General features: G+C 42.7%; 3 protein-coding genes, 1 long non-coding RNA gene and 1 other non-coding gene across 10 annotated transcripts; 2 read left to right on the forward strand and 3 right to left on the reverse strand.

Annotated features, from left to right (window-relative positions):
• Positions 1-6,867: 6,867 nt before the first annotated feature.
• Positions 6,868-6,951, reverse strand: Trnal-cag (transfer RNA leucine (anticodon CAG)). Its single transcript has one exon. It is a non-coding gene; the product is annotated as a tRNA-Leu (tRNA).
• A 15,951-nt stretch (positions 6,952-22,902) lies between these two features.
• Positions 22,903-71,458, forward strand: LOC126991069 (phospholipid-transporting ATPase IF-like). Its single transcript, XM_050849766.1, has 26 exons — positions 22,903-22,950; positions 25,808-25,975; positions 29,744-29,833; positions 31,298-31,459; positions 32,771-32,923; positions 33,645-33,725; positions 38,224-38,362; positions 39,446-39,527; positions 43,449-43,549; positions 45,370-45,504; positions 46,572-46,687; positions 47,551-47,718; positions 52,164-52,351; positions 52,798-52,901; positions 57,439-57,602; positions 57,739-57,828; positions 57,995-58,135; positions 58,400-58,542; positions 58,913-59,060; positions 59,952-60,054; positions 63,110-63,315; positions 64,683-64,869; positions 65,618-65,763; positions 67,753-67,856; positions 68,554-68,731; positions 70,012-71,458. Exons 1-26 carry the CDS (start codon positions 22,903-22,905, stop codon positions 70,213-70,215), a joined length of 3,549 nt encoding a protein of 1,182 aa, XP_050705723.1. The 3' UTR covers positions 70,216-71,458.
• A 1,517-nt stretch (positions 71,459-72,975) lies between these two features.
• LOC126991068 (uncharacterized) lies at positions 72,976-74,777 on the forward strand. Its single transcript, XR_007745084.1, has 2 exons — positions 72,976-74,162; positions 74,291-74,777. It is a non-coding gene; the product is annotated as an uncharacterized LOC126991068 (long non-coding RNA).
• On the reverse strand, positions 73,510-113,579 carry LOC126991067 (phospholipid-transporting ATPase IF-like). 6 transcript variants are annotated; one of them, XM_050849765.1, is made up of 27 exons: positions 113,562-113,579; positions 109,955-110,249; positions 95,203-95,313; positions 93,793-93,882; positions 92,191-92,355; positions 91,382-91,534; positions 90,650-90,730; positions 90,154-90,292; positions 89,018-89,099; positions 88,451-88,551; positions 88,023-88,148; positions 87,081-87,196; positions 86,453-86,614; positions 85,327-85,508; positions 84,421-84,524; positions 83,805-83,968; positions 83,279-83,368; positions 82,881-83,027; positions 82,557-82,699; positions 82,068-82,221; positions 81,495-81,597; positions 80,271-80,476; positions 79,414-79,600; positions 78,210-78,355; positions 77,763-77,866; positions 76,223-76,391; positions 73,510-75,442 (listed from the first exon to the last, which is right to left on the reverse strand). In XM_050849765.1, the coding sequence occupies exons 2-27, from the start codon at positions 109,991-109,993 to the stop codon at positions 75,065-75,067; spliced, it is 3,642 nt and encodes a 1,213-aa protein (XP_050705722.1). In that variant the 5' UTR covers positions 109,994-110,249; positions 113,562-113,579; the 3' UTR covers positions 73,510-75,064. The 6 variants fall into 6 exon arrangements, 5 of the variants coding, with proteins under 5 accessions (XP_050705722.1, XP_050705718.1, XP_050705720.1 ...); XM_050849761.1 differs by having other exon boundaries at positions 109,955-110,254; positions 113,508-113,579; XM_050849763.1 differs by lacking the exon at positions 113,562-113,579 and adding an exon at positions 113,508-113,560.
• Positions 113,580-119,716: 6,137 nt separating this feature from the next.
• On the reverse strand, positions 119,717-134,000 carry LOC126991064 (uncharacterized). Its single transcript, XM_050849758.1, has 2 exons — positions 133,494-134,000; positions 119,717-122,889 (listed from the first exon to the last, which is right to left on the reverse strand). Exons 1-2 carry the CDS (start codon positions 133,539-133,541, stop codon positions 121,885-121,887), a joined length of 1,053 nt encoding a protein of 350 aa, XP_050705715.1. The 5' UTR covers positions 133,542-134,000; the 3' UTR covers positions 119,717-121,884.
• Positions 134,001-144,179: the final 10,179 nt, after the last annotated feature.

Below are 144,179 nucleotides of genomic sequence, written 5' to 3' on the forward strand. Positions count from 1 at the left end.
ATACAAATTAGAAAAAAAGATCAAGAACAACTACCAGCTTATAACAAAGAATATATATAATTAACTAACTAACTCTTAAAAGAACTGGAAATAAACGAAGATAAAATAAAAGAGAGAGAGAGAGAGAGAGAGAACGTAATATCAGACCAAAAACGAAAAAAAATAAGAAAATAAGAAAGAAAATAAACAAGAGCTGGACAAACAAAGAGAAGAAAGAGGACCCAAAAAAGAGACGTTGGATGTTTGCACGAAAATGACGAGACGAAAATGACGGATGTGAGAAGGGAGGAAAAGGAGGAGGAAAGGGTGTAAGGGAGGAGGAGGGAGGAGGAGGAAGGATGTGAGAAGAGAGGAGAAAGGGGGAGGAAAAGGAAGAAGGGTGTGAGGGAGGAGGAGGGAGGATGTGAGAAGGGAGGAAAAGGAGGAGGGAATGGGAAAGGGGGGAGGAGGGAGGAGGAGGGAGGATGTGAGAAGGGAGTAAAAGGAGGAGGAAAGGGTGTAAGGGAGAAGAAGGGAGGAGGAGGGAGGATGTGAGAAGAGAGGAGAAAGGGGGAGGAAAAGGAAGAAGGGTGTGAAGGAGGAGGAGGGAGGATGTGAGAAGGGAGGAAAAGGAGGAGGAAAGGGAGTAAGGAAGGAGGAGGAAGGAGGGAGAATGTGAGAAGAGAGAAGAAAAGGGGAGGGAAAGGAAGGGTGTGAGGGAGGAGGAGGGAGGATGCGAGAAAAGAGGAGAAAAGGGGGAGGAAAATGAGGAAGGGTGTGAGGGAGGAGGAAGGAGGATGTGAGAAAAGAAGGAAGGGAGGAGGAATGGAGGAGGAAAGGTAAACAGAGGGGAGAGAGGAGAAGGAGTGATGTGAGAAAAGAAGGAAAAGGGGAAGAAAAGAAGGAGAGGAAGGGAGGAAACTGATGGATGAAGGAGAGGGAACGGCGGGAAAGGAATAAAGGGGAAGATGAAGGAAGAGAAAGGAGAGAATATGGAAGGGAAAAAATAACTAACGGAGAAAAGGGATATAACGTTAGGGAGGAGGGAGGGTGGAAACAGGAAGGAGGGAAAGAAAAAGGGAAGAAAGAGGGGGAGAAAGCTGAAGGAAGAGGAGAAAGAGGAATAAAGAAAGGGAAGGGAAGAGTGGAAGAGAAGGAAGCAGTGAAGGGAGGAGAGAGGGTACAAACAGAATGGAAGAAAAGAAAGAGAGAAAGAGAGAAGAAAGGAGAGGAAAGGAGAAGGAGAGAAAGGAGAGAGAGGATTAGAGAAAGAGAAGGGAAGGGAAGCGTAGAAGAGAGGAAGACAGTTGAAAGGAAGAGAGAGGATAGATGGCAAAGAGGGAAAGAAGGGGAGGTATAATAGAAAGGGATGAAGGCATAGGAGAGAGTAAAGGGAAGCGAAGAAGGGAGGGAGAGAGATAATAACGAGGAGGAGAGAGGGTGGGTACAGGAAGGAGGAAAACAAACAAAAAACAACAAAAAAACAGGAAGAGAGAGAGGAAAGGCATGAAGAGAGAGGAGGAAAAGACGGGAAAATGAATAAAGGAAAGGGGAAGAAGAGGGGAATAGAAAGACAAAGTAAAGAGGGGAACAGAGCAATAGCAGAGTGTGGGGAAGAAAAGCGAAAGGAGGGGAAGAGAAATGTAGAAGAGTAGGAAAGAAATGGAAAGGAAAGGAAGAGAAGTGAGGAAAGGTCGTTGGATCGTGGAATGAGGTAAATAGGTGAGGAGTTAATGCTCGGGTGAAGGAGGAGGAGGAGGAGGAGGAGGAGGAGGAGGAGGACGAGGAGGAGGAGGAGGAGGAGGGGATTTAAAGAGACAAACCGGTTAGGAAAGGAAGGTATCTAGGGAGCAAAAAATGTGTCCAGAATTGGGAACGATGACGCGCGCCCACACACACACACACACACACACACACACACACACACACACACACACACACACACACACACACACACTGATAAGCAAACAAACAAACAAGGAATGGCTGAGAAAAAAATCAATAAAAGCAAATTAACAAACACACAAACGAACAAACAGAAGAAAAAAAAACTTACTGATAAAAACAAACAGAAAACGTGAATATTCATACGCCAGAAAAAAAAACACCATTGACCTACACACACACACACACACACACACACACACACACGTCTATGATAAAAAAAAAAAAAGGCTTCACTTCACCTGGACTTCACTTTCACTCTTTCGTTTTATACAAGCCTCCTCACGACGCTGTTTTCTTTCTTTTGTTCTTTTTTTTTTATATATTCTTCTTTGGGTTTCGTCTTATCTCTGAAACACGCTTCATTTTTGCACGCGAGCTCTGTTTTTTTTTTTTTTCGTGTTTTTTTTAACTATTTTCCTTGGGTGTTTTTTTCTCATTTTCTTCATATTTGGTGTTATTTTTTATATTATTGTTATTTCCTTCATCTTGTGTTTTTTTCTGTTTTTTGTTTTACTTTATTTTCTTTTGTTTTTTTATTATTTTCTTCATATTTGGTGATATTTTTTGTTATTATTGTTATTTTCTTCATCTTATGTTTTTTTTCGTTTTTTTATTTTATTTTCTTTGGTTTTTTTTTTTATTATTTTCTTCATATTTGGTGTTAATTTTTGCTATTATTGTTATTTCCTTCATCATATGTTTTTTTTCTCGTTTTTTTAACTTTCTTTTCTTTTTATTATTTTCTCCTTCATCTTTTGTTATTTACTGGTGTTATTTTTTTCATCTTTTTTTTTTGGGGGGGGGGGGGGGTAAATAATTGCTTAGTCAAACTTTTATTCTACGTTGTTTTACTCTTGACAATCTCCATTTTCTTTTGTTAAATTTGATCTAAATATCTATCTTCTTCAAGCAAGTTTTTTATTTGTCGTTTTTAATCTATTATTTTTCTGGGGGTATTACTGTTATTTTTTTCATCTTTTATGTGTTTTATTGTTGGTATTTTTGGTAAGTTAATTTTCAGTCAAAATTTTACACAATATTATTTTGGCAATTTTTTCCTGCTACTTTTTCATCTTACTTATTTTTTTGCTTTGAAGACCTAAATTCATATCTTCTTTAAGCATAATAATTCGTTCTTCTCTAATTCGGTTTATTCTTATTCGGTTCCATTCTGATTTACTTCTTTTTCCAGTCCTTTTATCATCGTTCATCTTATTCCGTTTTTAAGTTCAATTTTTCTGATTTATTTTTTTATATTTTTCTTCGTTCTTCTGGTTCCGTTTTTTTCATTTGACTTTTTTTTCCATCTCCTACTTACTTTTTTTATCCATCTTAGTCATTTTTCCTTTTCGATTTACTTTTTTATATTTTTCTTCGTTCTTCTGGTTGCGTTTTTTAATTTGACTTTTTTTTATCCATCTCTTACTTACTTACTTTTTTCTCCATCTTTTCTTATGTATTTTTCCTTTCCCGTGATTGCACTGACCCGGTACTGCACTGGACTATATTAATAATTTTTTGCTTTTTTTCTAATGCGTTTTCAAAGTTCGGTTTTCGCACAGATATTCTTTTTCAATACTCCTTTTCTAACGTGTATTATTATTATTGTTTCCGTCACCTGTTTTTTTTTCTTCATCTTCGTTTAACTATTACATGGAAACTTTTTTTTAGGTTACATTACTTTAGACCATTATTTCCACCCGCTGTGTGTGTGTGTGTGTGTGTGTGTGTGTAGTTTTTACAGGTCAGAACATAAAAAAAATACTTCCTTACATAATACGCTTTCTCCCGTTTTTCTTACGTTTTTTATATATTTTTTTTCCCCTAATAGTTTCGTCACTTTGTTTTGAGGGAATGGAAGAGAGAGAGAGAAAGGAATGCGCATAACAGGAAGAGTGTTTTATTTGTCTTTTAAATCGTGTGTTTTTTCCTAGATACTTTCAAACACGACGCCCGTCAGAAAAAAAAGAGAAGGAAAAAAAACAGAATAACATCTCTCTCTCTCTCTCTCTCTCTCGAGAGAGAGAGAGAGAGAGAGAGAGATAACATACACGGTGTAAGGTAATAGGAACAGACAGGTGACAGGTGACCAAAAGTATTTCCCCGAAGAATATTTTTGGCGGGAAAGGCGAAAAGGCAAAAAAGATAGGAGTATCAGAATAGACGGCATAGAAAATGATGCTCCTAATGATCCGTACATAGTAGTAGTGGTAGTAGTAGTAGTAGTAGTAGTAGTAGTAGTAGTAAGGAAGTAAAGGGGGTTCTAGACGCGATAGATGATAGGGTGTTATATATAGATTTAAAGCTAAGTAGTATTAGTGATATGGTTGGATGCCAGTCATTAGCGAACAGAGTTGGGGCTAATGACCTCCAAGCTATGGAGCCCTCCATGATTATGTGTCGGGAAAATAAACATGGGTGGAGGTATCTTTTTATGTAGTAGAAAAAAAAGTAGTGATAGTAGTAGTAGTAGTAGTAGTAGTAGTAGTAGTAGTAGTAGTTGTAGTAGTAGTAGCAGTAGTAGTAGTAGTAGTAGTAGTAGTAGTAGTAGTAGTAGCAGCAGTAACAATAATAATAATAATAATAATAATAATAATAATAATAATAATAATAATAATAATTTTTTTTTTTTTTTTTTTTTTTTTTTTTTTACGTTGTTGCCTATTGCGCCGGTAGGCATCTTCCCGGTGGGGCCTGATGGTCGGCCCAAGGCTTCTTCCAGGTGGGGCCTGATGGTCGGCCCAGCCCGTTCTGGCGCAGGCGAGTGTTTATAGTGGCGCCATCTTGCATTGGCTCATGCTGGAACTCGTACTTGATTCGCTTGGACAGCTTCCTCTAGAGTCCGGGTTGATGGGTGGTCTTCAGGACAGCATGTGGGTAGTTTTAAGCCACTCGGCGGTGACCGAAAAATCCGAGTGGTACCGTGAGGATTCATACCCTCGTCGTCCATCACGCGGCGAATGTGGGTCCAGTACGCTATTATTAATAATAATAATAATAATAATAATAATAATAATAATAATAATAATAATAATAATAATAATAATAATAATAAAACTACTACTACTACTACTACTACTACTACTACTACTACTACTACTACTACTACTAATAATAATAATAATAATAATAATAATAATAATATATCAACGATTACAAAAACTAATGAGAAAAATGTGAAGAAGTAGAAGAAGAAGAAGAAGAAGAAAACAAACAAACAAAAAAGCGCTTATGCAATAATTGTTTAACTAGTGACACTTCTTTTTCTTTTACTGCCCAGTAAGAGAGAGAGAGAGAGAGAGAGAGAGAGAGAGATTGATAGGGTGGTCAGGGAATACATCATTGTTACCTAAGGCATCATACTCCTCCTCCTCCTCCTCCTCCTTCTCCTCCTCCTCCACCTCCTCCGCTCTTCCTCGCGTGATAAAAGTAGTGTACTGTCAACCGGGTTTCACAAGTGTCTCGGAAGAAAATAAATTGGAAAGTAGAGAGAGACAGATTCCCACCTCCGTACGTGTGTGTGTTTGCGTGTGTGTGTGTGTGTGTGTGTGTGTGTGTGTGTGTGTGTGTGTGTGTGTGTGTGATGATATGCGCTGAGCTACGCACGCTCACAGACACACACAACATACATACATACACACCACTTCTCTCTCGTTCTTTATTGTATTTTTCAATGTTAATTTTCCCCTGTTGTAGAGATGCTTATGAAATTTCGTGGTTAATAATACATATAGTTATGATTAGGATGAAAAGGGGTGGGACTAGAAAGGGACAGGTGAGGGGGAAGATAAGGAGGAGAAAGAGGATAAGAATGATGAATATGATGATGATGATGATGATGATGATTTGGAGGAGGAGGAATAGGAGGAGGCGGAGGAGATTCAAGAGGACGAAAATGAAATATAAAATCAAAGGTGAATGGGGAACTTATCACAAAAGAAGAGAGGTAGGAAATTGACTTCAGAGTTTGGGAGAGAAATAGGAGGAGCAGGTGAAGTATTTGATATGAGATGGAGACCAGCCACCAGAAAACTTGTTAGCTTATGACGAGGCTGCTGCTTTAGAGACATACATAATCTATTCTTCAATCTCCTCAGTGACTTGCATCTGCGGGGCGTGGGTACGAGAGCCTTCAATTGACGACTGTCGCAACGAAGCAACAGCCTATGCGAGCTTTAAATGTGCTTTTTCTTGTTTGCATTGACAACTTTTACAAGACAGATTCATCACGTCAAGAGAAAATGGTCTGGCAAACGTTGCATCACTTAGCTTGGATCATGTGCGTGTTATTCCAAGGCATGTGTTCGTTTGCAGCTTAAAGATTATTGTGAGTGATAGATGTTACTGAACTTGTACACATACTTGAAGACATGTATCGTGTTTAATGTGTTTTCCTTTTTTTTTAAGCGTAAAGAATTTGAGTTGAGTGAAGGAAAAGAAGAAGAAGAAGAAGAAGAAGAAGAAGAAGAAGAAGAAGAAGAAGTGATTTCATACGACTTTGTCCTCTACAAGGATATAATTTTCGAGGTAGGTAGAAAAACTCTCTTCAGCTATTCGGTGTCCTCAAAATTTGGGAGCCAGGACTGCAATGCGTATTCCAGGTGAGGTCTTACCATGAGTTATACAAACACATTACTCCTGGCGTCTGACAAGTTCCCCGCGATGAGCCCGAGGTCAGTTACTTGTGGGAAGGTTCTTCACTCATTTACGTACGGTTTCTATTTGAGACTTTACGCTCGTAGGACTGAAGACCATTTGCCACTTTTCGAACCATCAAATAAATCTCAGCTCTCTATATATTTCTGTCCGTTTTAGTGGCTTAACAAATGGCCGCGCAGAAGATTCCCCCTCTTCCCTTCTCCCTTTACAATGACATCCGCTAATTTCGAAATGGAGAATTCTTGTCTAACCGGTTGCCGCCGAATTACAGTATAAAACATGTGTCAGGAGTGGGATTCGAACCCACGCCCGGAAGACCGGACTGCGACCTGAACGCAGCGCCTTGGACCGCTCGGCCATCCTGACTTGTTGGAGAGGGAAGAGAAGGAGGGAGATAAGAATGAGGAGGAGGAAGAAGAAAGAGTAGTCGTAGTAGTAGTAGTAGTAGTAGTAGTAGTAGTAGTAGTAGTAGTAGTAGTAGTAGTAGTGGTGGTGGTGGTGGTAGCAGTAGAAGACGAAGACGAAGAAGAAGAAGATGATGATATGAAAAAAGAAAAAAAGCAGAAAGGAAGAAGTAACAGGTAATTTTCACGTCAGAAGAATAATCTCTCTCTCTCTCTCTCTCTCTCTCTCTCTCTCTCTCCTTCAAAATAGAGAGATAGAAAGATAAATAGAGAGAGAGAGAGAGAGAGAGAGAGAGAGAGAGAGAGAGAGAGATGGAGAAAAAAAGAAAGGGAAAACCGTAAGGGAAAGAAATTGGAGATAAAGAAGAAGGGATGGAAGGAAAAATAGCAGGAGAAAGTGAAGAAAAAGAGAAAAGAGAGATTACCGAAAAAAAGACAAACACCAAGAAGAAGAAGAAGAAAAAGAAGAAGAAGAAGAGGAAGAAAAAGAAGAAATTTGTGACGTGAAGGAAGGAGGAGCGATGGAGGAGGTGGAGAGGAAGAGAATGGAGGAAAGGAGGTAAGGTTATGAGAGGGAAAAAAAGTGGATGAAAGACAAGATAGAAGGGAGGAAAGAGAAAAATGAGAGGAAAGGAAGAGAGAGACGGGAAAATACAAAGGAAAATAAAAAGAGAGAGAGGTCACTGTGTTGGGTAGGGCGGGAAGAGGAAGAGAGGGAGAGATAAACGAAAGAGAAGGGAAACCGGAAGAGGAGGGAAAGGGAAGGGGAACGGAGGTGATGGAGAGAGGGAAAAGGAAAGAAATGGAGTAGGAAACGATAAAGGGAAAGCAAGGAAAAAGAAAGGAAGGGTGAGATGGGAAGGGTAAAAAAGGGAAGGTAATGTAAGGGTAACGAAAATTGGGATGGAAAGGAAGCGGAAAGGAGGGGGGAAATGAGAAGAGGGAAGGAAAGGGATGGGGTGGGAAACGATGGAAGAAGAAAGAAAGTGAAGGGAAGTGATGGGAAGGGTAAAAGAGGGAAAATATGGAAAGGGAAGGGAAAGAAAGGGAAGGGAAAGGAACATAAGAGAAGGGAACAGAAAGGAAGGGAAGGGAAGGGAAGGGTCGAGAAGGGAAGGGAAGCAAAGCGAAAGGAAGAAAAGGGAAGGGAAGGGAAGGGAAGAGAAGTAAAGGGAAGGGAAGGGAAGGGAAGGGAACAGAAGAGAGGGGAAGAGAAGGGAAGGGAAGGGAAGGGAAGGGAAGGGAAGGGAGAGGAAAGCATGATAGCAAAGAGACAGGAAATTCTTGACCACTGTTTCTTTTTTGTTGCTCTCATTTGTTTTGACCTGCTTGTGTGTGTGTGTGTGTGTGTGTGTGTGTGTGTGTGTGTGTGTGTGTGTGTGTAATTGTTTCTGTAATGATGGTGATGATGGTGGTGGTGGTGGTGGTGCCTGCGGTGGTGATGGTGATGCAGATGGTGGTGATGGAGGTGAGGTCAGTGCCTGGGGGAAGTTAATTATCTGTGGTGAGGTAATGGTGATGATTTATATGTGTGGTGGTGATGGTGGTGGTGATGGTGATGACGTTTTCTATGTGGACGCTTCTTTCACTATCACCACCATCGCTATCATCACCACCACCACCATCATCACCACCACCATCACCACCACTATGAAGGAGCAGAGAAGAGATGGGAACGTAAAATAGGGAGAATGAGTGAGAATGAAAGAATAGGAATAATCAGGAAGGGAAGGGAGGGTAAGGAAAGGGAAGATGGGATAAGGGAAGAAAGGGGAAAGAAAGGGATGGGATGTCAATCGATGGGAGAGGAATGAAAGGGGAGGGAAGGGAAGAGAAAGGAAGGGAAGGGAAGACTGGAATGGATGAAAGAGGGAAGGGAAGGAAAGGAAAACGAAAAAAAAATGGGATGAGAAGGGGAAAATAGGGTAGATAAAGGAAGGGAAGGGAAAGGAAGGCTGGGAGGGATGAAAGAGGAAAGGGAAGGAAAGGAAAACGAAAAAAAAATGGGATGAGAAGGGTAAAATAGGGCAGATAAAGGAAGGGAAGGGAAGGGAAGGGAAGGGAAGGGAAGACTGGGATGGATGAAAGAGGAAAGGAAAGGAAAGGAAAACGAAAAAAATGGGATGAGAAGGGTAAAATAGGGTAAGTAAAGGAAGGGAGGGAAGGGAAGGGAAGGGAAGGGTAGGCTGGGAGGGGTAAAAAAAAGTGAAGGAAAGGAACAAAAGGGAGGAAGGAAGCAAAACGGTCATAAGAAACGAAACTGGGCGAAATGAAACTATAAATAAAAACAACAACAACAACATTAACTACACATAACACACTGACACAGGTTCGGGTTATGTAATGTATCCGGCGACATAATTATATATATAACAATTAAGATATTTACTTAGGTATTGGTTTTACTTACTCTGATGGTATAAGCCTCTTTCCTTCCTCCTCGTATTCTTTCTATTTATTTATCTATTTATTTTTTACAACAAAGGAGGCAGCTCAAGGGCACAAAAAAATTAAACAATAATAAAAAAAAAAGCCCGCTACTCGCTGCTCCCGCCACCACCTCATCACCACCGTCACTATCATCACCATCACCACCATCAACGCTACTATGAAGATGCGGAAGAGAAGGGATGGAAACGTAGGGCAATAGGGCAATGAAATGACCCTTCCAACCCACCCTTCCCTCCCCTTCCCTTCCCTTTCTTTCCTCTTCCATCGACTGACACCCCATCCCTCCCTCTCTTTCCCTTCCTTCCCTCATCTCATCTCACCCTCCCAACCCACCCTTCCCTCCCCTTCCCTTCCCTTTCCCTTCCATCGACTGACCTCATCTCATCCCTTCCCTTTCTTTCCTCTTCCATCGACTGACACCCCATCCTCCTCTCTTTCCTTCCTTCCTCATCTCATCCCACCACCCCAACTCACTCCTTCTTTCTCCCTTTCTTTCCTCTTCCATCGACTGACACCCCATCCCTCCCTCATCTCATCTCCCTTCCCCCTCATTTTCCTTCCTATATTTTTCCTATGCTTTCATTCTCACTCTGTCTCCTTATCTATTTTAATGTTTCCATCCCTTTTTTTTATCTTATATCCCCGACGGTAAATGGCGTATGGTGTACACGGACATCAGCGGAGGACAGGCGACCCACCCTTAGGTCCACTTTCATGTTTAATCTTCTCCTATTTATCATATCCACTCTTCTATTCATCTTATTTATACTCCTTACCCTATTTATGCTATTTCTCAAGCTTTCCTTTTCACCTTCCACCAATCATTCGTTCCGGCTTCTAGCGGTAACAGTTTCATTTTAATTATTCCTGTTTATTCACTTATCATCATTCTTTATTATCATGATTATCTTTCTTTCTGTTATTATCTTTGTCTTATTCTTATTCTTCTGTCTTATTGTCTTTCTCTCTTGTTACCCTGACGATACATGAGCGAACTGATCTTTTTTTTTTTTTTACTTTTATTTATCGTTATCATTGTCATCAGTATCACAACTCCTCCTCCTCCTACTACTACTACTATTATTACTATTACTGTTACTACTACTACTACTACTACTACTACTACATCCAGGTCAAAGTTCGTTCCCATAAGACCATTAACTCAGGTCCTCAGGTGAGTAACGAAAGAAAGAGAGAAAGACCGCTGCGAAACACTTTTTTTTTTTTTTTTAGATTCCTTTTTTTTTTCTTTTCTTTTTTATACCAAGGAAAGTGAAAGTTGTTCCCTGAAACGAGTCTCCGGGGAGGGAGTTCTCTTCTCGGCCACACGCTAATATGTAATAGTCTTTTTTTTTTTCGTGTGTGTGTGTGTGTGTGTGTGTGTGTGTGTGTGTGTGTGTGTGTGTGTCGCTGTGTGTCTTTCCTTCTCTTGGTTTGTCTGTGTTTGTTTGTTTGTTTGCTTGTTTGTTGGTGTTTGTTTGTTTGTTTGTGTGTTTGTATGTTTGCTTGTCTGTTTGTTTGTTTTTGTCTGTCTGTGTATGTTTGTCAGTCTGTGTTTGTTAGATTGTTTGTAATTGTTTGTTTGTTTGTTTATTTGTTTGCTTGTCTATTTGTTTGTTTTTGTCTGTCTGTGTATGTTTGTCAGTCTGTGTTTGTTAGATTGTTTGTTTGTTTGTTTGTTTGTTTGTTTGCTTGTCTGTTTGTTTGTTCTTGTCTGTTTGTCTATGTATGTTTGTTAGTCTGTGTTTGCTAGATTGTTTGTAATTGTTTGTTTGTTTGTTTGTTTGCTTGTCTGTTTGTTTGTTTTTGTTTGTTTGTCTGTGTTTGTTTGCTAGTCTGTGTTTGCTAGATTGTTTGTAATTGTTTGTTTGTTTGTTAGTCTGTTTGTTTGTTTGTTTGTCTGTTTGTTTTTGTCTGTTTGTCTATGTATATTTGTTAGTCTGTGTTTGTTAGATTGTTTGTAATTGTTTGTTTGTTTGTTAGTCTGTCTGTTTGTTTGTTTGTTTTATCTTTCTACCTATGAATGTATGTATGTATGTAAGTTTATATGTATCAATCCATCTATCTATCTGTCTTTCTATCTATCACTATTTATTTTTTTATCTATATCTTTCTGTCTATCTAACTTTTTTAACATGGAAAATGATCTCCTTTCTTTGACTTTCTAACAATTTATTTTGCTTCAATAAAATGGGTGTTAGTTAGTTCGTTCATCACTGATATTTACCTTAATAGTACTTGTGGTTTTCCTTCCCAAGATGGGTATTCAATATTTTCTGCCTCGTTGATTTATTTTGCGGTTAGCTCGAACTTACAAGAATATAGCAAAGTCGTTCCTCATCTACTCCATTTCTTTTTTTTTTCCAAGACGCGTTCTTGTGTGTAGTATATATGAGAAAAAAGTAATAAAAATGATAGTAGGAATAACAACTATAGCAACATTGATAATAATAATAATGATAACAATAAAAGAAAATAGAACGTAATAGCAACAACACTGATAATAATAATGTCAATACAGGAAATTGTAAAAAAAATAACTAGTCACAATAACAACATCAACCACCACCACCACCACAACAACAACAACAACAACAACAACACCTGCAGCATCCTCTTAACCTTGAGTTGGTCACTGACACGAAAGAGAAAAGGCGACTCGATACCCACCACCTTCATCATCATCATCATCATCATCATCATCATCATCATCCTTATCTTTTTTTCTTTTTTAACCTTACGCAACACTCCGTCACAAATACTCGGGGTCAAAGTCAACGGCTAATACTTCACAAATGTCAAGTACATGAGAATGGGCAACAAGAAAAATAAAAGATACAAAAACAATCATTCTTCAATCTCTCATTACGTCTGATAAGAGTCTTTGATAGCATGATAACGTGTGTCTGTCTGTCTGTCTGTTTGTCTCTCTCTTTCTGTCTGTTCGTCTAATTCTGTGTCTGTGTCTGTGTTTGTGTCTCTGTCTGTCTGTGCGCCTGTTTTTCTCTCTGTCTGTGTTTGTGTCTGTGTCTCTGTCTGTCTGTGTGTCTGTCTCTCTGTCTCTGTCTGTGTCTGTGTCTGTGTCTCTGTCTGTCTGTGTGTCTGTCTCTCTGTCTCTGTCTGTGTCTGTGTCTGTGTTTGTGTCTGTGTCTCTGTCTGTCTGTGCGCCTCTCTCTCTTTCTTTCTCTCTGTGTCTGTGTCTGTGTTTGTGTTTGTGTCTGTCTGTACGCCCCTCTCTCTCTCTCTCTCTCTCTCTCTCTCTCTCTCTCTCTCTCTCTCTCTCTCTCTCTCTCTCTCTCTGTCTGTGTCTGTGTTTGTGTTTGTGTCTCTGTCTGTGTGTCTGTCTCTGTCTGTGTCTGTGTCTATTTGTGTCTGTGTCTCTGTCTGTGTGCCTGTCTCTCTTTCTGTTTGTGTCTGTGTCTGTGTTTGTGTCTGTGTCTGTGTCTGTGTTTGTGTCTGTGTCTCTGTCTGTCTGTGTGTCTCTCTCTCTGTCTGTGTCTGTGTCTCTCTCTCTCTCTCTCTCTCTCTCTCTCTCTCTCTCTCTCTCTCTCTCTCTCTCTCTCTCTCTCTCTCTCTCTCTCTCTCTCTCTCTCTCTCTCTCTCTCTCTCTCTCTCTCTCTCTCTCTCTCTCTCTCTCTCTCTGTATTATTCACATTTCTCCACCTTTCACTCTTTCTCTCCTTTTTCAACACATTTTTAACTTTTTTTATATTTCTTTAACTTAATCTCAACTCCTGGATTTTCTTATTATGTTTTCCTTTCATTTTCTCCCTATCACTCTTTTCATCAGTCAGAGCGTTGTATCATCGTCTGAAACCTCCGATCCTTCAGACTTTTCCAGCCCTTTCAATACGTAACTAAAAAGCCGGGCGGAATAAATAAACAGATGGCTGACACGATGATAGGAAGATAAACGAAGAGAGAGCTATATACAAGAGAATGATTAGTAGGAGATTAGATAAAGTGAAAAGAGAACCAACACACACACACACACACACACACACACGCAAAGCCATTTCATCGGCTCCACAGAGTTTACCAGACCAGCGAGAGGGATGAAAGAATGACGAGGATGGTTAACTCTTGCATAAGGGCTTTGGATATTTTAAAGATTAACGTGTGTATTCCTTAATTGGCCCTTGATATCACCTTTCCTCTTACCTGTTAACACGTAATCACATAACAACCTCCTCCTCCTCGTCCTCCCTCTCTCAATGCCTGAAATATAGCCTACTGATTACTTATCGATGAAGGTTATAAAAACACATCGAGAGAGAGAGAGAGAGAGAGAGAGAGAGAGAGAGAGAACGTGTGTCAATTCTTCTTGCGTTTATTTTTTCTCCTTATATAATTGTCATTCACTGCTTATGCTTTCCCCCTCACCCCCCACCCCCACACGCAAGATAATACCACAAAAAAACATTACATCACCACACAACAGCAACAACAGTAACAACACGCTTCTATCCACCTGCCTATAAAGCCTTCACACTAACAGAATAACACCGCGGGTAAATAAGGACGAAGCATAAAAATAAACGTCGTATTGCGCAAGAGACCAAAGACGGGAAGATTGTATTATCCATCACGCTAGCAGGGAAAGTATTCGTATTATAACCAGGTCGAGGAGGAGGAGGAAGAGGAGGGGGAGGAGAAAGATGAGAAGGAGAAGGAGGAGGAGGAGGAGAAAGAGGAGAAGGAGAAGGAGGAGGAGGAGGAGGAGGAGGAAATTACGAGAGAGGGAGAAAGAGAATGCAAGAAGCAGAAAAGGAGAAGGAAAGAATGAGAAAAGGGAAAGTGGGGAAAAAATATCATTGAAACCCACATAAAAAAACGAGTGAAAGAAAACGGAAGAAAATGTTGAACAAAATGAAAAAACAAAGAAAACGTAGAGAATAGCAAAGAAATTCAGTGAGAGAGAGAGAGAGAGAGAGAGAGAGAGAATATCAAGACATGCGCTATCAGGTTGAGTGGGAGGAGTAACATCAGATGGGATAAGGATGTTCAAGGCTAACTCTTACATTCTCACACTCCAAGGCTGTGTGGAGATACACTGACTCGGATAACAGCCTCACTGCCTCCTTGTTTCCTCCGTCATGGTCACTTGATAGGCATAGACAGTATATAGACAGATAGACATATAGATAGATAGATAGATAGATAGACAGTGATGAAGATTGATAAATAGAAAGAGAGAGACAGACAGACACAGTACAGGTTCCCCCCAAGTACTAAATGGATAAAATGGACTTTTCACTTGGTTGCCGCTTCTTCAGGAATAGGTAACTGATTTCCAGAGGCTCATCTCTTACTTTTTTTTTATAGCAAAGGAAACAGCTGAAGGGAAAGAACAGGAAACCAAGAAAAAAAGGGGAAGGATAAAAGAGTAAACCAAAAACACACAAAAACAGTAAAACACAAAAGTCCGCTGGCTACAAAAAAAGAGGACTGGAAATGCGTCGTGAGAAGAAGAACGAGAAACAAATAAAAGACGGTGGAATAGAGGGGGGGGGGAGGGGGGGGGAGGGTAAAAGAGTAAAACAAACAAACAAAAAAAAAAAAAACCCTAATACAGTTAAACACAAAAGCCCGCAAACTACTATAAAGATGTCTGGAAATGGTGAGGGTGATGGTCGAAAGATAACTACGTCGCTGTAAAAGGAGGCTAACGAACACTGACCCAAATAATCATGATGGTGAATTCAAACGAAGCTCCTCTCCTATGCATACTTATTACGTTATATTTAGTTAAGTATTGTTCAGCCTGACTTCTTTATGGCTCATCTAAGTAGGCTGCAACACACACTCAAGCTTTCATTATTAACAGAATCATAGTGGATGTATACGTATGACCTTTCCTATACTTTATAATTAAAAGGTATATACTTCAATGCCATTTCGGGGATGATTCTTCTCTACATGTTTTTATGGACACACGCTTGAGGTTTCATTATTAACAGAATCATAGTGGTTGTATACATATGACCTTTCCTTAACTTTCTATACTTGGGAAGGTCCGGAGCTAATATGTAAGAATCACAATACTACGAATGACCTTGTTAATTATTAGCCTTATCAGGTAACGTACTTCACGGTAATTTCAGGATGATTCTTCTAAACACTTAAGGTTTGCTCACTAACTGAATCAAATTGGTTGCATGCACATAACTCTTCCTATACTTCTAAATAGCTATAATAATTGCTATACACTTGTTGACAGCTACAGCGTACGTCCCTAACTTTACTTATTTCTAAACAGGTAGCTATACACACTCAAGGCTTCAATATTAGCTGAGTCTTCTTAAATGTCTATATAGCCTTTCCCTTACAAAGTGATTATCAAATACACAACACACTGAAGCCTGCACGTTAATATATCAGCCAACAACTCTTATTTATATTAATAATTCGAACCTTCTAAGCTACAGCCATAAAAGACGATAATTGTTGCTACTATTGCCTAACTTTACTTAACTTTGAGGCCACTAACCTTTCTTTTTGTCTTTTAAACAGGTTTCATTTATCTGAGCTCTCGGATCGCGAAGTCGTGGAGTACCCAAGACCTTCCCTTCATCCTTCCTTTCTTCCCTCCGTCACGCCCTTCCTCCCTTCCCTCACTCCCGCGTCCTTCCTTGCATCGGGAACGCGTACCCACACTGTCTGGGTGCCGCTGACCTGACACACTGCCACGGCTGGGTCCGCTACTTTTGTCCATATTCCTTTCATTAATTTTTTTCTCGTTTCACGTCCCTCTGATGGTTTGTTGAGGAATTTATATCTACCAAGTAAGGGTGGATCAAATGCAACTATATTTGTATTTGAATTATATTTAAATACAATTTCAATGCATTTGTATTTGTAATTGTATTTTGGCATCCAGAAGAAAAGTATCTTGTATTTTAATTAGTATTTCAACACTTGCCAGTGTTACAGGAAGTAAGATAGTTAGCCTTAAAATAGCATACTGCCTGTAATACTAACAAGTGTCGAAATAAAAATTCAAATACAAAATACTTTTTCTTCTGGATGCAGTGCATCGTCGGCACCTTCTGAGAGGGTGTTAGCAAATTTGCATTTGTATTTTTGCATCATAACGTCACAAGTACTTGTATTTATATTTAAATAAAAAAAAAAATAACTATTTTATCCATATATCTATCTATCCGTATATTTATGTATCTATCTACCTATCCATCTATCTATCTGTTTATTCCAATCTACCAATAACTGCTTGTATATTAGTCTATATCAAATTCTTAGTTGTTTCTCTATTTGATTTTCTCCTTACGTTTCTTCATCTATCTAATTAACTATCTATATGTCAATCCGTCTATCTACCTATCTATCTGTCTGTCTATCTGTGTGTCTATCTGTCTGTCTATCTGTATGTTTGTCTGTCTGTGTCTATCAACCTATCTACCTGTTTATTTCTATGTATGTGTGTGTTTATGGTATTTATGAGACGGAGGCTGAGTGGTTAGCATGACGGCGCCGCGTCCAGGACGACGCGGGTTACCGCCCCTCCCGGTGCCACAAGCTGAGATTTGAGTCACCCCCGAGTGGCCTAAGACTACCCACATGCCGTGCAGAGGACCACCGATCAACCCGGACTCTAGATTCTCTCCCTAAAAGAGAGGGTCATTAAGGAGCTCCGGGGGGGGGCAGCATGAGCCAAGCAAGGTGGCGTCATTATAAACACTTGCCTGCGCCACAACGGGCTGGGGCCGACCATCAGACCCCACCAAGAAAGCCTACCGGTGTCATAGGCGGAAAAGTAAAGATAAAAATATATCTATCTATACCTCTGTGATGGATGCGTCAAAAGCATTTCATCATGGTGTGTGAAGGGTCTTGTCTTGTTATAGAATGATTGGTGGAGCAAGGAAGAGCGTCCCCAATCCTCAGTTTAGTGTTGGTATATTAATAATCACACATTCATATTCTGTCTGCCTAGCTACGTACCTGCCTGCCTTTCTGTGTGTCTGTCTCTCTCTCATTATCTCTTTTTCTCTCTAATTTAAAATCTTGACCCAATTCAATATATTATCCTATTCAAATGAGAGAGAGAGAGAGAGAGAGAGAGAGAGAGAGAGAGAGTCCCTGAGTCACACTTTGCATCAACTAAGACATGTTTGTATTATGTTTCGTGGGGTTACTTTTACTTTTACCTCCTCCTCCTCCTCCTCCTCCTCCTCCTCCTCCTCCACCTCCTCCACCCACCCCTTTTCTTTCTTTTTCTTTTTTTCTTCTTCATCTTCCTCATCCTACTTCACTCTATCCTCCTCCTTTTTTTCTTTTCTTCCTCCTCTTTTTTTCTCCTCCTTGTCTCTCTTCTTCTTCTTTTTCTTCTTCTTTTTCTCCATTTTCTCTATTTCTTGTTCTTGTTCTTGTTCTTCTTGCTCTTCTTGTTCTTCTTGTTCTTCTTCTCCTCCTCCTCCATGACGCGCCACAAAAATAATTCCGACGACGAGGTGGATTTTTACAGGTCTCATGTCGACCACTTCTTGTCTATTTTCTTAAGCCCCAAACTAACCCAAGAACTGGAAATAACGGTTAACAATCAGTTCAAGCAAAGGGATGCAGTACAGACGTAGGCAGGAGCTGTTGTTCTTTTCACCGAGTCATCCGTCACCGCAACAAACGTCCTGCATAAGTGGTTACTGGAAAAAGGGATCGTCTTCTAAAAATGGCGTTAAGCGTTACTTCGTTGTGCCAGGAGGGTGTTGAAAGGTTCATTGAGTAAGTGCTTTAATTTGCTCCTTGTAGGTCATCGACGGGGCTGACTGGTTTATGGTGCCTCCTCCTCCTCCTCCGCCTCCTCCTCCTCCTCCTCCTCCTCCTCCTCCTCCTCCTATTACTCCTCCTCCTCCTTATTTTCTGCTAATCATTCTCACCTGGATTTCCTTCAACCTTTCCCTTGCTTCCACCATCACCCCTCCTCCTCCTCCTCCTGCTCCTCCTCCACCTCCTACTCCTCCTCCCTCTACTACTACTACTACTGCTACACCTACCATCACCTCCACCTCTAACCCCCACCATCATTACAGGCGCTTCCACCACCACATTTTTTTTATTTTTTATATATAACTTGAAAGCACTATATAACAAGCACAGTTAACGAATGAAGTGTGACCTCCTAACATTTTACTTTCCCTCCACGCACACACACACACACACACACACACACACACACACACACACACACACACACACTTTCCCAACCAGGTCTGATTAGATAATGAAGAGCGGGCAGAACCAATATTAGGGATGGGCGCAAAAGGGTTGGTGTGTACAGTATTTGATAGTGAAGATGGGTAATAAGTAGTAGTAGTAGTAGTAGTAGTAGTAGTAGTAGTAGTAGTAGTAGTAGCAGCACAATAAGGAGAAAACTTTTAACCAACACAACACAAACAGAATAATGCATGAGCGAATTTCAAAGGGAACTCACACATGTTTCTTAATGAACACGTGTATCTTTCATATTTTTCGGCAGGTGTTTCAAAATGCTTCGTGTGCTGTGGTGACCGGTGCCTTTTTTTCCCCTGTTTTTCCTCCTTTCTTCGTGTAGTCAGTTCCCTGCTTGGGCAATTAGTGGCTACCTGAGCACCTGACCTACGGAACCAGACAAGTTAAGACTGTGTAGTTGACCTTCGCTTTATCTTATCTACCTGAAGGCTCCTACGAGAGGTGACTGGCCGATTTTTTAGTTTTTTGTTTGATTTTGTTTACTTTTTTTCTTTTAATTTATCTGCCTATTTGTTTATCTGTCTGTCTCTCTGTCTGTCTGTCTGTTTGCCTGTCTGCCTATCTGTTATTATGTGACTATCTCTCTCTCTCTCTCTCTCTCTCTCTCTCTCTCTCTCTCTCTCTCTCTCTCTCTCTCTCTCTCTCTCTCTCTCTCTCTCTATGTGTGTGTGTGTGTGTGCAATTCACCACGGCCTCATCACATGTTGGACTCGCTTTCGCCAGCAGGTACCCTCCCGACGTGAGCAAGTGTTCATTATTGTCGATCTCTGGGTACTGCCAGGACCTCACACACCACACACCCCATCCCCATTGCTCAAAGGGGGACAGTATCCACTCCTAGTCAACGGAAAGAGTCCGGCCTGAGCGGGACTCGAACCGCCACCTGTTGTCCGTGAAGCCTTGCAGCTCGGCGCTCTTACCGATTGAGCTACCGGAGTGTGTGTGTGTGTGTGTGTGTGTGTGTGTGTGTGTGTGTGTGTGTGTGTGTGTGTGTGTGTGTGTGTTCGCCTACTTGTACCATAAAGGAGTGAGTCAAGCATTTCAGTACCGGGTCTGAAGGCCTTGTTTGTCACCCTTGGGTTACTCGCCTTCAGCGTTGCCAGGTTAAAACCCCGGGAGGCGCCACACAACACTCGATTTACACCTGGCACCCATTCACTGCTGGCTGGACTGGGTCAGGTGTGGAAAGCCGAGGTCACACTAGTCACTGACACCCCAGCACTGGCCAGTTTTCCCCAGGTTAGAGACACCCATCCCCCCCCTTTGGGAATCTCGCCCTGTTCTTGCCGTCGCCGCACAAATAATGAATTAGTTATCTCATCCTCCAATGTCAAGTGAGTGTGTGGGTTCCATCACATTCATTAGGGTACAGTTCGTGATCGATCTTCTCATAAACAATTATCTAATTTTTCTAAGATGTATTACGCTCCCCGCTGCATGGGTTGGGATGGGTAGGATGGGCGACTTTGTGTGTGTGTGTGTGCGTGTATCCATCTGTATATCACACACACACACACACACACAGACAAATTCGCCCATTCTACCTATCTCAACCCATCACACACACACACACACACACACACACACACACACACACACACACACACACACACACAAACATCCACACAGACAGACAGACCCTTGACCCGTATGCTTAAATAACATTAAAAAAAAATCAGTTTCCCGCAGATTTTCTTCTTTATGCGACTTTTCCCTTTTTTGATTTAGGTTAAGGCGCGTGTTTTTTATTTTGTTTTTTTACACAAGAGACAACACAGATACGATTATACTTTTCGTTCCTGGTTTCCGTGCTGCTGTGTGACGTTAGACCAATACCACAAGGGCTTAGAAATATACTCTCTCCTCCTTTGTCTTGGTTTCCCTCCATTCGCTCCATTTCCTTCTTCTCTTTCCTCCACTTTTTTGTTTATTTCCTTCCATTACCTTTATCACTTTTTTATCTCTTCTCCTTTATTTATTTTATCTCCACTTTCGTCTTGTTCTTTCTTTCCCTTCATTTTCTCCACTTTTCACACGTCCTTGTCTTCATATTGTCCTCCTTACTGACTTTTCCATCTCTTGCCCTCATTATTTTTCCCCATTAACCACAAAACTGAACGTAAACAGAATACAACACTTATAACCTCTTATTTTATCTTATCCCTAATCGTTTTTAATTGAACACGACATAATTTAACCATCACCATTTCCTGACGGTTTCCAATATCCATTTTTAGATAACGTACGATAAACACTAAAACAACAACAAACACTCTAATCATAAACAAATTAATGTCCTCTACTACTTGTACTACTTAACTCTTCCTCCTTTACCCCCATCACCTTTGTTCTTACTCACAACTTACGTAACCAATTTTTAACTCAACAAAACAAACATGACTCCCTTCTCGGCTTCCCACACACTCTCTAAGATAACGAACCTCTAAAACAACATTCAGACCATAAATCAATAATATACTTTAATCAGCTCTTCTTTCTTACCCCCGTTATCTTTTTCTATTCACAACTTCCGCTCTCCTCCTCCCTCTCGTAACCTCTTTTTAACTAACAAGACCACAAACAGGCCGGTAATTTTCCCTCACACCACCTACTGTTATCATCAAACCTTCCTCGTTAACGCCACAAGGACAAGGTACACACACCCCCCACACACCCACACCCACACCCACCCACGACACGCTCTCTATCAGTCTGCTAACTTACTATGGACAAGATTAAGGCTTTCCGATATGGCCATACGAAAAGTCACGCCTTATCTACCTCTTGTCAGCATGGGGTTGGCGGTGGGGACGAGGAAGCGGTGATAAGTTAGTTGCCCGCGGCGCTGCACCCACAAAGCACGGGCGCGGAGGGAGGAAGTGCACTGATAACTTGACATTATCACACGAAGTCGATCAAAAAACTCCCTTAACTCAGTGCTGTATAGGATTTCGTTGACTTGAGAGCGTTCGGTGGGGATAAGAGCGGCGGGGACACCTTGCTGATAAACTGTCAAGAAACGATTAAGTTGTAGTTCCGCTGAGTTTCATGTTCCGACATTACCCCATCAATTCGTTCAAGATACCCCTTTTAACATAGTGCTGGGATACCGCTAAGAATAATAAAAGTAGCGGAGAAACCTTACTGAACTAACAAGAAACTCCTTAAATTACCAAACGTGAAAATACCTGAAAAAGCCTGAATTGTCCTTTGAGTCAGTGTTGTACGTTGACTTGTGTTGTGTTGAGTTCGTGGGCGTAAGAGACAGAAAAGAGTGGCCACACCTAAGAAGCGTTGCCGATAGACTGACACAGACTGACATAATAGTGCATGAAGAGAATCAACCTCAACACAGTGTTCTAGCTTCGTTGACTTACTGTGTTGTGTTGTGCTGTGCTCAGAGTCCCATATAAGTGGCAGAAAAAGTGTTACTAATTGTGTTTCGTGGTATTTCGTGATGGCCTGCGTGTTGAGCGATAAACTGATTGCATGAAACGACGGGACAGAGGAAGCAATGCAGTGATGGTGATGGCGTGTTTGGGAAAGAAGTGGTGATCCGAGGAGCCGCCAGCCACCTACCTATATATGTGTGTATGTGTGCGTGTGTTTACGACTGAGGCATGAAGAAGAAAGCAGCGCTGGTGAGTTCTGTGAGGGTTAGATGGAACAGGGTCGGGAAGGGGGAGGGAGAATAAACTAAAAATAAGAGAAGAATGGAGTCTGTGAGGATTAAGGAAGGGGAGAATGAGTTAAGAATAATAGAGGAATGGAGTCTATGAGGGTTATGTGAGAGTCAGATGGTACGGAAATGAGAGGGGAAGGGGAGAGGATGAGCTAAAGAATAAGAGAAAGATGAGGTTTGGCAGGAGTGAGTTCAATGGGATAAGCAACCAGAGCGTACAGTAAACTAAAGGATCGAGAAACAGGATGAGTTGAGGGTTAGAAAGGAAAATAATGGAGGTGTGTAGAGCATCATAGACAGTAAATAAAAGGATCGAGAAACAGGATGAGTTGAGGGTTAGAAAGGAAAATAACAGCAGTATGTAGAGCATCATAGACAGTAAGCTAAAGGATCGAGAGACAAGATGAGGAGTTAAAGGCTAGAAGGAAAAATAATAGTAGTGCGTAGAGAAACATAGAGACCACAAACAAAAAGATCGAGAGACAGGAGGAGTTGAGGGAGAATAAGGAAAATAAAAGAGGCGTGTAGAGCATCATGGGGACAGTAAACAAAAGGCTCCAGAGACAGGATGAGGGGTTGAAGGTAAGAGAGGAATAGAGAACGTAGTCGGAGCATCAAATAGAACATGGCTAAGGCGGGAGGGACGGAGAGAGGGAGAATGAGCTAAGAATAAGTGAACAATAAGGGCACGTAGGAGTGAACTCAACGTGATAAGAACTTGAGGAGTGCAGTAAAGAAAAGGATGGCGAGACAGCTGAAGGTTAGAGAGGAAAGGAAAAGGTTATATCTGGAGCATCATAAAGAAAGGGATGAAAGAGAAGGGAGAAGAGAATGTGAGGCAGAGAGATCAGGATGGAGAACAGGAGAAAAGGGGATGAGAAGGAAGAGAAGAATCGGATGAAAGTAGGATAGAAAATGAATAGGGAAGGAGTAAGGAACGTGGAGGAAAGTGGATACGATAGGAAGAGGGACATAATAGGAGAGGGAATAAGGAAACAAAAATAAGGGTAACAGGAAAATAATTAGACAAAACCTGAACTGAACTTATCCAATCTAAATCCGTTACAGCGTATTCTCATATCAGTTTTTAATATAAGTACTTAATCTAAATCGCTCTTGTTATCCCCCTAATCATTCAGAAACCTTCATCAAACCCCCACGTAGTCTATATCTTCCCAAATAATTAAAGGATTAGAGAGGACTTATTACTTGATTAGGGAGAAAGGGATCAAGGAGAGGATTGGTTACTTGAGTGTACTGAAAGGAATAGGGGATTGATTACTTGATTGGATGGAAAGGGATCGATAAGAGGATTGATTACTTGATTAGAGAAAAAAGAATCGAGAGGAGGATTGGAAACTTGAAAAGAGAGAAAGGGGTCGAGAAGAGGATTGATTACTTGATTAGAGAAAAAAGAATCGAGAGGAGGATTGGAAACTTGAAAAGAGAGAAAGGGGTCGAGAAGAGGATTGATTACTTGACGAGACAGAAAGGGATCGAGGAGTGATTGTTTGATTAAAGGGAAAGGGATCGAGAAGAGGATTGGTAACTTGACGGTCCCTGAAAGCGTGTACAGAGAATTTAATCAGTAAGACAGGACTCGGGAGGGGAGGGAATGGGATGGGCTCATACAGAAAGGGATTGGGAAGGTAGGAAATCGGTTACGAGTCACATAAATGGATTGGGAAGGGAGGGAATGGGTTAGGATCACACAGAAAGGGATTGGAGAGGGAGGAAATGGGCTACGAATCATATAGAAAGGGATTGGGAAGGGAGGGGATGGATTACGGATCATACATAGGGATTGGAGAGGGAGGGAATGGGTTAGGGTCATATAGAAAGGGATTGGGAAGGAAGGGGATGGATTACGGATCATACATAGGGATTGGAGAGGGAGGGAATGGATTACGGATCATACATAGGGATTGGAGAGGGAGGGAATGGGTTAGGGTCATACAGAAAGGGATTGGGAAGGGAGGGAATGGGTTAGGGTCACATAGAAAGGGATTGGGAAGGGAGGGAATGGGTTAGGGTCATACAGAAAGGGATTGGGAAGGGAGGGAATGGGTAACGGTCAAAAAGAAAGGGATAGGAAATGGAGGGAATGGGTTAGGGTCATACAGAAAGGATTGGGAAGGGAGGGAATGGGTTAGGGTCATACAGAAAGGGATTGGGAAGGGAGGGAATGGGTTAGGGTCATACAGAAAGGGATTGGGAAGGGAGGGAATGGGTTAGAGTCATACAGAGAGGGATTGGAGAGGAAGGGAATGGGTTAGGGTCATACAGAAAGGGATTGGGAAGGGAGGGAATGAGTTACGAATCATACAAAAGGAATTAAGACAGTGGGGAATGGGTTGGGGTCAGAAGGGATTGGGAAGGGAGGGAATGGGTTAGAGTCATACAAAAAATAATTGGGAAGGGAGGGAATATATTACGGATCATATAGAAAGGGATTGGGAAGGAAGAGAATGGGCTATGAGTCATACAAAAGGGATTCGGAAGAGAGGGGATGCAAATCTTTCTCTAAACCAAATTTCTCCAAATCTCTCTCTAAACCCAATCTCAAAACAAAATCTCTTTCTCTATATCAAATCTCTTCAAATCTCTCTCGAAAACAAATCATATAAACAAAATCGCTAAGCTGAATCTCTCCAAATCCCTCTGAACCAAATCACTAAGCCAGTCATACAGAAAGGGATTGGGAAGGGAGGGGATGGGCTACAGGTTATACAGAAAGGATTGAAAGTTAAGGAAGATGCAGAGTTGAGGACAGAAGAGGAAGTTGATTAGGGAGTATCTCTCTCTCTCTCTCTCTCTCTCTCTCTCTCTCTCTCTCTCTCTCTCTCTCTCTCTCTCTCTCTCTCTCTCTCTCTCTCTCTCTCTCTCTCTCTCTCTCTCTCTCTCTCTCAAGTTCTGGTTAGACCTCATGCTGGTTACTCGATAGGACTCTTCTAGTGCTTGTGGTATTAGGGAGAGGGTAGTGAATGGGGTTACATGTTTTCTCTTTTCTCATTCTTTCCTTTGTCTTTTCTTTTTTTTCTTTTTTCTCCTGTCTTTCTTTTTTCTTTCCCTTTTTTACTTTCTTTTCTTCGTTCCTTCGTTCCTTCCTTCTTTTCTATTTTATCTATCTATACTTCTTTCTCTTCTTTCTTTCTTCACCCACCTTTTCTCTTCCTTCCTTCCTTTCTTCCTTCTTTCCTTCACTTTTTTCTATCTGTCTATCCTTCTTTCTTTTCTTTTTCTTCACCCACCTTTTTTTCTTCCATCATTCCTTTCTTCCTTCTTTCCTTCACTTCTCTCTATCTGTCTATCCTTTTTTTCTCTTCCTCCACCAATATTTTTTCATCCCTCCATCCTTTCATTCTTCTTTCACTTTTCTCTCTCTCTACTTACCTCTATTCTCCTCTCTCTCCTTGAACCCACTACTCCCTTTCTTCAGAGCGGCGCCACACGCACCGTCTACATCAACCAACAACCTCCTCCCCCTACTCCTGCCGCCCCGCCCTCGCCGTCTCTAGGCTCCGATGATGCCAGCCCCAGTCCACCTCCGCCTACGCCGCCGCCTAACCTCCCCCGCTATGCCACAAACAAGGTCACCACGGCCAAAGTAAGTGACGGCATTTTTTGTTCAAGACACGTATGGAACTAGTTTGGTATTTTTTTTTTTTTATGTTTATTTTATTCTCTTTTTCTTAGCTCTTGGTTTGTCTGAAAGCTTGTCTGCACTATTTCTTATTCTTTTTTTAATGTAGAGGAAGCACCATAAGGGCAAAAATAAATGAGAGAAAAAAAGCCCGCTGATCACTGTTACTATAAGAGAGAGAGAGAGAGAGAGAGAGAGAGAGAGAGAGAGAGAGAGAGAGAGAGAGAGTATAGATGAGTGCCCAAAAGAAAGATCAATTAGGTGCCTTGTTTTGATACTTATTTTTTGTTTTGTTTTTCTTGACGGGGAATCTCTTTTACCACTTCTTTTCGTCTTTACCATAGAAAAAAGTGCTTGATTTTTCTAGTGTGTTATAAAGAGTGGCTCAGTGTCTTTTTTTTTCTTTTAATGGAACGAATTGATTATGGAAGTGATTTTTAAATGGGGCAAGGAGGGTACAAAGCCTATGATACTCATGAAAGGGTTGTGATGAATGAGTAGTAGTAGTAGTAGTAGTAGTAGTAGTAGTAGTAGTAGTAGTAGTAGTAGTAGAAACAGTCGTCGTAGTAGTGGTAGTACATATATCTTCGCGTGGGAAACTCTGCATGCCTCTCTATATATACTGCCATTCTTAACAGTTCAGAAGGCTAACTTAGGGCGGAATGAAAATGACGAAAAAGGAGCGCAAAAAGGGAAAAAAATAGTGCTCCTCCTAAAAATAGAATAGGCGATGATAAAGAAAAGGTGATCAAATTTAGTGCCAAAGGTTCCCCTACAACTTTACTCCTGTTATTCACGATGCCGGAATGGTGAATGGTTTGCTGAACGGCTGGTAATGATTAGTCAGAACGTCTTTATTGGGATTAACTGTAAGAATGATGAACGTAGCATTTCTCTATAGTTACGGACGCGGGAAAAAACGGGGATATTAATATGTTTTCTAGTAATACATTCTGTTCTTACTTTTGTGCTTTTTTTATCTATATCGCAATGACCTTGTAGCTAATTGGTGGTTGAGTTGTTATGTTACTCGACCTTTATCCTGATGGCCCGGGTTCGACTACTACTACTACTATTATTATTATTATTATTATTGTTATTATTATTATTATTATTACTTGTGGTTGTAGTAGTAGTAGTAGTAGTAGTAGTAGTAGTAGTAGTAGTAGTAGTAGTAGTACGTTTATCTTCGCGTGGGAAAGTCTGCATGCTTGTGTATATATTATAATTATCATCTTGGAAAGTGAGGGAGAAAACCAGATGGTGTATTTCTCATGCATCTCTCGAGGATGATGAAACAGTGCATATAGGCACTCACGGGATCCGAGGGGGAATCGCACAGGATGCTAGACTTCGTTGAAAATAACTGCCTTAGCTAATGGTTAGTGAACCAACGCCCGATAATAATATTCTTGATCTTGTATTAGTAACCCAAGAGAACTTAGTTGACAATATTAGCGTTGGCGAACACCTTGGATCATGCGATCATAGACTGGTGCGCCTCGACATAAGAGCTCAAACAAGGATTGCAGAGAATAAAGTATTGGTTCCCAATTTTAAAAGAGCGGATTTTGAAAGAATAAGACAGTCATTAACGAACTTTCAATTAGAATTCAACATCGAAGTCGAAGAATCTTGGCAAGACTTTAAAGCTCGATTCCTAACTGAACAAGATAAATCCGTACAATCTTGTGAAAAGCGCCGAAAAGTTAAAAATCCTCCGTGGTTTAATAATGAAATCAAACTTGCTCTCCAAAAGAAGAACTTGTTATATAGGCAAAAGAAAACCGACAACTCTACCGAAAATAGTACACGGTACTACGAAGCAAGACGACAAGTCAAAAGTTTCATCAAACAGGCGAAACGGGGGTACGAAGTAAACATTGCGGTAAATTGCAAGTCAGATCCTAAAAGTTTTTTTTAGATATATAAACAACAAAAAAGAGAGTAGAAGTGGGATTGGTCCATTAACAGCTAATTCGGGCAATATCGTGACAGACAGCCAACGCATAGCGAACACGTTAAATTCTTATTTCGCCTCGGTTTTTAATAGTAATTCTACCGATACTGCTGCTGTTCCTAACACTATTGAAAATCACAGTCATTCCCTCCCTGACTTTGAAATCAGTACAGATGAGGTTCTCAAAGCGCTACAGTCACTTAAAACTAACAAAAGTCCAGGACCTGATAAAATATATCCAAAATTAATTAAAGAAATATCAAGAGAGATACTCAGACCTTTAACAATGCTGTTTAATATGTCTTTGCACTATGGTATCGTTCCTAGTGATTGGAAAATGGCTAACGTAACGCCCATTTTCAAAAAATGCGACCGAAAATTACCGGATAATTACAGGCCAATCAGCTCAACTTCAATTATTGGTAAATTATTTGAGACAATTATTCGAGATAAAGTAGTTAACTACCTAGAGTGTAATTCGCTAATCCTGGACTCGCAACATGGTTTCCGTAACAACAGATCTTGTTTGTCGAATCTATTAACGTTCTATAACGAGCTTTTTGTAGTCTATGATGTTTCTAAATCACTTGATATTATATAATTAGACTTCCAGAAGGCGTTTGATAAAGTCCCACACTACAAGTTGCTTCATAAAATCAAGGAAATAAGCTTCACGAATGGATCAGGTACTGGCTAAGCAATAGAAAGCAAAGAGTTGTAATAAATGGAGTGACCTCTGAGTGGATGCCAGTCACTAGTGGTGTCCCCCAAGGCTCTGTCCTGGGACCCGTTCTCTTCGTCATTTACATCAACGACATTGACCTTGGTCTAAATAATTTCATTAGTAAATTTGCAGACGACACGAAAATCGGCAATGCGGTACTTACGGAATGTGGCAGGCGGAGCCTGCAAGATTTGCGTAAAATATCAGATTGGTCAGTAAAATGGGAAATGCCTTTTAATATAAACAAGTGCCAGATTCTGAAGGTTGGATCTAGAAATATAAAGAAGGACTATGAAATGTGCGGCGTTAAAGTTAAAGGCGTTCACTCGGTCAAAGATCTTGGCGTCACAGTCGCGTCTAACCTCAAGTTTTCCCAGCAGTGCAACGAGTCCGTTAAAAAAGCAAACAGGATGATCGGTTTGATTAAGAAAAAATTTTCATTCAAGAATAAAGATGTTATACTACCTTTGTATAATACTTTCCTCAGACCTCATTTGGAGTATGCCGTGCAGTTTTGGTCTCCCAACCATGCGAAAGACATTGCTAAATTAGGTTTTCAGCGTAAAGCAACCAAGATGATTCCTTCATTACGAAACATACCCTACGAGGAAAGGCTGTCACATCTAAACCTGTTTTCTCTTGAAAAACGCCGCCTCAGAGGAAAACTGATCGAGAGCTTTAAAATACTTAACGGTTTTACCAACGTGGATCCGACCAAGCTGTTTGTGATGGATGATTCGACGCGAACGAGAAATAATGGCGCTAAACTCAAACGTAGACAAGTTCATTCAGATTGCACAAAATTCTTCATCACTAATGCTGATTGGAACAGATTACCACCATCAGTGGTGCAGTGTAACTCGATTCCATCGTTTAAGAATAATCTTGACATCTATCTCCCCCATCTAAATGTTCACTAAGTCAGTTTCAACGCCATGGTGGCCGCATAACAACTGTCACTTAGGTTTAGGACAGACCACCTAGTTTGGGATTTAGGGCCTGTGTGGTTTGGTTATCTATGTAATTCTATGTAATTCTCCCCCCGCAGTACACGGTGGTCACCTTCCTGCCCAAGAATCTCTTCGAACAGTTCCGGCGGTTGGCCAATTTCTACTTCCTGTGTCTGGCCATCATCCATGTACGTACGTGTGTGTGTGTGTGTGTGTGTGTGTGTGTGTGTGTGTGTGTGTGTGTGTGTGTGTGTGTGTGTGTGTGTGGAGAACGGACCAAGCATAACCGATATACGTAACACACAAACATACACACCACCAGCCCCAAAGAGCGATGTCCCTCCCTTTCACACACACACACACACACACACACACACACACACACACACACACACACACACCGTTGCCCATGTCACCCCCACTTTTTACATTCCTACTTATCAATATTCTTACCCTCCTCTAACCAAATACCCCGACTTTTATATATTCCTCTTCATATTTCTTTTTTATAGTCCCACTCCTAATCTTCTAAATCTATACCCTGACCTTGTTTTAAATATTTCTACGTTTCCATGTTCTTACCCTTAACCACAGTCTTCATAATCTTTTAGCATAACGTTTGGTCTGTATAGCATTTCTGAGCATATATTTTTAATGTTTATATATAGAGGAAAAGGTCAATGCATCCCCTCACTCTCTCACACACATATTTTTTTAACGTTTATATACAGAGGGAAAGGTCAATGTATCCCATCACTCTTTCACACATATTTTTTTTAACGTTTATATACAGAAGGAAAGGTCAATGTATCCCCTCACTCTCTCACACACACATACTCTTTCTCACGCTTCATACTTTCCCCATCGTCCCTTCCCTCTCCACCTCTCACGTACATATTTCTGAGCATATTTTTTTTAACGTTTATATATAGAGGGAAAGGTCAATGTGTCCCATCACTCCCTCACACACATATACTTTTTTCTCACGCTTCATACTTCCCCATCGTCCCTTCCCTCTCCACCTCTCACGTACATATTCACTTTTCCTCACACCCACACACGTACGTTTCCTCATTCACTCACGTACAGTCACTATCTCATTCATACTTCATTCCTTCTCACTCACAAAAGTCTTCCTCTCGCCCTCTCACACACACAATGACACATGCACACTTTTCCCCTCACGCACACACACGTACTTCCTTCCCCCTTACCCTCACACACACACACACACACACACACACACACACACACACACACACACACACACACACACACACACACACATTCTTCCTCTTGTTCTCAGTCACCCACATTTTTCCCCTCTCTCTCACTCTCTCTCTCTCTCTCTCTCTCTCTCTCTCTCTCTCTCTCTCTCTCTCTCTCTCTCTCTCTCTCTCTCTCTCTCTCTCTCTCTCTCTCTCTCTCTCTCTCTCTCTCTCTCTCTCTCTCTCTCTCTCTCTCTCACACACACACTCTCTCTCTCTCTCACACACACACACACACACACACACACACACACACACACACACACACACACACATTCTTCCTCTTCACTCTCACCCACATTTTCCCCTCACTCTCACACCTCAAGTTCTTCTTCCTCCTTCCCTCACTCCTCCACATTCCCTCTTTTCCCCTTCCCTCCAGAGCACGATAGACAGCCCTGTGTCCCCCTGACGAGCATCCTGCCGCTGCTCTTCGTGGTGAGCGTGACGGCCGTGAAGCAGGCGTACGAGGACTGGCTGAGGCACCGGGAGGATGACAAGGTTAACAACGCCCCCGCCACGGTGCTCAGGGACGGCCAGGCGAAGGTGAGTGCAAGGGGGGTAGGGCGGCGGAAGGGAAGATGGGTGAATGTAAGGTCTAGAGGTCATAGTGCTGTATAGTGTGTGTGTGTGTGTGTGTGTGTGTGTGTGTGTGTGTTTACAGAAAAAGAGAGTTCAAGGGCGTGAAAAAAAAAAAAACAATAATGAAAAAAAAAAGCCCGCTACTTACTGCTCCTGAATAGAGTACAGAGGAGTGGTCAAAAAGAGAGGTCAATTTCGGGAGTGTGTGTGTGTGTGTGTGTGTGTGTGTGTGTGTGTGTGTGTGTGTGTGTGTGTGTGTGTGTGTGTGTGTGTGTGTGTGTGTGTGTGTGTGTGTGTGTGTGTGTGTGTGTGTGTGTGTGTGTGTGTGTGTCATAAAAAAAAGTCCTCAAAGATAAAGAACAATAGATTTCAAAGTCGGGGATTAAAAATGCACTTCATATTATCTCCCTGCCTGCCCGCCACCTTCCTCTAATCGTTCGCTGTCTCTTTATCTAACCACCCTGCGGTCTGTTTGCACAAGCGTTGCCAAATTATCGTATTAACCACATATCGCATCTTTCATTTTTATGCCTCAAACTCTCGTACCTACACAAGTAACGCGAGAAAATCAAAGTTAGTGCTAAAACTGTTGAATATTAATGTTTTCCGTTCTTTGTTGTTATAGTTATCGGTCAGCAACTACGAAAATTAAATGCGATGAGTACGATAATTTGACAACGCTGGTTTGCACCTACGCATCACCGTGTTACCTGAATCATGACTTCTGAATATGACTTTGCGGTAAGGTGATATTTAGGTCAGTGAAGGGTACGGAACTTTTGTGGTAAGTTTGTACATTATGGCAAAATTCATTACTGTTGTTAAGTGTTTAATGTATACTGATAATTTTAACGGGGTAACGTGGGTAACAATAAAACTGCAGAAGTAAAAATAAAAAGATTAAATTTGGAAGGAGCGATATAATAACTACCCCGTTTGACCCCACTGATACTGATGATGATGATGATGAGATGATGATGGTGATGATAATAAATAATGAGGATAACAACAACAATAACACAACAAACAACAACAGCGACGAAAATAATAACAACAGCAATCATATACAAAAAAAAATATAATAAAGAAAAAAATAAGAAAAAAACAAGTAAAAAACTAAAAAGAAAACAACACAGTCATAATAATAAAAGAAAGGTCACAAGTCCGACAAGTGAAGAAAAAAAGAAGATAAAATAAAAGACAAAACACTTGACTTACCTAATTTGACCTGAGTTGACCTGACCTGACCTGACCCTAAGTTGACCGGCGTTGCAGAGGGTCAAATGGCACCAAATCCATGTGGGGGACGTGATCAAGGTCAGCAACAGGGAGGAATTTCCGTGTGACCTGCTGCTGCTGACCTCATCTGACCCCGAGGGCAAGTGTGACGTCACCACGGCCAACCTGGACGGCGAGACCAATCTGAAGGTAGGGTAAAAGAGGGGTCAGGGGTCAGGGGGTCATGGGAGGACTGGTTGGTGGGAGGAATTGTTTGGGGAGGGGGTTGGTAAGGGAGGGGGGAGGGAGGAAGGGGGAGGGAGAGAGGGAGGGAGGGAGGGAGGGAGGGACGAAGGAAGAAGGAAGGAAGGAAGGAAGGGACTGAGGGATGAAGAAAGAGAAGAAAGAGAGAATGAAAGAAAGAAGAGAAAAATAAAAGAGAGGAAGAGAGGAAGAAAGGAAGGAAGGATGGGAGGAAGGAAGGGATGGGAGCAAGGAAGGAAGGAAGGAAGGAAGGAAGGAAGGAAGAAAGGAACTAAGGGAGGAAGAAAGAGAAGAATGAAGGAAAGCAAGAGAAATGAGAAAAAAAAGAAAGGAAGGAAGGAAGGAAGGAATTGAGGGAGAAAGAAAGGGAAGGAAAGAAGGAAGGAAGGAAGGAAGAAAGAAAGAAAGGAAAGAAGGAAGGAAGGAAGGAAGGGAGTAACTGAAAGAAAGAACAAAGAGATGGTGGAGGAGGAAAGGGAAGAGGAGGAGGAGGAGGAGGAGGAGGAGAAACTGAATAACTTGCCTATCTATTCACTTCTAAATCTACTCGCTTATCTATCTAACAACTATCTGATTTTTATATACATTCATTTACCTATCGACTGACTCACTTCTCTATTCACCTTTATGTTTGTGTTCGTCTAATGCTTTCTTTTCCTTTCTATAGGTGTTTGCGTGTCCATCAGAAACCAGGGACTTGCAGAACGAGTATGACCTCTGGAACCTGCGGGCGACGGTGCAGTGCCAGGTGAGTGTCGTAATCAAGGCCTCAGGTAGGAACATAAGTAGGAAAAAAAAGTAGGAAAAAAGAAAAGAAGAAAGAAAGAAGGAAGGAATGGAGGATGGGAGGAAGGAAGGAAGGATGGAAGGATGGATGGGAGGAAGGAGGGAAGGAAGGAAGGAAGGAAGGGAGGAAGGAAAGAGGGAAGGATGGATGGCAGGAAGGAAGGAAGGAAGGATGGAAGAATGGAAGGATGGATAGGAGGGAGGAAGGAAGGAAGGAAGGGAGGAAGGAAAGAGGGAAGGATGGATGGGAGGAAGGAAGGAAGGAAGGATGGAAGAATGGAAGGATGGATAGGAGGGAGGAAGGAAGGAAGGAAGGAAGGAAGGGAGGAAGGAAAGAGGGAAGGATGGATGGGAGGAAGGAAGGAAGGAAGGAAGGAATGAGGGAAAGATGGAAGGATGGATGGGAGGAAGGAAGGAAGGAAAGAAGGAAGGAAGGAAAGAGGGAAGGATGGATGGGAGGGAGGGAGGAAGGAAGGAAGGAAGGAAGGAAAGAGGGAAAGATGGAAGGATGGATGGGAGGAAGGAAGGAAGGAAGGAAGGAAGGAAGGGAGGAAGGAAAGAGGGAAGGATGGATGGGAGGAAGGAGGGAAGGAAGGAAGGAAGGAAGGAAAGAGGGAAGGATGGAAGAATTGAAGGGTGGATGGGAGGAAGGAAGGAATGAAGGAAGGAAGGAGAAGAAGGGAGAAGATAAAAGAAGAGGGAAGTGGAGAATGCAATGAAATCTTGAGATCCTAAAAAAGGTCACTGGGAACGTAAATCTATAAGTGTCAGGAAGAGAACCACGACAGTTCCATAATAATTAACTAACTAGATACAAATTCCCAGACCGACAAAACAAATGAATGCCACAATCAATTCCCATGTAAACGGAGCAGGTGGTTAATTAGGAGGAGACAAGGCGGATACCGAATAGGAAAAAGTGAGTAAGAAACGGAGAAAGAAGAGGAGGAGGAGGAGGAGGAAGAAGACTGGAAAGGAGATACAGAAATGACAAGGAAATGGAGAAGGAGAACGGGGAGAGATGAAGAGGAAGAAAAAGTACAGGAAGGAAGGAATGAGGGAAGGAAGGGAGAAAGGAGGGAAGGAAGGATAGAAGGGACTGAGGGACGAAGAAAAAGAAAGAAAGAAAGAGAAAATATAAAAAAAAGAAAGAAAGGGAGAAAGGAAGAAAAGAAGGAAGGAAGGAAGGAAGGATGAGAGGAAGGAAGGAAGGAAGGAAGGAAGGATGAGAAGAAGAAAGTAAAAAATGAAGAAGGAAGTATGAAAGGAAGGAAGAAAGGAAGGATGAGAGGAAGAAAGGAAAAAAGAAAGGAAGGAAGTATGAGAGGAAGGAGGAAAGGAAGGAAGGAAGGAGAAGGTAGAAGGTAAAAGAAGCGGGCAGTATAGGAGGGAGCGTAATATTCAGGAAGAGACCCACGATAGTTCCATAATTCAATAGCTAGATATAAGTTCCCAGAATGACAAAACATATTGATGCCATAATCGGACCCCAGGTAAACGGAGCAGGTGAGCGCCAGATATTAATTACCAGCAGAAAGACAGGTTTGGACGAGAGAATGTGGCTCTGAACTATGCCATTCCCGCCGCGTGAAGTATTAGAATCTGGAAGAGTTGGGTCAGTTATATGATTTCTTCTGTTTATGACCCTATTTAGTCATCGAATTGAGCACCCAGCCATGAAAAACGGCATTCTAAATAATCTAGGAGACGCCAAACGAAACTGAACGGTATTGAATGATGATGAAAGAATTTGACTTAGATAATGATTTATGCTCAGATGAATTAAACGGAAATGAAAAAAAATATAGATAATTAATTAATCAATAAATATAATGAATTTATAAATGATACACTTTCTAAATAATTAACATACCAGGTCACCAAAGAACCTTATAATGAAATGATGTACTGCGATAAAAAGATTACAGAAAATTCCTAAACAACAATTTTTTTTCAAATATCATAATTATTTTCAGCATTATGAATTTTATTGAAATGAAAAAGAAACTAAATTATATTACTGAATCTTATTAAAGGAACAGACAGGCTATTATAATATTATCTTCTTCGATATATAAATAGTTCAGGTCACTTAAGAATATTATACTAAATTGTAGAAATGTGAACTTTTTTTTTACATTAAAGGAGACAGCTCAAGGGCAGAAAAAAAAGAGAAAACAATAATGAAAAAAAGCCCGCAAATCATTACTCCTGAATGAAAAAAAAAATTCCCAAGCAACGGAAAAGGCACACACTAGGAGTACAATATCCGGTCACTCCCTCAAACACGAAAAAAAAAGAAAAAATACATAACAAAAACTGACTGTAACCCGAGGCCTCTCAAACCTCTTTCACTACGATCGACACGAAACAAAAACAAACAAAACAACAAAAGAAAAACAAAAAGCGCACACACAGGTAGAAGATTGTGTGATATGCAAACAAGAGGAAACAGGTAAACAAAAATAAGATAATTACCGGTTCCGAATGAAGGAGGAACATTATTTGATGAACGTGTGAGCGGATGAACGTAAGATTAAACTGTTGCTCTTACTGTAAAAAAAAAGAAAAAGAAAATGAGAGAGAGAGAGAGAGAGAGAGAGAGAGAGAGAGAGAGAGAGAGAGAAAGTAACTAGCCTTTCCTTACTGGCACGCTAAACTTTACGACTTCACACACACACACACACACACACACACACACACACATATATTCCCCTCTCTTCCTTTCCTTTCCCCAAACACTCTCTAAAACTCTTTCCTCCCTCTCCTTCCCTCTTCCTCTCCTCCCCCTCCTCCCCTTCCTCCCTCCTCCTCCCCTCCCCATTAGTTGCTCAGGTATCATTAAATGCAGATAAATTTGCGTCCAGGTAACAATTATCAATGCAGGTAACATTAGCCGCCTTTCTCTCGGCTTACGATTCCCCCTTCTCTCTTTACACCGCTAGCTAGAGGCAAATGCATAGACAGTTACATACACAGATACATAGAGATAGATAGACAGATAGACAGACAGACACAGAGATATATAGGTAAATAGGTAGATAGATTGATATACACACAGGTAGACGGACAGGTAGACAGAGTGGTGTTACAGATAGATAGACAGATATTTAGATAGAAAGAAAGGAAAGACCAAGGGAATGCAAGAGAGGAAAATAAAAAGAACGAAATATGAGAGGCGAGACAAGATGAAACCAAGCGAATTAAAGAAAGAACGGTAAATAAATAGATGGATAGACTGATTGGTAAATTAGTAGATAGATAGAGAGATAGATATAGATTTGTGGTTAAGAGTTCCACCCCTCCGCAACACACTAACTCACTAACCAACTCACTAACTAACTAACTCTGCCTCTTCTCTCCCTCTTCATATCACACATTAACTTGCTAACCATCTAACTAACCAAATAACAAACTAACCCTTCCTCTTCTCTCCCCTCTAACTCACTAATTTACTAGCCATCCAACTAACCAAATAACAAACTAACTCTTCCTCTTCTCTCCCCTCTAACACACTAATTTACTAGCCATCCAACTAACCAAATAACAAACTAACCCTTCCTCTTCTCTCCCCTCTAACACACTAATTTACTAACCATCTTACTAACCAAATAACAAACTAGCCCTTCCTCTTCTCTCCCCTCTAACTCACTAATTTACTAACCATCCAACTAACCAAATAACAAACTGACCCTTCCTCTTCTCTCCCCTCTAACACACTAACTTACTAGCCATCCAACTAACCAAATAACAAACTGACCCTTCCTCTTCTCTCCCCTCTAACTCACTAATTTACTAACCATCATACTAACCAAATAACAAACTAACTCTTCCTCTTCTCTCCCCTCTAACACACTAATTTACTAACCATCTTACTAACCAAATAACAAACTAACTCTTCCTCTTCTCTCCCCTCTAACACACTAATTTACTAACCATCTTACTAACCAAATAACAAACTAACCCTTCCTCTTCTCTCCCCTCTAACACACTAATTTACTAACCATCCAACTAACCAAATAACAAACTGACCCTTCCTCTTCTCTCCCCTCTAACTCACTAATTTACTAGCCATCCAACTAACCAAATAACAAACTAACCCTTCCTCTTCTCTCCCCTCTAACACACTAATTTACTAGCCATCAAACTAACCAAATAACAAACTGACCCTTCCTCTTCTCTCCCCTCTAACACACTAATTTACTAACCATCTTACTAACCAAATAACAAACTAGCCCTTCCTCTTCTCTCCCCTCTAACTCACTAATTTACTAACCATCTTACTAACCAAATAACAAACTAACCCTTCCTCTTCTCTCCCCTCTAACACACTAATTTACTAACCATCTTACTAACCAAATAACAAACTGACCCTTCCTCTTCTCTCCCCTCTAACACTAACTTACTAACCAACTCACTAACTAACTAACTTCCTCCCCCCCCCTACTCCCTCTTCCCAGCTCCCGCACGCCAACCTCTATGACTTCAAGGGTCGGCTGGACGTGTACCGCGGCGACGAGCGACCGGACACGACATCGCTGGCCACCGACAACTTGCTGCTGCGGGGCGCCAGGCTCAGGAACACGGCCTGGGTCTACGGTGAGGGGGGGAGGGAGAGAGAGATAGATAGATAGATAGATAGATAGATAGATAGATAGACAGACAGATAGATAGATAGATAGATATTACGTTTCCATTTAGCATTTTATCATTCTGCCAAATCTGTATCATCTCCGCTCTTCCTTGCCCTTATAATTATCTACTACTCCCCTTGTTTAACAGTCAGAGATAGATAGATAGATAGATATATAGATAGATAGATAGATAGATTGAGAGATAGACAGGCAGATTGAAAGAGAAAGAGAGAGTGTTTGTGTGTGTGTGTGTGTGTGTGTGTGTCCTTCCCGTCTAACCTTAATCCCTCTTTCCACCACTTGAATACAAAACACTTTATACCTATTTTTTTTTTTTTTTCTTCTTTTTACGTTCCCCACAAAGGATCTTAGAATTGCCTCCTTCATCCTCTTTTCCCTTCCCTTACCTTTCCTTATTTCTCTTCCACTTACCTTATATCTTCCCCTTCTTCTTTTCCATCACTTCGCTCGGCTCTCTTTCTCTTTGTTTTTCTCCTTTTCCTCTCACGTTCTTCTCCACTTTCTTATTCTTTCCCTTTCACCTTCATTTTCTCTCCCCTTCTACTTTTTTCCTCACTTTGCTCTGATCTCTTTCTCTTTGTGTTCTCCCTCTTTTCCCTCCCTTTCTTCTCCCCTTTCTCATTCCTTGTCTTTCACTTCCCTTTTCTCTTCCCCTTCTACTATACTCTTTTTCCCGTCCCCCCCTTCCCCTCTCTTCTTTTCTTTCTATTTTATTCTATTTTATTCCTTCTTTTCATCTACTTATTATAACTTTACCATCTTCATCTTTCCTCTCTTCTTCCTCCTCTCCCTCCTTTTCTTCCCCCTTTTCATTTAATTTACACAGCTGTTTAACCCTTCCCTCTTTCTTCTTCCCATTCACTCCCTTCATTCTTTACGCTTCTATCTGATCTCTCTCCCCATCTTCATCTAACTTACTAATTTATCCCTTTACTTACTCTTTACTACTACTCTTACTCCTTTATCCCTTTCAACTTTCACCTTCTCCTCTCTTCTTCCCCTCACCCATCTTCTTTTCCCCCCTCAGGCGTCTGCATCTACACAGGGAAGGACACGAAGATGGCCCTCAACTCCAAGATTAAAAGCAACAAATTCTCCACGATAGACAAGTGAGTAATGATGATGGGGAGGTGAAGAGGAGAAGGGTAGATGAAGGGGAGTGAGGGAAAGGTAAGGGAGGAAGGTGAAAGAAGGGAGGGGAGGGGAGAGAAGAAGAGGGTGGGGAAAGTATGTGAGGAAAGGTCGGAGAGCTGGACTGCCCCCCCCTCTCTCTCTCTCTCTCTCTCTCTCTCTCTCTCTCTCTCTCTCTCTCTCTCTCTCTCTTTACGTTCCATTCTCTCTCTCAACTTTTCCTCCATTACTTGTCTCTTTTCCTTCCCCTTTTCTCCTCCCTTCTCTCACCATCTCTACGTTAATTCTGATCTCTTTGCAGACTCATTTCCCTTCTTTTTCCTTCTTTCCCTGGCTCTCCTTTCCCTTCTTTTACCTTCTCTCTCTCTAAAACTTACCTGCAATCAACCTAACACCTTTACCCTATCTACCCATCTCCTCCCTTACACTCTATACATTTCTCCTTCCCCTTCGTTTCCCCTCTTCCTTCCTTTTTTTTTCCTCTCTCTCTAACACACTCCCCTACACTCACTACACCCACCCATTCATCACCTCTCTCTCTTCACTCATCATCTCTCCTCTATATTTCCTCCTTATATTGACTTTCCCTTCGTTTTCCTTGTTCTCCCTCACATTCTTTTACCTTCTCTCTCTCTTACGCACTCACCCGCACTCCCCCCCCCCACCCACCCATCTACCACTCCCCGTTCTCTTAGTTATCAAAGGGCGTGGGGGTGACTAAGGTGTTCGTCTTCGTTAATCCCCGGCAGCGATAAGGGAAAGCCGTGTGTGTCGTTTCTTGACCTTGTGATAAATAGCTCTTTAATCGTATGTTATCGTTTCCTTACAGCTCCTCCTCCCCCTCCCTCTCCCTGCCTTGTGACTCTCCCCTCTCTCTCTCTCCCCTTCCCCTCCCCTTTACCCTCTTGCTTACAGAGTACTTGCTTCCTAAGTCTATAGATTACGTGTGTTAAATACATTTCGCTTGGTTGCTTGCTTGCCTAACTCTTGCTCGGCCTTCTACTACTACTACTACTACTACTACTACTACTACTACTACCACTACTTCTATTACTACTACTACTGCTTCTACTACTACTACTGCTGTTACTACTACTCTGCCTGCATACCCTTCCTCCATGCTTGTTTACATCACTTTATTTATCTGTTCCCATCATAAAACGTCCCTTTCCTAGCTTCCCATGTCTCCCTGCCTTGCCAGTCCTATTGTTCATGTAATTATATATACGTGTAGCACTGTCTCTTCTATCACATATTGCTACTTTTCTAATATTTCTGGAGATTAGCTTTTGTTTCTTAATGTACTAAATGGTAAGGTGCGTACGAACTGGCGACCACGCACCCTACTACCACTCTTCATCATAAAAGTTGTGTGTTGTATCAGAATTAAAAGTCCTTCTCTGAAAGTTTTGGATAATATAGCTTTTTTGTTTCCAGATGTAAGTACAAAACGGAAAGAAGTGTTACGAACTGGCTAACTCCCACACACACACACACACACACACGCACACACACACACACCTACTCTACCATTTATCATTATTACAACTCTTTTATCACACACTAAGACCATGGACTGGGGATTTTGGTGAGCAGCTTTTTGTTTCCTGAGCTAAATACCAAAGGGAGTGACGCGTTCGAACCGGCTAACATACACATACACCCACCTACCATCACTTACTATCAAAATTCCCCGTCTCTTAACACATATATAAAGATCCGGCTTCTAAAATATCGCTGGTCACTCGTGGCCTTGCAAGCCTACATCACCCCAAGCCCAGTGTTAAATTCTCCCTATCACTCTTAGCTTCGAACCTTTCCCTTCCCTCTGTCCGTGACGCAGTGCCGGAGTGGGCTTGGATGAGGCAAGTGTTACAGGAAATACGTGTGGTCTCCAGTGTTTAATTGAGAGAGAGAGAGAGAGAGAGAGAGAGAGAGAGAGAGAGAGAGAGAGAGAGAGAGAGAGAGAGAGAGAGAGAGAGAGAGAGAGAGAAAAAAAAAGAGAAAAAAAATAGGAAAAAAGGAAGAAAAATCAATTGTTTCTTCGAGTATAGTTGAGACAGCGACAGACACAGAGACGGATAGAGAGAAACAGAAACAGACAGAAAAAAAATAGTAGATAAAAAAAAGGAAGAAAAATCAATTGTTTCTTCGAGTACACGGACGAGTGAGCGCCATACGAAAAAGAAAGGCCGAGCTAATCTCTAATTCTCCACAGCTTCCTCCCCTTCTCCCGCTCCTGCTCCTCCTCCTCACCTTGACCCCCCACGCCTGTTAGGGAAGGCCCGACACACGCCTTCCTGATATGTCATAAAGAACAGTTACCGCAGTCTGCCCCTTTCTCTCTCTCTCTCTCTCTCTCTCTCTCTCTCTCTCTCTCTCTCTCTCTCTCTCTCTCTCTCTCTGTGTGTGTGTGTGTGTGTGTGTGTGTGTGTGTGTGTGTGTGTGTGTGTGTGTGTGTGTGTCCGCCTGCCTATAGTGGGTTTTGCTTCTTTCTCTTTCTCTTTTTTTTTCTCTCTCTCTCTCTTTTTAAAATCTCATAAAAACAAAAGTTACCTCAATCTACCTCTCTCTGTTTCTGTCTGTCTGTGTCTGTTTGTGCGTTTGTGAGTTAAGGTGTCCTATTACCCCTCTCTCTCTCTCTCTCTCTCTCTCTCTCTCTCTCTCTCTCTCTCTCTCTCTCTCTCTCTCTCTCTCTCTCTCTCTCTCTCTCTCTCTCTCACCTAAGGCCGTACCCATTCACTCACTCACCTACCTTTCCACCCACCCCTCATCCCCCCCACCCACTCATCCCTCCCCACCCCCCCTCATCCACTCATCCACCCCCCCTTCAGGCCCGCATCCACACCCTGTTGCTAACCCATCCATAACTATGCAAGTCAATATATGCAGTACTTTCTCCATACCCTGCCTGCTTTCCAACACACACACACACACACACACTTTGACACACAAACATTTTGCCGTTGGTGTGTGTGTGTGTGTGTGTGTGTGTTTCTTTGGTTAGATTGATGTAGATATACTAGTAAAGAGAGAGAGAGAGAGAGAGAGAGTGAGAGAGAGAGAGAGAGAGAGAGAGAGAGAGAGAGAGAGAGAGAGAGAGTAATAGGACACCTAGACTCACAAACACACACAAACGCACAAACAGACACAGATAGATATACTAGAAAGAGAGAGAGAGAGAGAGAGAGAGAGATTTGCTATTCCATCCATCAAGTCAAGAAGATAAATATAAATAAATAATCAAGTGACGTTTATATAATTGATTAAGCCTTTAGGTTGAAAAGGGTGTGTACTTAAATGTTTCAGCGATAGTTCTCTCTCTCTCTCTCTCTCTCTCTCTCTCTCTCTCTCTCTCTCTCTCTCTCTCTCTCTCTCTCTCTCTCTCTCTCTGTGTGTGTGTGTGTGTGTGTGTGTGTGTGTGTGTGTGTGTGTGTGTGTGTGTGTGTGTGTGTGTGTACTCATTCCTCAACCTTTCACTTTCCCTCTCCCTCCCTTTAAATATTTCTCTAACTTTAAAGCTATCTTCCTCTAACTCATCTTTTTCTCCCTATCCTTTTTTATTCAATTCACAAACTTTCATCATTTCCCACCTTCTTTGCTCTCAACTCCTTTAATTTCCTTCCTCCCTCCTCTCCCTTCCTCCATCTACCTCTACTCTACCTCTCTACCGTCTTCCTCTTCTCCTGCATTCCTTTATCTCTCCCTTTCCTTCCCACTTCCCTCTTATCATTCTCCACGTGCTAACCCACTAACCTTTCCCTTCTTCTTGACTTTCCTCTCTCCACCTCTCCCTTTCTCGCTCTCCTGCTCTTTCACCTCATCCTTTGCATCACCTCACTCCACCTCACACCATCATCACCTCCTCTCCCTCACTCCACCTTCGTCTGCCCATACAGGTCCATGAACTACTTCCTGGTGTTCTTCTTCGTGTTCATGGTGTTTGAGATCGTCCTGTGCACCTTGCTCAAGTACCAAGTGTTTAACCAGGAGGTCATCGGTGAGTATGGACCGGGACAGACAGAGAGGTGGAGGCGCACTTATAGGCATGAATGGAAAGTTAAAAAAAAAAAGGTGTTCATAAGACAGAGAGAGAACGATATAAAGATAGTAAAAGACACATGATAAAAGATACAAACGATATAAAGATAGTAAAAACACATGATAAAAGATACATAAACAGAGAAACACAGAAAACAGACAAAATAGACAGACAAACTTATAGGCATGAACGGAGACTTAAAAAAAGATAAAAGTAGATCGTAAGACAGCGAGAGAACGATATAAAGATAGTAAAAGACACATGATAAAAGATACATAAACAGAGAAACACAGAAAACAGACAAAATAGACAGACAAACTTATAGGCATGAACGGAGACTTAAAAAAAGATAAAAGTAGATCGTAAGACAGCGAGAGAATGATGTATAGATAGTAAAAGACATAGCAAAAGATACATAAACAGAGAAACACAGAAAACAGACAAAATAGGCAGACAAACTTATAGGCATGAACGGAGAGTTTAAGATAAAAGTAGATCATAAGACAGCGAGGAAACGATATATAGATAGTAAAAGACACAGCAAAAGATACATAAACAGAGAAACACAGAAAACAGACAAAATAGACAGACAAACTTATAGGCATGAACGGAGAGTTAAAAAAAGATAAAAGTAGATCATAAGACAGCGAGGGAACGATATATAGATAGTAAAAGACATAGCAAAAGATACATAAACAGAGAAACACAGAAAACAGACAAAATAGACAGACAAACTTATAGGCATGAACGGAGTTAAAAAAAAAAAAAGTAATCATAAGACAGAAAGAGAACGATATATAGATAGTAAAAGACAGCAAAAGATACATAAACAGAGAAACACAGAAAACAGACAAAATAGGCAGGCAAACTTATAGGCATGAACGGAGATTAAAAAAAAAAAAGTTGATAATAAGACAGAGAGAGAACGATGTAAAGATAGTAAAAGACATAGCAAAAGATACATAAACAGAGAAACACAGAAAACAGACAAAATAGACAGACAAACTTATAGGCATGAACGGAGAGTTAAAAAAAAAAAAAAAAGTAGATCATAAGACAGAAAGAGAACGATATATAGATAGTAAAAGACAGCAAAAGATACATAAACAGAGAAACACAGAAAACAGACAAAATAGGCAGGCAAACTTATAGGCATGAACGGAGATTAAAAAAAAAAAAAAAGTTGATAATAAGACAGAGAGAGAACGATGTAAAGATAGTAAAAGACACATGATAAAAGATACTTAAACAGAGAAACACAGAAAACAGACAAAATAGACAGACAAACTTATAGGCATGAACGGAGAGTTAAAAAGAAATAAAAGTTGATAATAAGACAGAAAGAGAACGATATAGAGATAGTAAAAGACATAGCAAAAGATACATAAACAGAGAAACACAGGAAACAGACAAAGTAGGCAGACAAACATACGTAAATTTGCAAAGACACATGATAAAAGATACATAAACAGAGAAACACAGAAAACAGACAAAATTAGCAGACGTAAATTTGCAAAGACACACGGTAAAAGATACATAAACAGACAAAATAGACAGACAAACGTACGTAAATTTGCAAAGACACATGGTAAAAGATACATAAACAGAGAAACACAGAAAACAGACAAAATAGACAGACAAACACAGGCAAATTTGCAAAGACATACAGAAACAGGTTGAAACATATGTACAGAACAACAGCAACACCTTGACAACACACTCTAATCTCCCTCCCTTCCCGTCCCCCACCCCTTCCCCCTCTTCGTCGCCTCCTTCAGACAGCATGTGGTATTTGGGCCCCCAATCGAACGTGACCGAGACAGCAGTGACAGCCAAGGACGTATATCAGGACAGTGTCTCCTTCCTCGTCATCTTCAGCTACATCATCCCTGTCTCCCTCTACGTCACACTGGGTAAGGGGGGGGGGGGTAGGTAGAGGAGGAGTCTGGTGGGGGGAGATGTTATGGTGGTTGAAGATGAGGAGGAGGATGGGGAAGGAATGGGAGTGGTGGTGGTGGTGGTGTGGTAGTGGTGGTGGTGATGGTGGTGCGAGGGGGAGTTAATGGAGGGGGAGGAGGAGGAGAAGGAGGAGAAGGAGGAGAGAGGAGAATAAAAAAAAGTACTTAGTGTCGACCAAATCATCCCTTACTGCATGAATTTTTATAACACTGTGCATATATTCCTTTCTATCTCTCTATATCAATCACCCTAACCCTTCCTTCGTCTACCTTTCAGTCAACCTTGCGCCTCAACCTCTCTCTTCCCACCAACACATCTCGCTAACCTTCACTCTCACTCCACATACCTTTTCCTCTCTCATCCATTCTTCTCCTCCACCTCCCTACGAATTAACTCCACATCCTTATTCCTCTCTCTTCCATCTACCACTCTCCCTCACTTCTCTTCTATCTCTTCTCACATCTCGCTGTCCTTCACTCTTATTCCACATACCTTTTCCTCTCTCATCTATTCTTCTCCTCCACCTCCCTAAGAATAAACTCCACATCCTTATTCCTCTCTCTCTTCCATCTACCATCCTCCCTCACTTCTCTTCTATCTCTTCTCACATCTCGCTGTCCTTCACTCTTATTCCACATACCTTTTCCTCTCTCATCTATTCTTCTCCTTCACCTCCCTACGAATTAACTCCACATCCTTATCCCTCTCTCTTCCATCTACCACTCTCCCTCACTTCTCTTCTATCTCTTCTCACATCTCGCTATCCTTCACTCTCACTCCACATACCTTTTCCTCTCTCATCCATTCTTCTCCTCCACCTCCCTAAGAATTAACTCCACATCCTTATTCCTCTCTCTTCCATCTACCACTCTCCCTCACTTCTCTTCTATCTATTCTCACATCTAGCTCTTCATTCACACTTTATTACGTTTCATCCCCCTTACTAACACTCCACATGCCTTTCTCTCTCTCATCTATAAGCCTACTCCCCTCCTTCACTCTTCCCTTCCCCTTCCCCCAGAGATCGAGAAGTTCCTGGGCACACTCTTCCTTCAGTGGGACGAGGAGGTGACGGGCACGGGGGAAGACGAGGCGCCCAAAGTCAACACCTCAGACCTTAACGAGGAGCCCGGACAGGTGAGGAGGAGGGAGAGGGAGGAAGGGGTTATGAAGAGGGAGGTGGGAGAGGAAGGGGTGTGGAAAAGTGTCGGGGGCAGAGGGGAGAGACACACGCAAGAAGGAGCAGGACACAACCTATGCTTAATACTTTGCTTTAGAATCAATAATTTAACCATTAGTGAACCAAGTGGAAAAGAAACAACTACTACGACAGGAATTTCTATGGCACGATGATGGCCATATTCGTGATTAAATAATTCGGCGCCCAAGCACACACACATTTGGCAAGACTTTTGTTGGAGTTGTTGGTAGTTTGGCAAATCTTCAATACCAGGAAAACGTTTGGAAAGTTTCGTTTAGGCGGCGCAACATCTGTGGTCACGGAGAGAGACAGAAGGGGAAGGAATTATAGGAGAAGGGAACAGATCTCAGGAGACGGGACACAACCCCCGATTAATACCTGGTACCCATTCACTGCTTCTGTACCAGGAACGAAAAAGAAAAAAAACACTCATGAGAACTAGACTACTATCCTTCTCGGCCTTTGAAAATAGGTGTTGTGAGTCCCTTCCCCCCGCCCCCTAACCTCCCCACCAACCCACACCATACCATGAACGCAAAAATAAAATAAAAACTCATGAGAAACCGACTAAATCTCCTTTTCGGCCTTTGGAAATAGGTGTTGTGAGTCCCTTCCCCCCGCCCCCTAACCTCCCCGCCAACCCACACATACCATGAACGCGAAATAAATAAAAAAAAACTCATGAGAACCCGACCAAATCTCCCATTCGCCCTTTGGAAATAGGTGATCTAAGTACCCGGCCTCTCTAAACCCCCTTCCCCCTTAACCCACCCACCCATTCTCACCTTCGCTTCGTCAGATGGAGTTCCTGTTCTCGGACAAGACGGGGACGCTGACGGAGAACATCATGACTTTCCGGCGGTGCTCCGTGAACGGCCGCAGTTACGTGGACGCCGACGGGAGGCTGCACTCGGCGACCACAGCTGAGGGCGAGGACGGCGTAGGGGAGGAGATCACGCAGATGACGGTGGGTGGGGAGGTGGAGGTCAAAGGGTTATAGATTAAAGGGTGACACATTGAAGGATGGTGTGTCTGTATATCAGGCTAGGTTAAGTTAGGTTAGGTTAGGGTAAGGAAAGGTAAGGTAAGGTAAGGTAGGGTACAGTTAGGTAACACATATAAGGGATGGGTTGTATGTATATTAAGGTAAGTTAAGGTTAGGGTTAGGGTACAGTAGGGTAGGTAAGGTAAGGTAAGGTAAGGTAAGGTTAGGTTAGGTAAGGTAAGGTAAGGTAAGGTAGGGTACAGTTAGGTAACACATAGAAGGGATGGATTGTATGTATATTAAGGTAAGTTAAGGTTAGGGTTACGGTACAGTAGGGTAGGTAAGGTAGGGTAAGGTAAGGTTGTAACAGGGTTAGGTGGGTACAGGTAGGGTAAGGTAGGGTACACATAAGGTTAGGGTAAGAGTGAGTAAGGTAAGGTAGGTAAAGGTAGGTAAGGTGTAAGTAAGGTTAGGGTTAGGTAAGGTAAGGGGTAAAGGCAGTTAGGTAAGTATGAAGGTATGGGTTGTATGTATATTAAGTTAAGGTTAGGGTTAGGGTAGGTAACAGAAGGGATGGGTAAAGGTGAGTAAGGTAAGGTAAGGTAAGGTTAGGTTAGGTTAGGTAAGGTAAGGTAAGGAAAGGTAAGGTAGGGTACAGTTAGGTAACACATAGAAGGGATGGGTTGTATGTATATTAAGGTAAGTTAAGGTTAGTGTTAGGGTACAGTAGGGTAGGTAAGGTAAGGTAGTTTTAGTTAAGGTTAGGTGGTCATAGAGTTACGGGCATTAAAAGGTAACAAGGATAAGGGTTGGCTGGCGTGTGTGTGTGTATATTAAGGTAGGTTAAGTTAGGGTTGTTAAGGGCGGGGAAGGGCAAGGTAAGGTAGGGTATAGGGTAGTTTTACTTAAGGCTAGGCGATCAAAGAGTAATAGCCATTGAAGAGTGACACGAAAAAGGGTAGAGTTGTTGTTTGTAGATTAGGCTAGTAGGTACAGTTATGGTCATTTAGGGTGCATTAGATTACGCTAGGAGAAAAGTAAGATTGTTTTAGTAAGTTTCGGTCAGGTTAGATTATGACAGGGTAAAGTAAGGTGTAGTTTTGGCTAGGTTACGGTAGGTTAGGCTAATTTAGACTATTAGTTTAGCTGAAGTGAAGTTAGCATTAGCATTTTTCTACCTTATTTGGTTTGAAGATATAAATGAAGGGATAAAGAAACATTAGCTCTAACTGCATGCTAACACACACACACACACACACACACACACACACACACAAAATGATTTCACTTGTTTCCTTATTTCCCCGGCACGACACAATTTACAATCTCTTAACTGTGCCAAGCTGACCTTCAACGTCGAACATTAACGAAAACTGTCATCGAACACAAATATTTTTCTCCTAGGCTACAGTTGACCTCGTCGCTTTATGCATGAAAAAATCTCTATCGCTAATATATTTCTAGTGAATATTAAAACGTGAGTGCATCATGATTATAACAAAACAAAAACCTTAAAAAAACGAAAGAAAATAAAGGTAGACTATAAAAATGAGCACTATAATAATTTTGAGTTGATGGGAAAAGGTATATGGTAGAAAATCACAGCTGCAAGAAACCATAAATGAACATATTATAGTAATGCAATAAATAGTAAAAAAAAAAATAAATAAATAAATAAAAGTCTGCAAGAACAACCATATGCTAATGATAGCCTAATTGTTTTGATGAGGGTAAAAATATAAGGTAAAGAAAAATCACAGACACAACAAACAATTTTTTTTTTTTTACAGCAAAGGAGACAGAACAAGGGCACAAAAAAGGAAACAATGCAAAAAAATAAAAAAATAAAATAAATAAAAAGCCCGCTACTCGCTGCTCCTGTAATGAACGTAATGGAGTAATGAAATAATAAATGAAAACCGAATCTCAAAAAAGTACAATTAAAAGCCTACGGATAATTATATATATTGTTGCTCTGAATATCGAGGAGGAAGGGGGGGGGGGGGGAGTAATAGGATGTCACTGCACAGATATTTTCCTCACTCCACTTCTACCATCCCTGTGATATCTCCTTGTTCCCTGCTAATCAACTTCCTTACTATAAACTTGACTGATAAATAAATAAATAAATATACTTCCCTATATCTCCTTGTTCCCTGCTAATCAACCTCCTTGCTATAAACTTGACTGATAAATAATAAATAAATATACTTACTTCCCTATATCTCCTTGTTCCCTTCTAATCAACCTCCTTACTATAAACTTGACTGATAAATAAATAAATAAATATACTTCCCTATATCTCCTTGTTCCCTGCTAATCAACTTCCTTACTTTATACTTGACTAATGAAAAAAAAAAAAAAAATACACCAAAACGGGAGTAGGCTATGTAGTAGAATCGTTACTAAAACCAATCCTTACCGTACAATCCCTTACACTTAAAATTCGCCTTCTACCACACGAGGTCAATATTGCATGGATAACGTAAACAACACTACCAATGATAATACCTGTGCACTCGAAGACGTAGGTAGACATAACACAGGGACGAAGGAAACAGAAGCAAAGTAGGCACCCTCACGCCATCACCACCAAGTCACGTGTGTTGGCGACTTGGCGTTTTGTTTTGGGTCGGTTAGTCATCGAAACATCACCTCCAGCCACCGTTGACAGATTATCGTACTCAGTGCCTCGTATTTACCGGTTTCTGACCCATAACTATTGCCAAGAAACATCAATAGTTAACCATTTTAACGATAATTGTATATGAAGGCAGTTATTTGGGTGATGAAAGCAGTTTTTAGGTCGGAAATCGGCAAACATAAGAGGCAGAGTACGACAATTTGACAACGTTGCCTCCAGCCCAGCGTTCCTTACAGTGATGGATTTAAACTTACTTGTGGATTTGATTATGTGGAGATGTTCTGGCTTATGTGAATGATGATAAATTGCAACGATCATTAAGGTGGAAAGAAAAAGGGAGGAAAAAGAAGACGGTTGAGCTTAATGAAGGAATAAAGAGGGAAATGGAGAAAGTACTAAAAACAAAGGTGATTAAAATTAACTAAAAGACTTGATTGATTAATGTGGAGGTGCGCTGAGTTATGTGGATGGTGATAATATGACTACACTGAATACGAGGGTGGAGACTTGACCCCCACCGTTGCCAGATTGTCGTATTTACCGGTTTCTGACGCCTAACTGTTACCAAGAAACATCAGGAATTAGCTATTTTAACGATAATTATAAGTGAATCTCCTTATTTGGGTCGGAAGTCGGTAAATATAAGAGGCTGAGTAAGACAATCTGGCAACGTTAGGGTAAGGGAGAACAGAGAGGAGGGTTGAAATTATTAGTGGAGATATAAAGGGAAACCGAGATGACTAGATTTCCTCCCTGCGTTCTTTGTCGAGGGTGATGGATTACAATTTACTATTAGCGACTTGATTATTGTGATGTCGTGAGTTGTGTGCATGGTAATTTTTTTTTTTTTTTTTTTTTTTTTTTACATCAAAGGATACGGCAACAAAAAGAGTACACACACACAAAAAAAAAAAAAACGCTACTCGCCGCTCCCACAAAAGTAAACAGTAAAGAGTAGCTAAAAGAGAGGTCAATTTCGGGTGGAGAGGTGTCTTGATACGCTCATCCTGAAAGAGGTGAAGTCATAGGCAGGAGGAATGGTAATCGTTAAAGAACTCGCAAGCGTAATGGTGCAGTGACTGTCTAAGGTGAAAAGAAGGGAGGGAAGGAGTACGGTAAATATTTATAAAGGGGTAAAAAAAGGTGATGTGAGAAAGTAAAAAATAAAAACACAACTTAATAGAATTCGGTATTTCGTTCAAGCGAGTCATCCCTTCCTGTGTGTCCTTGTTTTCCCTGTCCCCGCACGATGAGTTCTCTAATTAAACTACTACTGGCCTCTCGTTCTCTTTTTTTTCTTTATTTTTCTCTGGAGCAGCGTCTAGAGGGTTTTTTTTGTTTTTGTGTTTCGTTTTCTTTGTCTTGAGCTGTATCCCTTGCTGTAAAAAAGATATACAAAAAAATATACACTGAGTAATATCCAAGAAACAAATTTTAACCAGGTAGCTGCAGGGATCATGTTTCTTAAAGGCCCCTCTAAGCGAGAAAAATGAGAAAAAATCATCACTCATGCAAACCATTTCATAATATATATCAATGCATTTGTGATCAGTTTATGCATCATCTAGTTTGGGGGTTTATATCATGGCAAAAATGTGGCCCGTCGCTGCTACACGGTAAAGCCACAAATTTGGCCCGTTGCTGCTACCGGGTTAAGATCAATAACACTAACACTACGTAGCTATTCACTTCATCACCCGTCGTTGCATGTCTAGAAAGGAGGACGCGCTATATTTATCACCCATCTTCTTTGCTTGCTGTATACCTCTCGTCTCACCTTCAGGACGAGCTGGTGGCGTTCCTGGTGACCCTCGCCCTGTGCCACACGGTGCAGGTCACGGCCAAGGCGGCGCCGGAGCAGGAGCTGGCGGTGATGAAGGCCAGCGAGGAGAGCGTGGAACTTCAAGAGCTGGGTCCCGAGTACCACGCCTCCAGCCCCGACGAGAAGGCCCTGGTGGAGGCGTGTGCGAGGTGGGTGAAGGGGGGAAGGCGCTCTCTCTCTCTCTCTCTCTCTCTCACTTTCCATATCTATATCTGTCAATCTTCCTATTTGTGTTGAACTCCTCTATCCCCTCAACCTCCTTTTCATTCCCCTACAATCATTTCACGTCAGCCCATCATCAGGAAAACCCATCATCACGTGGTCCCATTAACACGTATCCAGCTACTTAGGCGATTTAACCTTTCCTCAACGTCCTTCATTTCCTTCGTCAGGCGTGAGGAAAAAGGAGAGGTAGGTGGTGGGGTTTATTCTCTCTTATTCTCCTTATCTCTCTATCTATCAACATCCTCTGCCCTTCCTTACACAACACACTCCACCCGTAATCTTCAATCCTGCTCGGCCATCGACTTTACGCTACTTATTTTACTTTCACGTAACTTCGCAGCGGCTCAGCACACTTCGTTCTCGCCCTCAGGTACGGCGTGGTCTTCCTTGGCAAGCGGGAGGACAAGCTGAGCCTCAATGTGCGCGGGGAGACCAGGACGTACACGCGACTGCAGATCCTCGACTTCGACTCAGGTTGGCTAAAAGAACGACGCCCGTGATACGATCTTCTTTCTTCTTGTCTTCCTGTCTTTCTTCCTGTCTTTGTCTTCCTATCTTTCTTCCTGTCTTCCTATCTTTCTTTCTGTCTTTCTTCTTGTCTGTCTTCCTGTCTTCCTGTCTTCCTATCTTTCTTCCTGTCTTTCTTCTTGTCTGTCTTCCTGTCTTGCTGTCTTCCTATCATCCTTCCTGTCTTCCTATCTTTCTTCTTGTCTTCCTTCCTGTCTTCCTTTCTTTCTTCCTGTCATCCTTCCTGTCTTCCTGTCTTCCTTCCTGTCTATCTTCCTGTCTTTCTTCTTGTCTGTCTTCCTGTCTTTCTTTCTTCCTCAGCTCCCATTTTCCTTCCTTACTTTCTTTTTTCCTTCTTTCCTTCCTTCCTTCCTTTCTTCATTTCTTCCTTCCTTCCTTCCTCTCTTCTTTTCTCTTTTCCTTAATTTCCTTTTGTTTTCCCTTATTGTATCCATTGTCTCTCCTTCACCTTATTGAAAGCCACTAAATTATGAGAACAGCATTACAACCAAGGCGTCTAGAAGGTTGTGAGTAGAATTTCTTGATAACAGCACATCATGAATTCCCTCCGTCCTTATCCTTTAGTCAGGAAGAGAGCCAGTTGGACCCCTTAAAAAAATAATAGTAGAGGTTTATACATTTTTGTGATCTTTAGGGATTATAGTTACCATTTCTGTTGCTTCACTCACGAGGAATTGCTTTGTGGCTAATTCACGCCAAGTTGGTAAAGAACAAAGAACCTTGGCAAGGAGAGTCTTGTTCGCTGTGTGTTTAGTTGTCAGTCAACATGTTCAAAGAAATATGGACTTGTTGCGTCAACCCACAAAGACATCAGGGTATTATTGTAGGAGTACACCAGTCTAGAGATGGCTTTTCTTGCCCTGACCATTAGAAAGAGCTCCGCATTCTGAGTAAATTCATCCCCATAAACACCCCTCGGAAATCATTTATAACGGAGGGAGGGAGGGAGGTAGTTAGGTTAGTTTAGTTAGTTGTAGGTTAGGTTAGTTTTAGGTTAGTTAGTGTTAGGTTGTTAGTTTGTTTTAGGTTAGGTTGTTAGGTTAGGTTAGGTTAGGTTAGTTTTAGGTTAGGTTGTTAGGTTAGGTTAGGTTAGGTTGTAGGTTGGGTTAGGTTAGGTTAGTTGTGTTTGTTAGTTAGGTTAGGTGTGTTGTGTTAGGTTTAGGTTAGGTTAGTTAGTTTGGGGTTGTTTTGTGTGTTAGGTTGGTTGTGTTGTGTTAGGTTGGTAGGTTTTAGGTTTTGTGTTAGGTTAGGTTTTAGGTTGTGTTAGGTTAGGTTAGGTTAGGTTAGGGTTTGTGTTAGGTTAGGTTAGGTTGGGTTGTGTTGTGTTAGTGTTGTTGTTAGGTTAGTTAGGTTAGTTTTAGGTTAGGTTAGGTTGGGTTGTAGGTTAGGTTAGGTTATGTTTAGTTTAAATGCATGTGGACGAAACTAGTTTTTCTGGTAGATTTCGGTCTGTTTTGAATGAATGTGCTCTAAATTTTTTATCGCAACTCATTAGTCTCTGGGTTGGAAGGGGGTAAAAAACACGTGATTTGCGATAGAAATGACACGCATATTCATTCAAAACAGGCCGAAAACTACCGAAAAAAACTAGTTTCGTTCGGAAATGCGAGACTGGTGAAGTGCTACAAATTTACCGACATCAGTGTTCCCTCAGACACAGCCTCCTAGTCTCCGGAAACTCTCTTAATGTACACCTGAAAAGTATTAGAGGTAGATGGAGAGATATAGAGAGATAGAGAAAATGAAGAACATAAGGAGTCTGCAAGGCCGGTGGGCTAATTCTAGGCAGCTCCTGTAAACTTGACCACACCTAAGCTCACCATCCATGAACATAATTCTGTCCTTTACTTGGAGGCATGTTGCCCACACCCTTTCCTCTGAACCTAGTTGCTGGCTTGGTGTTTAGTGTGCCATGTAACTGTTATCCTCACACGCTTTTCTCGCCTCCACCACCTTGTTCCCGACGAGCCGCTTAGTGGAACCTTTGTGTGCTGACCACCCCCTGCTGGGGGCCTTGTGTGTTGACCTCCCGCCACTTGGGGCCGGTCTTGAAGGCGAGCGTGTGGCGGGCGTGGTCCAGCACGGCGCCGTACTTGCACAGGAGAGAGACCCCCATGATGAAGTCATGGTCGTTGGAGGGCACCTCCTCCAGCGGCGCGGCGTTCACGCGCCATCCGTCGCCCAAGTCCAGCTCGACGCGCTTGGGCGGCCTGCGGCCTTCCCTGCTCGCGAGGAGCAGCTTGCGGCGTCTTTCAGACACGTGGAAGCCTTGGGCGCCGGTATCCAGCAGCACCGTCATGGGCCTGGCCCCCTCCGCGCTGCCCTCCTGCCGCACCCAGAGGACGTCAGGCTCCACGGAGCGCTCCGTTTTCCTTCGCCTCCGCCGCAGCTGCTTTGGGCGGCAGACGAAGAGGTTGGTGCCGTCAGGCCGAAAAACCTGCACCATGCGGCGTCCAGCACGACCTCGTCTGCGTCGTACATGTCCTCTATACACGCCGGGAACACAGTGGCGGGGACGACCATCTCCACGCCGGCCCCCAGACTGATGGGGACGGCCTTCAGCTCTATGACGTCCAGCACCCGCGAGCCTATCCAGAGGCTGATCTCCTGCTTTTCGGTGGGCTCCGTGCCGGTGATCAGCCCCAGCCTCTTGGCCATGGTGTGGAAGAGGACGGTGAACTGGGCCCCGGAGTCCAGCTGGACGAGGCACTCCTGGCTGTTCACCGAACCCAGCACACGGTTGTGGTCATCTACGTGAAGACACGGGTGGCTGCCGAGCCGCCTCTTCCTGGCGGGCACCGACGGCGGCTCCAGCACCAGCCGCAGCGTCTCGCCCTTGTCGGGGCTGCGCGTCCGCTTTTTCGAAACCCGATGCACTGGCGGGGGAGCCATCAAAGTGTTTGGTGTGTACGGCAAGGAGCCTAGAGTCCTTGTGTACATAGTATGTGCCTCGCTCCAGGAGGTAGGCTGCGAAAAGACGCTGGTTTTGGGGAGCTTGGAGCTAGGAATGCACGCAGCTGAGTCTAGATCAGGTGGACGCAGAAACAGTAACACACACACACACACACACACACACACACACACAAGACACACACACACACACACACACACACACACACACACACACACACACACACACACACACACACACACACACACACACACACACACACACACACACACACACACACGGCCTTTAACTCAGTGGATAGAGCGTCTGCCTCACAACCAGAAGGACCGGGGTTCGATCCCCCGGCAGGGTGAAGATAAGTTGGATTTATCTTCTTTCACGTGTAGCCCCTGTTCACCTAGCACACACACACACACACACACACACGAGTGCGTATTGGCTATATGCGTAACTTGACGAATTATCAGTGCGGGGCGAATATGCCACGAGGCGGATGGCGTCTTGTTTGCCTCAGACCCGGGGCGCTGAGGGACGCTGGAGCCTGCACGCTGGCGACGGGTGCTGGGGGCCGACGCCTTGCTGTGACTACACTACTACTGCAACTACTTTTACTACTGCTGCTGCTAATACTTCTAACACTCTACTGCTACAGCTGATAATAATGATAATGATAATAATAATAATAATAATAATAATAATAGTAATAATAATGATAAAAACACTATCAAACCACTGTTACCATCCTCTACTTTCTTCCTTTTCCTTTTTCTTCATCAACCTATTCCTTGTTCCCTGCACTACCACCACTAACAACAACACCATCACCACCATTATCTGTACCACCACCGCCACTAGCATTTCATTTCTTTTCTTCTCCTTCCTTTAATTTTTCATGCTTCATTTTCTTCCTTTCCTCTTCTCACCTCACTTTACCTCACCTCGTCCTCCCTTGCATTCCTTTAACTTTCCTTTCATTCACTTTCTCATCTTCACTCTCAACTTCAAATGATGACACCTTACCTCCCATTACCATACCTTACCTTACCTTATCTATCCTTACCTTTCCTTACCTTGCCTTACCTCACCTCACCTTACCTTACCTTACCTTTCCTTACCTTACCTTACCTTTCCTTACCTCACCTTACCTTATCTCACCTCACATTACCTTACCTTACCTTACTCCTTACCTTAATTACCTTACCTTACCTTTCCTTACGTTACCTCACCTCACCTCACCTTTCCTTACCTCACCTCATCTCACCTTACCTTACGTTAGCTTAGCTTACCTTACCTTAATTACCTTACCTTATCTTTTTTTTTTCCTCCACCCACCCTCGACACCTCCCCGCAGCGCCGCGCACTGTACATCTCTCCCTGCTGTTCCTTCCTTCTTTCCGTAGGCCTTCCCCTTCCCCTTCTCTTTACCACCGCCTCGTCACCATCGCCCGTCCCCCGTGTTCATCTGCTCTTCTTGTTCCGTCCTCCTCACCTGCTACTCTCGCCCCCGTCCTTCCCCTCCTCTTTCCTTCCTAACCCCTCCCCCTCCGCCTAAGCCTCGCCATTCCGCCGCAGACCGCAAGTGCATGTCGGTGGTGGTGCGCGAGGAGTGGTCGGGGCGGCTGTGGCTGCTGACCAAGGGCGCGGAGAGCAGCGTGCTGAGGCGCTGCCACGTGGCGAGCGAGGACGAGCAGCGGAGCCACGACGCCACGGCGGCCCACATCGACGACTACGCCATGGTGAGAGAGAGAGAGAGAGAGAGAGAGAGAGAGAGAGAGAGAGAGAGAGAAATATGGTATCCGTTATTGTACATACATTCATACATACATAAGCACGTCCCCTCTAAGGCTCTAACCCCTCCTCGTGTCCCTACAGCTGGGTCTCCGCACGTTGGCGGTGGGGCGGCGCGAGATCAGCGACAAGCAGTACAAGGAGTTCGCGGGGCAGCTGTTCAAGGCCCGCTCGGTGAGTGTGTGTGGGGAGGGAGAACGTAGTGGTATAAATAAATATCTACATACATAGATGTTGAGCGCCAAAATACAAGAGTGTGGTCCAAGAGTTTAAGGACATGGCTGCACGCAGCGTCAGGCGAGACAGTCATGCCCCTGACGCCCCAGTGTTCCCGCAACAGGTTCTGGAGGATCGCGAGGCGGTGAGGAAGGTGACGGACCTGATGGAGGGAGTTGACCTGCTGGGCGCCACCGGCGTGGAGGACCTGCTACAGGAGGGTGTGCAGGAGACGCTGGAAGCCCTGCGGGTGGCCGGCATCAAGGTGGGACACGAAGGAGGTTATGGGCAGAGTGGGGGTAGTGGGGTAGGTGGTAGAGGCATCAAGGTAGGGGAATCAGGCTGGGGTAAGGGAGAGGCGGCGGGGGTATTGCACTGGATGGAAGACTCAGGTTTGTCGGGCTGTCCCCGAGTCAAGGGGCGGCGAGGAAGGCACGGTGAAGGGAAGACACGCGGACCGCAATAACCGAGTGGTCGATTCAGTCACTTCGAGGGACTGACCGAGTCCCCCGCCCCCCCGCCTCCGCAGGTGTGGGTGCTGACGGGCGACAAGGTGGAGACGGCGGTCAACATCGCCTACTCGTGCGGCCACTTCAAGAAGTTCATGACCGTGCTGACCCTCACCGGCCTGCAGGACCCCGAGCACGCCGCCGCCAGGCTGCAGCAGTGCACGTGAGTCGCCACGCCGCTATCTGAGGCATCTGTGTTACATTTGCTTCGACTGTTTGTATCACACGTTATGCTGGGTTGAGTTGGCAGTTTGCAGGACAACATGGCCACAAAAATTGCAAGATTCACTACTCTGCTCTTCACAGCCTCCTCACTCCATTGCTGTTGAATTAATTTACATCCGTTTCACCATTTTGTTCCTTCTGTTGCTTCTCTTTTGTTCCGTACCCTAATAATATTCCTTCTACCTCTTCGCTTCTAATCGCCTCCATAAAGAAAATAAGAATCCGCACCTTGTCTGGCCTTCCCTCATTCCCATTTCCGTCAACCGTCATCCTTCCTCGGTACAACACAACCTCGCCTCGCCCCGCAGGGAGGAGACGCAGGCCGAGGGCTCCTACGGCCTGGTGGACGCCTCGCTCGTCCTCCTCCTCGACCACCTGGCGGATGAGTTCTACGAGCTGAGCCGCGTGTGCTGGGCCGTCGTGTGCTGCAGGATGTCGCCGAGCCAGAAGGCGGAGGTGAGGCAGGAGGCGATGGTGGTTGTAGGACGTGGAGGCGAGATTGAAGTTTTTGTAGAGAAAGGGCGATGAAATGGATGGTGATGGTGATGTTAATAAGATGTCAAGGTGATGATGGTAAGGTTTTTAATAAGGTGGCGTTAATAAGGTTCGTACGTATTGTCAATGAGCAGATTTTGATTTAGACACTGGCAAAAAAACACGAACTTGGTGGATGAGGGGAACATATTTATTTAGTGAGTGCAAATCTAATACAGCAAAAAAAACGTACACAAGTTAATGGTGGAGGATAGGTTGTGTTAGGTTTATAAAAGATGCCCTATTTAGAATGACTCTCCTTTTGCAGTCTCCTTACGTCTAAATGTTCTTAAGGGGTGACAGGTTGAGAGGGAGACTTTTTTCAGGCCTTGAGGTAATGGGGTGCGTGGGAGTGGCTATGGGGGCTACAGATATTCATGATATATTGATGCTGATGATGATGATGATGATGATGATTAGGGTTTGTGGTGGTGGTGATAGTGAGGAAACGTACAGAGACTCATACATTCCTTTATCTCATCTTTGTGGTGGTGATGGTGGTGGTGGTGGTGTTGAGGCAATATACAGGCACTCATACATTCCTTTATCTCATCTTTGTGGTGGTGATGGTGGTGGTGGTGGTGGTGTTGAGGCAATATACAGGCACTCATACATTCCTTTATCTCATCTTTGTGGTGGTGATGGTGGTGGTGGTGGTGTTGAGGCAATATACAGGCACTCATACATTCCTTTATCTCATCTTTGTGGTGGTGATGGTGGTGGTGGTGGTGTTGAGGCAATATACAGGCACTCATACATTCCTTTATCTCTTCTTTGTGGTTGTGATGGTGGTGGTGGCGGTGATGACAACAGACGGTGAAGCTTGTCAAGAATTCGAAAGACTCCCCGCGCTGCGCCGCCGTCGGGGATGGAGCTAACGACGTCTCCATGATACAGGAGGCGCACTTCGGGATAGGTGAGTCAGTGAGTCAGTCAGTCAGTCACTCACTCACTCACTCACTCAGCCAGTCATCCATTTAGTCATCCAGTCAGTCAGTCTTCCAGTCAGCCAGTCAGCCAGTCAGTCACTCAGTCAGTCTCTCAGTTCTTTCTCTCCTAATTTTAGCTCTCATTCTTTCTCGCAATGTCTGTTATCTCTCTATCTTTCTATCTATATGTCTATCTGTCTATCCATCTATCTATCTCTTAGTAGAATTCCTTTAACTCCTTTTCAACGTCCTTCACTTCCTTCGTCAGGCGTGATGAAGAAGGGAAGATAGGTGGTGGGGGGCTACGTCTCAAGCTATCTATCTATCTATCTATCTATCTATCTATCTACCTACCTATCTATCTCTGCCCGGTATTAAGACTGGTATTCTCAGATGCTTCCTCCTGTCACATCAACTATTTCCAAAGGTCAAAAAGGGGGATCAACTGGGTTCTAATGAGTGTCTTGTTAGGTTCATGGTCCAGCAGAAGGGTCAGACTACCAGCGAGTCCCCGCTAAAATAGTTACCAGTGACTCTTTAAGAAAATCGAGTGTGGCAGCACAGACTCAATTAGTATATTTTCATTGTCGCTGTCCTCGTCTCCCTGTGTCTTGTGCGTCTTCAATGTTTGTCTCTCTTGTTACTCGTTTATCTTTGACTGTCCGTCCATTTCCTCCTGTTGTCCACTTCTACACATTGTTTACTACACACAACAACACATAAATGCTACCTACACAGTACAACATTCACACACACGCATATACACACAAAAGGTACCAGAGCCTTAAAACTAATGCTAATTATGAACTTTACATTTCTGCCCGAAATCGTGCCAAATCTATTCTCCGACTAACCAAAAATTCTTTCATTAATAGAAAATGTCAAAACCTTCCTTTCTAACTCTTCCCGTGACTTCTGGCATCTAGCCAAAAACATCTCCAACTTCACTTCATCTTTCCCTCCACTCCTCAGTCCTGACGGCAACACTGCCGTCTCATCTATCTCTAAGGCTGAACTCTTCTCTCAAACTTTTTCTAAAAACTCCACTCTGGACGATTCTGGGCATATTCCTCCTACTCATCCCCCCCTCTGACTCCTTTATGCCTGTTATAAAGATTCTTCAAAATGATGTTTTCTATGCCCTCTCTGGCCTCAATCCTCAGAAGGCTTATGGACCTGATGGAGTGCCTCCTATTGTCCTTAAAAACTGTGCCTCCGTGCTGTCACCCTGCCTGGTCAAACTCTTTCGCCTCTGCCTGTCAACATCTACCTTTCCTTCTTGCTGGAAGTATGCCTTCATACAGCCTGTACCTAAGAAGGGTGACCGCCCAATCCCTCAAACTACCGTCCTATTGCTTTACTTTCTTGTCTATCTAAAGCTTTTGAATCAATCCTTAACCGGAAGATTCAAAAGCACCTTTCCACTTCTGACCTTCTATCTGATCGCCAGTATGGGTTCCGCAAGAGGCGTTCTACTGGTGATCTCCTAGCCTTCTTAACTGACTCTTGGTCATCCTCTCTTAGCCGTTTCGGTGAAACTTTTGCTATTGCGCTGGACATATCAAAAGCTTTTGATAGGGTCTGGCACAAATCTTTGCTTTCTAAACTACCCTCCTACGGTTTCTATCCTTCTCTCTGTACCTTTATCTCCAGTTTCCTCTCTGACCGTTCTATTTCTGCCGTGGTAGACGGTCACTGTTCTTCCCCTAAATCTATTAACAGTGGTGTCCCACAGGGTTCTGTCCTATCTCCCACTCTTTTCTGTTGTTCATTGATGATCTTCTTTCCAAAACGAACTGTCCTATCCATTCCTACGCCGATGATTCCACTCTGCATTATTCAACTTCTTTTAATAGAAGACCCACTCTTCAGGAACTTAACGACTCAAGGCTGGAGACTGCAGAACGCTTAGCCTCAGACCTTACTATTATTTCCGATTGGGGCAAGAAGAACCTGGTGTCCTTCAACGCCTCAAAAACACAGTTTCTCCACCTATCCACTCGACACAATCTTCCAAACAACTATCCCCTATTCTTTGACAACACCCAGCTATCACCTTCCTCAACACTAAACATTCTCGGTCTATCCTTAACTCAAAATCTCAACTGGAAACTTCATATCTCATCTCTTACTAAATCAGCTTCCTCGAGGCTGGGCGTTCTGTACCGTCTCCGCCAGTTCTTCTCCCCTGCACAGTTGCTGTCCATATACAGGGGCCTTGTCCGCCCTCGTATGGAGTATGCATCTCATGTGTGGGGGCTCCACCACACAGCTCTTCTGGACAGAGTGGAGGCTAAGGCTCTTCGTCTCATCAGCTCTCCTCCTCATACTGATAGTCTTCACCTCTTAAATTCCGCCGCAATGTTGCCTCTCTTTCTATCTTCTATCGATATTTCCACGCTGACTGCTCTTCTGAACTTGCTAACTGCATGCCTCCCCCATTCCCGCGGCCCCGCTGCACTCGACTTTCTACTCATGCTCATCCCTATACTATCCAAACCCCTTATGCAAGAGTTAACCAGCATCTTCACTCTTTCATCCCTCACGCTGGTAAACTCTGGAACACTCTTCCTTCATCTGTATTTCCTCCTGCCTACGACTTAAACTCTTTCAAGAGGAGGGTATCAGGACACCTCTCCTCCCGAAATTGACCTATCTTTCGGCCACCTCTTTGGATTCTTTTTAGGAGCAGTGAGTAGCGGGCTTTTTTTTTATTAATGTTTGATTTTTGTGTGCCCTTGAACTGTCTCCTTTGCTGTAAAAAAAAAAAAAAATGTTTCCTATGTGTCTCGTTTGTGCCCATGACGTTTGTATGTTGGTTCAAATAAATAACCCTGACGGATATTGACTTTGTCTATCCGTGAACCGATTAGCACTCAGAACACTCGCTACCACCAACACCATCAGGATCATAAGACTACCCCTGGAAATGCCCAAAACACCTACGAAAGCCTAGTCGATTATGTGTGCTTGGTTGCCGAAATGGTTAAGAAGATGATCGTAACTCTAATCCTCCTCCTATTCATCCTCCTCCTCCTGCAGGCGTGATGGGCAAGGAGGGGCGGCAGGCGGTGAGGTGCGCGGACGTTGGTCTCGCGCAGTTCCGGTTCCTCCAAAAGCTCTTCTTCGTTCACGGCCACTGGAACTACATCCGTATGTCCACCTTTGTCAACTACTCCTTCTACAAGAACCTCGCCTTCAACACTCCCATGGTCTTCTACTCTGGCTGGAGCGCCTACTCGACTCAGGTGTGGGGCTAAGGGACTAAATTTGACGCTTTTTGTAATCGTATGTTCTTACGTCAGTTAGGAAGGAAGGAAGGAAGGAAGGAAGGAAGGAATGAATGAAGGAAGGAAGGAACGAAGGAAGGATGGATTTGACTCTTTTTGTAATAGTATGTTTTTATGTTAGTTAGGAAGGAAGGAAGGAAGGAAGGATGGAATGAATGAAGGAAGGAAGGAAGAAAGGAAGGAAGGAAGAAAGGAAGGAAGGATGGAAGGAAGAAAGGAAGAAAGGAAGGAAGGAAGGAAAGATGGATTTGACTCTTTTTGTAATCGTATGTTCTTATGTTAGTTAAGAAGGAAGGAAGGGAGAAAGGAAGGAAGGATGGAATGAAGGAAGGAAGGAAGAAAGGAAGGAAGGATGGAAGGAAGGATGGATTTGACTCTTTGTAATCATATGTTCTTATGTTAGTTAAGAAGGAAGGAAGGGAGAAAGGAAGGAAGGATGGAATGAAGGAAGGAAGGAAGAAAGGAAGGAAGGATGGAAGGAAGGAAGGATGGATTTGACTCTTTTTGTAATCGTATGTTCTTATGTTAGTTAAGAAGGAAGGAAGGGAGAAAGGAAGGAAGGATGGAATGAAGGAAGGAAGGAAGGAAGGAAGGAAGAAAGGAAGGAAGAAAGGAAGGAAGGAAGAAAGGAAGGAAGGACGGAAGGATGGAAGGCAGGCAGGATGGCAGGAAGGCAAGCCGGCAGTCAGACTTCCCCCCCCCCCCCCCCTCCTACTTTTCTTTCTGCCTACTTACTTTTCTTCCTATAACAATCCACTTTTCTTTCTACCTCCCCGTTTTCGTTTCTGCCTCCCCCTTTTCTTCTTATCTACCCATGTCCATCTTCGTCAGCTTCTCTTCCTATTCCTGGTACCTTGTTTTCAGCTCCCCTTAGTCTTCTACCTCTAAATTTGACTCTTTTTGAAATCTTATGCTCTTATGTCAGTCAGTCCGTCAGTCAGTCAGTCAGTCAGTCAACCATTCATTCATTCAGTCAGTCAGTCAGTTAGTTAGTCAGTAAGTCAGTCAACCATTCATTAATTCATTCATTCAGTCAGTCAGTCAGTCAGTCAGTCAGTCAACCAGTCATTCATTCATATATTCATTCAGTCAGTCAGTCAGTCAGTCAGTCAACCAGTAATTCATTCATTCATTCATTCATTCATCCATTCATTCATTCAGTCAGTCAGTCAGTAAGTCAGTCAACCATTCATTCATTCATTCATTCATTCATTCATTCATTCAGTCAGTCAGTCAGTCAACCATTCATTCATTCATTCATTCAGTCAGTCAGTCAGTCAGTCAGTCAGTCAGTCAGTCAGTCAGTCCGTCGTCTCCCCCACCAGAGCGTGTACGAGGGCTTCATCCTGGTTTCCTTCAACATGACCTGCACCTTCCTCCCCGTCCTCGCCTACGGACTCTTCGAACAAAACCTGCCCGCCGACCTGCTCATGGCACGCCCGCACATCTACAAGCGACTCGCCGGAAACTCCTCGCTCACCTGGACGCGCTTCCTCAAATGGAGCATATTCGGTAAGCTATGATAAGCAAACTTAGTCTAACATAACCGATGCTATACTAGAGCCTTGCCCCTACTCTTCGTCCATTTTAAGTGCAGTATGTTTGATGAGAACCTACAGAAAACTCCACCTAAAGTAATCTAATCCTAGTTACGTTAAGCTTGACATGAGCAGCTGGGTAAGGCATGGAGACACAGAAGGGAAGCAATATGGTTCAGGAACGATGATCATGAGTAAGGAATGGACGTGGGAAGGTTGCATCACGCGTAGAACTGATATCAGATGTAGAAATCAGCGGTGCAGTAACTACTCGATCTTCCCACTCCCCCCGTCACGGTACACAAACACCCACCCACACCCACCCTCACCCAACGACACACAGTAACCAATTCCTCTCCCTCCCTTTACGTTCACAACCACCAACACCCAACGACACACGGTCACACCCACTTTCCCCACTCCCGCACCCTCATCTGCCTTCACCCCAACGTTGCCAGATTGTCGTACTTAGCCCCTTAAATTTTCCGACTTCCTACCCCAAAACTGTCTTCTGGGCTCCAATAACGAAACTCATTTATAGTTATCGTTAAAAGAGTTAGATCCTGATGTTTCTTGGCAATAGTTAGGCGTCAGAAACCGGTAAATACTGTGCTCTGAGTACGATAAAATGGCAACGGTGCTTCACCCAGTAACACAAACTACAACCAAGTACTAACCTCCTCCTCCTCCTCCTCCTCTTCCTCCTCCTCGTGTCCCTGCAGGCTTGTGGCACGCGGTGGTGATGTACTTCGGGCTCATGCTGGCCTGTGATGACGACACCTGCGGGTTACCTCGCGGCCAGACCCCCGACCTCTACCTCTTCGGCATGGCCATGGGCACCCTCTGCACCTGCGTCGTCAACTTCAAGGTCAGACACGGAGAGCATCAGTGCACCTCTCCGCCAGTGTTACCAGATGATAGTACTCAGGACTTTGCATTCATCAGCTCCAGACCCAAAACTGTCGCTCCCACACAAATAACGACACTTAATCAGAGCAGTTGCCCAAAATGTTGATGATTATGTGTTTTTCGTGATAGTTTTGGGTGATAAACCGGAAAATACGACGTGCTAAGTGAGGTCATTTGCTAACGCTGCTCTCCACGCGATACTGACCTCTCTTCTGACCTCTTCTTTTTTTCTTTTTGTCGGATAAGTTTCTACACTTTTTTATGCTGTTTTTTGGTTATGTTTTTTGCCCTTCAGCCGCCTGCCTTGCTGTAAAAAAAAAGCATAGTGACTCAGATCGAGAGAGACACACTGGCAGACTGACTGACAATACTACTAAAAGATATGCTGTCCCAGTGTTAGAATCCTCTATCTCTTGTTTGCTTAGACACACAGAGACAAACACAGTGACCGATAGCGAGACAGACAGACACACTGGTAGACTGACTGACTATACTACTAAAAGATATGCTGTCCCTGTGTTCGAATCTTGTATGTCTTGTTGGGTTAGACACACAGAGACAAACACAGTGACCGATAGCGAGACAGACAGACGCACACTGGCAGACAGACTGACTATTACGAAGAGAGATGCTGTCCATATGCTCGTCTCTTTTATGCTTCACAGTAGGGTTCGAGACAGTATTCGAGGCTTCAAAATGATCCAGTGTATCGTAATAGTAAAAACAGGATAAATTTACTTTTGAAAATATACTTAGGGGTCTATTCTTAAACATTTCGACGCCCAAGCACACATATTTTACAAGGCTGTCCTATGAGTTATGGGCATTTCCAGGGATACTTTTATGGCCCTGGTGGCAGTTTGACCCTTCTTCTGTACCATGAACCTACAAAAACACTCATAAGAACCCGATTAATCTCCTTTTCGGCCTTTGGAAATAGCTGATGTGAGGGGTGGAAGCCTCTAAGTACACCGTCCTTACACACGAATTTTCTCACCTTTTAAAATACCTACCTATTGCTTGGCCTACTTACAAATTTACTTCCTAGTCTACCTACTTATCTTTCTACCCACCTGCTGGCCTACTTATCTGCCTTTCCATCCATATAAAAATCCTTGTCCCTTTCTACCTATCTACACTCTCTTCGACCTACACACCTCTTTACTTTTCTAATTACTTTCTCACCTACCTGTCTGCCTTTTTTATCCTTTTTTTTACCTTTTACATTTTTAATTACCTTCTTACCTACCCGTCTTCCTCTCTATCCATATGCAAATCTTCCTACCCATCTACCTGTCTACCCTTCCCTTCCTTACCTGTTTAAATACCTTCTTACCTACCTGTCTTCCTTTCTATCCATATGCAAATCTTCCTACCAATCTACCTGTCTACCCTTCCCTTCCTTACCTGTCTAATTACCTTCTTACCTACCTGTCTTCCTTTCTATCCATATGCAAATCTTTCTACCCATCTACCTGTCTACCCTTCCCTTCCTTACCTGTCTATTTACCTTCTTACCTACATGTCTTCCTTTCCATCCATATGCAAATCTTTCTACCCATCTACCTGTCTACCCTTCCCTTCCTTACCTGTCTAATTACCTTCTTACCTACCTGTCTTCCTTTCTATCCATATACCAATCTTCTTACCCATCTACCTGTGTAACCTTCTCATTACCTCCATTCCTCCTACCTGTCTGATTACCTGATTACCTTTTTATCTACCTGTATATCTATCTATCCACATATGATTCACATCCACACAAACCCATGCACGTTTTCCACCTAGCTATATTTTTCCATCTACATTTCTCTTACCTTTATACCTTTTACCTGTCAAATTATCTTTTTTTTTTTTACATCAAAGGACACGGCTCAAGGGCAACAAAAAGAGAGCAAAAAAAAAGCCCGCTATTTTTACCTACCTGTCGTTCACCTGTGCCCGGCAGATCACCATCGAAGCCAACCACTTTAACGTGATGTACATCCTCTCCATGGTCATCACGCTCGTTGGCTATGGGATCCTCTACATCATCTACTGTGGCATCGGCGTGTAAGTTATTTTTGTGTTCACGTTTGCACCTTCTACCTGTTGGTCTGGTTAGCATCTCACTTACTCTTGCACCCTTTAATCCGGAAACTCCTCTAATACGTTTTCGTTTATCTGTAGTATTCCCTTCGTTTGCTGTCACGCTTACACCTCCTCTCAGTTTACATCTTATATCGCTTTTTTTCCCCTTAAGTCCCTTCTCACTTCGTACCATACATACACTAAACTTTTTTCTCTTTCTAACCTTACTTTCCAGGGAGCCGTTCGTTAGTATTCCCTTCGTTTGTTGTCACGCTTACACCTCCTCTCAGTTTACATCTCATATCGCTTTTTTTTTCCCTTATGTCCCTTTTCACTAAGTACCATACACTAAACTTTTTTCTCTTCCTAACCTTACTTTCCAGGGAGCCGTTCGTTAGTATTCCCTTCGTTTACTGTCACGCTTACACCTCCTCTCAGTTTACATCTTATATCGCTTTTTTTCCCCTTAAGTCCCTTCTCACTTCGTACCATACATACACTAAACTTTTTTCTCTTTCTAACCTTACTTTCCAGGGAGCCGTTCGTTAGTATTCCCTACGTTTGTTGTCATGCTTACACCTCCTCTCAGCTTACATCTTATATCGCTTTTTTCCCTTAAGTCCCCTCTCACTACGTTCCATACACTAAACTTTTTTCCCTTCCTAACCTTACTTTCCAGGGAGCCGTTCGTTAAGTTCGGCATCTTCGGCGTGTACTACCGGATGTTCGAGAATGCGGCCCTCAACCTGGCCTGCCTCGTGCTGGGGGTCATCTGCCTCCTCCCTGACCTCCTCGACAAGATCTACAGGCACTCCACGGACCACGAGATGCGGCAGTGGCGGTGGATGCAAGAGCAGGTGGGTTTATTTCCTGTTCCTCCTGTTGTACCTTTTCCTATTATTCTACTTTCTCTTTCCTTGTTATACCCTTGATTAAAAAAAAATAACGTGTGTGTGAGGGGGTTGCGTGATGGACAGAGAAAGAGTGTGACATGTATGAATTAACGACTAACCAAATAAACACACAAGCCATGAGTAAACCAAGGAAACGAAATATATTAAGGTGCCCGATAAACAGGGGAGGAGAAGGGATGTTACTGCTTGCATGAACACTAACAAATCAAACCCAGCACTCCAGATGTTAATAAGGTGCCCGATAAACAGGGGAGGAGAAGGGATGTTACTGCTTGCATGAACACTAACAAATCAAACACGGAACTCCAGATATTAATAAGGTGCCCGATAAACAGGGGAGGAGAAGGGATGTTACTGCTTGCATGAACACTAACAAATCAAACCCAGCACTCCAGATGTTAATAAGGTGACCGATAAACAGGGGAGGAGAAGGGATGTTACTGCTTGCATGAACACTAACAAATCAAACCCAGCACTCCAGATGTTAATAAGGTGCATGATGAACAATTCCTACATCAGAACACTTAACAAACCTGCACCAGATACATAATTATACTCCTGCTGTCTTTCCTCTTTCCTCAACTGTAACTTCCCTTTTTATGCCACTTTCTCTTCTTGCTATACAGTTGACTGAAAAAATGTGTGTGGGTGTGGGGGGTACGTGAATGAGAGAGAGAGAGAGTGTGACGTATGAACTAGTACTTAGTCAACTAAACACGTAAACAATCAGTGAAACAATGAGGCAACATCATTTGATTAACACGAACATTTCCACTGAAAAAGGGTGTGGGGAGGGGTGGGGGGTGGGGTGGGGTACGGCGTGAGAGAGAGGAAGGTAGAAGACGTATGATCTTTTTTTATTTATGTTTCTGTTTTAGCTCGACCCGTTTCTGGGTCATGATCTGAGTTGGCTTTGACGCCAAAATTCAACAGCTGCTAATTTGGACGCCATTGTATTTTAAAACAATTTGGCGTCCAAATCTTAGGTTGTCGGGACTCTATGAGGGACTCTACAGATCACGACCCAGAAACGGGTTACGCTAAATGGAAGAGGCTATTAGCCAACTATACACGCAAACAATCAATGAAACAGTGAACCAACATCCATTGATTAACACGAACATTTCCGAAAAAAAAGAAAAACACCATCATCATAATATTTACTCTCCACAAAATTAAACATTCACACAAACAAAACACTATAACTAACCGACCTTTTACAGAAGAGGAAGGGGAAGTGGAAGGAAAGGAGCAGCACTTTATCTGAAGGGAAGGACAACATGGGATTCCACCCTGAAGGGAAGTTCCTGAGCACCTGGTTGGAGGCCGTCGAGAAGGAGGAGAAGACCAGCGATGGCGTAAACGACGGGGAGGAAGCAGACGACGGGACTACTATGAAAAATGGGGTGCCTTTTACGGAACTTTAAGGACACAATATTAAACTCTTCGGAGCCTTAGTGCATCTATTTAAAAGGCTCTTGAGGAAGTTGTCGGGGCTGTTTCATGACCCTGGCGGTAGTTTTGCAAGGCTTCGGCGCTGTGAACGGGAAGAACACTCATGACAACCCGACCTAGCTCCTCTCTGGCCTTAAAAAAACAGTTGCAGCAAGAACCCGAGGCGATTGATAATACCAGTTTTAGTCTGAGTCCCCCCTCAAACCACAGTCTCAGGATGCCCGTGGGTGGATAGCTGCTTGTGTTTACTTTTGTGGTGGAAGCTGAGGAGATAAAATTTTAATGGCCGTTGAAGATTGATCGGTTTATCTTGCTTTTTCTGGTTGTTGTTCTTCGTCTATTACATCTGTGGAGGAAGCTGAGAAGACAATTGCTCGTTAGAAGTGGATTGTTTTGTCTTGCTTATCTAGTAGTGCTATACCTATTCATCTGCTACGTCTGTGGAGGAAGCTGAAAAGACAGATGCTTGTTAGAAGTGGATTGTTTTGGCTTACTTCATCTGATTCTTGATCTTGTTCTTCATTTTGTTCTTCTTCTGTCATATGAGAGTATCCAAGAGTTAAACAAACCAGCAAATTAGCAAAAAAAAATTCAATAATCTGTCCCTACTTTGACACAGATTTAGGGGCCAGAGTTTTGCGATGCACCAGTAACAAAATTGACTCTTTTTTTGTCTGTTTCGTGAGCAGGTTCCAGAAACACAGCATCACACTTGCCGTCGTTGGGCTATTTTATTTTATTTAGTTTGTGAAAGACTCGTAACGTAGGCTAGTAGGTAATTTAATTTATTTCGTCCAGAGATAATTATTGTTTTTTTTTGTTTTTGGTTGAATGTATATAATTGTCGGTGTTGTTGTTGTTGTTGTTTAAGTGTACAGTTGTAAATAATATAACGTAATTAGTGCCCAAGTTATTCATTCATGTGTGTGTGTGCGTGTGTGTGTGTGTGTGTGTGTGTGTGTGTCATCTTCCCCATCATCACCACCACAACAATGCTCATTATAATCCTAGTCGTCGTCCTCATCCTTGATCCTCGTCGTGTCGTAAGTCGGAATAAACAAGAGTCGTATCTCGGTAACAAACTGTCGTACGTCTGAATTGAGAAGTGTCGTATCTCGGTAACAAACTGTCGTACGTCTGAATTGAGAAGTGTCGTATCTCGGTAACAAAAGTGTCGTGTGTCTGTGGTTTGTTGAAATAAAGTTGTACTATTTCAGCGCCATTGTTTTTTTCCCCTCTTTGTATCTCCCTATTGACTTCTGTTATCGACTCTTCCGTGTGCTGGAATAGTATTAGCTGAACATCACATTTTCTTTTCTTTCTTATACCACCGTGTTTTTTTTTTTTTTTTTTTTTTTACTTATCTTCTACAAGTGTTTTTTTTTTTTGTTGTTGTTGTTCTTCACTGCTATTCATCGATCTCCTATGCGAATGTCCTTTTCTTCTTCACTGCTTTTCTCAGCTCATACGTATTGGCATAAAGTAATACCTCTCTTTTGGCCACTCTTCACTTTTATCTTTCGTAGGAACAGCTGTTAGGGGACTTTTTTTCTACACCTATTTGTTGCCCGTGAGCCGTTTCCTTTCCTGTAAAAACAAAACAAAAACAAAAAAACATAATCTCTCCCTATCCTAAACTACATTTCTCTCCAATTAGTTTTTCGTACAGTAAAGGATGAGAACCAACGACGGATGTAGCTATTTATGCTAAGCCTGTAAAATATGTATAGTATCTGCTAAAAACGAGGTATTACATGTGTCTTGATTACTTCTGGAGGCGTCGTAAAGTGGTAAAATGGTAGGTACTTAATCCATTGACTGCATATTTCGTACCAGAAGACATCACCAATCTACAGGAATGGAACAAAAAGTGGCTGCTACAACTCAATGAAGAAAAATGTAAAGTCCTGCATCTTGGGAGGGAATATCCAGCATACCAATACCACATGAGAAACACTCCACTATCCACCACAGAGGCAGAGAAAAACCTAGGACTGTATGTTACCAGGCTACCAGTAAAAGCCAAATCCGTGCCAATCGCAGCGGACAGATTAAAACACAACCCTTTATGTCTGTCTGTATTTTCCCTTCTCCCACATCATATGCTTATCAGGCCCTGCATCATCCTTGTCCCTCCTTTCCTTTCCAGTCAATTATTAGCGAGCTCCTAAAACTAATGGGGACTCAAAGTGCTAATCTAAGCGTGGGTCAAGTAGTAATATGATAAGTACTTAGATTACAACCCTTTCTGTCTGTTTGTCTGTCTGTCTTTTCCTTCTCACATATCATATTCTTAATCCTTCCTTTCTCTCCCGTCATTTGTTAGCAAGAACTCCTAAAAAAAGAAACACAGGTGAAACAGAGTGCCAAAATAAATTACAACCCTTTCTGTCTGTTTGTCTGTCTGTCTTTTCCTTCTCACATATCATATTCTTAATCCTTCCTTTCTCTCCCGTTATTTGTTAGCAAGAACTCCTAAAAAAAGAAACACAGGTGAAACAGAGTGCCAAATAAATTACAACCCTTTCTGTCTGTTTGTCTGTCTGTCTTTCCTTCTCACGTATCATATTCTCTATCAGTCCTGCATATTCCTAATCCTTCCTTTCTTTCCCGTCATCTGTTAGCAAGAACTTAAAAACAGAACAAAAGGAAATCTCTCTCTCTCTCTCTCTCTCTAATAATTCGTAAGCGCTATGCATATCATTTTCTTCTAATAAAACAAGATATTGCTCTCTTCTTCTCTTTTATTCTTTCCTTCATCATCACGCGGAGCAGAAGCAATCGACTGGAGGTAGTTTATTTATTTTTCCCCCTCATGTTCAAGGGGAAAAAATATATCTATGTACATTTATTTATCACAAGGCAGGACTAGCAGGAAATCAATGTCATGGAGGGGAAGGAAATATCAAATACACTCACGAAGCCGCAGAATCACTTTGAACGAATTTTTTGGTGTCTAGAAATAAATAAGAAGTCGTGGAATAAATAAGGAAGTGTATGAATAGACTAGATATTTTCATCACTATTCTGTCTGTTCTTTTCTTCCATACACAATATATTCAGTGCCGTTAACAAATATATAAAACGTAGAAATAAATTAGATTAAATAATATATATGTAATGCCCTTCAGGAAGCGTTTATCTTTTTTTTTCTTCCATTCACAATCTTTTTTTTTTTCGAGTTAACTACTACTAATAAAATAAACGAAGAATTAAGTTAGATTATAAACACATGTACAAGTCTTCATGAAACTTTTTTTTACATATTTTTGTCTTCATATTTTCTTCTAAACAAACTCTTCTCTGGCGTTTTCTAATATATAAAACGATTAGAAATAAATCAGATGAAATATGCGTGTACAATTATTTTTATGTAACCGTTTATCTCTTATTCTTCACCACAAACACAATCTTCTCCGGCGCTTTCTAATGTATAAAATCCAAAAATAAATTAGATTAAATATACATGAACATACAATTATTCTTAAGGAAGCGGTTCCTCTTTTCTTTTTCTTCTATTTCCAAGCACAATCTTCAGTGGCTTTTGCTCATTTATAAACGGTAGAAATATATTAGATTCACTATACAAGTACAAAAAAGCGTTTATCTTTTCTCCTCCTTTTCTTCCAGACACAATGTTCTCAAACGACTACTAATATAAAAAAAAGCGTATATGAACAGATCGAATTAAATGTGCATGAACAATTATTAGTCTTCAGGAGGTGTTTCTCTTTTCTTCTCCTTTTCTTCCAAACACAATATTCTCAAACGCTTACTAATATAAAAAAAGCGTACACATAGCATGAAATTAAATATGCATGTACAATCATTATTCTTCAGGAGGTGTTTCTCTTTTCTTCTCCTTTTTTTCCAAACAATATTTTCAAACACTTACTAATATGAAAAAGCGTACACATAGGTTGAAATTAAATATACATGTACAATAATTAGTCTTCAGGAGGCGTTTCTCTTTTCTTCTCCTTTTCTTCCAAACACAATATTCTCAAACGCTTACTAATATATAAAAAAAAAAAAGCGTACACAAAGGATGAAATTAAATATGCATGTACAATAATTATCCTTCAGGAGGCGTTTCTCTTTCCCTTCTCTTTCTTACATTTTATACAGCCCTGCGGAGAACACGCGTTTATTATACTGTAGAAATAAATTAAGTATAGAAATGTACAACTCTTCAGTTAGCGACATCCTTTCCTATACACTTTATACACCACACTTGCGAGGAACCCACGAACACTGACTGTAAAAAGTTGTTGGAACATACATTTATACACTTCTTTGGCGTTTTGCTTTTGTTTTCGTTCCTATACAATTTATACAGCACACATACACCCCCCCCCCCCCCCACCCCCCACACACACATACACACCCACACACACACACACACACGAGGTGGACACATCTGAACCCCGTCTAAAAGTCCACTAACACCAGGTAACTCTCCTTCTCACCTTCCTTACCTGCACACCAATACACCATGGACTAGACACACACGCTTTACCACACACACACACACGTGACAAACTGAACTTAAATGCCAGTTCCAGCTTTAACCTCTATTCTCAGACGCTTTCGGCTCTCACAACAAACATTTCCAAAGGCCACAAAGGAGATTAGTCTGGTTCTCATGTCTGTTCTCCACGGTGCAGAAGCCTCCTTGAACTATCAGTAGACCCATAAAACTACCCGTGGAAGTACTACTAACACAACCTCTACGAACGCCTTACCAAATCTGAGTGTGTGAGCCCCGAAATGGTTGAGAATACGAGCCACTAACACCTCGCCAACGCCATCTATCGTACGTCAGATGATAAAGCTCTCCTGCGACCACGTACTCGTCTCCTCCGTGATCGTGTCCATCCCCTGAGGACTGACAGCAAGCGTAGGCATCGTTCTTCTGTCCAGTTTTTGTAGGTTCTCCACTGTTAGCTGCTCCATTTGGCTTGTCTTCTCGGTGGCGTTGCTGTGCTGGTTGTTATAGTGGTTGTTCGTGGTGGTGGTGTTGTAGCCGTTGGTAGTGGTGTTGATGGTGTTGATGGGAGTGCTGTAGGCGGTGTAAGGTAGTGGTGGTTTGTCGCTCACCCTGGTCACCTCCCACAGGCTCCTCGTCCCCTCCAGATCGTCAAAGGCCTCGTTGACGAAGCCGACGAACGCCTTCAGGGACACGGCTCGCTTCTTCTTCTGGAAGGCGAAATCACACAAGTTGGTAAGTAACGAACGAGCGAACTAACCAACCATCTAACTAGCTAATTGACCATTTACCTCTCTAACTACCTAAATATCCACTTATCAACCCACCTACCTAACTAACTAACTAACCATCTAGCTAACTAATAATTGACTAATAAAGTAGATAAGTATAACTAACTTTCTAATGTTCTAAAGACCAATCGAACTAACTAGCTAACTGCCTGAGTATCTATCCATTTATCTTAATATATGAATAAATAAATAAATAAGCAAACAAATGAAATAAATAAATAAATAGTAAATGGTTAATGCCAGAACGACTATCCAAGCAAAAACTGCTGTATATGGATGGCAGAGAGAGAAAAAAAAAGAAGCTCAGACTGTATAACTTGATGGACTGACGAATAAATATATATCTACACACACAGGAAGAGAAATAATGAATAGATGTAAAAAAATAAACCATCTAGACGAATTACAGACCAAATAAACACATAACAAAGAACACAAAAGCTAAGACAACACCCAATAAACACACACCAACACAACACAAAGAACACCAAAACAACACCTGTACATCAACACAACACAAAGAACACCAAAACAACAGCTGTACTGTACATCAACACAACACAAAGAACACCAAAACAACACCTGGACATCAACACAACACAAAGAACACCAAAACAACACCTGTACTGTACATCAACACAACACGACACAACATACGACCCCCACCCCCACCCCCCCCACACACACACATACACCCACCTTGAGGCGCCTTTCTTCCAGTCTCACGTCCTTGTAGGCGCGGATCACCTGCTCAATCACGTCGGGAATGAGGCAGACGATGGTGAGCAGGATGGAAGCCAGCATGAGGGAACAGCTCTCGAACATGCGGTAGTAGGTCCAGTACACGCCGTAGTTACCGAAGAAGTCGCTGGTGTGGGGGAAGAAAACGGGGAATGATGGTAACAAGTAAAGGTTATGTTGGGGGTATAGGCTTTAGCTACGCGTGGCCTCGGTGCTCATTTCCGTCGCAGCAAGAGGGTAGGTAATAGGGAGAAGATGAGAGTGATAGAGAGTGGAAGAAAAAGTGTTGGAAAGATTATGTGAGAAACGATTCGTAATTCATTAAAGCAGAAAAAGAAAATGAGACAGTAACAGATAGTAGATGAGGCTGATAGAGAGGATGGTAGAGGAGGAAGAAGAGTGTTGGAATGATGATGAACTGAGTATGTAGGTGAGAAACGATTCCTAGTTAGTAGTTACTGAAGAAGTCATTAGAGTAGGGAAAGGAAATGGACAAGATGCTAATAGGAAGAAGATAACGGCCATATTCTTAAAGGTTTCGGCGCCTCAAGACACATATTAGACAAGGCTTTAGTAGGAGTTTTGAGCATTTCCAGGGGTAGTTTTATGAGCCTGGTGGTAGTTTGACATTACTTCTGTACCATAAACCTAAAAGAATTATTTATTAGAGAGCGAATTAACTTCTTTTCGGCCTTTGGTGTTAGTTGACGTGAGGGGCGGAAGCGTTTTACAATATCGCCCTGTGGCTCATAGAGAGGGAATAAGATAGAGGGGGAAGATTAAACATGTGGGAAAGATAAAAACTGATAAAGAAGGGGAAAGGAGGGAAGAATATAATTGTTAGAAGGATTATGAACTGAGTCGGTGAGTGAAGCTAGTTACTGAAGAGGTCACATGAGAACAGAAAGACAATGGGAAAAATAGCGACAAATGGTAGATTAAACTGATAAAGAAGGGGAAAGGAGGGAAGAATAGAAGTGTTTGAAGGATTATGAACTGAGTCGGTGAGTGAAGCTTCGAGTAAGCGGTTCAGACTCTCCAAAGCAGCCACATCCAGGCTTACCAACATCCACAACAGATTTTTTTTTTTTTTTTAAGGATTACGGTTCGGTTGGCATCGGATCCCTGTGTATTGATAACGCCTTTACCTCGAGTACATAATAGCCGATGAAAGTGAGATGAAGTGCAGCCAGTATTAAGATGAGAGGAGTAAGGTGAAAATAAACTCCATCCTTACCTCCTTCCATTTCCCTTCCTTCCATTTCCTGCCTTTCCTTCTTTTCTCTTCCCTTCCTCCTTCCCCTTTCCTTCCTTTGTCTTCCCCTACCCCTTCCCTCCTGCCTTCTTTCCTCTTCCCTTCCTCCTTGCCTTTCCTTCCTTCCTCTTCCCCCTACCCCTTTCCCTTCCCTCCATCCTCCTCCCCCTGTTCTACCTCTTTTTCCTCTTCCCCTCCTCCTTGCCCTTCCCTTCCTTTCTCCTTCTCCCTTCGCAGACTCACATGAGGAAGCCTTGGTACAGCAGCGACAGAGCAGCGTAGCCAACGAGCGTGATGACCACTGACCAGAAGAAGAAGTGAGTGAAGTAACGCGCCTCCAACATCAGCTGCCGGAGGGAAACAGGAAGGGGAGGTGAGAAACAAGACGAGGCTTTATAAGAGTCTACGTTGAAAGATGTTGTAGAGTTAAGGTTATAGAAGATGTTAATATAAGGTCGTAGTCTTAAACATTTCGGCGCCCAGACAGGAACACATATTTGACACTGTTTTCGTTGGAGTTTGGGGCATTTCCAGGGGTAGTTTAATGACCCTAGTGGTAGTCTGACCCTTCCTCTGTACCATGAACCTAAAAATACACTCATAAGAACCCGATTGATCTCGTTTTTGGCCTTTGGAAATAGTTGGTGTCAGGAGCGGGAGCGTCGGAGAATACCAGCCCTATACCGTTACCTTGAAGTTGGTGACGACGACGCAGATGGAGACGAGCGTAGTGCCGAAGAGGAAGAGGTCGGGGGTCTGTCCGTTGGGTAAGCCGCAGGTGTCGTCCGCGCAGGCCAGCATGAGGCCGAAGTACATGACGGAGCAGTGGAACAGACCTGCCGGGGGGGAAGGAAGGCGGGAGGTTGTTCAAAAGTTATATGTATCAGAAGGTTGGGATGTAGTAAGATGATTAGCAGTTGTATTGAGTCGGAAAGGAAAACGGAGATGTGTGAGGTGTCAGCAAGTGAACAGAAAGGGTAATTAGGCAGGAGAGGCCATTCACGAGTGTACAGCGTCGGGGTGATGCGTAGATACCCCGAAATGATGAAAAAAGGAAAAATGAAAGAAGAAAAGTATGGAACTCCTTACTGTAATAAAAGAAATGATAAAAACAGAAAGCATGCTGGTGGAGGTACAACATTCAAGCAAAATAAAGAAGAATCAACAAAGGAGAAAATAATTAAGCCTCAAAATATCCCCATAACACATAACACATAACAGTCAAAAGTAAAAAAAAAAAAACTAAAAAAAAGAAACAAATGCAGGGTAGGAAGAAGGACGGACGGGAAGGAGGGTTGGACGGGAAGAGGGAGGAGGGAGAAGGTATTACGGAGACCCCACACCGAAAAATGCAAAGTAGGGTGAACAGAGGGGAGTGAGTCAGGGACGTGAGGAAGGAAAAAGGGAAGAAAAAGGAATTAAGGGAGAGGAACGGGAAGGAGGAAAAGACGGGAAAAGGGAGAAGGGAGAAATTGATAAGACAGACACCATACCACAAAATGCAAAGTAGGGTGAACAGGGGGGAGGGAGGGAGGGACGTGAAGAAGGAAAGAGGGAAGAAAAAGGGATTAAGGAAGAAAAACGGGAAGGAGGAAAAGACGGGAAGAGGGAGAAGGGAGAAATTAAGAAGACAGACACCATACCAAAAAGTGCAAAATGAAAGTACAGGAAGGAAGAAATGATTGGAAGAAGGAGAAGAAATCAAGAAAGAAGGGAGGACGGGAGGAAGGGAAGGGAAGGAAAAAGGAAGGAGAAGGAAAGGAGACACTAACCAAAACATACAGGAAGGATAAGGGACAAAAGGGAAGGAAGGGAATGAAGGAAAAAGGACAAGAAAGAGGGATGGAGGGAAGAAAGAGGGAGAAAAAAAAAGAATTAAGGATCACTACCATACCAAAAAAGGTCCACTTGAGAAACTGCAGCGGCGAGAGAGCGGCGTTCATCGCGTTGTTCTTGTACAGGTGAGGCCGCTCCATTAACAGGTGGGCAGGCAGGTTTTGGTCGAAGATGCCGTAGATGATGATGGGCAGGGAGGTGAAGGTGATATTGTACATGGTGAGGGCCAGGCTGTCGTACACACTCTGGAGGGGATGACGAAGGGGAAGAAGGGGAATAGAGGAGAGGCGCAGAGGTGAGGACATGGGGGTAATAAGGGGTGAGGACATGGCTGAAGGGTGGACACGAATGGAGAACAAAGAAGCTGTGTTGGGGATATTTTACTCCTGCTGATTCTAATGGCGTGCTCCCATGCATCTATAGGTCCATAATTTAAGGTAATGCTACATGCTTCAGGGACCGTCATGCAAAACTAAGGACGTAGATGATACAGTACAGAGATGCAGCACAAACTATTACTAAAACTATGAAGGAAGGAGAACTGATAAATGAATAGGATTAAAAAAAAATGTAGGAGAAAAGAGATATGAAGAATAAATAGTAAAACTTATGTCGTTCAGTCAGTTAGTCAGTCAGTTACAGCACACACACACACACACACACACACACACACACACACACACACACACACATACACATACACAGTCTCTCTCTCTCTCTCTCTCTCTCTCTCACACACACACACCCTCCCTCACACCTTCCCCCCCACACACACACACACCCACCCCCCCACCCCCACACACCCACCCCCCCCCCCACCACACACATACACCTCCCCCACCCTCACTCCCCCACCCCCACCCTCCCCACCCACACACATACACCTCCCCACCCCTCACACCCCCACCCACAAACCTGGGTTGAGAAGGCGTTCCAGATGGCGAAGAAGAGCTGCGGCGTGATGAAGGTGACGTTCTTGTAGAAGGAGTACTGCACCAGTGTGGACACCCGCACGTAGTACCAGTGGCCGTGCACCAGCAGGACGCGCTTCAGGAAACGAAAGCGGGCGAAGGCGAAGTCCGCGCACCGCACCGCCTGCCGCCCCTCCTTGCCCATCACGCCTGTTAAGGGAAGACACGAGAGCCCGTATACATAAGCGTCTCGGCACCTCATTTCGCCTCTTTGAAAAGCCTCTCGTAAAAGTTGCTGGGGTTTTCATGGACTGTCAGTGGTCATCACGCTCGTTGGCTACGCTGCTCTGTCGCTGCTTTACCAAGGCTTCCTCATGTGAGTTTGCGAAGGGGGAAGGAGGAAGGAAGGGAAGGGCAAGGAGGAGGGGAAGAGGAAAAAGAGGTAGAACAGGGGGAGGAGGATGGAGGAAAGGGAAAGGGGTAGGGGGAAGAGGAAGGACTGTTTAGTGATCCTAGTGATAGTTTTACACGGCCTCTGCATATGAAGGTTGTTAACATCACCCTTATTAATGCCCTTCGTCCGTTAATAGTTTCAATCAGGTCTACAAGTATCTTTCGCCTTTCTAGATAATGCAGATTCAAATGTTTCAGTGTCTCCTTGTACGGGAAATCTCTTAACCCATGCGTGATCTTCTTTCATCTTCTCGGTCAAGCTGGCACAGACTCTAGCATGCTGATGTCCTTTTTTTAATAAGATGACTAGGACGAAATGTCATATTCTAGACTAGGTGACACTGCACCTACACCTTTCCTGCTGCACTGCAAACAATACTCAGAAGTTAGAAAGGCACACACACATTTGTACATCAGCCATACAAAGAAGACGTAGACGAACACCTAGCTGACATATTATTACTGAAAAATAGCAATAAAGGAAGTGAGAAAATAGAAGAAAGGAAAAATTACTTAAAAAAACTTTGGAAGGAAGGACAAAGAATTCAGAAAGCTAAAACACAAGTGCAAAACCAGTGAAAAAAAAACTAGATGTCAAGTGAATATTGAAAAAGAAAATAAGAGTTAAGCACGAGAACATTGACATTGAGTGAAAAGAAAATCCGGGAGCCATTGCAAAGGCATATCCCGGGACTACATCTGATCTGATCTGACTTATTATCATTCTTTTTATAGTGAAGGGGAGAAACAGGAGGAAAAGAAAGAGGAGACTGACCCAGGCCGACGTGCGCTTCCTGGATCATAGAGACGTCGTTGGCTCCGTCCCCGATGGCGGCACACACGGGTCTCTCCTTGCTCTTCTTCACCAGCCGCACCGTCTGTATGGAGAAGCGAAGGTAAGAAAAGGTGAACTAAAAGGTGGAGCCAAAACACTAAGGGCCATATTTTTATACATTTCGGCGCCCAAACACGCATATTTGTCAAAGCTTTCGCAGGAGTTGTGGGCATTTCCAGAGGTATTTTTTCATGACCCCTCTGGTAGTGTGACCCTTCTTCTGTACCGTGAACCTAAGAAATCACTTATTAGAACCCGACTGACCTCCTTTTCGGTGAGGGGTGAGAGCGTCTGGCAACACCGGCCTAAACTTTTACCACTCTAATCAATTCTATCTCCACTTTCCACCTTCTCTAGATTTTGCATATTTTCCTAATCAATCAAGGCGACCGGTGTATTTTCGACAGGCCAGTTGAACGACAAGCAAAGGAATACGGAGACACGGATCCTTGGCCATCACGGCTCTGGGATTCTTCAATAACAAAAGAATAGTAACCAAGGAAGAAGACCCACCTCTGCCTTCTGCTTGGGCGACATCCTGCAGCAGGTGACGGCGATGCAGCGGCGACACACAGCGTAGAACTCGTCCTTGAGGCGGTCGAGGAGCAGCTGCAGCGAGGCGCCGTCCACCACCAGCCCGTAGTTCCCCTCCACCTCGGACTCCTGCCTGACGAGGGGGAGGTTGAGCCCAAAGTCACCCAGGGTTATTAGAGGTCACATATTTATATCATGGTGCTTTAAGTGTCTCCGGCGCAGCATAATGACCACCAGACAAAGTTTTGGATTCTAGTCAGAAACAAAAATATAAAATGAAGTTGAATTGATAGCAATCTTTTTAAACTAGTGAAAGTCTTTGTACATCTTTACACCTTTGTTCTAAGCGACTCAGGGTAGATATATTTATCGTCCAGCAGATGTGATGGCATTACCCGCTGAGGAGCTAATCACCAATTACTGAGACAGTGGTACTTTTCGCGCGATCTGCACGGCGCCGTGACTCACGTGCACTGCTGCAGCCTGGCGGCGGCGTGCTCGGGGTCCTGCAGGCCGGTGAGGGTCAGCACGGTCATGAACTTCTTGAAGTGGCCGCACGAGTAGGCGATGTTGACCGCCGTCTCCACCTTGTCGCCCGTCAGCACCCACACCTGCGGGGGAGGCACCGTGAGGCTTTGACGCGGCTCTGTGGCTCCCGTTCCCAGTGCATTGCAGTGCATTGCCACCACCCAAAGACTCAGAAACGTAATGTCTGTTCAAACGCCTTTTCTCTTCTCTCCCCCGCGCCCTTTGTCCCCCCCTACCCCTGTGCCCTATGACCCCCTTGCCCACCTTGATGCCGGCCACCCGCAGGGCCTCCAGCGTCTCCTGCACACCCTCCTGCAGCAGGTCCTCCACGCCGGTGGCGCCCAGCAGGGTTAGCTTCGCCTCCATCAGGTCCGTCACCTTCCTCACCGCCGCCTCGCGCTCCTCCAGATCCTGCACAGGGAACACCGGCCGTCAGGGGCATGCGAGGGGCTCGCCTGATGCTGTGCCTATTTGTGACCGCAACTCTTAGCAGAGACATGTGTATTGTTGATGGCAAACATCTATCCATCTACCGATCAATCTATCTATCTATCTATTTATTTATCTATTTATTTACATATTTATTTGTCTATCTATTTATCTCTCTATCTATCTATTTATCTATCCAACTCGTCCACACACACACACACACACACACTCACCGAGCGGGCCAGGGACAGCTGCCCCGCGAACTCCTTGTACTGCTTGTCGCTGAGCTCCCGCCGCCCCACCGCCAACGTGCGAAGACCCAGCTGTGAGAGGCGGAGGAGGGGTTAGAGGGGACGAGTGTATGTTTTTTTTATTTGCAGTAAAGGGAGCAGCTCAAGGGCAAAATAATTACTGAGGAAAAAGTCCACATCACTGCCCTATATATATATATATATATATATATATATATATATATATATATATATATATATATATATATATATATATATATATATATATATATATATATATATATATATAAAGAGTATAGATGAGTGGCCAAAAGAGGTCAATTTCATGTGGAGAGATGTCTCGATACTCTCCTCTTGAAAGAGGTCAAGTCGTAGGCAGGAGAAAATACAGACGGAGGAAGATTGTTCCAGAGCTTATGTATGTATATATGTACGTAACTACGTATGTATGTATGTATAATAACTGATGCTCTCTCTCTCTCTCTCTCTCTCTCTCTCTCTCTCACACCATGGCGTAGTCGTCGATGTGGGCCGCCGTGGCGTCGTGGCTCCGCTGCTCGTCCTCGCTCGCCACGTGGCAGCGCCTCAGCACGCTGCTCTCAGCGCCCTTGGTCAGCAGCCACAGCCGCCCCGACCACTCCTCGCGCACCACCACCGACATACACTTGCGGTCTGCGACGGGACGGCGGGGCTTAGGAGGGGTGAGTGGGTGGGGGGGGGTCGAGGGCAATAGGGAGAGAAGGACGGAACAGGAAGAGAAGATGCACACGGAGGACGCGGCGCTGCGGGGGGGCGGGAGGGGGGGGGGGGGGAGTAGGAAGTGCCATGATTTTGTTATTTTGTACCATTTTTTAGTTCGATAAGAAAAACAAAATGACCAAAACAAGCCAAGGAGAGACCAATGAATGAATGGAGGAAGGAAGGCAGTTAGGATGAAAGGAAGGAAGGAAGTATGAAAGGAAGGAAGGAAGGAAGGAAGGAAGGAAGAAGGCAAAACGACTAGTAGATGGCAGGGAGAGAGGATGAGAAGTAATGGAATGTAAGGAAAGAAGAAAGAAAGGAAGGAGGGGAGAAAGGGAAGTCTAGCGCCCTAAGACATTCTTCGGCGCCTTATGCACACTTACCCGAGTCGAAGTCAAGAACCTGCAGACGTGTGTACCGCCTAGTCTGGCCCCGCACCCTGAGTTCGAGTGTGTCCCTCTTCTGGCCCACGAACACCACGCCGAAGCTGAGGATACATAGAAATACATAGGAATACATAGGAAGAACAGACACCAGAAGACGTGGCGGTCTATGGCGAGGGTGTCTGTCTACTACCGCTACTCTAGTAATCTACGTGTGTTAGGACAGGATAGAATAGATGAAGGCTCCTCCCCACCCACCTCTCCCTCCGGCAACGTGACGGAAGGAAATAGTTAGAAGAGAACACCATGTGCTTTTAAGAAACTAGCAAGGAAAAGACGAATGGTTCTAAGTAAAGATTGAGGACCCATTTGCAAGCCTTCTGACAGTCCCGAGAGAAGAGCTGTGTGCCTCCTGCTATTTGGTGTTTCGAAGTGGTGACCTAAAATGAAACCGTCTACCTTGAAAAACCTTCGTCCATTTCAAGAGGAGGGAATCAAGGGTATCAAGAGGGAAGTATCAAGACATGCCGATCTGGCCTCTCTCCTGGCTACTCATTCGTATTTTCTTTGATGGATGTGGCTTAAAACGGCTTTTGTTTTACGTCTTTCTCTTTTTCCCTTGAGCTGCTTCCTTTACTGTAAAAAAAAATTATAGCAATACACCGTCAACACTTCTCCATCCAAGATTGACCTCTCTTTTTGCCGCTTATTTATATTTACTTTTATAGGGGCAGTGCTTAGCGGGCTTTTTTTTCTTTTTTGCTTTTCATTATCTTTTTTGCCCTTTAGCTGCTTCCTCTACTGTAAAAAAAAAAGTCATACACCGTCACCTATTAATCATCATCATCATCATCATCAAGTCAAATCAAAGTCAAATCAAGTCAAGTAAAAAATTATAATGCTCACCCCGCGCACGCCTCCACCAGCGCCTTCTCGTCCGGACTGGAGGCCTGGTAGCGGTCTGAGAGGTCCGCCATCTGCACATCGCCGGAGTCCATCACCAGCGGGGGGCTCCTAGCCTTGCCCTTCGCGGTGACTTGCACGGTGTGGCAGAGCGCTAGCGTCACCAGAAAGTCCTCCAACGATGTCTGTGTGGCGGGAGAAGAGAGTGGAAAGGAGGTTTATGGAGACTCCACCATTGCTCTTCACGTCTATTCACTTCCATAGGTAACCACGCATACCCACACAGTCTTAGGCCGATAGTGCCAGGTAAATGAAAATACGGGCCTAGAATTCCCGCCTAATCTCCTTTGTGGACTTTAAAAATACTTGTTGTGGGAGCCTAAAAGCTTCTGAGAATGCGGACCTAAAATTTTGTAACCTAAGAAAACGACGTCCTCCTTTGGCTGGGTTCACACATTGCTGATTTCGCGACCCGTTCGGTCCCGACCTTGGAAATTTTGAGAACGGGATCAATCGCGGCCGACAACACCCCCGTCTACTGCCGTCTCTGGCCTGAACGTGTCCCCACGGCGCCGGACCCCCGGCTCACCCCGACTGAAGTCGATGTCAGGCGGGGGTCCGCCGCCGGCTCTGTTGCACGAAGTCCCGCATGACTGGGCCAAGCGGCGGTAGGACCCAGGCGGGACCCTGGCGGAACCTCGGCAGGACATCACTTGCGGACTGCTGGCGATGCGACGCTGCCACACCGGGCGAATAATTTTTACGCCTAATACATGCCGTTTTCATCCCGCCTTGCGCCGCCAGACGCCGCCAAATGGAGGCTCACCTTTTCTTGGGGGCGTCTGACCCCGCCTGACGGCGTTGTTACCCCGTTCTATGCCGGTTTCTGACAACCGTCCCGACCGGTCCCGACTGGCCCCAAAAAAGTTTAACATGCTAAAAATACACCGGCCCGCTTTCCGCATGCCGCTACTCGGCGGTGACTCCATGCACGCTCCCGCCAACGTTTACCGCCGACCATGGCCACGATAACACGTTTTGTGCCGTTTACACTGATCGGGACCGAACGGAACGCTAAATCGGCTATGCGTGAGCCCAACTTTTCTGGCGTCTTCACGAACGCACTCACCGGCCAGGCAGAGAGCGGGAGGATCCTGTTGCTGTTCTTCTCGTCCATCAGCTGCAGCTCCCCGTCGGTGCTCACGTACTTCACGCCGTCCACGGAACACTGGCGGAAGTACATCGTGTTTTCCGTCAGCGTGCCCGTCTTGTCCGTGAAGAGATACTGGACCTGTGAAGTAGGAAGGTGATGAGTGAGAGAGTATAGAAGAGATTTGCGGTGTGTATAGGATGAGTAGAAGGACAATGTAAGTAGTGGGGGAGGAGAAGGAAGGGAGAAAGAAATGCCTTTGGATATAGTGAGCAAATGACAGGAAACACAACAGGAGAGTGACAGAAAATATGGGACTTCCTTTGTATGTAGGAAGAACAGGATGATGATGATGATGGAAGCAAGTAGTAGTAAGAGGAAGAAGAGGAGGAGAAGAAGATTAAAGATTGAGAGGAAAATAAACTGGGAGATGATAACAACTTAGATATTACTTGTGTGTGTGTGTGTGTGTGTGTGTGTGTGTGTGTGTGTGTGTGTGTGTGTGTGTGTGTGTGTTTAATATGGTTGATAACGTTTGTGTGTTACTTAATCAATCTCTCTCTCTCTCTCTCTCTCTCTCTCTCTCTCTCTCTCACACCTGCCTCACCTGGCCCAGCTCTTCGTTAAGGTCGGAGGTGTTACACTTGCACCGCTCGTTCCCTTCGCCGCCCCTCAGCTCGTCGTCCCACTCCAGGAACATCGCCCCCAGGAACTTCTGCATCTCTGGAGGGATGGAACGATAAAGAATAGAACATATACACGTAAAGGTAAAGGTACAGAACAGACGGAAAAAAAGCAGAAGACGGAAGAGAGCACTATATCAACGGTTCTCAAACTTTTTACTACCTCACGTTCTCTAGCAATGGGTCCTTCCCTCAACGTCTCCTTACATATTCGTCATCTTCGTAAATAAACCGCCAAAGTCATTATTTTTTACTTTTCAGGAAATCAGAAAAGAACTGTCATTATCTCATTTGGCTAAAGAGTTAGGCAGAAATGAAAAGGCTAATTCTAGAACACTCAAACCCTGAATGACGAAGGCAATTATACAGAAATGGGTGTCACATGATGAAAATTTAATGTAGACAAAAACCTGGAAATTGCTGAAAAATGACTTAGGCAATTATTATATGAGGGTGACGATATATAAATAAAATTCCCTCACCGATTCATGAAACAATGGCAAGCCTATTGAGAACTAAAGCTAATAAAGGCGATAATTTTGCATTTTCATAAACTTCTCAATATTATCCTATGCTCTTGTTTAGATAACGACTATTCCGACTACAGAAATTCCAACTTTTCCCTTAGGGCTCCTCCATCACTAGAAATTTCGAACGCCCCCCAGTTTCAGAACCACTAAACTAAACTCTATGTCAAGGAGCCTGACGCAGATAAATGAGCCAATAATGTACATCTACGATAGAAGAAGTTAAGAACAGGCCATTGAGCGCGCGAGATCACCACCAAAGCAATGTTGCCAAGTCCGCGAGTCTCCCCCTACAAGATTTTCCGCGGCAGGTTCCGTGACACCGACAGTATTACTTACCCAGCGTGACGTAGAGGGAGATGGGGATGACGTAGTTGTAGATGACGAGGAAGGAGAACGTGTCCTGCACCACGCCCCGCGCCGTCACCGTCGCGTTGGGATTTTTGCCCAGGTACCACATATCGTCTGGCGGTGGTGGTGGTGGTGGTGTGTTAGTGTTTATTATTAGTGGGGTGATTATTTTTCATTTATTTTTTACACTAAAAGAAACAGGTCAAGGGCAAAACCAAAGCAATAAAAAGCCTACTCAGTGCTGTTCCTGGATAAGCATTAAGAAGGAGGACAGAAGGGAGGTCAATTTCTGAATTTTTTGTAATTCATTTACTTATATGTTTATTTAATGAGAGTGAGGATAATAGTGATAATAATAATAACGGTGATAATAACTAAGTCCCTCCCCCTCCCGCCCCTCTCCCCGCTGTATTCACCTAAGAAGGGGTCGTCGTACACCAGGTACCTGACGAGGGTGCTGCAGGTGATCTCCAGCACCAGCACCACCAGGTAGAACAGGAGGAAGTAGTTCATGGTCCTGCAGGTGGTGGTGGTAGTGTGGTGGTGGTGGTGGTGGTGTTGATGGTGGTGATGGTGGTGGTGTGGTGGTGGTGGTGGTGGTGGTGGTGGTGGTGTGGTGATGGTGATGGTATGGTGAGGAAAGAACATAAACAAACAATACATGAGCAAAATGATTAATAATAAATATAAAATAATAAAATATAATAAAAAACTAGAATCAACAAATGGTTTAATAGCTCATAAGAAAATAATATCGCTACATACGAGTGTTTTGTAGTGTAGTATCATAAGAAATTAGTGAAATGTCTAAGAAAACATTTTGACGATGAAGCGAAAATGAAAGGGCGCACGAATTTTTTTTCCTTTAGTGGATGTTTCTTACACACACAAAAAAAAGTAAATCAATCAATCAGTAAGTGAATAAATAAATAAATAAAGGAAGAAAGAAAGAAAATAATAAATGCACACACATATTTACATACTTTTCAACCGTGGAGAATTTAGCGCTGGTCATCTTGAGGTTGAGAGCCATTTTCGTGTCCTTCCCTGTGTACACGGCCAAACCTGCTCGGGGGAAGATAATTGGCAGGTGAGTCGTGGCCGCAGGTGTCAGCTAGGTAAGTTGTATATTTAGCTTTAATTTTTTTCTTCTTTTTAGTAATTATCGTGTTTGTTATTAATTTATTTGTCAGTAGATTTGTATATTAAGGTCTAATGCTTCACTTATTGTTATTATCTATTTCGTCTTATTTTTATGTATTGTTTACATATTGTGACTGGTCGGGTATATTTATTGGATTGTATATTTTCAGTCATTTTTACTGTTTTTTTTATTTTCCTATTTTATTATGTTTGTGATTAGCATTTACGGTACGTCTATACAATTATGGTAACAAAAATCTAAGTATGGACAGTGGAAAGATGTGTGAGGGAGGGAGAGAGGAAGGAGGTGGATGAATGTGTGTATAGTTGGTGTTTGGGAGAAAAGGAAGGAAGAAGAAAGGAAAGAAGAAAGGAAGGAAGGAAGGAAGGAAGGAAGGAAGGGAGGAAGGAAGGAAGGAAGGAAGGAAGGAAGGAAGAAAGAAAAGAAGGGAGGAAGGAAAGGAAGGAAGTTAGGAAGGAAGATAGGATAGAAAGAATGAATGGAGAAGGGAAGGAGAAAAGGAGAAAAAGAAGGAAGGAAGGAAGGAAGGAAAGAAGGGAAGGTAGGAAGGAAGATAGGATAGAAAGAATGAAGGGAGAAGGGAAGGAGAAAAGGAGAAAAAGAAGGAAGAAAGGAAGGAAGGGAGGAAGAAAGAAAGCAAGCAAGCAAGAAAGAAAGAAAGAAACAAACAAACAAACAAAAAAGAAAGAATGAAAGTAAAGAAAGATAGAAAGAAATGAATGAATTAATGAAGGAAGGAAGGAATGAAGGAAGGAAGGACAAATAAGCATGGAGAAGTAGGTGATTATAAGGTCAAGGATGAGCGGAAAGTACACAAATTTGACAGAATGATAAATTGCAAAATGGAAACGGAATATCTAACTATCTATCTATCCATCTCTCTCTCTCTCTCTCTCTCTCTCTCTCTCTCTCTCTCTCTCTCTCTCTCTCTCTCTCTCTCTCTCGTCCCCTCACCGTAGACCCAGGGCGTGTTCCTGAGCCTGGCGCCCCGCAGCAGCAAGTTGTCGGTGGCCAGCGATGTCGTGTCCGGTCGCTCGTTGCCGCGGTACACGTCCAGCCGACCCTTGAAGTCGTAGAGGTTGGCGTGCGGGAGCTGGAGGGGGAGGGGAAAGGGAGGGGGAGGGAGAGGGGGAGAAGGGGTGTTACTGTGTGCATGGAAAACTATAACAAATTAAACACATCACTCCCCCAGCACGCCAAGGGTATACTTATAAGGTGCCAGATGAGTAATTCCTACATCAGAACAATTAACAAACCAGTACCATACAACAGCACACTCCCACTGACTTTCCTCCCCCCCCCCCCTCCCCCATGCTGTTCCTTCGCCATTAATTAACCAACCCATGCACTTCCTCTTCATGCTGCACCCTTGATAAAGACAAATTGACAAACACGCCCTAATTATACTTTCCCTGAGGTGTCATCCCCCCCCCCCCTCCCCAACACTCACCTGGCACTCCACCACGGCCCTCATGTCGCTCAGGTCCTCAGGTGTCTGCAGGTGTTGCGTCTCGCCGGGACACACGAACGTCTGCACCGGGTGAGAGAAATAAAACAGAGGTACTAAAGGTAAAAAACAGAAGAAAGGAAACAGAAGAAACAGGAGAATGAAAGTAGAATAAAGCATCAATGACTCTAAAAGGAGGAAAGCAGAGTGAATGATAAAGAAAGAAGAAAGAAAACAAAAAGAAGAGAAGGAAGAAAACAGAACACAGCATCGTTAATCAAAAAGGAAGAAAACATAGGAAAAGATCAGCAACTAGACCTGTTGAACTATTAGCTTGATTCAGACCTAACGCAAAGAAAACATAGACCAACAACTTGGCAAAACAGAAGGAAAAATCTCACTCACAAATTCTATCTGCACGTATTTGGTGGAAGCTGGGAAGGTGGTCTTTTTAATGGGGCGGAGCTTAAGGTCATATTCTTAAACCTTCCGGCGCCAAAGCACATACATTTAACGAGGCTTTCGTGGGATTTGCGGGCATTTCCAGGGGTACTTTTGTGACCCTGGTGGTAGTCTGACCCTTCCTCTGTACCATGAACGTAAAGAAACACCCATGGAGACGCGTTTGACCTCTTATTTTGCCTTTAGATATGATGGATGCAAGAGAAGGGAGCGTCTAACAATACTGACCTTAGTGACGAGGGTAAAGTGAAGGCCTCCATCCTAGTGTCTCACCTTCAGGTTGGTCTCGCCGTCCAGGTTGGCCGTGGTCACCTCGCACTTCGCCTCGGGGTTGGAGGACAGCAGCAGCAGCAGGTCACATGGGAAGCCCTCCTCGTCCTCCACCTTGACCACGTCCCCCACCACGATGTCCTGATTCCTCACCTCCTGATGGCGGGGAGAGAGAGTGAGATGGTGTGAGGTTGGAGGAGAGGTGAAAGGCAGCGTTGCCAAATTGTCGTACTCTGAGCATTGCATTTATCATTTTAGGCTCCAAGACCGTCGTAATCACATAAACAATGATAGAAAATTAAAGTTATCGTTGAAACTATTAAAGAGTGATGGTTTTCGCTCTTTTTTGCTTGAGTTATCGGTCAGAAACTAGGAAAATGCAATGCGCTGCGTACGATAATTTGGCAACGATGGTGGAAGGGTGAAAAAGAGGTGCGAGAGAAAGGGGTGAAGGAAGAGAGAAATGGAGGGGTGAAGGAGCAAAAAAAATAGGTAGAGTGAAAACGAAATAGAAAAGAGAAATTGCAAAGAGAATGAAGACATCTATCCACGTGTTCCTGGGCTTCATAAACGGAGAAAAAGGAATGTGCCACTTTTATTTATCTAAGAATTCCACTGAGGTGAGGTGAGGTGAGGGAAGGGGGAATATGAGTGAGGTAACGGCTAACTGTGATTGTGTGAGCGATAACAATGATAGTGGTGATGATATTGATGGAGAGGAGGAGGAAAGGTGGTCATAGGACAGGAAAGATGACAACACCAATGCTAGAACTCTCCTCCTCTCCTCCCTTCCTCTTCCCCCTGGTGCTTACTTTGACCTCGCCGTCCCTGAGCACCGTGGCGGGGGAGTTGTTGACCTTGTTGTCCTCGCGGTGCCTCAGCCAGTCCTCGTACGCCTGCTTCACCGCCGTCACGCTCACCACGAACACCAAGGGCAGGATGCTCGTCATGGGGGACACCGGGCTCTCGATCGACAGCTGGAAAGAACATGGGTCGGTATCCTCAGACGCCTCGACCCTCACAACAAATATTTCCAAAGGCCACAAAGGAGATCAGTCGGGTTCTCGTGAGTGTTTTTTTTTTACGTTCATGGAAATGCAGGCAACAGAAAAAAAGTGTAGAAGCCTTCTCAAACTATTGCCAGGCTCATAAAACTATCTGTTGACATACCAACCCAACCTCCTGCAGACTTCTTATGTTCCTATGTTCTTATGTTCTTAAACTTTAACGGGAAAAAAAGATACACCCAAATAATTATCTAGATTAGTAATTGTAGAGTCGTGATAAAAAGAAAAAAAGATATCCCGCGTAGTTGACCGCTCTTTCGGCCACCTCTTCGGATTCTTTACAGGAGAAGCGAGTAGCGGGCTTTTTTTTTATTGTTGTTTCCTTTTTGTGTGCCCTTGTGCTGTCTCCTTTGCTGTAAAAATAAAATAGCTGTGTGTGGCTGCGGTAGGTACTCATCTCCGCACCGTTGACCCTTTGAGCTTGTGGTAGGCAAGAACCTGTTGGTTACCGGCACCATCTGAGAGGGTGTTTAGTAAGGCCGACAATTTTTACACTCCTGAGCGAGCAAAACTCGGCCCGGAAACCTTCCGGGCATTAATGATGATAAAATGCAATTATGATGTGAAGTGTAAACTTGTGAAAAAAATATCGTTATATTTTTTGTATAATTTCAGGAGTATTTTTATTTGTATCTTTGAAATCTGGAATAGGAGTATTTGTATTTTTATTTGTATTTTTAGATTCAGGAATAGAAGTATTTTTATTTTTATTTGTATTTTTAGATTCAGGAATAGAAGTATTTGTATTTTTATTTGTATTTTTAGATTCAGGAATATAAAAGTATTTGTATTTGTATTTGTATTTTTGGAATCCCGAACAAAAGTATTTGTATTTGTATTTGATCCAACCCTGAACCCATCACCAGCGACAGTTCAAACAAACATATGTGTGGTGGTGGAATGCATTTCTGACATCAGACGATTGCCCGGACGACCTAAGTGTTGCGGGATGTGGGGTACATATATTTAATGTGGGTGTCCAGAAGTGGCTTTGTGCGGTGCGTAATAGTGACACGGGGGTGTGAAAGTCGAACAGTGAAGAGTGACACGGACACGTTCGACAACTGTGCATATATGTAAAATATGTCTATATTACGTAGGCTTATGTTAGGTCCATGTATTTTATGTATTATACTTATTGTTAAATAAGTTGTAGGGTAGCTGAGCGGAGGATCGCTTTTTAGATAGGAAGTACTCACAACCGGAAAATATCGTAAAATACCCTAGAAAATGCTCAAGATCTAGTATAACAAAAATATCTAGTTTAGTAATTATAGACTCCATGAGACGACACCTTCACCTTAATTAAACGACAAGGTGAGGAAGGAAAGTTTGGGCTCCTCTTACCTGAATGATAGTGACGAGGAGGAAGTAGAAATTGGCGATACGTCGGAACTGCTCAAACAGGTTCTTCGGCAGGAAATTGATCCAGGTGTACTGCAACGAGAGCGAGAGTGCATGAGAGTGAGTGAAAGTGAAAGTGAAAGTGAGAGGAGGAGCAAATACGAGAGAGAGAGAGAGAGAGAGAGAGAGAGAGAGAGAGAGAGAGAGAGAGAGAGAGAGAGAGAGAGAGAGAGAGAGAGAGAGAGAGAGAGAGAGAGAGAGAGAGAATAGTAAAATCGTGAATGAACGTGAAATAACAATGTGTATTTTTATTACAGGAAAGAAGGAAAAAAAATAAAGTCCTGCAAATAGTTGATAGAATAGCCGAAAAGAGGGTACACACACACACACACACACACACACACACACACATACACACACATAACTTTAACATAATCTAAGTCCCAGGTGATAAGGAGTCTTATTACATTGTTTGCTGATAAGATAAGCGTTACAGTGAGTCAAGAATAGGAGGAGGAGGAGGAGGAGGAGGAGGAAGGGGGGAAGATAATGGTATGACGTCATCCAACAGACTGTACTGTATAGCTGACATGCATTATTCACTATCATCAGCATTCATCATTAATATTTCATCATCATCATCATCATCGTTTTCACTATTTTCTTTCTATTTTTATGCAGTGTGGTTCTCCTCGTCGATGTTTGTGTCTTCCTCCTTCCATTCTTCCTGTTTTTTTTCTTTTATTTCTTTTTCTTATTACTGGGATTTTTTTCTCATTCATTTTTGCCCTTGAGATGTTCCCTTTACTGTAAAATAATAGAGCTTTCCTTCCTCTTCTCCTCCTCTTTCTTCTCTCATTGTCATCCTCATTCTTCTCTACTTCATTCTCGTCCTTTTATCATCGTTTCCTTCTCTTTTCAATTGCATTTTTCTTGTTAACGTTTCCTCCTCCTTCTCCTCCTCCTCTTCCTCTTTCTCCGTATATTCTTCTCCTCTTCCTATTTTTACCACAACATACTTTTCATTGTCAACTATATATGTCTTTCTTCCTAACATTTTTCCTCCTCCAGTTCATTCATTATCTTACATATCTTACATAGTTTCGCTTGCTCGCCCACTTATCAGTATTCACTTAACCTTATTTCTCCTATCTCTCCTCACACACACACACACACACACACACACACACACTACATACTATTTCAAATGTTATTTCAATGTTGTTTTGTATGCCAACGCTTTTCGTTAATTCATAGTAAACAACAATTATCATCCCCGGTAACTGTTGCATTTACCGTTGAATGTATATTTTCAGCCCACGGTTAAATACTCACTAGAAACCATCTATTAATTATTACTATTAATATATTATATTCTCTCTCTCTCTCTCTCTCTCTCTCTCTGAGCCTCACCTTGGAAGTCTTGATTTGGTTGTTGACGTATTTAGGGATCTTCAGCGGCTCCGGCAGGTTCTCCGGCGGGCGGCCGTTCACCAGCACCGTCCTGGTGGTGATGGGCTGGCCCTGCGGGGGAAGGGGCGTGAGGGAAGGCGTGGCGCGGAAGAGGAGAGACATGGGCGTAAAGGAGCATCCTTAATGCACAATGGATGAAAAAAATAAACAACTTCAACAAAAAATAGGCTACGCATGTTTTAGGGAAGGTAGGGGTAAGTTGTTCTGGAGTTGTTTTAGAGGAGGACATCAAGCTTCGAAGCTGCTCTGGTAAGTCGGTAAACAGTTATTTAGGCGCTGACACCTCCTTAACACCGTGTGAGTGGCCTTATGATGGGAGGTGCTTGTTAGAGTCGTGGCCATCCGCAGGCTTCGACTGGTGCGTGCACACCATCCCGCTGACTACAACGAAAACTAAATGCATCTTTTGCTAAGAATATGAACCCTCATTAAAAGGAAAATCCTTGATTACTAAGTGTAATATAACATTGTACTAACACTGAGAAGCAGTTCCGTAGTCGTGCCTTGAAGCAGTCTCTGTGCTTGGCCTCACGGAAGAGGACCCCAGCGTCAGGGTTTAGCGAAAGACGGCAACTATCCAGCAGAGAAGCATTCGAGTTATATAAGATGTATGTGTGTGTGTGTGTGTGTGTGTGTGTGTGTGCAAGGATCAAAGAGTGTGTGTGGGTGTGAGAGAGATATTATTTAAGGATTTTTCTGACGAAATTGTGAGCATCAACTGCACGGCGATTATGTTTCTTTAAAAAAATCTGTTATGAATGCTCTTGTTTCCACTAGTGCACGATCTGTAATAAGATTTCTGCATTCCATAAGGTAAATACTTGCTTGGCTTTGGTCGTTAGTGTGCATTCTGGAGAGAGAGAGAGAGAGAGAGAGAGAGAGAGAGAGAGAGAGAGAGAGAGAGAGAAAAAGAGAGATTAATTTCTCTTAAGAAAAAAAGTCACTGCAAAATAATAGCCTAGTTTTCTTAAATGCATAATAATAACTTAGTATTCGTAAATGCAAAGTAATAGCCTAGTTTCATAAATGCAAACGAATCGTTTAGTATTCTCAAATGCAAAATAATAGCTTTGTAATTCATTTCAATTCATAATAGCCTACTAGTTTCTTAAATGCGCCGGCTGGCATGGTCGATGACGTCATTGCATAACACTGTCAAGCGAGAGTTAAATGGTGGTATCATTATATATTTTTAAACCATATCAGAATATTTGTGCACTTTATCCATGTTTTCTTTGTATTTTCTAAGCGAGGACGTTGCAGGAATGAATACAACATCGATTCAAATGCATAATACCGCTGTTAACAACTTTAGCTGTCAATGACTAAATTTGAACGAAGTGTAAAGCGGCCCATACACGCTCAAATTTTTTGTCAAATTTTTTGATGTCAAATTATTTGACATGAATTTGATCGTGTGTGGCATAATTTGATGGCCTAAAAGGTTTGATGTCAAATCTTTTAATCATCTGATTTCAGTAGATATTTTTTGATTTGACATCAAATAATTTGTGCGTGTGTGGCAGCTAGCAATAGTTTGCGCAAATTAGTTAGTGATTGGACATAATCAGAGGAGGACGTGCACGGCTCATCGTCATCATGGCTCCATCGAAACAGGAAAAGAAATTTCTTCTTGAGCTTATTGATGTATATAGAAGTTTACCACAACTTTGGAACGTTAAAAGTGACTGCTATAGTGACAGAAATAAAAAAGAAATGGGTTATGAGACTCTGTTACAGAAATTCCGTGATTATTATCCGGAAGGGACGAAGGAGGAGCTGAAGAAGAAAATCAACTCACTGCGGACGAGCTTCCGAAAAGAATTAAAAAAATTCAAAGACTCAAGCAGATCTGGAGCAGGAGCAGAAGAAATTTATGAGCCGTCATTATGGTGTTTTGATGCTCTTTTTTTCCTGATTGACACGGAAACACCGGCTTCTTCACGAAGCACAATACAATCGAGTGAAGAGGGACAAAATGAAGAGGTAAGTGAAATTTTAAGCATACTGTATTTAGCTGCATTCAATGACAGTTGCACAGCTTATCCAACATGATTAGATATTTAAACAAATTTCATAGTTATTCATGTCTATTTGCATCTAAAAGTAAAATTAGGTCAATGTCACATTATATAATTGTGAAAAGAAACAAATAATCAATAAAAAAAAATTACATTGCTTCCCCTTTGCTTGCTTCTAAGTATATAACCTAACTGAAAAAAATAAAAGCGCTCACTTGAAGACAAAAATAAAATAAGTTATTAAAAAAATCACCGCATAATAAGGAAAAAATAATTAGGCTACTAAAAAATCTCCGCAAAATAAGAAAAAATAAAGTAGGCTACTCAAAAACAAAAGCCCTAATCAATTAAGGAAAAGATATAGAAAATTAATAGCTATTACCATGTTTGTATAGTATATAAACTCTTTCTTGTCTAATAGCTTACTAAGAATTAGTCAATGTCACATTATATAATTGTGAAAAGAAACAAATAATCAATAAAAAAATTACATTGCTTCCCTTTGCTTGCTTCTATGAAACCATTTTTTACTGCCAAGGAACCGATCCGAGGGTGGAAAAATAGTGCTTCATAGTATCTCGAGTAAACTTTGCTTTTTCTGACGAATTCCTGCTGAATATGGGACGTAGGGCTGCTAGTTCTCTCTGTTTAGAACGCCATTCCCCACTATGCAGCTCATGTGTGACATTGTCCTCCCAATCCACGCTTCCCGGAGCCATGTATCCGCTTGATTGTTTCCTTAAAAAGTTATGTAGATAGCAACATGTTAATGTGACAGTCGTTGCTTTTTCTGGTGAAAGCAACATTGGCCTCTGAATACACCGAATCTTGAAACAAGTATTCCGAACACATTTTCAACTATGCGTCGTCCCTGCTTAAACGATAATTGAAAACCCTTCTTTCCTGGTCCAAAAGTCGTTTCCCATTACACTGTAGGGTTTAAGAAGATTTTCATTCATTGCAAAGCATCGTCGGCCACGAAAAGTAAGGCACATCAATAGAGTCTCCTTCATGCAACGGTTCGGCTCCTGGTAGCTGTAGTTCGCCATGTTCCATCAAAGAACCAAATTTGGTATGGCTCATTACACCTCCATCTGAAACACGTCCGTTCATTCCTGCATCGACCATTATAAATTCGTATTTGGCATTGACAACTGCTAGCAGTACGATACTGCAATGTTTCTTATAGTTATAGTAAAATGATCCAGAGCCAATTGGTTTTTTAATTGAGACGTGTTTGCCGTCTAATGCCCCTATACAATGTGGTATATTCCAATGTTTATTGAAATCGTTGCTCAATTCTTTCCATTCTTCAGCAGTTTGCGGCATCTGGAAAATAAAAATAAAATGATTTTTTAATATTTCAGATTGGCGATGACCAGGAAGGCACAGCCATACAAGAAAGGGTAGATGAAAGTACGAACCTACACACTGTTCCAGCTCAACCTGCAAAGCGTAAGAAATTGGCAGTTTTCTAATCGCCAAGACGAACTGATAGGCCTAGCATGTGAACATCTTCAGAAACCTGAAAATGAATTTCTCACATTGGCTAAAGCTTGGGCCAATGATTTATCTAAAATGGATCCTAAGCAATTGTTACTTGCAAAGAAGGGAATAAACGATATTATCTTCGAGGGACTTTGTGGAAACCTGCATCGACAGTCTGTGCAGATAAATCCCATCCCACAACAAACTCGATGTTGGACACCAAGTAGTGATACCAGTGAATATGCACCAAGTCCCTATGGGTCTAATTCCAACCCACCCTTCAGCAGTACGATGGTTCATCACAGTGATTATAGAGATGCTGTACCACAACAATACCCAAACATGGCTGCAAGGAACTGTACACCTATGTCACACAGTTCGGTGACGGATAATTCGGGTAATGCTGTAGATGGAACAATTGATGCAGGAAAATATTTTGGTAACTTTAACCCAAATGCATAGGTAAAATTCATATGAATGATCCAAAAGACACTAATTTACTTTATACGAGTAATGAATGTTTTATTTTTGCATTATATATTTTTGTCAGAATGAGGTACATTTGAACATATATTGTTCATTTAAGAATTATGTATTTACGTTTATTTAGTATATTCTTCTGAATCTTTTCATTTTGTTATCATTCACACTAATTTACTTTATACGAGTAATGAATGTTTTATTTTTGCATTATATATTTTTGTCAGAATGAGGTACATTTGAACATATATTGTTCATTTAAGAATTATGTATTTACGTTTATTTAGTATATTCATCTGAATCTTTTCATTTTGTTATCATTCACACTAATTTACTTATACGAGTAATGAATGTTTTTTTTTGCTTTACATATTTTTGTCAGAATGAGGTACATTTGAATATATATTGTTTATTTATGAATTATTTATTTATGTTTACTTAGTAGGCCTATATTCTTCTGAATCTTTTCAGTTTGTTAACATTCTTCTCGCACAAGAATATGTTTATATAAAATTTCATTTCATTATTGTTATTCATAATTTAGTTCACTAATAAAAATGCATTGGAAAAATCAGCATCTTACCTTTATGTACGACTGCAAGCATGTGTTAATGGCGTTGCAAGTATCTATAACGATACCACCAATGGCTTGAGGAGAAATGGCACTCAGGAATTTCAGGTCTTCGAATGTGTTACCAGTAGCCAAGAAGCGGAGAGTTATTGAGAGTCTTTCAAATGGTGATATCGCACTACGCATAACTGTGTTTTCTTTGGTTATGTATGGTCTCACAAGATCTAATAGTTTGTCAAATGATTCTCCATCCATGCGAAGAAAGTTCTTGAAAACATCAGGTTCACTAATTCTTAATTCATTTAATAAAGGAACATGGCCAAATCGTTCACGACACAGATACCATTGCTGGGCCCACTTTCGTCTCTTTCGTTTCTGTGTGCTCTTCAATGCTAAGCCAAGAGCCAACGCTGTATATGCATCCATGATGACACTCGGGAGCAAACTGAAAATTTGATGAGAAGTTTGAACGTGTAGGGCGAACGTCAAACCGTCAAATAATTTGACATCAAAAAATTTGACAAAAAATTTGAGCGTGTATGGGCCGCTTAAGGTGACATTTTCGTTCGCGAATTTAAAAATTATCAGTGTGCACAACTGACAAATTCATATCTAATAAATTATGTCGAGTGTATTTGTAGTGACATATCTGAACATTAGCCTCCTTCCATGCGGTGTATGTATTTTAAAGTCGGAGCCTGTGAACGAAACTCAGTGGACAGTGTGTCATCACTTGAGTCCCTCGATTGTACATTCTTATGACGCTGAGCACAATGGACACGAAGCTGAATATGCAGGCAAAACTGAATACTATATTTTAGATGGTTTCTCATATAAAATTGATTACTTTATACATATCAAGCCAGACGTTATTACTACTTTTTCTTGTAAAGAGTGAACACCAATGGAAACATAAATTATTAAATGAACATCTTTTAGGATGGTAAACAGTATGGTCACTGCAGTGTCCTGTTGAAACGGCGGACGGACTTCAGCAAGGAACCCCGAGTATTGTGACGTCACCGCATGGGAGTCAGTCCGCCTTGAGCCGCGAGTGCATATGGGAGGTGAACGTTACCTTTGCAAAAATCAAAACACTTCTGCAGATTTTATTGTGTACCGAAGTGTGTGGGGATGCTCGGCGACGGTATTGCTTGATTTGTGACGAATTCATTACCTGGAGTTAAACCGTAATACTTCCCGAGAGTGTGGAAACCGAAGGAAAGTGTGGAGGGAAACTCAGAAACACCACAGCCCTGCGAGGCCCTGCAGGAGGAAGCCGAATACCGCGCCCCCCGCAACACAACGACGGTGGTGAGTGTTGAGTGGCGTGTTCACTGTGTTGTGATGTGTGCTGTGCAGCCGTGTGTCTCCATTCTGGCTGATACACGCAGAGCCGCGGAATAGGAGAATTTGGGCAACTTCATATCAGGCACCATGTTGTTACCAGAAGAACCGCGGGAAATTCAAAGTGACACTGATGCAAGTTATTTTTTTTTTCATTTTATTTATTTATTTATTTCATTTATCTATTTACTCTATTTATTTATTATATTTTTATGTGTGCTGTAAGTGCTTCTTGGAATTCGTGACGGTACCTAAACACCCAAAAAAAAAAAAAAAAAAAATTGTATCAGCATCAATTTAAATTTTGTACGGCTCTCTTGGTAATTTAACAACATGGCGCCTGTGGTCAAGTTAGCCAAACTCTCAGTACTTATCTACTCTAATGCCGTTTCCTATTTTCGTTTGTTTTCTCCCATTTGATAGTTTTAAGCTCTTTTTGAGGGTTTCCCGGCATCTTTCTGTTGTATGGCTCTGGATATGTGTACAGAATGACGAGGTTAAACGTATATCGTACCAAAACATTCCTGTTGATTTGATTGTGTACCGAAGTGTGCGAGGAGTCTTTGTGACCGTTTTTCTTTGTGGTGACGAATTCATTACCTGGAGTTAAAGCGTACCGTAGGAAGGAACATATTTGAGATTAAACCTTATGTATATACTGGTGACGTACGTAGGCTACTATTATAAGATCAATATAAAGGATATTATAAAGAAGTAGGCTACTAAGATCAGAATAAACACTATTACGATGATGCAGTAATCTAATATGAAGCGCAATTAACTTTCATGTTATGCTGAAACGTTATAAGCACTACGATGATTTTAATAATGATCAGTCAAGTTATTTGGCTACGAAGATCAGATTAGAGGTGCGAAACAACAACAACAAAAAATAAATAAATAAGTAAAATAGAATTAAGGAATAAGGTTTGTCGGCCGTATTTTGCAATCTAGTCATTAGTTTATGTAATTAGCCAAACGTATTCAAATATGAAGCCCAGTTTAAGTGTCATTTATACTGAAACGTTGTAAGTTCTACGCTAATCATAATAAAGTTCAATCTGTTTTTGGAGTCTACAAGTATATATAGCCTAGCATATTATGGAGAACTTTACCGTAATTTTCTAGGTTTTAAAATCAAAGAAATGATAAAGCTTATAGGCTAAATATTTGCTAGAACTTGTATAATGGGCTACAACAAGAGGAAAATGAGAGGTTGATAAAAATAAACAAAAGGTAATATATAAGACTATGGTGTATAAAAAAAAAGTGATATATTAGCGTCGGGTCTGTCAAAAGAAAAAAAGTTATATATAAGAAATAATTAGTACACGTAGGCAGGACATTTTCTGTGTGTATACCTGAAGGCGTATGAGCCGTGATTAGGCTACCGCCGGAAACACTGATAACACACCTGAGATAGCCAACCTGACGCCCCTTAATCCCCCTTCCTGACCTCCCTCCCCCCTTGCCTTATTACCATCCCCTTCCCCTCCCTCCCTCCCCTTCCTCACACCATGACTCGAAAAATTACTCATCAGTCCCATAAAATGCAGCATTAGCGAAGGGAAAGGAATAAACTAAAAATAAGAATCAAATAAATAAATAAAATAAAATAAACGAATAAGGTTTGTTGGCCGTATTTTCCAAACCAGTCATTAGTTTGTGATTAACACAAGACGTATTTAAATCTGCTTAACTTAATATTCTATCGTACTGATCAACTCAAGTCTCTGAAACCTTTAAGTATTCTGTCTTCATTCTAATCCAATTCAGGTTTACCAAGTCTAGCTGTTAATATAAAGACCTATCGAAATTTTATTTACTCTGTATCTTTATAAAACCCTATTCAAACTATCTAGCCTAATACTATTCTGTTTTCATATAAGCTTTTTTCAAATTATTTAGTATTGGACTGTCTTTATATAAATCTCTCCAAATATACCTAGTACCTAATTTCGCACTGTCTTCCGATAAATCTCTCCAAAAATACCTAGCCGTATCATGTTTATTATATTCAAAATGCCCAAATTAACTAGCCTACACTATTTTTCTCGCAAATTTATCCAAGTTTTCATAGCCTAGTGCTACAGAGCTATCATAATTATCGAGCCTAGCCCATAAACCTATCCTAACTACGTAGCCTAGTATAGCCTGCCTAGCTTAGTTCATTGTCTTCATACAAGCCTATCCAAATAAACCTAACTTAATTTACAAGGCGACCATAATTACCTAACCTAGGCTATAAACGTATCCTAATTACCTAGCCTAGCATAGTTTAGTTTCCTTGGTCTGCTTCCTTTGTGCTAAAAGAAATAAAACAAGGAACCTGTGTGTGTGTGTGTGTGTGTGCAATAAAGATAAGCCAATCACGGTGACTTCTTGCTTAATCTGTTTTATTATTGGCGTCGTCGTGGTTTAGGAAGATGTAGCAAATTCCCCCCCCGTGTTATTTTGTCTACATATTAAGCGTTTTCAGTAGTGTCACCGACAAGTCAAACGAAAGCATACAACACAGCGTTTGTACTGAACACGAATTACAGGCGCGGTGCCAGACGACAGGCGCCACCGCCCGGGAAAAACTGTCATGTACATCACTTTTCAGACTCAAGTACAGAGTGCACACTGTCGGAAGTAGGAAGATGGAGGAATTCGACGATTTGTTCCTAGAGGACGAGTACAGATCGCCTGTGCTTAATCCTTTGTTACTAGGCTTTGTATATGCCCCTCATCCAGCGGCAGACGATTTCTCCGTGGCAAGAGTTATGTTTACAGTTCGCATGTATGAGTTCTGAGCCAACTCTAAGTTACTCCTTGTTTTAGCTTGATGTCAACTAAGATATTGCAAAAATATATATTTCCTCGCCCGCACACATATTTCCCAGGTCTATCCGGAGAGGCCCGTGAAGAGGGAAAACATAGCTCCCTCCCTGCACGGGGGAGCACGACAGACCGACTCAATCGGCGATCGAAATCTAGCCGACCAAGTCGGTCTGTCGACGATGACTGGCGTGTCTCTAGAGCTTAGGAGACCGCTGGAGAATAAAATGTTTTGTCTTCCAAAATAAGACATGACTATCGTAGTTTATATGCATTTATTAGGGAAGCACAAATAATAATATTAAATTCGGCCCTCATTACATCTAGTTACCAGAATTATTACGCAAAAATTAATCTCAGTGTAACTAGGCCCTTAATCTGAGGGCTTCTTTCTCCTCTCCCTCCTCCTCCTCCTCCTCCGCTTCCTGTGTTCTAACTTATCGTGGCAGGAAGCGAGATAGTTCCCAGATGTGTGTTATCTGACTTAAGCTTTACAGGACAGAGGTTCCTATGACACTACGCAGGATAGATGGATTTCCTAAGTCATTTTATCTTTGGAAATTCACGTTCGTCGGGAATATGGCGGGCAAGGCGGCGTTTACGAGCTTTGGGCCTCATGAAACCACAAGTGGAGGGAGGCACGTATGCACAGCCGACACGTCTAACGGGCAGCAGGCGAACCCGGACAACAAGGGAATCATAGTTAGCACAGTCCCGGGACTTGGATCCACAGAAATTGCATGAATATTGGTAGTTAATATGTGATGTGAGATGATATAAAAATAAGTAATAAACCTATAGCTGGGATGGGATGTTAAGGTAAGGAGGGAAGGAACTGTTCCTGAACTAAAGTTTCAGAGTATTATGAACCATCATACAACCAAAAAATAAAGTTTAATACATGTGAGCTATTTATATAATAATAATAATAATAATAATAATAATAATAATAATAATAATAATAATAATAATAATAATAATAGTTTTATTTCGCCCAGCGGCATATATAAAAAAAACAGAACAAGGAAACGAACGAGATCGAAGTATATATATATATATATATATATATATATATATATATATATATATATATATATATATATATATATATATATATATATATATATATATATATATATATATATATATATATATATATATATATATATATATATATATATATATATATATATATATATATACAGTAGAGGAAATAGTTCAAGGACAAAAAAAAAGGAAACAATGATGAAAAAAAGCCCGCTACTCTCTGCTCCTACAAAAGAGTCAAGAGAAGTGGCCGAAAGATAGGTCAATTTCGGGAGGAGAGGTGTCCTGATACCCTCCTTTGAAAGAGTTCATGTCGTAGGCAGGAGGAAATACAGATGAAGGGAGATTGTTCCAAAGTTTACCAGCGTGAGGGATGAAATAGTGAAAATGCTGGTTAACTCTTGCGTCAGGGATTTGGACAGTAAAGGGATGAGCTTGAGTAGAAAGTCGTGTGCGGCGAGGCCATGGAAGGGGGGGAGGCATCCACTTAGCAAGTTCAGAAGAGCAGTCAGCGTGAAAATATCGATAGAAGATAGAAAGAGAGGTAACATGGCGGAATAAGAGGTAGAAGACAATCAGTAAGAGGAGGATAACTGATGAGACGAAGAGCCTCAGATTCCACTGTGTCCAAGAGAGCTGTGTGAGTGGAGCCGCTGGAGAACCGCTGGGTGACGTGTGGGGGACACGTGAGATGCATACTCCATACGAGGGCGGATAATGCCCCTGTATATGGAAAGCAACTGTGCGGGGGAGAAGAACTGGCGGAGACGATCCAGAACGCCCAACCTCGAGGAAGCTGATTTAGTGAGAGAGGAGATGTGAAGTTTCCAGTTAAGATTTTGAGTTAAGGATAGACCGAGGATGTTTAGTGTTAAAGAAGGTGACAGCTGAGTGTTGTTGAAGAATAGGAGATAAGTGTTTGGAAGATTGTGTCGAGTTGATAGGAGGAGAAATTGTTTTTTTGAGACATTGAAGGACACAAGGTTCCTTTTACCCCAATCGGAAATGATAGCAAGGTCTGAAGATAAGCGTTCTGCAGCCTCTAGTCTGGAGTCATGTAATTCCTGTTGAAAGGGTTTTCTGCTGAATGAAGTTGAATAATGCAGAGTGGAGTCGTCAGGGTATGAGTGGATAGGACATTTTGTTATGGAAAGAAGATCAGTGATGAATAACAGGAAGAGAGTGGGTGATAGGATAGAGCCCTGTGGAACACCACTGTTGATAGGCTTAGGGGAAGAACAGTGACCGTCTACCACAGTAGAGACAGAACGGCCGGAAAGGAAACTGGAGACAAAGGAACAGAGAGAGGGATAGAATCCGAAAGAGGGCAGTTTAGAAAGCAGAGTTGTGCCAGACTCTATCGAAAGCTTTCGATATGTCTAGCGCAACTGAGAAAGTTTCACCGAAACGGCTAAGAGAGTATGATCAAGAGTCAGTTAAAAGAGTAAGAGGATCGCCAGTAGAACGCCCCTTGCGGAACCTATACTGGCGATCAGATAGAAGGTCAGAAGTGGAAAGGTTCTTTTGAATCTTCTGGTTAAGGATTGATTCAAAAGCTTTAGATAGACAGGTAAGTAAAGCTATAGGGCGGTAGTTTGAGGGATTGGAACGGTAACCCTTCTTAGGCACAGGCTGTATGAAGGTGTATTTCCAGCAGGAAGGAAAGATACATGTTGACAGGCAGAGCCAGAGGCGAAAGAGTTTGACCAGGCAGGGTGTCAGCACGGAAGCACAGTTTTTAAGGGCAATAGGAGGCACTCCATCAGCTCCATAAGCCTTCTGAGAGTTGAGGCCATATATATATATATATATATATATATATATATATATATATATATATATATATATATATATATATATATATATATTATCATTAGTAACTAAAAACTTGTTTAGGATGTTTGTATGTTTTAAGGTTAATCTACTCCTGTTATTATTTGTGCTTCCCTAATATATGCATTTCTCACGTCCCTTCCCATTTCTTCCTTTCCTTTCTCATGTTCCTCTAGTCTTGTTGCATAATACACGAGTTTCTCCGTAAAAAAAGATATCATGTGTTCATTTGTGCATATTCCCGACGAACGGGAATTTCCATAGATAAGATGACTTAGGAAATCCATTTCTCCTGCGTAGCGTCATAGGAACCTCTGTCCTGTAAGGCTAAAGTCAGATAACACACATCTGGGAACTATCTCGCTTTCTGCCACAGTAAGTTAGAACACAGGAAGCGGAGGAGGAGGAGAAGGAGAAAGAAGCTCTCAGATTAAAAGTTGCAATGAGATTAATTTTTGCGTAATAATACTGGTAACTAGGTGTAATCAGGGCCGAATTTAATATGTGACGGATTTGAAGACCGTTGAGAATAACATATTTTCCAAATTTTTCCAAAACAAGACTATCGTAATACAAATGCATGTAGGCTTGTTTTGGAAAAATTGAAAATTTGTTAGACTCCAGCGGTCTTCTAAGGTTCGCCCACATGAGACGTCACGAGCTGGACAGCGATGATTGGTTGTGGAAAGCCAGGCACCACATACCCGTAGAGACTTGCGAAGTATGCCGCCCGCACTTGATAATCATGTTAAGAGATGATGCAAGAAACGCATCAACATATAAAAAAAAAAAAACTGCACTACTCCGGGATTAAAGTCACAGCCACGAAATAGAGTCGGACAACGCTGCCTAGCGGTCAAAAAGATGCGAAATATCATCAGAAAACGCAGCATCTTCCCTTCTTTCCCTTGCCTTATGTCATTTTCAGGATCTTTTTAGTGTGAAATGATAAGAAAATAAATGTTTCTTTATACAGCACCAACTTTCTGGGTTTCAAAGAGCATTATATTCTATATTTTATTCTTCAAAATACATTCCAACGGGAACTTGACTGCTGTGGTGCTGTGGTGATTACTCGCTGATTGGCCGATGAAAAACGTTTGCTGGCGTTTGCCTTTTGGGCAAACATATCACTGAGCACGTTTGGTCTCGTTTGCTTTTGAATGCTTCCGTTTGACTTGTCGGTGACACTACTGAAAACGCCTATCACTTCTCAGAAGCTCGAGAAAGTAAAATTAATATCCTGTCCCGTTTTTTTCTCTTCGCTATTTTTTTTGTTCTTTATTTTCTCGTTTCTATATTTTCCTCTTTTCTTTATCTCCATTTTATCATTTTCTAAGGAGCAGCACGTTCTGTTGTTGTTTTTTCATTATTATTATTATTATTATTATTATTATTATTATTATTATTATTATTATTATTATTATTATTATTATTATTATTATTATTATTATTATTATTATTATTATTATTATTATTATTATTATTATTATTATTATAATAATAATAATAATAATAATAATAATAATAATAACTATTATTAGGGTATTATTATTATTATTTTTTTTTCATTATTATTATCATTATCTTTATTTTTACCTCGCTCTCATCATTATTATTATTATCACTTTGTCTTCTTCTTCTTCTTCTTCTTCTTCTTCTTCTTCTTCTTCTTATTATTATTATTATTATTATTATTATTATTATTATTATTATTATTATTATTATTATTATTTTTATTATCAGTATTATCTTTTTAGCCTTGACACGCTCCCTTCCCTCCTAATAAACACAAGCAAACAAACAAGTAGATGTATAGACACAAGGCATCCGTCGCCCTCTATTCCTTGACTTTCCTGAGGTGATGCAATATCCTTCATCACGGAATATGGAAAAACCCACAATTGTTATAAGCGTGGGACGGACGAAGAGAACGTACAGTTACAAGGTTGGCTGTGACCTTATTAGAACCAGGGCCCAGCAGTTGTTTCCTCGTGTTGATGGGATTGCTGGATTCGGCCGAGGCAAGCACAACACTGTCCCCCCATTTAACTAGCATGTCTATCATTGGTCCATATGCTTATAACGTACAGGATTCCCACTACGATTATTTCCCTAGGCCACAGAGAAGATCCTTAACCGGGTTTTCCTGGGTGTATTTCCCGTTTATGGCGCGGAAGTCATGTAAAACTGTCACTAGGATCATAAAACAGTCCATGAAAATCCCAGCAACTTAGACGAGAGGCTTTTCAAACAGATGAACCGAGGTGCCTATATGTTTAAAAATACTACGGGCTCTTGTGGTGGAGGAGCTGAGATTCTTTTTATTATGTGGAGCGCCTGGACGTCACTTCCCTTATGTGTTAATAGTTGCTTGGCTGTGCCTGTGAAGAACATGGTTGGCGTTTCCTGACTGAGATAGAGAGAGAGAGAGAGAGAGAGAGAGAGAGAGAGAGAGAGAGAGAGAGAGAGAGAGAGAGAGAGAGAGATAATAACGTTCCTGTCTGTCTGTCTGTCTGTCTGTCTCTCTCTCTCTCTCTAATTTAAAATCTTGACCTAATTCAGTATATTATCCTATTCAAATGAAAGAGGAGAGAGAGAGAGAGAGAGAGAGACAGAGAGAGAGAGAGAGAGAGAGAGAGAGAGAGAGAGAGAGAGAGAGAGTGTAACGTGAATGACATAATTGTTTAATGCTGTGATGATATAGTTTCAAAGCATATAATTTTAGGATCCATCTTATCTGACGTTCATGAATTTCTTGTGTGTGTGTGTGTGTGTGTGTGTGTGTGTGTGTGTGTGTGTGTGTGTGTGTGTGTGTGTGTGTGTGTGTGCAAATTCGTTCACCCTTTTAAACAAAACAATAAGCTGAAACGTTACATTTATTTATAGCAACACCATTTTCCCATGTTTCAAAGCCGGTCAACATTACCAAACACCCATTTCCTCACGTTCCTATATGCATAACACCAAACCAGTGACTCACTACCTGCGTAAAGCCTTCAGGTGAGCAGACAGTCCCATCAGGTGAGTCAACAATGCTTACAGGTACACCGGATACTTTAGATAACCATAGATAACGACTCACCCTTCTTCTGGACGAGCCCCTCCTGACTCCACGCGCCATTGTCTTCTTCTACGGCGCCTCCTTACTCCTGCTGGTACCGTTTTCTCTGGCGTGGTACAGGTGACGGGTAGAGGTAGACGGTGCACCCCCACGCCCCTCAAAATGTTGTCATAGTCTTCACGTAGAGAGCGAGATGAGAGTGAGGAGAAAGAGCAACCGAGGAAACCGTGCTCTACCTCTCCTCTTTTCTTTCTACAGCAAAGGAGGCAGCTCAGGGCAATAAAACAAAACCATCAACAAAAAAGCCCGCTATACGCTGCTCTGACAAAAGAGAGAGAACGAGAGGTCAGATGAGAGGTCAGTTTTGGGTGGAGAGTTGTCTTGCGTCCCTTCCCTTCCTCCTGATGTTCGTAGTGTCTGGTTTTGTTTGTGGCTCCCCGTGAATTTGTTTGTTTGTTTGTGTGGTCTGTAGTTGGGTGTGGACTAGATGGAGGCAGCGTTCCCATTTGTAGGTGGATCGTTATTTGAACAGATAGAAGAGTTAGACAATTATTTAACTGATGGCATGATAAAACCAAGGATGATCTTTAATACTAGTTTACATCTCATCAAACCTACACGATAATGATTCCCATATACGACAATCAAATCAGGTTAGTTAACGTTGATTTATCTTTCCCACCTTTAGAATGTGCTGATGATGAAGTTTTGGGTGACGAGTTTGATTGAATGCTGGGGGAGGGAAGGGGGAGGAGGGTGATAGCTTTCTGGCAGTAATAGATTAGTGGATTGTCTCAAGTGCTACGATGATTTGGTAACATTGCTGATTGGAGGTCACTTGTTTGTTTGTTCGTTTCACTGTTTCACTATTGTTACAGCTGTTTTTTTTTTGTGTGTTTTTTTGCCTGGGTTCTGAAATGCATATGTTGTCAGTGCTGTCTGTTGATTTGTCGCTTTTTCTTGCTAATGTTATGAAAAAAAGGGTTTGAAGAGAGAGAGAGAGAGAGAGAGAGAGAGAGAGAGAGAGAGAGAGAGAGAGAGAGAGAGAGAGAGAGAGAGAGAGAGCAAGCATAGTAAACCGATTAGAGGGGGTCGTTTTGCTATCCAGGGAAATTCTGGGAAGGGTTGTTAGGTCTTATGTCTCGCTTTTAAAAAATAAACCAAGATATAGGACGCCGTTTTAACACCACAAAATCTAACTAACACCACCAGTCACAAAGTCAACCAGTTATAAACCCACACCAACCCACTAACAACCACTAACACCATAACAAACACCAACACACCTCGAACAACGCACCGCACACCGACACTCGCTCACCCACACTACTACTACACCATCGCTTCGCCCCCGCTCACACTCACTCACTGCCTTTATCATCGTCCTTCTCTACCCCTTATCGCCGCTATCATCGCGTTCCGATAGCACGCCCGCCAACCAGCTTCCTGTATTCAATCTCTTGCAACCCCCTTTACCCCTTAGCCAGGCTTTCAAAACACCCCTGTCATGTGAGTCACTCGTCACTGTAGGGTTTTGGTTCGTAGGAACTGGCCCTCACCCCCCCCCCCCCCCCCCGCTCCCACCTACATACGCACACATACGGGCTATCTTGTATGTGTTGTTTAGTCTACCAGGAAGTCACTCTCTCCACCCCACTTACCCCCCCCCCCCCACACACACACACACATACGCACTCATAGCTCATTTTAAGCTTTCTTTTTCTATTCTCAATTTTTCAGGTCAACAAGATATGCATTTGAGTGCGACCAAGATGTTGATTCACTTTAATTTCATGTTTATCTCTCGGACATTCACTTTTTGGTCGTTTCTGTTCACTCTCTTACGCACCTATACCGCATTTTACTCTTTTTTTCCCCTCTTAATCTTTCAGGTACTTAATATATATGCATTCTGTGGTAAGCTAAACGTTGTCTCACTTTTGTTTCGTGTTAATTTCTCATACATTCTCTTTTCGGTCGTTTCTGTTCACTCTCTTACACACTCTTACCTCATTTCCCCCCCCCCCCCATCGTTCAGGTAATTAATATAAATGCATGCTGTGGTAAGCTACACGTTGTCTCACTTTTGTTTCGTGTTAATTTCTCATACATCCACTTTTCGGTCGTTTCTGTTCACTCTCTTACACATTCTTACCTCATTTTACTTTCCCCCTCCATCGTTCAGGTAATTAATATATATGCATTCTAGGACGAGCAAATTATTGTTGATTCACTTTTGTTTCATATTTATCACTCATACACTCACTTTTCACCCGTTCCTATTCACTCTAACTCTCTTACCTCATTTTAACTTTTTTCTCCCCATCGTTCAGGTAATGAAAATATATATGCATTCTAGGGGATGTGAACGTTGACTCACATGTGTTTCTCGTCTATCTCTCGTTCATTCACTTTTCACGTGCCTCTCTTAAGGGGTTATTACACTGGGCAAATTTTAAGTGGATCTTCAGTCAAACCACGATTTCCGCTGGCGTGGTTCTCATATTTGCGTGGTTTTCTGACGTGTTCACGATCTTCCAAAGCTACGGTAGGTTTCACTGAAGGACGACGGTATTACTCACCATCATCATCAGCAGCAATAACAACAAACAATTGAGAACCACGTTAGCGGAAATCGTGGTTTGACTGAAGATCCACGGAAAATATGCCCAGTGTAATATCCCCCTTACACACCCACACACCATTTCACTTGTCTTAACTCATTCTTTTAGGTGATAAATTAACATATATTCATTCTAGGGCGAGCAAAATGACGACTTGCATCACATCTCATATGCACACATACCCTCGCTTTTCACTTGCTTATATTCATTCTCTTACGCACTTTTATCTCATTTCACTTTTTTCTCCCCAATCATTCAGGTAATTAATTAAGGTGCACATTCCAGGGATAGCAAAATGATAACTTGGTTTTGCTTCACGTTCTTCTCTCTCATTCACTCACTTCTCTCTTGCTTCTTTTCAGTTTATTACGCACTCCTACCTCATTTTAACTTTTTTTTTTTATCTCAATCTTTCAAGTAATTAATATATATGCGTTCTAGGGTGAGCTAAACATTGTCTCACTTTGGTTTCACGTTTCTCTTTTTTTTTATGGTCAAGGAAACAGCTCAAGGGCAACAAAGAACACACACACACACACACACACACACACACACACACACACACACACACACACACACACACACACACACACACACACACACACACACACACACACTGTCCGCTAATTCACTGCTCCTGCAAATCAAACAGAAGGAGACACACTTATACACTATTTATACACTCTACTTTCATTTGCTTCTCTGTTCGATCTTTTCTAATCTCTTTTTTATTTATTTATTTATGTATTCTTTTTTTCAATTACGTATGCTTGCTTGGGAGAGAGTGACGTATGTTTTCCTTCCCCACTCCTAGTTCTCTCCTACACTTGCTTTCCATTTGTTTCTGTTCAATATTTTCTATCTAATCTTTTTTTTTTTAATGATGTATGCTTTCTTGGGAGAGTGTGTGATGTCTGTTCCCCCTTCCTTACTCCCCGCGCTCTCCTCACCTGGGGTACACAACAACACGTGCAACTCTCTCTCCCTCACTCGCCCTCACTCACACAAGCACTGGCTCTCACTCGCCTTCTCTCACTGTGATACGAGGCGCGTCACTGAAGGCCCAGCGTCGTGTAGCTTCTGTAAAATGCTTGATCTTCCGTTTGGTTTATGATTCTTGTTATCGCCATCCGGAAATTCCCCTCTTCTCTTTTATTCCTATTTCGTGTGTGTGTGTGTGTGTGTGTGTGTGTGTGTGTGTGTGTGTGTGTGTGTGTGTGTGTGTGTGTGTGTGTGTGTGTGTGTGTGTGATATGTTCATTCATTTTTATACTTTATCCATCTATATCTATCCTATCTATCTATCTGTTAGTGTGTGTGTGTGTGTGTGTGTGTGTGTGTGTGTGTGTGTGTGTGTGTGTGTATTTTAGTATTAATTCATTTTTGTACTCTTTTTGTCTATTTATCTATCCAGCTATACGAACATCTATCCATCTATTTTCTATCTATCTCTATCTAACTACTTATCTATCTATCTGTTTATCTCTTATTGCTTGACCATAACACACCTTTAACCTTTACAACACAGGGCATCCCACGAGTTGCGTCATGCAGGTATGGGGAAGGAGGGAAATGCAGCGTGACTGGGACTAGGAAAACTGCTTTCTGTCCCTCTTCTCTTCTTCTTTATTGTAATTTCTTAATCATTTTGTACACATAGATCCAACAATTTATATATATGATTTTCACGGTCTTTCCCTCTCGTTTCCCAATACTACATGCGTGGGGTGGATGAAAGGATCTGAAGTAACATAAGACAACCGTTGGGCGGGAGACGTGTAAGGCGGTTGGCTGGAGTTAGAAGGAGTCTAGATACGAGTTTATGATCTTATGAATTATGACACGTCTTATCTCTGCACGCTGGCTAGGAAACAGATCACATTGTAGAGTGACTTTACGTTAGTGCCTTTCTGTGTACATACGAGAATTGCTTTAAGTAGTGTGTGTGTATAGGAATTTTTCATCACCTAGAGCTGATGAGTTACTGAATAATCACACTTCACATTTGCACGGTGGCTAGGAAACAGGTCACAGTGTAGAATGACTTTATGTTAGTGCCTTTCTGTGTACATACGAGAGTTGCTTTAAGAAATGTATATAGGAGTTTTTCGTCACCTTGAGTTTATGAGTTACTGAATAATCACACTTCACATTTGCACGGTGGCTAGGAAACAGGAGATCAGAGTGAGGAATGACTTTACTGTTAGTACCTTTCCTTGCATACACGAGAATTGCTTTAAGAAGTGTGTATAAGATGTGTATTGACCTCTGTTTTGGCTACTCTTCACTACTCTTTTTTTTAATTGGAGGAGTGCGTAGCGGGCTTTATTTGTTTCCATACGTGTTTGCCCTTGAGCCGCTTCCTTTACTGTAAAAAAAAGGAACAGGGGTATATAATGACTTTTTGTGGATGCCATTCTCTGCATATACGAGAATTGCTCAAGAACACACACACACACACACACACACACACACAGTAAGAATGACATCTACTTGTAGTGCACCAAACAGAAAAAAAAGACCCAGGAATGTATTAGAGCTTAAGCAGCATTTATTAGTGTTTGGTTTGGTTTTGTAATATGATGTGTGTGTGTGTGTGTGTGTGTGTGTGTGTGTGTGTGGTTTCCATAACGCAACATCCTCGGACTCTGCTTCCCGCCTCTTCTCCATATCCTTTCCTTCTTGCTTTAGTTCTTTACGGCAAGGGGATGCAGGACAAGGGCTAAACAATAACAACAGTAACAACAACAACAAAAATAATGACACCCCCTTCCTGCACCCTCCAAAAAAATGACTAAAGATTTCTCAGATGAAGTTCAGTAAGTCATTTCCATAGCTGTTCATAATACTCCCCTATCCATAGAGTTCAAGTCAAAGGAAGGAGGAAATACAACACAAGGAGGGCATGTATCTGATGTTACATGTTTTTCTTTCTTCCTACGTGCATGACGAGGCCTTCTTAGTATTATAATGAGTGACGTAATGGTGTGGAGAGAAAACGTGTGCATTTCAACAGTAACTCTCTTAATTCCTTTGGCGTTAGCGAATGAGCTGACTATATTGTATGATAGCACTTGTATTCGTTGGTTCGACTATGCAATTATGAATGTGATGTAATAAAGGGAAAACTTGTGTGATTCAGCTATAACTCCTTCATTTTCACGTCAACGGATGAGCTAACTAACTATATTCTTTGCCAGACTTGTAAGGTGGCTCAGTTATGTTGTTATGAATATACGTGAAATTACGAGTGTAGGTACTGTAGACATTTAGCGTTATAATTATTTCTAGAGAGTGAGGGTTAATAATTTATCTGTAATCAAGTTTGGGCCATAGAAGAATTTATTTTCATGTTACCTGCTCACGATAACAGCTGAGGAAGATTGTAAATATTGTCGAGTAGAACAAACTTTTTTTTTCCACGCCACTCTCCTTTACCCTCTCTTATAGGAGCAGTGTTGGGCGGGAGATTTTGTTTCCATATGTTTTTGCCCTTGAGTTCCTGCCTTTACTGTTAAAAAAAAAAAAAAAAACTGTAGCGTATTTCCCATTACTACTACTACTACTACTACGACTACTACAGACTGACAGATAGACATACAGAGAGACAGAAAGACGGACAGACAGACAGATTGATAGATAAATAGATAGATGGATCGATTGATTTTTTTTTTTGGGGGGGGTTGAGTTCATCGCTAATCCTGAAGGCTTTCTTTTCCCACAGGAAGCGTCTTATCACGTTTCCGTTGTTTGCAAGCTGGGAGAGAAGGATTATGCAATATCAACTGAGCCTTGGAAAGAGTCACGTCACGTCCACATCATAGCCCGACTCGATCCAACTATAGACGTTATATAGCTTCTTTTTTTTTTAGCAAGGGAGGCAGCACAAGGGCATAAAAAAAGGAACAAAAAAACAAAACAAAAACCCCGCTATACGATGCTCCAATTAAAACAAAAAAGAGCGATAGGTATGTGATTGACAGCTGTTCCTTCCTGCTGTTCTTAAAGCGAATTATAATGTTTTAAAATCCCTTTGAAACGAGATGAACATAATTATATTTCCTCCAATGAGCGAACACGATTTTTTCCACAGGTTTAACGCACATAGTATTAAACGTATCGGGTTCCTTTATTATACCCCTAAACGACCCGCCCCACCTTTGTTTCCTCCGCGCCGGCCTCGCATGCTTGACTGACTGGTGGCTGCCCGACGGAGATGTGGGGAGAGGCTGCGGCGTGGTGGCTAGCTTGCGCATGCTTACCGTACCTCCCCTCATACAGTACCGTTTTCCAAGGCCACGGAGAAGATTAACCCGTCCGCTGCGATTGGTACGGATTTGTCTTTTACCGGTAGCCTGGTAACATTATAGTCCCAAGTCTTACTCTGGCTCTGTGGTGAATAGTGGAGTGTTTCCCATGTGGTATTGGTATGCTGGATTTCCCCTCCCAAGGTGCAGGATTTTACATTTTTCTTCACTGAATTGTATCAGCCACTGTTTGTTCCACTCCTGTAGCTTGGTGATGTCTTCTTGTAGGAAATCCGGAGTCAAGGGGTTAACCGGGTTTTCATGGATGATTTACTCGTTCAAAGTGCAGAAGTTGTGTAAAACTATCACCAGGAACACAAAACAGTCCATGAAAACGCAGCAGCACACACACGCTTGACAAGGCTTTCGTAGGAGCTCCAGGCATTTCCATGGGTAGGTTTATGACTCTGGTATTAGTTAAACAATGCTTCTGTATCATGAACGCAATAAAGCACACTCATGAGAACGCGAATGATCTCCTTATCAGCATTTTTGGGAATTGTTTTTGATGTGAGAGCTGAAAGGAAGCGTCTGAGCACATGGCCTTTTATATTTCAGAAGCTAGATGGATCATGTGCGGTTGTGTTAAAAGTAGTTACCTCTTACCACTTACCTTGACCAGCATCACTCTTTTAAGATCTCGTCCACTCCAAGATAAACCGTTTACTCAGGCTCGGATGCACTGCTCTGAAACATACGCCTTATATAGTCATCATTCTCTCAGTCATCCATTCTCTCCACTTTTCGTTCATTCTCTATTCTATCGCTCACAAAAGGTCTCATAAATTTTAGGGCTAACTTACCACGCCATTCTGTCTGACATGGCACCAGAGTCACTCAATCTGTCTAGCGTTCTGTCTATTTATCTATCTATCTATCTCTCTTATAGGGTCATTTGTCGCTCATTCTCGTTTCTCTTTTACAGTCGCTCACATGAAGTCGTATAGCTTTCGGGGGAACTAACCCGAATAAATCAATTTATCTATTTATATCTACTATCTATCTATCTATCTGCCTATCTTTCATACTAAGATTCTATCAAACAACCAGAATCTCTCTCTCTCTCTCTCTCTCTCTCTCTCTCTCTCTCTCTCTCTCTCTCTCTCTCTCTCTCTCTCTCTCTCTCTCATTCTAAGGTTCAATGAAAAGACAAGTTCTGAGAAAGCGCGTTTATTACAACAATCATCTCATCGCAAACGTAGGAAATCGGTGCATATTCTTTTTTTTTTTATACCTGAAATGTTTATCATAGTTAGTATGTATAGTTTTATGCATATCGAAAAAGTATAAAAATTGGTTTGTATATATGTGTATGTCAATGAAATACCTGCTGCTGCTGCAAGACCCCAAAAAATAATGATAAAAAAATGGTGGTGTCTGTTCTGTTCTGTTGAAGGTCTATTATTATACAAAAAGCTTCAATGTCGCTGTTGTTACTGCTTATCTATCCTTTCTAGCGTTACCCTTTATTTATTGTTGTGTTTGTTGTGTTTCCTTGGTGGGTGGTGGTAGTGTTGTCAGGTCATGGGGCTACCACCCTCACAGTCCGCCATGATGGGTTAGTAAGCCCCCAAACCAATACCAAAGACTTCGAAAATTCCTTAATGTGTAGTGTTTGGTGTTCATGTTGAGGTTGGGAATTCTGAATAAACCATACGGGAAATCTCTTGTGTATCTGGTGTTGCATTGAAAACCTAACCATTATGAAGTGTAGAAGATGGAGTGGTTTGGTTCGGGCGGTTACAAAGCCACTGTGTTGGACTGTGAAATTGGCTGTTAGTGGTTGTTGTTGGTGTTGGTGTTGGGATATCGGTAGCTATGGTGGATTTTCGTGTTGTTGTTGTTATTGTTGTTATTGCTTGCACGTGTTGTAATAGAGGATTATATGAGTCTCCTAATAACATAGTGTACCCAGCGTCTTTCTGTATATGGCGCTTGGTACACTATGTTACTAAATGCTTCATATAATGCCTTACGAGTTTTCTTTTTGTTATGTTTTTATCTGTGACTTCATATCTTTCCTTATATTTTACTCTGGTCATACACCTTTCTATCTTGTCTTGGTAATAGTTTTTTTCACTCTGTTACTAATGTTTTAAGCTTGTTTTTCTTTGTTTTTCTCTCTTTTTCCTTCATGCCTTTCCATTTTTTATTTCACCCTACTCACACACCTTCCTTTTTCTTTCTTTTATTTATTTTTTAGGTATTACTGTTGTCTTTCTTATTCTTCTTATTCTTATTCTAATGATATACAGTTTTTGTGTCTGTCTCTTTTTCCCTCTTTGTTTTTTTTATTATTTCGCTTCTCACACACCTTTCTCTTTTTTTAATTATTGCATTTTTAGGTAATAATGTTATTGTTTTTTTCTCATTAGTGATATCCAGTTTTCTGTATCTTCTTTTCTTCATACCTCTCCATTTATTTATCTCTAATCACACATCTTTCTCTTTTAATTATTGCGTCTTTAGGTAATACTGTTGTCACCTTTTTTCCCATTAGTAATACATAGCTTTTGTTTTTGTTTCGTTATGTTGCTGTGTTCCGAAGTCCAGTTTTTACAACCTCTTAATAACTAACGATATAGGTATCTTTCTCTTTTTTTTTTTTTTCCCGTGTATTAGCGTCGAGCCGGTGGTAGTTTCCTTTCCTTCCAATACGATTAATTTCTTCTTTCAGTCTTGAGAGAGAAAGATAAAAAAGCGGAAACATGTGGACCGATGAGCGGATTAAGTCGGTCAATGATTTACATATTCATTGTTTTGTTTTGTTTCTGCTGCTTGTTGATGATCGCCCTTGTCACTGATTGATTGATTGATTCAGTGTTGGAAAGGTTCATGGTGTGTGTGTGTGTGTGTGTGTGTGTGTGTGTGTGTGTGTGTGTGTGTGTGTGTGTGTGTGTGTGTGTGTGAGGCTTTATAAAAAAAAAAAAATAAATAAATGAAAACCAAAAGCACATAGAAAAGTCATTTAATCACAGCACTTGACAAATTAAAAAAATATAATACATGCAATAATGAGGAGGAAAAAATCAAAGAAACAATAATAAAACCCACCTAAAATAAGCACATGTACAAAACGCAAACTCAATACTATTATTATTATTATTATTAAAACTTAGATAATGAAATAAAACACACTTAATGATAGTAACTTAATATAACGACTACAACGAGGTATGGACACGAGAGAGAGAGAGAGAGAGAGAGAGAGAGAGAGAGAGAGAGAGAGAGAGAGAGAGAGAGAGAGATTGATTTACATGCTATTAGATAGAAAGTTAGAAAAAAAAGCTGAAAGAAGGTAGTAGAAATAATTGCCTTGTAGTAGTAGCCGTAGTAGTAGCAACATAGATATTAGTAGCAGTAGTAGTAATAATAGTGGTTGTTATTGATGTTGTTGTTGTTGTGGTTGTGATGGTGGTGGTGGTGGTCTAAGGCATGGTCGCTGCGGTGGTGGTGGTGGTGTGGCCGAGGTCCGCTAGAGGGCAGGAGCTGGTCTGGGCCTTGACTCCCGGAGGCGTCTGGAACCCCAAAAGAAAATGGGAAAAAAGGAAACTCATAAGAAAAAAAAATCGTAGTTAGGAAAAAAAGTCATTTAAAAGAGCTCTGAAAATCCTGCGATAAAAAACAAAGAACTAGGAAAAAGGAGCGGCAAAAAATGCTAGTTAGTAAAATATAATGAAAATACCTAATAATGATAAAAATAGTGATAATGTGTTGAAGAGTGCAGTAGAAACAAGGATAGAAAAATACTCATGCTGGAAAATAATAACAAGAAGAAAAAAAAAATCAAGCTTGTTAAAATTAATAATCTAAGGAAAAAAAAAAAAATAAAACGCTATATCTTGCTATCGGAATAATCGTCGTCATTTTTATACGTATATATTATCAATATTTGTAAAATCTTCTCTTTACCGACAAAAAAAATCCCTTCAGTCTATTTCCTTCCCCTTATCGCTATAAATATTATGTACAGATATTTATAATTCTTTTTTTGTCATGTTTTGTGTATCTCTGTTTGCATGTATTTTCTTTTATTTTTTATCTTATTTTTGCTTCTGTATGTCAAGGTTTTTTTTTTTGCATATCGGTGTAAAGTAGAAAAATAAGCGTCACATTCACGTCCTTGCAGATAATATTTGTTGTCTTCTTTTTTTTTTTCCTTTTTTATTTTCATTTTATTTTCTTGTATTTTTAAAGCTTGGTTACCAGCAGATGGGTGGCGGCGGGCAGGTGCGAAACAGGGTGGCCCACGCACGGCTGTACACCTGTGATGCCTCCTCCTCCTCCTCCTCCTCCTCCTCCTCCTCCTTCTCCTTCTCTCTTCCTCTTTCTTTTTCTCTTCATCCGCCAACTCTTGCTTGCACATTGTAGAGGTTTCATGGTCACTATTAATACTATTCTTTCAGGGCAAGAACACACACACACACACACACACACACACACACACACACACACACACACACACACACACACACACACACACACACACACACACTTCAACAATCATAATACTACTTTTTTTAAAATTCTGATACAACGAATGATTTAAGACATTTATATAAATTTAATCCTCTCACTTTTACACACACACACACACACACACACACACACACACACACCACTAAGGCCAGACTAGTAGTATACACAAGATAGTCTACGTCACAAAACAAGGTCATTCTATTATAATACTGCATCACAGCTACTCCTACACTCCTCCTAGGCTCCGACTCCTCCTGCCTCCTCCTCCTCTTCTCTTGTCCTTCTCGGGGCACCCTGTACGCTGGCCGAGGCGCTTCCAATGCGTATATAAAAACCGTGAAAGAGAAAAACCATGAAATCCCGGTATGGATCAGGAAAAGAAGTCGATAAGATGGTGTGATATGTCGAGATGCACGCCAGCAAGTCAGTCAAAAGTTAGTAAGTACTCAGTGTGTGTGCGAGTGTGGCGAGATTGGTGTGTGTGTGTGTGTGTGTGTGTGTGTGTGTGTGTGTGTGTGTTGCGGGGCGCCACGTGTGTGTGTCTAGCTGGAGGCCACGAGCACGGTGTCATGTGCCACTGCCACCACGCCCTCGCGGAAGCCAGAGGGGGCCTCGTCCTCGGGGGGCAGCAGGGCCTCGTGTGTCCTTAGCTCGTCATCGTCATCGTCATAGTCATCCTCGTCATCCTTGTCCTTCGCCTGTTTGTGCCGCTGGTCCTCGCGAACGTTGTTCTCGGGGGCGGCGTCCTCCTCGTCCACCAGCGGCAGCTCGTCCTCCTCGTCCAAGTGGTCGCGGTCATAGTTCGGGTTGGTGCCGTCGATCATGGTGGCGAGGGACATCTTGCTGCTGCGGAGCGGCGACGCGATGTTCACGCGCATGCTGAGGGACGGCGAGTCCGGCGTGACGCAGTTCCTCTCAGCGCGCGGCGACCCGCAGCACGACAGGTCGCTGCTGGGGTAACCCGCCTCGCTCAGGTACCGCCGCGAGGGCACGCGCCCCACGCCGTGGCTGCTGCAGCAGGGCTCTCCGGTGCCGTGGGGGGGGCAGGCGCGGCACTCCTCGCACGTGCCAACCTCGCGGTGCAGCGACCCGCCCTCGTCCTCTATGCAGATCTCAAGGCACGACTCGTCCACCTCAAACTCTGAATCGTAGGCTTTGGAAGGCGACGCCTCGCAGACAGCGCCGCCGCCCGGCCGCCCCGCATCCCCTTGGGCGCCCATCAGGTCCTCCTCGGAGCTTGTGAACTCCACGCACTCAAACGACACACTCGACTCTTCGTCCTGCAAGGGCGTCTTCTCGTGATCCAAGCCGCCGCCCGCCAGCGGCTGGGTACTCACCAGTAGTCTGGACTGCTGCAGCTTCTCCTTGGACACCAGGTTGTACTTGGCCGCCTTCTGCGCCACCGCGTATGCCGTCTCCGGCTCGAGGCGGCCGAAGAGCGGCATCACCCAGTCGTCGTAGAATTTGTCGTTCTTGAAGTAAACGTTAATGCCGCAGAAGCAGAGGCCGCCGCCCGTGCCCACCCGCAGCGCGTCGGCCAACTTTTTCTGCAAAAGGAAAAGCGTCGTGAGTCCCTGGGCTGGCGGGAGTACAAGGAGTTTGTGTGTGTGTGTGTGTGTGGGGGGGGGGGGGGGGGTAGGTTAGCTACTGCACCATTTGCTTAGTGAGCCACGGATGAGTATGCCCGGGAAGCTGCTTACTGCTCTCAGTCCCTATTCTCCTTGATTAATTTAGCTCGTCACCCCTTAATGAGGTCACGCTAGGTGAAGCTTATCAACACTTATTGGACTTGTCTCTGTGTGAAGAGGAAGTGAAGAGGCTGCCGGCAATAGGAGGAGAAAAGGTACTTGTGTGTATGAGGATTCTTTTAGCCAATGAGGGCGCACGAGGAGGCAGCTGGTGTGGTGGCGCCAGGCAAGTTTTGTCACACACACACACACACACTCACACACACACTCTCACACACACACACACACACACCAATGGATGGTTGAGTGGGTTAGGTACAGGCCTTTCAAGTCAGTACAGGTTAACACTAGTACTCTCCGGAAAGATGTGGAAGGGGAGGGGGGAGAGGGGGACGTAGGAGATAGTTAGTTACCTGCCGGAGTTGCCCAGGTGTGTGGTGGGTTTTATCTTGTTGACAGAGTAAGGAAGAAGGTGGGGGGGGGGGGGGTCCTTAAGGTGGTTGATAAGTTCATAGAGTGTTAGATTGTCTTTGGAAGTGGTCAGTAATGATTTATGTATGTTTGTTTTGATTATGTTATCGTCGGTAATTGTATTTATGAGCACTTTGGCAGATAGGAAGTATAATATGTAGTTGTTTGCTCGCTTATTTTTTCCAGGTTTAAGTTTTATTTGAACGCCGACTCCTTGTATACTCTTTTTATTCCTATTTTCTTTCCAACCGTGGCGTTCGTAACTCCCCCGCTCCCTCCCTTTATTCTTCCTTTATTCATTCGTTTCCTGCTTAATGATATTTTTCCCTCTTTCTTCTTACGTCTCGAAATTCCTCCCATTACCCTTTTTTCCTCTCTCTCCATTTATCCCTTTCGTTTCTCCATCTCTCCTTCCTATTCTTCCTCTTCTTCTAGTTTTCTTCCTACATCATTCCTCTTTCCTTTCTTTATTCGTTTGATTTCCTCTTCCCTTCCCTTTTTCCTTTATTCCTTTCGTCTCCTTCCACACCTCTCTCCAGTTTCCCATTTTCTTTCTTCCTGGCTTACTTTTTTCCACTCTTTCTTCCATTTTTTTTTACCTCATTTGCTCTTTTTTTTCTTTTCGTGTTCCTTCCTTTATTCCTCTTTTCTCATTTCTCCTTACGATCTACCTTCACTTTTTCTTCTTCTTCTTCTTCTTCCTCTTCTTCTTCTTCTTCTCCAGGTAGGCCGGGGGTCACCTGAGTACCTTTATTTCTGGCAGTAAAGCTTGTGTTGAGATGTAAAGGTATTTTATTGTGCCCACGGTGAGGTTTTACTGCTTCTCCCTCTTCCTCTTCCTCTTCCTCTTCGTCTTCCTCTTTTTCCTTTTCCTTTCCGTCCTCCCCTTTCTCTTCGAACCTTTTCCCGTTTTCCTCTTTCTCCTAATCTAAGTTTTCGTCCTCATTTTCGTCCTCATTCTCGTCCTCTTCCTCGTCTTCTTCTTCCTCCTTGTCCTCTTCCTCCTTCCTTTCGTCTTCCTCCTTCGTTTTTCCCTTCCTCCTCGGCCTTTTCCTCATCCTCCTTGTTCTCCTATTCTTCGTTCTCGTTCATGTTCCCTTCTTCTTTTCTTTCGTCTTCCTCCTCCTCCGTTTTCTTTTTTACAGTAACGGAAGCACCTCAAGGGCAGAACAAACAAACACACACACAAACACAAAAAGACCTCTAAGAACCTTCTCCTCCAACTGCTCCTCTCCTCCTCCTTCTCCTCCTCCTCCTTCTCCTTTTCCTCCACTTCTTTCTCATCCTTTCCGGTCATCACAATACAACACACAAAGAAAGATAAAAATAGGGAAAGACACTAATTTTATATTGAATGACGCGCACAAACTAGCCTAGCAAACATAATTGATAGGCTACTCCACAACGTAGCTGTTTATATTTGTTTAGTTAGTAGTTTAAAGTTACAATATATATCAGGCGTAGTGTTTTTAATTGGGGGAGGTAGTTCGTAACAATTATCCTCATTAATAGCGAGCGAAATGATTTTAGTAATAAGTTCATGGGACAGTGTATATACGTCGTTATTGTTGTTTCAAGTTGGACGCAAAATTGTTAGTAGTACAGTTAATTATCTACTTGGCAAAAGTTGTAATAATTGTAATGATTCGTGTATGAGTGAAGTAAAACAGTCATCGTAATAATAATAATAATAATAATAATAATAATAATAATAATAATAATAATAATAATAATAATTATAATGCCATGGGGCTGTTTACTTTTTTGTTTCAGTTGGGCAAGTTGGACGTTTAATTGTTATAGTACCATAGAAAGCCACACGGTAAAAGTTGTAATAATTGTAATGATTCGTGGATGAGTGAAAGAAGTATTGGTAGTAATGATTGAAAATAAATAATGACAGTTTACTTTTTCTTCCAGTTCGGCAAATTGAACGTAAACCTGCTTGACCCACAGAGAGCCACACGGTAAAAGTTGTAATAATTGTAATGATTCGTGGATGAGTGAAAGAAGTGATGTTAGTAATGAAAATAGTAAAAAGAGCAGTTTAATTTTTCTCCAGTTCGGCAAATTGGACGTAAAATTGTTCGTTAGTTATCCACACGCCCCAATTCATATCTTTTTTTTTTTTTTGATAGATGAGTGTGAAGATAGAAAATGTTTATATATAATGATAACAGTAATGATCGGGATATGCATTTTGATATACCGTTGTTTTTTATGTTCGAAGTTAGATTTTTTTTTGGGGGGGGGGCTGTGGTTGTGGTGTGTGTGGAGTTGTAATTCCTATATGAGTGAAGATGAATGATGAATGTATGATGATGAAGATTGAGAGTAATGGCAATAATAATAATAATCAGGTACAAATTATGCATTTCAATAGTTTTTTTTTATGTTGGGAGTTTTTTTTTTTTTGGAATTATTCATATGTCAAGAGTAATAATTCGTGTGTGAGTGAAGAAGAATGACCAACTTATGAGGGTAATGGTAGTAATAGCTTCAGTGTAGTTAGTATTTCAAGTTAGCAGTAATTTGTTTGTAGTTATTCATTGTCAAGAGTAGGAATTCATAAGTGAGTTAAGAAGAATGACGAACTTATGAGGACTGAGAGTAGTGGCAGTAACAGCTTCAGTGTAGTTAGTATTTCAAGTTAGCAGTAATATGTTTGTAGTTATTCATTGTCAAGAGTAGGAATTCATATGTGAGTAAGAGTAAAGATGAATGAAGAATGTATGCTGAAGACTGAACATAATGGTAATATTAATCAGTTATACACACATATTAGTACAGTCAGTAACTCAAGTGGAAGTAAAAAACAAATTCTAGGTATTCATATGTCAGTAGGAATTCATGACTGTGCGAAAATGAATGGTAAATGTATGACGAAGATTGAAAATAATAGTAATAATGGCAGTAACAGTAATCGATTATACATACTCATTCCATTATAGTTAGTTATTCACGTGGGAAGTATAATCATGTAGCTATTTACACGTCAAGCTAGTAATAATGATTCGTTGAGGAGTGAAAGCAGAAATACATGGTAGGAATAACAATCAATTCATTACGCGTTTCTATAATTAGTTGTTCAAGTTCGGAAGTTAATTTTTTTTGTACTTATCCATATGTCAGAGTTGTAATTCGTAAAGGAGTGGAGGTAGAAACTAATGATAGGGATAGTAATCTGCTTCACACTCAGCATCTCAGTAAAGTTATTCAAATGAGAAGAATTGTGTTGAATAAAATGCTTAATGCAATTGCTACTCCTAATGTCAATGTTATTATTTATGAACAAGTAAAGAGAGAAACTAATGATAGGAATAGTGATCAGTTCCAAACGCATCTCAGTAAAGTTATTCAAATTAGAAGAAGAATGTTGAATAAAATGTTTAATGCAATTGCTATTCATAATGTCAACGTTTTTTTTTTTTTTATTTTATTTATGAACGACTAAAGGTATACAGTAATGCATGGAATGATTTGCGCTTCCTTCTCCTCCTCCTCTTCCTCTTCTTCGTCTTTCTCTTTTTGCTCCTCAATTGGGACAATGTTTGTTCTGAAGTTGATAATATTCAGGGGCATACTATTTTTCGATCCAATGACTCAGTCTCTGCTCTTAATACTTGTCTATTAGATATTTTACGCAGAAGAGTTTCATCTAAGATAATCAAATCTCGTATGAGAGATAAAGCCTGGTTTAATGATGACTGTAAGCGGGCCCATGATGATAAGCAGACAGCTTATCACCTATGGAGACAGAATCGATGCCAGTTGCTATGGGATAATTATGTTGCTCTTAAAGCCGATGCTCAGAGAATCTATTATGCAGCTGAAGCTGCTTATAATTCTCATATACAGGAGGTTCTTGCAGGAACTACTCAACCACATAAATGGTGGGCTTCTCTTATATCCTCCTTGTTTGGTGTCGATTCTAGCATGCCTCCATTACACGAGTCTGATGGTTCAATGTCCTTTGATCCTTTAAGAAAGCCTAATTTACTTTTTGATATTTTTATTAACAAACAATGTGATGATGAATTATCCCTACCTATGACTTGTTTCCCCTGTCCAAAACTTTGCTCAGTAGCATTTAGATCCAGTGAATTGAAAAAGTACCTTCTAGACGTTGATATATATGGTGGTACGGACCCAGATGTTTTTTTTCCTCTACTCTTTAAGAAGATTGCTACGTTCTTAGCACCAAAACTTGCTGTAGTATTTAGGTTACTGCTGAAGTCTGGTAGTTTTCCTTCGTGTTGGCGCAAGGCCAACATCACCCCCATCCCGAAGGGAGCCTCAGCTTCAACTTTTCCTACTGAGTACCGCCCAATTTCTATTACTCCTATCTTCTCTAAGATCTTTGAGAGACTTTTGGCTAAACGGCTTTCCATATACTGTGATAAATTCAATCAGTCACCTGATTCTCAGTTTGGATTCCGTAAGGGTTTGGGAACATGTGTCGCTGTCTTGACTCTGTCTCATGACCTGCAGTCTTCTTTGGATCGTGGTCATGAGTCTCGAGTTGTTGCTATTGATTCTGGTTCTGCTTTTGATGTTGTGAATCACAGGGCTCTAATTTATAAACTACAACTCCTTGGTATTGGTGAAAGTGTTCTCAGTATTTTTCAAGTATTTTTAACTAATTGATTACAGTTTCCGGTTGTTGATGGTGTCTGCTCTGCTTCTCTGCCTGTTGTTTCTGGTGTTCCTCAGGGCAGTGTCCTTGGACCTTTACTTTTTTAACATTTCTATTTCTGACTTGGGCATTAACTTCGAAAATAAGTTTATTTCATATGCTGATGATACAACTCTATACTCCTCTGTTCACTCTCCTAGCAACAGAGGTGAAGTTGCTGCATCTTTGAATAGGGACTTGGCACCGCTTGGTGTCAACTTTGGGCATGAAGCTTAATGCTAATAAAACGCATTCCATTACCATCAGTAGATCCCGTACCTTGAATCCACCTCATCCTTGTTTGCATATTTTTGGTGAACAGATTAAGGATGTTTCTAGTATCCGTTTGTTGGGAGTCACTCTTGAATCTAAACCGACATTTGAGAAGCACATCCGTTCCATGTCTTCCAGTATTGCACAGAAGACAGGCTTACTTCGTAAGTGCTTCAAAATATTTGCTTGTGACTCAACTGTAATCAAATCTTTTTATGCATTCACTCTGCCCCACTCTGAGTATTGTGCTCCCGTTTGGATGTCTGCTGCCAATTGCCATTTAAAGTTACTTGACGGCTATCAATTCAATTCAATTTATTTCTCCGGCACTTGTTCTTGATCTTGATCATCGGCGTCAAGCTGGCGCCCTTAGCATTTTATTTAAAGTTTTAAAGAATAATCGGCATCTCTTACACAATGCTTTGCCTGATCCTTTTCGAGAGAGAGAGAGAGAGAGAGAGAGAGAGAGAGAGAGAGAGAGAGAGAGATTTGTCGTAAAAAGGTATTCATATAAGCAGACAAAAACACATTAGAATACATAAAAAAACGAAGCAAGACAAAAAATGATTAAGCTACAAGATAGAAGATGAAAAAAAGCGAAAAGAAAAACAAAAACGAATCTAGACCAAACGAAATAAAGTTAAAAGAAGTAAGAGAGAGCAGCAGAATGATTACGCAGCAGAAAGGAAGTCAGCAGGTCAAGTCAGATCAAGCCAGGTCAGGGAGAGAGGAGGAGGAGGAGGAGGAGGAGGAGGAGTGCAGGTACGAAGCAATATTTAGTGAAGGACAAGCATAAAAAAAAACCAGGCAGGACAAGAAAGAAAGTAGAGACATTATATAAAAAAATGAAAGAGGAAAGACTAGAGGAAGGGAAGAGGAAAGGAGGATGAAGTAATGAGAGAATGAAAGTAAGAAAAAATAAAAAAAGGAAAAGAGTAAAGGGAAGAGAGGAATAAAGAAAATACAAATAGAAGCAATAGTTATACGAAAGGAGGAGTAAAGAATATGACGAAAAAAAAAAGGAAAATGATAACCTAGGGAGAGTGACCTAAGGCAAACAGGGAAGAGTAAAAGCAGGCAAAAGAGAGGAAGAAGAAAAGTAGGAAAAAGAGAAAAGAGAGAGACAGACGAAGAATCTAGCACCCATAAAAAGCAGGAAAAGTAGAGGAAGAATAATAGGAAAAAGAGAAAAGTGAAAAGGAAAGGCAAACGAGAAGGCAAAGAGGAATGAAACAAGGGAAGAGGAGGAGGACAAGAAAAAAAAGAAGAGAAGAAGAGAGGAAGGAAGGAGAAGACGAAGAAAGGAAGGCAGAAGGAAAAGCAGGAAGGAAAAGTAAAATGAAGAGACAGAAGGGAAGACAGACAAACAGACAAGGAGTAGAACAGACAGAAGAGGAATAACAAGAAGGAAAGAGAAATGAAAGCAGGCAAAAGGTGGAAGAGAAGCAGGAATGGGAGAAGAAAGAGAAACAAAGCGGAGAAAGAGAGATAGAGAGTAGGCTGACAGACAGAGAAGCAAATAGGAAGTAGGACAGGAAGAAGAGGAAAAGCAAGGAAGGAAAAAAAACAGATAAGCAGGAAAATGATGGAAAAGAAGCAGGAATGGAAATAAAAGCAAGAAAAAATATACAGAGAGAGAGAGAGAGAGAGAGAGTAACAGGTGAAGGTGAGGGGGTAACATGCGGGGATTAACTCAACCCATAAAAACATCGTACAGAAGAATCCTCAGTTATCACTTCGAAGGACTGACTGACTGACTGACTGACTGACTGACTGACTGATAGCTTTCACTCAAACCACGTGTTCTTCATCTGTTCCCCCCCCCCCCCCCCCTCACACAACTGCCCCTTCTTTCCGTATATTCTTTCTCTCCTTTTCTTCTGTCTGTTCTGTCCCCTTTCTCTTATTCCTCTGCCTCTAATCTTACTCCTCTTTTTTTCTATGTCTTTTTTCCTTCGCCTCTCTTTCCCCTCTTTTCCTCCGTCTCTCTTCCCCCTCTTTTTCTCAACTACTTCTTTCCTCATTCTCTTTTTTCCTCTCTCCTTAAATCCTTCCCTTCTCCTCTCCCTCCTTTCTCTCCTCTCCTTCCTTCTCTCTCATTTTTTCCCTTTCGTTCCTTCGACTTTCCCTGCTTTCTTTTTTCCCTTATGCTTCCCTCTTCCTTTCCCTTTTTCCTCACTTATCTTTCCTTCGCTCCTTCCTTCCTTCCTTCCTCCACCAAATGACTCGGTGACCTGTGGGAAAGGACTACCTGGGGAAGCCTTGCGACCTCCTCCCTTCCTCCTCCTCCTCCTCTTCTCCTCCTTCTCCTCCTCCTCCTCCTGACGACGCTTCGGCTGAGCAACTCTGCACGATCGATCTCACTCTCCGGAAATAAGAACAGATTTAAAGAGGTTCTCCCAATCCTCTTCCTCCTCCTCCTCCTCCTCCTCTTCCTCCTCTTCCTGTTCTTCCTCCTCAGCGTCGTCGTCCTCGTCTCGTTGTGGGTGATGTGCGGGATTGTCATCACCTCCACCCCCACCCTCACCACCCCCACCGCCGCCGCCGCCGCCGCCACTGCTACCACCACCACTGCGTATTGATTGTGTGCTGGTGGTGGTGTTGCTGGTGATGTTGCTGCTGGCGGTGGCGGTGGTGGTGTCGGTGGTGCTGTTACTCCTACCGCTGGCCTGACGGGAGCCGGCTGGTGGTGGTGGTGATGGTGGTGGTGGTGATGGTGGTGGTGGTGATGGTGGTGGTGATGATGACGATAATGATAATGATAACTTCCTCCTCCTTTCTCCATTTTTTTTACTCCTTGCATCCTATTTTCCTATTTTTTTTCTTTTCCTTATTTTTATTTTCCCTTCCTCATTCTTCCACATCTTCATCGTTGTCGTGGTTGTCTTTCTCCTCATCCCTCTCTTACGCGGCGGTGGTAAGACTCATCACGAATATGCAGTGCAATTCTGGTCCCCTAATTATGGGAAGAATACGAAGTTACTGGATAAAGTTCAGCGACGCGCTAAGAAAATGATTCCACTCGTACGGGCTCTGCCTTAGGAAGAACGACTCGAGCGACTCAACTTCAAAAGACGGTTTCGAGGAGATTTGATTTATGTCTTCAAGTAGCTGAAGAAGTTCAGTAACGTCAATCACTCCAAGTTCTTTTACATCCACATCAACTAAAGAATTAGAAATAACGGTCTATATATTCTAGCGAGGCAACGCATTGGACATTGGGATGAGTTTCTTCTCAAACCGAGTCATCCGCCATTGGAACAAGTTTCCTGCGGAAGAAGTTAGTGCAAAAGCCTTCAACTCCTTTAAAAATCACATCGACCGTTACTTCATTGCGTCAGGAGTAAACTGAACGTACGTACAAAGCGCTTTGATCTGCTTTGCAGGCACGGAGTGACTGTCGAGCAGATTAAAGCACTGAAGGAGCAACCTCGTTTCGTAATGAGCCTGCAGGTTTTCTGTTGTCTGCCATTCCATGTTTCCTCTTCCTTCTTCTCCTTTTCCTTTTCATCATGATCATCATCATCATCATCATCATCATCATAAATAAATAAACAAGGGACAAACACGGCACGCTTGACCCTTCCCCAACATGTTTGACCTCGACGCTTCCTTTTCTCTTAATTTTCTTTATCCTTCTTCGTCCTTGTGTGTGTGTGTGTGTGTGTGTGTGTGTGTGTGTGTGTGTGTGTGTGTGTGTGTGTGTGTGTGTGTGTGTGTATATAGCCTGACTACCTGTATGTCCAGGTGAAGAGGGTCAAGTGATAACGCTATGAAACACACACACACACACACACACACGGCGTCATCAGGGCACCCTTGAGTCAGTAATCCAACGTGTACCGCCGCGGGTATTTTTAGGAAGAGTCATGTTGCCTTTGTTGAGCCTTTCCAAGAAGAAAGAAAGAGGGAGAGAAAGACAGGCAGGCAGGGAGAGAGAGAGAGAGGAAGGAAAGTAGGCAGGGAAGGAGAGAGACACTTAGGTAGACAGGCAATTAGGTAGGAAGGAAGGAAGGAAAGAAGGAAGATAGGCAAGAAAAAGAAAGATTGAGGAAGAAAGGAAGGAAGGAGGGAAGGCAGGCAAGGAAGGTAAGGACGGTAGACAGGCAATTAGGTAGGAAGGAAAGAAGGAAGATAGGCAAGAAAAAGAAAGATTGAGGAAGAAAGGAAGGGAGGAGGGAAGGCAGGAAGGCAGGAAGGAAGGTAAGGACGGTAGACAGGCAATTAGGTAGGAAGGAAAGAAGGAAGATAGGCAAGAAAAAGAAAGATTGAGGAAGAAAGGAAGGAAGGGAGGAGGGAAGGCAGGAAGGTAGGAAGGAAGGTAAGGACGGTAGGCAAGCACGAGGTCACTGCTCCCTTTAACTCGGATTGAGGGTGAAGGTGTGTTGCGATGGGGAGAGTGGTGGTGGTGGAGGTGGAGGTGGTGGTGGCGGTGGTGGTGGCGGTGGTGGTGGTGGCGGTGGTGGTGGTGAAGGTGGTGGTGGTGGTGGCGGTGGTGGGGGTGTAGGTGGCGGTGGTGGTGGTGAAGGTGGAGGTGGTGGTGGCGGTGGTGGTGGTGAAGGTGGAGGTGGTGGTGGCGGTGATTGTGGTGGCGGTGGTGGCGGTATAATGATGATGATTATAATAACTCTAATAATAATAAGCGTGAGGAACTGTCATTTGCAAGGCCTCTGTGTGTGTGTGTGTGTGTGTGTGTGTGTGTGTGTGTGTGTGTGTGTGTGTGTGTGCGGCCTCGTTTTGCAGACTGCGAAGAACACTGTATCTAAATATTGAAATCACACACACACACACACACACACGACACATACCACAGATAACGAAGACCACAGCAATATCATTATCCACAACGCAACATCGCAAAAAAAAAAGCCAAAAAAAAAATATCATGACTCACAACACACACAGGTTGAACCCATTTATATATATGTGTGTGTGTGTGTGTGTGTGTGTGTGTGTGTGTGTGTGTGTGTGTGTGTGTGTGGGCCTGTACGTTTGTGTATGTATATGTGTATGTGTGTATATATGTCACCACTGAAGACCTTACCTTAAAGACCTGACTGTAGATAGCTGAGGTGGCGGCGGTGGTGGCCATGGCTGTTTACCTCGAAAGATCACCTTCACAAACACACTCCTTCGCTAACAAACACCCAAGACGGAAGGACAGACGGAGAGAGAGGGAGAGAGAGGGAGGGAGTGAACACCGGGGAGGCGATAGGACCAGACTGAGGCGCGGCAGGGTCGGGGAAGCTGTTTCGTTCCCTGGCAGGCGGCTCGCGGGCCCCCTCACGTCGTCTGCTGCCCGCCCTCCTCGCCTCCCGTCACCATCAGCTGGGCCGCACGTCAGACACACGGAGCAGGCGCGAGGTTCCGTTTTCCCTTGTGATGCCTCCGTCTGCCCCTCCTCCTCCTCCTCCTCCTTCTGCTACAACCTCCTATCCCTCCTCCTCTTCCCTCTCCTCTTTCCCTAGTGCCCCGTCCACCTCCTCCTCCTCCTGCACTCTTCCCCTCCCCCTCCTCCTCCTCTCTCTGTTCCTCCTCCTCTTACCTTCTCCATCCCCTTATTCTACTCCTCCTCCTCCTCCTCTTTCCCTTCCCTCGTGCCCTTCCTACCTCCTGCTCCTCCTCTTCCTCCTGCACTCTTCCCCTCCTTCCTCTCCTCCTCCTCCTCCTGCTTTTGCTGATACTAGAACAAAGATACCGCAGCTCCCCTCACCTACCCCCCTCTCCCTCTCTCTCCCTCTCACCTGCCCGCTTCACCTGGCTATCTTGCCCTACGCCGAAGCCTACCAGTACTACACCTTGACCCCCTAACGCTGATTACAGGTGCTTGCTCGAGGCCTATCTGGGGGGAGGGGGGGAAAGGGAGCAGGGAGAGGGGAGTACCAGTTTTCGATGACGTCAGTGGGGGATGCGGTGGAAAGTGGATGAGCTCGTGTGTGTGTGTGTGTGTGTGTGTGTGTGTGTGTGTGTGTGTGTATAAAGGCGAGCGGTTCGAATCCACTTTGGCGTTTGTGCTTCCTAGTCCACTTCCCTCTTCCTCTTCCATCTCTTCCTGTTTCCTTTTTCCTCCCTTTTTCCTCTTCCACTTTTAGCGAGATCAGAGTCATCGCTATATTTTGGTTTGAGATGTTATTCCTTAGTGTTAGTTTTTCCATTTTTTATTTGTTTTATTTTCTTCTTCCTCCTTTTTCCCGTGCTTTCTTATCCTCTTTTTCCTCCTCCTTCTCCTTTTTTTCTTTCTCCTTCTCCTTCTCCTCCTTTTCCTTTTCTTCCTCCTCCTCTTTTTTCCACTTTTTAGAATTTTTCCCTTTTTTATTTTATTTTCTTCTTCCTCCTTATATCCATACTTCCTTATTCACTTTCTCTTCCTCCTCTTCCTCCTCCTCCTCTTCCTCTTCTTCCTCCTCTTCTTTTTTCCACTTTTAAGAATTTTACCTTTTTTTATTTTGTTCTTCTTCCTCCTTTATTATCCATACTGCCTTACCACTTTCTCTTCCTCCATCTACTCTTCTTCTTCCTATTCTTCCTCTTCCTCCTCTTCTTATTCCCAGTTTTATCAACCTCATTATTATCTCTACTTTGTTTAAGATTCTGTTCCTGTTTTTTTTTTTTTCATGTGGTGTGCTCTTTTACTTCCTCCTCCACTTCTTTCTTCTCCACTTCCTCATTCTCTTCTTCCACTTTCCCCTCCACTTTATCCTCCGCTTTCTATCACCACAGAAAATTTAATCCCTGTGTTCGTAATTTTTCTTGTGCTATTTTTTTTGTCTCATGCTATTTTCTTTCACCTCCTTCTCCTCCACTTTTCTTTCTCTTCCTCTTTTATTGTCTTCTTCCTTCATCCCCTTTCTCCATCTCTCCTCCTCCTCCTCCACCACCACCACCACCACCACCCTCTTCTTTCTCCTCTTCCTTCTCTTTCTCCACTTCTTTCTCTTCCACCACCACTCACTCTTATTTATCTTTCTCCTCTTTTTCCACTTCTCCCTCCAACACCATTCTCTTCTATCTCCTCTATCTCCACCTCTCTTTCCTCTTCCCTCACGTTCTTCCTCCGCCTCTTTCTTTACCTCTCCCTTCTCCTACTCCATCACCCTCTTCTTCCTCCTCTATCTCCACCTCTCCTTCCTCTTCCCTCACGTTCTTCCTCCGCCTCTTTCTTTACCTTTCCCCTCTCCTCATCCATCACCCTCTTCTTCCTCCCCTTTCTCTTTCTTTACCACTAGTACCTTCTTCTTCCTCCTCTTTCTCCAGCTCTATATCTTCTTCCTTCTTCCTCTTTTCCTTCTCTTTCTCCACCTCTTCCTATTCTTCCATCACCTCCCTTAAATATGTACCTCCTCTTTCTCCACTTGGACCTTCCCATTCTCTTGCACCTCCTACTCCTCCTCCTTCCCATCCTCTTTTTCCACTTCACGTTGCTAGGCCATAAATTTGACTCTTGGGTATTAGTTAAATCTTCCACATCCTCCTCCTCCTCCTCTTCCACTTCTCTCACCTCCACCACCACCAGTTTTCACCACCACAAAAAGAAAGAAAAAAAAAAAAGAAAAAAAACATGATTCCTGTTAATTTTTATTCATTTATTTATTTTGTGGTGATGCATTTTTTGTTGTCATAATATCGCTCTTTTCTTCTTTTTCTTTTATATATAAGAGTCGGTTGCTTGAATTTCATCTTGTGGTGGTGTAACGAGTCTGAAAGCTGTGTGGTGTGTTCGTGTGTATGTTTGTGAGAGAGTTGTTTAGCATTATCTTATGACCTATACTTTGCTTCACTGCCTTACCTTACCTTACCTTACCTACCTTACCTTACCTTACCTTACCTTGTCTTACTCGACCTTACTTTACCTTACTTTACCTTCCCTTCCCTTCCCTTATCTTACCTTACCTTACCTACCTTACCTTACCTTACCTACCTTACCTTACCTTACCTTACCTTGTCTTACTCGACCTTACTTTACCTTATTTTACCTTCCCTTCCCTTCCCTTATCTTACCTTACCCTACCTACCTTACCTTACCTTACCTTACCTACCTTACCTTACCTTACCTTACCTTGTCTTACTCGACCTTACTTTACCTTACTTTACCTTCCCTTCCTTCCATCTTTTACCTTACCTTACCTGCCTTACCTTACCTTACCTTACCTTACCTTACCTTGTCTTACTTGACCTTACTTTACCTTACTTTACCTTCCTTCCCTTCCTTAGTCTTACCTTTCACTACCTTTCCTTACCTTACCTTACCTTACCTTACCTTACCTTGTCTTACTTGACCTTACTTTTTACCTTACTTTCTTCCTTCCTTCCCTTTTATCTTTACCTTACCTTACCTACCTTACCTTACCTTACCTTACCTTGTCTTACTCGACCTTACTTTACCTTACTTTCCCTTCCCTTCCCTTCCCTTATCTTACCTTACCTTACCTACCTTACCTTACCTTACCTTACCTACCTTACCTTACCTTACCTTACCTTACCTTACCTTGTCTTACTCGACCTTACTTTACCTTACTTTACCTTCCCTTCCCTTATCTTACCTTACCTTACCTTACCTTACCTACATTACCTTACCTTACCTTACCTTACCTTACCTTACCTTCTCTTCCCTTTCTTCCCTTCCCTTTTCTTCCTTTCCCTTCCCTTCCCTTTCCTCTCCTCACCTTACCTTACCTCACCTTACCTTACCTTACCATACCTTATCTCAACTTACCTTACCTTGCCTTACCTTACCCTATCTTATCTTGCCTTACCTTCCCTTACCTTACTTTACCTTACCTTACCTTACCTTACCTTACCTTATCAACTTGCATTACCTATCCTGTCCTTACTTTCCCTTCCCCTCCCTTCCCCTCCCTTCCCTTCCCCTCCCTTCCCTTTCCTTCCCTTCCCTTCCCTTACCATACCTTACCTTACCTTCCATACTTACCTTAATTTACCTTACTTTACCTTACCTTGGCACACCTTACCTGCCCTTGCATACATTTTCCTTGCCTCCTAAATCTTTCTTATCTTGACTTCTATTCCCTCTCCACATTCTTCATTTACCTTGCCTAATGCATCTTACCTTTATTTACGTCCCTTCCACTCCTTCCACTCCTTTCCTTTCCACTTATCGTACCCTTTTCGTTTCCTCTCTTCTTTTTCTTCCGTGCCTTCCCTTCCCCTTTCCACTTATCGTACCCTTTTCGTTTCCTCTCCTTTTTCTTCCGTGCCTTCCCTTCCCCTTTCTTTTCCTCTTCCTTTCTGCCTTTTTCTCCTTTCCTTCACTTGCCTTTCTTACCCTTTTCTTTTTAGTCAACTCAATTTTTCTTGCCTCTTCTTGTTTCCTGTTCCGGCCCACCCTTTCTTTTCCTTCACATCACTTCCTTTCCTCCTTCACCTTCCTTATCCTTTCATTCTGTCCTTTCCTTCCCTAACGAGACTAAAAGATAATATAGAGCGACTTACATACTATAATCTACCTACCATCCTTTTTCTTCCTTCCATCCTTCCTTCCTTCCCTTCTTCCTTTCTTCCGTCGTTCCTTCCCTTCTTCGTTCACGTTTTTCTCCTTTTTCTCCAACTTTTTTTTTTGCTCTTATTATTGGTTCCCCCTTCCTTTCTTTTTTCCTTACTTTCACTCTTCCTTCCAATCAACTTTCCTCCCTTTCTTCCTAAGCATCCTTCCATCCTTTCTTCCCTTCTTCCTTCCTTCCGCCATTCCTTCAATACTTCCTTCACGTTTTCCTCCTGATTCGTACGTTTTTCTCCTTTTTCTCCAACTTTATTTTCTCTGATTACTGGTTCTTCCTTTTTTCCTTACTTTCTCTCTACCTTCCTATCGACTTTCCTTCCTTCCTAACCTTTCTACCTACTAATCTTCATAACTACTAACCTGCCCCCCTATCGATCTACCTGTCGACCTACCTGTCTGCCTACCTGTGTATATGTGCTCAACAGGTCTTGAATGCTTTATGGGGCTCGCTTGTCAAGGGCAGGTAGGCAACAGGTTAAGGTTAATTAATGGTCTGTGTAGCCTTGGGAGTTACCTGGAGTGTTGCTGTGTTACCTGTAGTGTTTCTGTTGGTCCCTGGAGTGTTGCTGTGTTACCTGGAGTGTTTCTGTTGGTCCCTGGAGTGTTGCTGTGTTACCTGGAATGTTTCTGTTGGTCCCTGGAGTGTTGCTGTGTTACCTGGAGTGTTGCTGCTGATCCCTGGAGTGTTGCTGTTTGTCCCTGGAGTGTTGCTGTGTTACCCGGAGTGTTGCTGTTTGTCCCTGGAGTGTTGCTGTTGGTCCCTGGAGTGTTGCTGTTGGTCCCTGGAGTGTTGCTGTGTTACCTGGAGTGTTGCTGTTGCTCCCTGGAGTGTTGCTGTTGGTCCCTGGAGTGTTGCTGTTGGTCCCTGGAGTGTTGCTGTGTTACCTGGAGTGTTGCTGTTGGTCCCTGGAGTGTTGCTGTGTTACCTGGAGTGTTGCTGTTGCTCCCTGGAGTGTTGCTGTTGCTCCCTGGAGTGTTGCTGTGTTACCTGGAGTGTTGCTGCTGATCCCTGGAGTGTTGCTGTTTGTCCCTGGAGTGTTGCTGTGTTACCCGGAGTGTTGCTGTTTGTCCCTGGAGTGTTGCTGTGTTACCCGGAGTGTTGCTGTTTGTCCCTGGGGTGTTGCTGTGTTACCCGGAGTGTTGCTGTTGGTCCCTGGAGTGTTGCTGTGTTACCCGGAGTGTTGCTGTTTGTCCCTGGAGTGTTGCTGTTTGTCCCTGGAGTGTTGCTGTTTGTCCCTGGAGTGTTGCTGTGTTACCCGGAGTGTTGCTGTTTGTCCCTGGAGTGTTGCTGTGTTACCCGGAGTGTTGCTGTTTGTCCCTGGAGTGTTGCTGTGTTACCCGGAGTGTTGCTGTTTGTCCCTGGAGTGTTGCTGTGTTACCCGGAGTGTTGCTGTTTGTCCCTGGAGTGTTGCTGTTTGTCCCTGGAGTGTTGCTGTGTTACCCAGAGTGTTGCTGTTGGTCCCTGGAGTGTTGCTGTTGCTCCCTGGAGTGTTGCTGTTGCTCCCTGGAGTGTTGCTGTGTTACCTGGAGTGTTGCTGCTGATCCCTGGAGTGTTGCTGTTTGTCCCTGGAGTGTTGCTGTGTTACCTGGAGTGTTGCTGCTGATCCCTGGAGTGTTGCTGTTTGTCCCTGGAGTGTTGCTGTGTTACCCGGAGTGTTGCTGTTTGTCCCTGGAGTGTTGCTGTTGGTCCCTGGAGTGTTGCTGTTGGTCCCTGGAGTGTTGCTGTGTTACCTGGAGTGTTTCTGTTGGTCCCTGGAGTGTTGCTGTGTTACCTGGAGTGTTGCTGTGTTACCTGGAGTGTTGGTGTGTTACCTGGAGTGTTGCTGTTGGTCCCTGGAGTGTTGGTGTGTTACCTGGAGTGTTGCTGTGTTACCTGGAGTGTTTCTGTTGGTCCCTGGAGTGTTGCTGTGTTACCTGGAGTGTTGCTGTGTTACCTGGAGTGTTGGTGTGTTACCTGGAGTGTTGCTGTTGGTCCCTGGAGTGTTGGTGTGTTACCTGGAGTGTTGCTGTGTTACCTGGAGTGTTTCTGTTGGTCCCTGGAGTGTTGCTGTGTTACCTGGAGTGTTGCTGTGTTACCTGGAGTGTTGGTGTGTTACCTGGAGTGTTGCTGTTGGTCCCTGGAGTGTTGCTGTTGGTCCCCGGAGTGTTGCTGTTGGTCCCTGGAGTGTTGCTGTTGGTCCCCGAAGTGTTGCTGTTCGTCCCTCTCCCGTCGCTTGTCTTTCCCTTCACATTCCATCCCACATGATAAACTGACATCAACTCATAAATCATTGCGTTTGTATAAAGGCGACAAATGTTCACTGAAGAAGTCTTGTGTTTGCCTATAGCTACGGAGGCGGGCGGCTTTTTTGGCAGGTGTAAAAAAAAAAAAAAAATCAGTGGTAAAAATGAGGTATGAAGTCGGAGTCGAAGTCGGAGATGGAGTCGGTAAAATATCTCCATCCGACCTTAATGATACGTGTGGTGTTGTGTGGCTGGGTGTGGTGTGGTGTGGGTGTGGTTGGGTTTGATTTGCCTACCACTGTACTGCGGATGAGGGGTGGAGTCAGGTTATAGTCAGTCAGAGTCGATTTTTTTATATCCGTCTCCACACCCTTGGGTAAAAGCGTGTGTGTGTGTGTGTGTGTGTGTGTGTGTGTGTGTGTGTGTGTGTGTGTGTGTGTGTGTGTGTGTGTTGATTAGGGTTAGTACCACCTGCGACACAGCTGCGACCTAAAATTCACTCGTCCACGAATTTCAAGAACAAATGATAAATGTCAGCCTCGCTCATTACCATCATGATATTCTGGAAAGTTCGATCAGATTTATTTTTTATGTTATCTTTACCATTCACCCGAGTGTTAAAAGTCAAATATTTTCCGTCGCCATTTTAATAGCAAATCATGTAACAATCATAGTCTGTTATCAGTATATTTATCTGAAATTTCACCCAGATCACTCCGGTGGTTCACAATATATTTTCCTGATAGATTTTTATGTGTTATCCCTCGGCACTGGTAACTGTCTCCGTCGCAAATTATTCGTTTGTGAGATGTGAATAACACACACACACACCTACTATAGTAGGAGTAGGTAGGAAGACACCTACCGAACGGGCGTGAGCTACTCCCTGAGAGGATATAGGAAGCGAGGAGGTGACTGGAAGCCCTTCAAAGACCCTTCCCATGTCCTAACTAGCTGCTCTTTGTCTCATCAACACCAGAGAGCAGTTCAGCATGCTCTCTAAAGACAGTTCCTCTCTTTTTCTACAACACACTACTTTCACACAACACACACCTTTTCCCAAAATTCAAAAATCAAAATGGCTAACGAAAACACCGCCTCGGAGTCCCCGCCTGGGGAGGGGACCATAAATTCCCCCAGGAAGGACTCCCCTTCTGGCTGCCGACTTGAGAGGTGTCCTGATAACTCCGAACCTCCTCATATCAATTCCCTGCAACATTCGCGGTCTTCGCTCTAATTTTCATTCTGTGAACACCATCCTCCTCTAAACCTCACCTTCTTCCTCACCTGAAACACAGGTTTCTGAGGCTACTGACAACAACCTCTACTCTGTTCCCTCCTACTATCTCTATCCTAAATTTCAATCCAAAGCTGGATGTTGCGCCTACGCAGCAACAACGACATCACTTGCTCTCAGTGCACGACCTTGACTCTTCTGAATTTCCCACCATCTGACTAAGACTTCATTGTCATCTATTACTAAATACATCTGTGCTGTTTATCTCTCACCTAACTCTACTAACTATGTAAAATTCTTTGACTATTTGAACTCTAAAGTGGAGCACATCTTGACTCACTCTCCCTTTGCTGAAATCTCCATCGTGGGAGATTTCAATGCTCACCACCAGCTTTGGCTTTCATCCTCCTTCACTGACCAGCCTGGTGAACAAGCCTACAACTTTGCTCTCCTCAACGACCTAGAGCAGTTGGTTCAGCACCCAACTCGTACCTTATTTCTGCATCCTGTCCTATCGCTCCTGTACATCCTCTGGACCCGCCAAAGAGGCGATGCTTCTGGCATTTTGCTTCAGCCTGTGGGACGACCTGAGGATATGTTTTCGATTTCCCGTGGAATGATTACTGCTTCTAGGAGAGATACCTCTGTATGTGCTCAGCGCATCACAGAGGTGATTGTCTCTGGAATGGGCATACATTCCACGTACTTCTCCTCCCTCATGCTAAAAAGCCTTGGTTTAATCACGCTTGTTCTCGTGCTATTAAAGATAGAGAGGCAGCTCACAAAAAGGTTCCAGAGCCTTCCAACTCCCATTAACGTTGACCTTTACATTTCAGCCTGGAATCGTGCCAAATATATTCTCCGACTTACCAAAACTTCATTTATTAATAGAAAATGTCAACACCTTGCTTCTTCTAATTCTTCCCGTGACTTCTGGCATCTAGCCAAAAATATCTCCTCCAATTTCACTTCTTCCTCTTTTCTCCTCTCTTAACTCCTGACGGCAGCACTGCTGTCTCATCTGTCTCTAAGGCTGAACTCTTCTGCTCAAACTTTCTGTAAAGAACTCTACCCTGGACGATTTCTGGGCATATTCCTCCTCTCATCCCCATCTCTGACTCCTTTATGCCTGTTATTAAGATTCTTAAGAATGATGTTTTCTATGCCTTCTCTGGCCTCAACCCTCATAAGGCTTATGGGCCAGATGGAGTGCCTCCTATCGTCCTTAAAAACGATTATTCCGTGCTGACACCCTGTCTGGTCAAACTCTTTCGTCTCTGCGTGTCAACATCTATCTTTCCTTCCTGCTAGGAGTATGCCTTTGTACAGCCTGTGCCCAAGAAAGGTGACCATTCCAGGCCCTCAAACTACCGCCCTATAGCTGTACTTTCCTGGCTATCTAAAGCTTTTGAATCAATCCTTAACCGGAAGATTCAAAAGCACCTTTCCACTTCTAACCTTTCTATCTGATCGTCGGTATGGATTCCACCAAGGCGTTCTACTGGCGATCGTCTTGCCTTCTTAACTGACTCTTGGTCATCCTCTTAGCCGTTTCGGTGAAACTTTCTCTGTTGCGCTAGACATATCGAAAGCCTTCGATAGAGTCTGGCACCAGTCTTGCTTTCTAAACTGCCCTCTTTCGGATTCTATCCCTCTCTCTGTTCCTTTTATCTCCAGTTTCCTTTCCGGCCGTTCTATCTCTGCGGTGGTAGACGGTCACTGCTCTTCCCCTAAACCTATCAACAGTGGCGTTCCACAGGGCTCTGTCCTATCACCCACTCTCTTCCTGTTATTCATCAATGATCTTCTTTCCATAACAAACTGTCCTGTCCACTCATACACCGACGACTCCACTCTGCATTATTCAACTTCTTTCAATAGAAGACCATCACAACAGGAAGTACACGACTCCAGACTGGAGGCTGCAGAACGCTTAACCTCAGACCTTGCTATCATTTCCGATTTGGGCAGAAGGAACCTTGTGTCCTTCAATGCCTCAAAAACTCAATTTCTCCACCTATCAACTCGACACAATCTTCCAAACACCTATCGCCTATTCTTCGACAACACTCAGCTGTCACCTTCTTCAACACTAAATATCCTCGGTCTATCCTTAACTCAAAATCTCAACTCGAAACTTCACATCTCCTCTCTCACTAAATCAGCTTCCTCGAGGTTGGGCGTTCTGTATCGTCTCCGCCAGTTCTCCCCTGCGTAGTTGCTATCCATTTACAGGGGCCTTGTCCGCCCTCGTATGGAGTATGCATCTCACGTGTGGGGGGGCTCCACTCACACAGCTCTTCTGGACAGAGTGGAGTCTAAGGCTCTTCGTCTCATCAGCTCTCCTCCTCCTACTGATAGCCTTCTACCTCTTAAATTCCGCCGCGATGTTGCCTCTCTTTCTATCTTCTATCGATATTTCCACGCTGACTGCTCTCCTGAACTTGCTAACTGCATGCCTCCCCCCCCCTCCATGGCGGCCCCGCTGCACACGGACTTTCTACTCATGCTCATCCCTATACTGTCCAAATCCTCTATGCAAGAGCTAACCAGCATCTTTAATATTTCATCCCTCGCGCTGATAAACTCTGGAACAATTTTCCTTCATTTGTATTTCTTCCTGCCTACGACTTTAACTTTCTCAAGAGGAGAGTAGTCAGGACGCCTTTCCTCCCGAAATTGATCTTTCTTTCGGCCACCTCTTTAAATTCTTTTTTTGGGAGCAGCGAGTAGCGGGCTTTTTTTGTATTATT

This window comes from Eriocheir sinensis, unplaced genomic scaffold, assembly GCF_024679095.1.
Source record: "Eriocheir sinensis breed Jianghai 21 unplaced genomic scaffold, ASM2467909v1 Scaffold236, whole genome shotgun sequence".
Lineage (NCBI taxonomy): Eukaryota > Metazoa > Arthropoda > Malacostraca > Decapoda > Varunidae > Eriocheir > Eriocheir sinensis.

Coding starts and splice junctions, on each gene's coding strand:
- LOC126991069 (XM_050849766.1), top strand. CDS start 22,903: ATGGGGACAGTAAACAAAAGGCTCCAGAGACAGGATGAGGGGTTGAAG. Junction 38,363..39,445: donor GAACACGGCCTGGGTCTACG/GTGAGGGGGGGA, acceptor TTCCCCCCTCAG/GCGTCTGCATCTACACAGGG. Junction 46,688..47,550: donor TTAACGAGGAGCCCGGACAG/GTGAGGAGGAGG, acceptor TCGCTTCGTCAG/ATGGAGTTCCTGTTCTCGGA.
- LOC126991067 (XM_050849765.1), bottom strand. CDS start 109,993: ATGGCGCGTGGAGTCAGGAGGGGCTCGTCCAGAAGAAGG. Junction 95,314..109,954: donor GGGGCTCGTCCAGAAGAAGG/GTGAGTCGTTAT, acceptor CTTCCCCCGCAG/GGCCAGCCCATCACCACCAG. Junction 77,867..78,209: donor TCGTCGTCACCAACTTCAAG/GTAACGGTATAG, acceptor TCCCTCCGGCAG/CTGATGTTGGAGGCGCGTTA.
- LOC126991064 (XM_050849758.1), bottom strand. CDS start 133,541: ATGGCCACCACCGCCGCCACCTCAGCTATCTACAGTCAGGTCTTTAAG. Junction 122,890..133,493: donor TCTACAGTCAGGTCTTTAAG/GTAAGGTCTTCA, acceptor TTCCTTTTGCAG/AAAAAGTTGGCCGACGCGCT.